The sequence below is a fragment of the Bufo bufo genome, chromosome 8 (assembly GCF_905171765.1).
Source record: "Bufo bufo chromosome 8, aBufBuf1.1, whole genome shotgun sequence".
Taxonomy (NCBI): Eukaryota; Metazoa; Chordata; class Amphibia; order Anura; family Bufonidae; genus Bufo; species Bufo bufo.
Genome location: NC_053396.1, coordinates 185,475,680 through 185,581,167, shown reverse-complemented (window position 1 = coordinate 185,581,167; position 105,488 = coordinate 185,475,680). Strand labels below are relative to the sequence as shown.

Sequence of the window (105,488 nt, the reverse complement as noted above, 5' to 3'; positions counted from 1 at the left end):
AGGCTACCATCAAAAGACTGACTTAAAAACTCATCCCCAGGTCCTGCTAAGCCACATTTCTGATCTGTTTAGGCCACGCCCCCTTCCACTCCTCAGCTGACAGAAATTAAAACAAATGAAGTTAAAAATCAACTTCTTTCAGCTGCAGGGGTGGGAGGGACGGCGACTTTCTCCCTGCAGCTCACGCTCAGACAGCACAGTGCTGCTATCTGAGAGTGAGCTGTTCAAAAGGACATTCCTGTATCCGTCCAGGCCCTTCCCCAACGGAGAATAGGGAGTCTGAAAGTCCAACTCTCCAGCCTAAAACTGGACCTCTGACCACCCTAGGGGCAGGCTGCTATTGAGGTCACAGTTAAGGGGGTGGTCCTCTATGGAGGTCAGTGTTAAGGGGCAGATTGCTTTAAAGGCCACTGTTAAGGAGGCGGGCCCCTGTGGAGGTTACTATCAAGGGGGTGGTGTGCTGTGAAACTTACTGTAAAAGGGGAAGGCTGTTGTAAAGGTCAAAGTTAAGGGGGTGGGCTGCTGTGGAGATCCCATTTTAAGGCACTGTGGGGGGTCAGTGTTAAGGGGTGGGGGCTGTGGAGATCACTGTTAAGGGTGCGGGGTGCTATAAAGGTCACTGTTATGGGGGATACTGTCGATATATTTTAACAAAACACAGAAACATTAAATAAAAAAGATGAAATATACCTGTGTGAAGCCGCGTCCTTCTGCTAGTCTCTTATATATATATAAAAATTTGTTTCTGTCTGTCCTGACGTCTGTCTGTCTGTCTGTTCTTTATGTATGACCAAAGGACTGAACCGATCTTCACCAAATTTGGCACACAGGTACATCAGTTATCCGGGAAGGTTTTCGACCGGGTCTGAGCTCTCTGAGATATTCCCAAAAAATGACCTGCATTAGCCAATACAAGCCTGCAAGTCTTTCTCTTCAAATCCCAACTGCCATACACATGGTCACATATCCTTTATCAGCCAAAAGAAGCTCGCAGGCCCTTAGTCTACACATACACACAGTTTTACTCCAGGTTTCCATAACAAACCAGCCATTTTGCTTCACTGCTGTAGGTCAGCTTTAGGCTAGGGCTACACGTCGACATGTGTTGCTTGACAAAATGTCTCACGACACATAGGGCACAACTACACTGCGACAATGATGTCGCACGCCAATTTTTATAATAATAGTCTTCGATGGATTTTTTGCGATTGTCGTGTCACAGTCGCAGCATGTCACATGTCGCAGTGCGACACCATAGCCTATCATTATAAAAATTGGCGTGCGGCATTGATTTGACAAAATGTCGTCGTGTAGCCCTAGCCATTAAGGGGCAGCTGCTGTGGAGGTCACTGTTAAGGGAGCAGGGGCCACTATTAAAAGGGCAGCTACTGTGGAGCTCACTGTTAAAGGGGCGGGCACTGTGGAGCTCGCAGGCCCTTAGTCTACACATACACACAGTTTAACTGCAGGTTTCCATAGCAAACCATACATTTTTCTTCACTGCTGTAGGTCAGCTTTAGGCTAAGGTTACGCGACGAAAATAAGTCGCACGACACTTAGGGCACAACTACACTGCTAAATGCATCCATCTTGGATGGATTTTTTGCGACTGTCGTGTCGCAGTCGCAGCATGTCGCATGTCGCAGTGCGACACCATAGCCTATCAAAATTGTTGCGTGACATTGGTACGACAAAATGTCGTGCAACACATGTCGTCATGTAGCCCTAGCCTTAAAGGGGCAGGGCGCTGTGGAGATCACTGTTAAGAGGGCAGGGACCACACGTAAAGGGGCAACTGCTGTGGAGGCGACTGTTAAGCGGGCAGGGGCCACTATTAAAGGGGCAGCTGCTGTGGAGGTCGCTGTTAAAGGGGCCGGCACTGTGGATGTTACTGTTAAGGGGGCAGGCCGCTTTGGAGGTCACTGTTAAGGTCACTGTTAAGGGGGCAGGGGCCACTATTAAAAAGGCAAAATCTGTGGAGGTCACTGTTAAAGCAGCAGGGTACTGTGAGGTCACTGTCAAGGGAGCGGGGTACTGCGGAGGTCACTGTAAAGGGAACGGGGTACAGGTGTGGTTACTGTTAAAGGGACAGGTGCTGTGGAGGTCTCTATTAAGAGGGCAGGAAACAGTGGAGGTCACATATAAGGGGACGGTCCCCTATGAAGGTCACTATTAAGGGGCGGGGTGCGGTAGAGGTCACTCTTAAGGGGTTGGGCCCGTGAGGATGTCACTGTCAAGGGAGTGGGGTGCTATGAAACTCACTGTTAAAGGGACAGGCTGCTATGAAGGTCAAAGTTAAGGGAATGAGCCGCTGTGGAGGTCCAATTTTAAGGAGGCGGGGCACTGGGGGGTCAGTATTAAGGGACGGGGGCTGTGGAGTTTACTGTTAAGGGGCAGGGTGCTGTAGAGGTCACTGTTATGGGGATGCTGTCGATATCTTTCAATGACTCACACAAACATTAAATGAAATAGATAAAATATACCTATGCAAAGCTGAGTCCTTCTGCTAGTCTCTTATAAATATAAAAATGAGTTTCTGTCTGTCTGGACATCTGTCTGTCTGGAAGTCTGTTTGGACATCTGTTTTATGCGCGACCAAACGACTGGACAGATCTTCACCAAATTTGGCACACAGGTACATCAGGTGTACGGAGAGGTTTTAGACCGGGTCTCAGCTCTCTAGGATGTACCTTTTCTGAGATACAGTATTCCCAAAAAATGACCTACATTAGTTAATATAAGCCTCCAACTGCCATGCAACCGGGCACTTATCAGCCAATAGAAGCTCACAGGCTCTTAGTCTCCACATACACACAGTTTTACTCCAGGTTTCCATAACAACCATGCCCTTTTTCTTCACTGCTATAAAGGCTAGGGTTATATGACGACATGCATAGCTCAGCAGACAATATCACACAATAGACTTAGATACATAGCACCAGTATCACACATGATAGGATCAGATACACAGCTCAACAGATTGTATCACACACGATAGGATTAGATACATAGCTTAGCAGACAGTATCACATATGACAGGATTGGATAGATAGCTCAGCAGGCATCATCACACATGATAGGATATTAGATACATAGCTTAGCAGACAGTATCACATAGGATAGGATTAGATACATAGCTCAGCCGACAGTATCACACAGGATAGAATTAGATACAAAGCTTAGCAGACAGTATCACACAACATAAGATTAAATCCATAGCTTAGCAGACAGTATCACAAAGGATAGGATTAGATACATAGCTCAACAGAAAGTCTTACAGGATAGGATTAGATATATAGCTCAGCAAACAGTATCACATAGGATAGGATTATATACATAGTTCAAAAGACAGAGTATCACACAGAATAGGATTAGATACATAGCTCATCAGACAGTATAACATAGAATAGGATTAGGCACATAGCTTAGCAGACAGTATCACACAACATAACATTAGATATATAACTTAGGAGACAATATCACATAGGATAGGATTAGATATATATCTGAGCAGACAGTATAACATAATATAAGATTAGATACATAGCTCAGCAAACAGTATCACATAGGATAGGATTAGATACATAGCTCAAAAGACATTATCACACATGATAGGATTAGATACATACAGTGCGATGCGAAAGTTTGGGCAACCTTGTTAATCGTCATGATTTTCCTGTATAAATCGTTGGTTGTTACGATAAAAAATGTCAGTTAAGTATATCATATAGGAGACACACACAGTGATATTTGAGAAGTGAAATGAAGTTTATTGGATTTACAGAAAGTGTGCTATAATTGTTTAAACAAAATTAGGCAGGTGCATAAATTTGGGCACCACAAAAAAGAAATGAAATCAATATTTAGTAGATCCTCCTTTTGCAGAAATTACAGCCTCTAAACGCTTCCTGTAGGTTCCAATGAGAGTCTGGATTCTGGTTGAAGGTATTTTGGACCATTCCTCTTTACAAAACATCTTTAGTTCATTCAGCTTTGATGGCTTCCGAGCATGGACAGCATTCTTTAAGTCACACCACAGATTTTCAATTATATTCAGGTCTGGGGACTGAGATGGCCATTCCAGAACATTGTACTTGTTCCTCTGCATAAATGCCTTAGTGGATTTTGAGCAGTGTTTAGGGTCGTTGTCTTGTTGAAAGATCCAGCCCCGGCGCAGCTTCAGCTTTGTCACTGATTCCTGGACATTGGTCTCCAGAATCTGCTGATACTGAGTGGAATCCATGCGTCCCTCAACTTTGACAAGATTCCCAGTCCCTGCACTGGCCACACAGCCCCACAGCATGATGGAACCACCACCATATTTTACTGTAGGTAGCAGGTGTTTTTCTTGGATGCTGTGTTCTTTTTCCTCCATGCATAACGCCCCTTGTTATGGCCAAATAACTTAATTTTAGTTTCATCAGTCCACAGCACCTTATTCCAAAATGAAGCTGGCTTGTCCAAATGTACTTTAGCCCACCTCAAGCGGCACTTTTTGTGCTGTGGGCGGAGAAAAGGCTTCCTCTGCATCACTCTCGCATACAGCATCTCCTTGTGTAAAGTGCGACGAATTGTTGAACAATGCACAGTGACTCCATCTGCAGCAAGATGATGTTGTAGGTCTTTGGTGCTGGTCTGTGGGTTGACTCTGACTGTTCTCTGTCGGGGGGTAATAATTCAATTAAGAATTATTAATTATGGTCATAAAAATAATTAACCATAAAAAAATAAAATTTGTCATAAATTCTTAAAATCATGACCTGGTGAATTGTAGACAACCGAATTGATACAATTCACATCTGAGTCCGACTATTTCCTCAGATAAATAAGCTCTTTTTGACGTGAGATGACGTTAATGATAAAATGTAGTTTTGCATTATACAATAATACACAGGTATTATAAAAATATGCAGATTTATTGGTTACAAGATTATAAACATATATAAGTAAATAAACACAATGATACATGCAAATTAATATATATAGCGTTAATATAAAGCATTACAAGCTTAACAATACATGTGAGTGGAAATAACTTGTCACATTATAACCAAGCTATTATTAGGTTAGGATATCAAAATATGAACATAAGTTATACGCATTACTTCTGTTCAGAGAAAACCTCATGATATCAAGATGGGCATGTCTAATCCTAGACATCAATATAGAATGCTAAATACATTCTGCCCCCCTAACCAACTACACATCACATGACTTCAAGATGGGCAAATCCATCCAAGGATATAACTTAGAAGAGACAACTGTATCCTTCCCCCCATCCTGGACTATTTTCACATATATGACTTTGGTAAGACTATTTAGACAAATAACAGGGATCTAGGATCTTAAAATGGGAAGGACATGACGTCTTTCCGGTGGGAATCCATCACTTAGCTTGGCGAAGAATGTTCTATCAATATCAATATATATATATATATAAAAGCAATCATTTAATGCTTTGCTAGATTATGAGTCTAGATTCTTCTGCAGGTAGAATGAAGCCTCACAGCCTAAGACTACATCTCAATATGGAGATGATCAATTTATTTAATTATTTATTTATTCGCCAATCTAGATGGTATAATTTCACCCACACTATCAAATTAGTCTTAATAAAATGAAATATCATTTTCTGTGTCTCATACCAAGTCCTAGCAGGAATCTCACTTCTGCTCCTAGGAAAGCTGGGTGGTCCATCATAGCGCATCTCATTATGGCTTCCATCTTGATAGACCTCAACTTCTCCTCTCCTAGCTTCCTCTCTTTTCTCTTGATCGCTCTTTTTTTTTCTTGCTCGCCCCGCACACGAATAATTATTCCCCCCCTTATCTAAGAATCATCCCCTTTAGATTATGGATTCCCAATCAGGTAGGGTGGGTGTATTCGCATGCTAATAACCTCATGACGTTATCTCACCTCCTAATATGGAATGGAATAAATAATGAAATAATATAATGTTACCCATCTAACTCCAGATGGCACTGCGGTACTGTAGGTGAATATAACAACTTTTTAAGCATTAAAATTAAATATCTAATAATACTTTCACAGGACCTCAATGACCTTTCTACCATAAATCACTGAGGAAGGTCTTTTCCTTACACTTTTAATTACCTATATCCCGGATTTGTTGGAGTTGACTGTCTTCTCCTATCTTTTTGAAATATGGATTGACTTGATGAAAATTTTATGTAGCGGCTTTGATGCTGGGCATCGGAACTTGTAGATTTCACTTATGTACTCCCATGAATAACTATTGTTTTGAAATCCAATTAACTTAAACTTACTTGTTTTTGTATCTTCTACAATACCTTCTAAATGGTAAATACATAGTATGACATATATATATAAATCGATACATTGTTACACATAGATAACACATTATATGAATTATTGATTAACATATGTTGTAAACTAAATATACCATGCAAAGATATATATATATATAATTATGAATATATAAATTGAAGCTCATACAGCAGGTGTGCGATAAAGACATGAGTCCTTATCAAGTAACCTTGTCCCCTCCAGACAGACATGTTTTTAGGGAGTTGGTATACTCCTTACCAGATGGTCTCATATCTTTAGTAATAACTTTTTAAATACAATGTTCATTTATGTTCCCAATTATTAAATTTTTTATATAGACTGAACTTGCCATGAACTCATCTTGGCTTTTTCAGCCACATAACAAAACTTTGGTTTAGGCTGAATCTTATTCTTAAAGGCAATGAGATGAGCATTCATTTTGATTATAATGTCATTAGATAATATTGTATACGTATGAAAATGCCCAACATCTCACCATTCGTCGCTTCTGTCTATCCAAGATTTTTCTTGGTCTGCCACTTCGAGCCTTAACTTGAACTGAGCCTGTGGTCTTCCATTTCCTCAATATGTTCCTAACTGTGGAAACAGACAGCTGAAATGTCTGAGACAGCTTTCTGTATCCTTCCCCTAAACCATGATGGTGAACAATCTTTGTCTTCAGGTCATTTGAGAGTTGTTTTGAGACCCCCATGTTGCTACTCTTCAGAGAAAATTAAAAGAGGAGGGAAACTTACAATTGACCCCCTTAAATACTCTTTCTCATAATTGGATTCACCTGTGTATGTAGGTCAGGGGTCACTGAGCTTACCAAGCCAATTTGAGTTCCAATAATTAGTTCTAAAGGTTTTGGAATCAATAAAATGACAACAGTGCCCAAATTTATGCACCTGCCTAATTTTGTTTAAACAATTATAGCACACTTTCTGTAAATGCAATAAACTTCATTTCACTTCTCAAATATCACTGTGTGTCTCCTATATGATAAATTTAACTGACATTTTTTATCGTAACAACCAACGATTTATACAGAAAAATCATTACTATTAACAAGGTTGCCCAAACTTTCGCATCCCACTGTAGCTCATCAGACAGTATAACATAGAATAGGATTAGGTACATAGCTTAGCAGACAGTATCACACAAAATAACATTAGATATATAACTTAGGTGACAATATCACTTAGGATAAGAATAGATATAGAGCTCAGCAGACAGTATGACACAGAATAGGATTAGATAAATTGCTAAGCAGGCAATATCACACAGGATAGGATTAGCTATATATCTGAGCAAACAGTATCACAAAATATAAGATTAGATACACAGTTTAGCAGCCAGTATCACATAGGATATGATTAGATAAATTTCTAAGCAGGCAGTATCACACAGGATAGAAATAGATATATAGCTTTGCAAACAGTATCACACAATATACGATTAGATACATAGCTCAGCAGACAATATCACATAGGATAGGATTAGATATATATCTGAGCAGACAGTATCACATAATATAAGATTAGATACATAGCTTAGCAGACAGTATCACTTAGGATAGGATTAGATAAATTGCTAAGCAGGCAGTATCACACAGGATAGGATTAGATCTATATCTGAGCAAACAGTATCACAAAATATAAGATTAGATACATAGCTTAGCAGACAGTATCACTCAGGATAGATTATATACATAGCTCAACAGACAGTCTCACATAGGAAAGGATAAGATACATAGCATATCAAACAGTATTACATTTGATAGGATTAGATATATAGATTAGCAGACAGCATCACACAAAATAAAATTAGATACATAGCTTAGCAGACAAAATCATAAAGGATATGATTAGATATATAGCTCAGTGGACAGTATCACATAGGATAGGATTAGATACATAGCTTAGCAGACAGTATCAAACAACATAAGATTAAATCCATAGCTTAGCAGAAAGTCTCTTACAGGATAGGATTAGATACATAGCTCAGCAAACAGTATCACATAGGATAGGATTCGAAACATAGTTCAAAAGACAGAGTATCATACATGATAGGATTAGATACATTGCTCATCAGACAGTATCACACAGGATAGGATCAGATATATAGCTTAGCAGACAGTATCACACAACATAACATTAGATATATAACTTAGGTGACAATATCACTTATGATAAGAATAGATATAGAGCTCAGCAGACAGTATCACACAGGTTAGGATTAGATAAATTGCTAAGCAGGCAGTATCACACAGGATAGGATTAGCTATATATCTGAGCAAACAGTATCACAAAATATAAGATTAAATACATAGTTTAGCAGACAGTATCACTCAGGAAAGGATTAGATACATAGTTTAGCAGACAGTATCACACAGCATAAGATTAGATACATAGCTTAGCAGACCGTATCACACAGGATAGATTAGATACATAGCTCAACAGACAGTCTCACATAGGAAAGGATTAGATACATAGCATAGCAAACAGTATTACATTTGATAAAATTAGATACATAGCTTAGCAGACAGTATAACACAAAATAAAATTAGATACATAGCTTAGCAGACAATATCATATAGGATATGATTAGATATATAGCTCAGCAGACAATATCATATATGATATGATTAGATACATAGCTTAGCAGGCATTATCACATAGGATAGGATATTAGATACAAAGCTCAGCAGAGAGTATCAAACAGGATAGGATTAGATACATAGCTAAGCAGACAGTATAACAGAGGATAGGATTAGATACATAGCTCAGAAAACAGTATTACACAAGAGAAGATTAGATACATAGCTTAGGGTATAGTCTCACATAGGATAGGATTAGATACATAGCATAACAGACAGTATCACATAGGATAGAATTAGATATATATCTGAGCAGACAGTATCACATAATATAAGATTAGATACATAGCTTAGCAGACAGTATCATATAGGATTTGATACATAGCTTAGCAAACAGTATCATATAAGATTAGATACATAGCTTAGCAGACAGTATCACGCAATATAAAATTAGATACATAGCTTAACAGACAATATCCAATAGGATATGATTAGATATATAGCTTAGCAGACAGTATCACATAGTATATGATTAGATACATAGCTCAGCCGACAGTATCACACAGGATAGAATTAGATACAAAGCTTAGCAGACAGTATCACACAACATAAGATTAAATCCATAGCTTAGCAGACAGTATCACAAAGGATAGGATTAGATACATAGCTCAACAGAAAGTCTTACAGGATAGGATTAGATATATAGCTCAGCAAACAGTATCACATAGGATAGGATTATATACATAGTTCAAAAGACAGTATCATACAGGATAGGATTAGATGCATAGCAGACATTATCACACAGAATAGGATTAGATACATAGCTCATCAGACAGTATAACATAAAATAGGATTAGGTACATAGCTTAGCAGACAGTATCACACAACATAACATTAGATATATAACTTAGGAGACAATATCACATAGGATAAGAATAGATATAGAGCTCAGAAGACAGTATCACACAGAATAGGATTAGATAAATTTCTAAGCAGGCAGTATCACACAGGATAGAAATAGATATATAGCTTAGTAGACAGTTAGACAAAATAAGCAATGCAACAGCTCACTGCAAATCAAATAAAGTACAAAATTGCATCCTATTAGCAAATGCTGAACTAATAAGTTAGAGATACTTAGCAAATCATTTTGTACAAAATTATTTGAGCCCGCCTGCCGAACGTCAAGGCAATCTCTAGTTAGACGGGTTCCTAACACTAAATATTCCTGTTATGTGCCATAGCGGCTATCATAAAATTCAGAAAGTGTAGGTTCCACTTGCATGCTGGATCCGCCTGAATTTCCGTCATTTTCGGTGCCAAAATGGCCTCCATTACATCCAGGGAAAGCAGATACCAGCATGCACGCCGGGCCCACTCCACACCACCCCTGGCGCCACATGGTCACCAAGGACTGCAATGAGAGTCCACACACTATCTCTCTCCTGGTGCCAGGTGGCCTCAGTGAGTGGGGGGGAGCAGGCCAAGCTAAATACTAACACTGATTAAAATCAACCTGTGGGACAGAAGAGCTGGTCAGGAGTGCACGACTGGGGAGGCAGCCACACCTCCAGTACAAACTGCAAAGAAAAGGGGGTCAGTCAGCACATCCCAATGCGCAGGGGCACGTTGCTATGGCTGAGAACAAGACTGTTAGACAAAATAAGCAATGCAACACTTTCTGAATTTTATGATAGCCGCTATGGCACATAACAGGTATATTTAGTGTTAGGAACCCGTCTAACTAGAGATTGCCTTGACGTTCAGCAGGCGGGCTCAAATAATTTTGTACAAAATGATTTGCTAAGTATCTCTAACTTATTAGTTCAGCATTTGCTAATAGGATGCAATTTTGTACTTTATTTGATTTGCAGTGAGCTGTTGCATTGCTTATTTTGTCTAACAGTCTTGTTCTCAGCCATAGCAACGTTCCCCTGCGCATTGGGATGTGCTGACTGACCCCCTTTTCTTTATAGCTTAGTAGACAGTATCACACAATATAAGATTAGATACATAGCTCTGCAGACAATATCACATAGGATAGGATTAGATATATATCTGAGCAGACAGTATCACATAATATAAGATTAGATACATAGTTTAGCAGACAGTATCACATAGGATATGATTAGATACATAGCTTAGCAGACATTATCACACAGCATAAGATTAGATACATAGCTTAGCAGACAGTATCACACAGGATAGATTAGATACATAGCTCAACAGACAGTCTCACATAGGAAAGGATTAGATACATAGCATAGCAAACAGTATTACATTTGATAGGATTAGATACATAGCTTAGCAGATAGTATCACACAAAATAAAATTAGATACATAGCTTAGCAGACAATATCATAAAGGATATGATTAGATATATAGCTCAGCGGACAGTATCACATAGGATAGGATTAGATACATAGCTCACCAGTCAGTATCACATATGATAGGATTAGATACATAGCTTAGCAGACAGTATCACACAGGATAGGATTAGATATATAGCTCAGCAGACAGTATCACGCAACATAAGATTAGATATATAGCTCAGTAAACAGTATCACATAGGATAGGATTAGATATAGAGCTTAGCAGACAGTATCACATAGGATAGGATTAGATATAGAGCTTAGCAGACAAAATCATATATGATATGATTCGATACATAGCTCAGCAGACATTATCACATAGGATAGGATATGAGGTACATAGTTCAGCAAAGAAAATCAATAGGATTGGAGGGAGGAGGCACAGCGGCAATGACGGTAGCTCCGCGGAAAAAAGGGGGTTGGAGGGAGGGAGGGTTAAAAACAAGAGGGAAATTTAGTATAAGATGAGATGATGTACTATTATATTGCTATCTGATGTCAAATTGGAAGATTGTAGATTTTTATCTTTTGGAAAATAAAAATGCACAAAAAAAAAACAAAAAAAAAACAGGATAGGATTAGACACATAGCTAAGCAGACAGTGTCACAGAGGATAGGATTAGATACATAGCTTAGCAGACATTATCACATAGAATAGGATTAAATACATGACTCAACAGACATTTTCATATAGGAGAGGATTAGATACATAGCTCTGCAGACACTATCACATAGGATAGGATTAGATACATAGCTTAGCATACAGTTTCACACAGGATAGGATTAGATATATAGCTGAGCAGGCAGTGGGGCGGGGTGCTATAGAGGTCACTTTTATGGGGGATACTTTTGATATCTTTTAACGACACACACAAACAATAAATGAAATAGATTAAATATACCCATGCAAATCCGGTCCTTCTGCTAGTCTCTTATGTATATAAAAATGAGTTTATGTCTGAATGTTTGTCTGTTCTTTATGCCCGACAAAACTACTGGACCGATGTTCACCAAATTTGGCACACAGGTACATCAGATGTCCGGAAAGGTTTTAGACAGAGTCTTAGATCTCTAGGATGTAACGTTCCTGAGATATTCCCCAAAAAATACCTACTTTAGCCAATACAAGCCCCCAAGTGCCATGCACATGGTCATATGTCCCTTATCAGCCAATAGAAGCTTGCAGGCTCTTAGTCTCCACATGCACACAGTTTTACTCCAGGTTTACATAACAACCAAACCATTTTTTTTTCACTGCTATAAGTCAGCTTTAGGCTACTGCTACACGACGACATGCACAACTTAGCAGACAGTATCACACAATAGACTTAGATACATAGCAGACAATATCACACATGATAGGATTAGATACATAGCACAACAGACAGTATCACACATGATATGATTAGATACATAGCTTAGCAGAAAGTATCAAACATCACAGGATTAGATACATATATTAGCAGGTAGTAATACATAGGATAGGATATTAGATACATAGCTTAGTAGACAGTGTCTCACATGATAGGATTAGAAACATAGTTTAACAGACAGTATCACACAGGATATAATTAGATATATAGCTCAGCAGACAGTATCACACAGGATAGGTTTAGATACATAGCTTAGCAGACAGTATCAGAAAGGATAGAATGAGATATAGAGCTTAGCAGACAGTATCACAAAACATTAAATCAGATATATAGCTTAGCAGACAGTATCCCATAGGATATGAATAGATATAGAGCTCAGCAGACAGTATAATACAGGATAGGATTATATACATAGCTCAGCAGGCAGTATCACATAGGATAGGATTAGATACATATTTTAGCAGACAGTATCACACAATATAAGATTAGGTACATAGCTTAGCAGACAACATCACATATGATATGATTAGATACATAGCTCAGCAGACAGTATCACACAGGATAGCATTAGATATATAGCTTAGCAGACAGTATCACACAACATAAGATTAGATACATAGCTTAGCAGACAGTATCACACAGGATAGGATTAGATACATAGCTCAACAAGTCTCACATGGGATAGGATTAGATACATATCTCAGCAAACAGTATCACATAGGATAGGATTAGATACATAGCTTAGCAGACAGTATCATATAGGATAGTATTAGATACATAGCTTAGCAGACAGTATCAAACAGGATAGGATTAGATACATATCTCAGCAAACAGTATCACATAGGATAGGATTAGATACATAGCTTAGCAGACAGTATCATATAGGATAGTATTAGATACATAGCTTAGCAGACAATATCATATATGATATGATTACATACATTGCTCAGCAGGCAGTATCACAGAGGATAGGATATTAGATATACAGCTAAGCAGACAGTATCAAACAGGATAGGATTAGATACATAGCTCAGCAGACAGTTTCATACAATATAAGATTAGATACATAGCTTAGGACATAGTCTCACATAGGATAGGATTAAATACATAGCTTAGCTGTCAGTATCACATAGGATAAGATTAGGTAGATAGCAGACAGTATAAATCACAGAAAAAATGCACCAAACAGATATGCCACTGACTATACTGGCTAGTCATAAATGCAGATATTAAAAGCTGAGACTTTTGCCAATATATTCCTGTCAGGAAAATATCGGAGCCCATCATGCACCACGTCACGGTCACTCAGCATGGCAAAGGGTCCTAACTCTACGCTAACTATGGTGTGAACAAGGTCTGAAGGTGATGTAATCCAGCTCGCAGCCAGGCTTCCACACAAACGCCCAGCAGGACAACTAGTGCAATGTGAACAAAGCCAAGACTGCAAGCCACACCCATATCAGACCGTGTGATGGAGGTCACCAGGTGCAAAAGAGTGTTTGAATGCCAGGTAAAGGCACATACACTACATATAAAACAAGACACAAACACAGAAATATAGTGGCAAATCTGGGGGAGCTGCTCAACCCCTAACACTGTAGCGTGTTTTTCATTGGGGGAGCAGTCCCACCGCATGTGGACCGCAGCAAACAACCATCCCCAACAAAAAAATGCATACAATGGAGGATGTCGGCGCGGTCCACATGCACCACAAAGGCATCCTACACAAAACGGAGCATTGTGCGGATGTAAATACAATCATATAAATCACAGAAAAAATGCACCAAACGGATATGCCACTGACTATACTGGCTAGTCATAAATGCAGATATTAAAAGCTGAGACTTTTGCCAATATATTCCTGTCAGGAAAATATCGGAGCCCATCATGCACCACAGCAGACAGTATCACATAGGATAGGATTAGATACATATATTGAAGGAAACCACGGCACTCGTTTTTTGTAGTTTTGAAAATTTTGATTTTCATTTCATAATATTTCATATCATTTTCATTTCATCATTAATCATTCTATTTTTGTCAGCATCCAGGAATATAATTTGCACAGACTGGCCAACGTTTCGGTCCTAGTATGGGACCTTGATCACGGCCTGGAGTAAAATATAATGCAATATATCAGGGTATATTTTACATGATGAAAAGATACATTTAGTTCATAGTAAATACAGAAAAAAATGTCCAATGTCTAATATATGGGGACACATAGGATGGGTAAAAAGCATACTTTCAACTCATATTAGCATCATCAGTAGTACAGTTACGTTGAGAGAGATATATAATGACATATATAGTCAAATGCATCAGTGATTAGCAGTGAAAAAAACAGTAGAGAAATCAGCAGCAGCCGGGATCTAAATAGGCTTGGCGAGGTTAGCACGGGCAGAGTAGTGCAGATCAGCAGAGCGTCTCAGGGGTGGCGTGGCCTATAAAGTGTGGCATAAGTTATACCATGTTATTAGTAATCAAATGACAGGTCATAGTAAGGCTAGGTATACAAACACAAGGCAGATCTGTAGTATATGAGTAAGTAAGTAGAGGCCATGGTCCGGTCACCTATGGGCATCTATTGGAGCTGCCGATGGTAGAGAGAACAACAAGGGTGCAGGCAGAGCGGCGAGATACAGGTAGTTAAAAGGTCCAGTATTTACCTTAGTCTTTGTTGCATGTTGCCTGTGTGGGATGCGCTGGCTTGCACTGCGCTTGTGTCCCTTTTGAATGGTGCCACTGGTGCGGGCGAGCGTCCTGCGCACGTGTGCCCGGCTCCGTCGCACGCATGACGTCATCACGCTCGGGCGAGTGACGTCACTGCGGCAGCGGCGTCCGTGCACATGCGCAGTGGGACGGCCGGGACCCGAGCTGGCAAAGTAGTATTGGCAGCGTAATGAAGAGGGGATTAGATTACCCAGACATAGATAAATTTAGTGATCATGATCTCAGAAGGCATAAAGGGTGATGCAGTATGCCCCCTTGGAGAAAGACCGGTTAAAGCAGGCTTTGGAATAAAAAATATAAAAATATATATGGGGACCCAACCAGGGTAGACGTTTGCTAGCAGGCATGATATGTTTATTTATACCATAAGTCAATAGTGCTATATTTTATCTATATAGTAAAGACATATTATAAGTATTGGAGCAGCACAATCTATTTTTGGTATATTTTGTGTACTATATATTATTGTATACTATATTAACGCCAGTACAGCTATGTTAAACTTATACTATATGGCATACTATACGGCTATGGTATATCTCATACTACCTGGTTGGGATGGACTTTATGAGTCATTTGAGGAGGACCTAGTTTCCACACACCCCCTTTTCCAGACCCATGCCAAAATTTGGCATCGCTACATCGACGACGTCTTCTGCATTTGGCACAGTGATGCTAACTCATTCACTAAATTTACAGAATATATTAATAGTCAGGACCCTGATCTTACATTCACCTCCCACACCGATGTGCTATCCATTAGTTTCCTGGACACGGTAGTTTTGAAAACGGAGGCAGGTACCCTTACAACTGATCTATACACTAATCCTACTGACCGTAACACCCTGTTACACTACTCCAGCTGCCATCCAAAGAATACCAAAAAATCTCTACCCCGCTCACAGTTCAAACGAGTAACTAGGGTCGTAGGAAATCCCACTCTGAGAGAACAACGTCTTACAGAAATGGCCCACAAATTCCAAGACAGGGGTTATCCTACCTCTTTGCTCACAAAAGAACTTTCAATAGCCACATCTACAGAACCCATACTGCCTAAGACCGTGTCCCCACCATGGGTCCCCCTAGTGATGACTTACCATCCGTTTGTTCCCAAGATCCAATCTATTGTCAAAAGACACTGGCCCCTCCTCCAACAGTCTTACCCTGAGGTCATTGAATTCAAACATCCATTCCGTATGTGCTATAAGAGACCAAATAATCTCAAAGACAAACTAGTACATGGTGACATCGGCCCACTTAAACCTACACTACAACAAACCACTCTAGCCCCGAAAAAAAACAGGCACATACCCATGCCTACATTGTGCACAATGCACCAATGTAATTAAAGGGAACCGTATCATACATCCCCGTTCGGGCAAAATATACTATTCAAAAAACTTCACCTGTAACTCCTCGTTTGTAGTATACCTCATTAAATGTCCCTGCGGCCTGGCTTATGTGGGAGAAACTACTCAAAATATACGTGACCGAATTTCCAAACATAAATCCGATATCCGTTGCAACAGAACAGAACAACCCATCCCACATAATTTCTCTCTTGCAAAACACCAGATCAGTCAACTCAGGTTCCAAATATTGGAGCAAATACCCGCGGGAAGAAGAGGTGGGAACCGGATTGCGCGTCTCAAAGAACGCGAATCCTTCTGGATATTTGAACTTAATACCCTTTCTCCAAATGGTATGAATAGGGACTTTGACTTTTGTACATCGTGATCTATATCACTATATCGTATTACATATAGGATTGGACATTAAAACCTCGTAATTTCTTTTGCTTTTTGTATCACTTGTTAATGTTTATATCTTCAACCTGTTATGATATGCTTACTAACACCATATTTTCTCCGTTACCTTTCACAGACAAAATGACTCATAAAGTCCATCCCAACCAGGTAGTATGAGATATACCATAGCCGTATAGTATGCCATATAGTATAAGTTTAACATAGCTGTACTGGCGTTAATATAGTATACAATAATATATAGTACACAAAATATAACAAAAATAGATTGTGCTGCTCCAATACTTATATTAGCACTATTGACTTATGGTATAAATAAACATATCATGCCTGCTAGCAAACGTCTACCCTGGTTGGGTCCCCATATATATTTTTATATTTTTTATTCCAAAGCCTGCTTTAACCGGTCTTTCTCCAAGGGGGCATACTGCATCACCCTTTATGCCTTCTGAGATCATGATCACTAAATTTATCTATGTCTGGGTAATCTAATCCCCTCTTCATTACGCTGCCAATACTACTTTGCCAGCTCGGGTCCCGGCCGTCCCACTGCGCATGTGCACGGACGCCGCTGCCGCAGTGACGTCACTCGCCCGAGCGTGATGACGTCATGCGTGCGACGGAGCCGGGCACACGTGCGCAGGACGCTCGCCCGCACCAGTGGCACCATTCAAAAGGGACACAAGCGCAGTGCAAGCCAGCGCATCCCACACAGGCAACATGCAACAAAGACTAAGGTAAATACTGGACCTTTTAACTACCTGTATCTTGCCGCTTTGCCTGCACCCTTGTTGTTCTCTCTACCATCGGCAGCTCCAATAGATGCCCATAGGTGACCGGACCATGGCCTCTACTTACTTACTCATATACTACAAATCTGCCTTGTGTTTGTATACCTAGCCTTACTATGACCTGTCATTTGATTACTAATAACATGGTATAACTTATGCCACACTTTATAGGCCACGCCACCGCTGAGACGCTCTGCTGACCTGCACTACTCTGCCCGTGCTAACCTCGCCAAGCCTATTTAGATCCCGGCTGCTGCTGATTTCTCTACTGTTTTTTTCACTGCTAATCACCGATGCATTTGACTATATATGTCTTTATATATCTCTCTCAACGTAACTGTACTACTGATGATGCTAATATGAGTTGAAAGTATGCTTTTTACCCATCCTCTGTGTCCCCATATATTAAACATTGGACATTTTTTTCTGTATATACTATGAACTAAATGTATCTTTTCATCATGTAAAATATACCCTGATATATTGCATTATATTTTACTCCAGGCCGTGATCAAGGTCCCATACTAGGACCGAAACGTTGGCCAGTCTGTGCAAATGATATTCCTGGATGCTGACAAAAATAGAATGATTAATGATGAAATGAAAATGATATGAAATATTATGAAATGAAAATATAAATTTTCAAAACTACAAAAAACGAGTGCTGTGGTTTCCTTCACTATATTACCTCAAATTACCATTGAGCACCGTACCAAAACGACACCAGAGGAGTGCCGTCCAACCCAAGCTACTTCAGGATTAGATACATAGCTTAGCAGACATTATCACATATAAACCAAGAAAGAAGTGGGTTACCTTTAAAATATAACTTTTAATGATTATATATATATATATATATATATATATATATAGTACAGACCAAAAGTTTGGACACACCTTCTCATTCAAAGAGTTTTCTTTATTTTCATGACTATGAAAATTGTAGATTCACACTGAAGGCATCAAAATTATGAATTAACACATGTGGAATTATATACATAACAAACAAGTGTGAAACAACTGAAAATATGTCATATTCTAGGTTCTTCAAAGTAGCCACCTTTTGCTTTGATTACTGCTTTGCACACTCTTGGCATTCTCTTGATGAGCTTCAAGAGGTAGTCCCCTGAAATGGTTTTCACTTCACAGGTGTGCCCTGTCAGGTTTAATAAGTGGGATTTCTTGCCTTATAAATGGGGTTGGGACCATCAGTGGCGTTGAGGAGAAGTCAGGTGGATACACAGCTGATAGTCCTACTGAATAGACTGTTAGAATTTGTATTATGGCAAGAAAAAAGCAGCTAAGAAAAACGAGTGGCCATCATTACTTTAAGAAATGAAGGTCAGTCAGTCAGCCGAAAAATTGGGAAAACTTTGAAAGTAAGGGCTATTTGACCATGAAGGAGAGTGATGGGGTGCTGCACCAGATGACCTGGCCTCCACAGTCACCGGACCTGAACCCAATCGAGATGGTTTGGGGTGAGCTGGACCGCAGAGTGAAGGCAAAAGGGCCAACAAGTGCTAAGCATCTCTGGGAACTCCTTCAAGACTGTTGGAAGACCATTTCTGGGGACTACATCTTGAAGCTCATCAAGAGAATGCCAAGAGTGTGCAAAGCAGTAATCAAAGCAAAAGGTGGCTACTTTGAAGAACCTAGAATATGACATATTTTCAGTTGTTTCACACTTGTTTGTTATGTATATAATTCCACATGTGTTAATTCATAGTTTTGATGCCTTTATAGTCATGAAAATAAAGAAAACTCTTTGAATGAGAAGGTGTGTCCAAACTTTTGGTCTGTACTGTATATATATATAACGCCCATATGTGAATAGTGCAAAATAAATGAGCGGGATATGATTTACCCCGATTTGGGTAGGTTTTTGGTTGTCTAGAGAGGGGAAAGGATAGTGGAGGAGGGGGCTGCTGGGTCTCTGCCCCTACTGCGCACCCTAATTATAGAATCCCTATCCTTACCACCGCACACCTCCTGTACCGTCCCTATATACTTCCCTGAACAGTGCAATGACTGCCCAGCTTCGTCCTGAAGGGGGAGGGAAGAGGGGGGTAGGAGACCTAAAATCACAAAACCACCTACAAAAGATGTTGTGTACCCAGGTCCCTGGGACACAACCAATCTATACAACGCTTGGATTAATAAACCCTGCATCCTGGGCGTTTTATATATATATATATATATATATATATATATATATATATCATTAAAAGTTATATTTTAAAGGTAACCCACTTCTTTCTTGGTTTATGTGATGCAATTATAGGGTACCTGAATTGATATCTAAGAACACCAGTTATTTGAAAGGTTTTTGTGACATTATCACATAGGATAGGATTTGATACATAGCTCAACAGACAGTTTCATATAGGATAGGATTAGATTTGATTAGAAATTGGCACACAGGTACATCAGATGTCCGGAAAAGTTTTAGAGCGGGTCCTAGATCTCTAGGATGTACCGTTCCTGAGATATTCCCAAAATATTACCTACATTAGCTAATACAAGCCCCCAATTGCCATACACATGGTCATATGTCCCTTATCAGCCAATATAAGGTCTCAGCCTCTTAGTCTTCACATACGCTCAGTTTTACTCCAGGTTTCCATTACAACTGAGCCATTTTTCTTCACTGCTATAAGTCAGCTATAGGCTAGGGCTACACGACGACTGCATAGCTTAGCAGACAGTATCACACAATAGACTTAGATGCAAAGCAGACAGAATCACACATGATAGGATTAGATACATAGCTCAACAGACAATATCACACATGACAGGATTAGATACATATCTCAGCAGGTAGTATCACATAGGATAGGATATTAGATTTATAGCTTAGTAGACAGTATCACACAGGATAAGATTAGATACATAGCTGAGCAGACAGTGTCACATATGATAGGATTAGATACATAGCTCAGCAGACAGTATCACATAGGATAGGATTTGATACATAGTTCAGCATACAGTATCACATAACGACCTACAAGAATCGAAGCCAAAGGTACAAATGCAAAAAAAAAATCTAAATTTTATTAAATAACATGATTACATTCATGACGTTATGTTTAAAAAGAAGTAGCAGCAGGAAAAAAACACCATCCCGGTGGTACACTACATAAGAAATAACAATGATAGCATACCAATCACAGATAAATATATAGTATATGGTGAAGTCTCCTATATAAATACGTTCACTATCCCTGTGTAGGACAAGAAAGTCACTTCCAGGGAAGTAACTACAGTCAGAACTGCAAAAATAGCCGGACCATATGGAAACTATGTGTACCCATGGTACCTAGCGGAGTGCTGACCAAAACATAATGGTGAACATATATAAGGGAGACTTACCAAACAAAGTAGTGTATCCAGACCGGGGTGGCATTACCTCAACGCGCGTTTCGACGTGCCTTTGTCAGGGGGTCCCCTACTATTGGCATGGCTGTGATTGGCCAACTGCAGCATGTGACCCAGCCTCTATTTAAGCTGGAGTCACATAGAGCCACCCGTCACTCTGCTCGGATTAGTGTAGGAAGAGGCTGCAGCTGCTGTGAGGGAGAGATCAGGGAGAAATCTTATGAAGAACTGCTTTTTTATTCAGCGACTTTATTCAGCCAACTACTGCTGAAAACAAACTTTTTTTACTTCAGTTTGTCAATATCAATACATAACCGGCAGCCATTTTATGCAACGATAGTGCACCAGAACAGGATATCTGCTTGTCTGCAAGTCCAGAAATACAGCTTTTTGCTTACTACGGTTAAAAAAAAACTTTTTTTCATATAGTGCAAATCTAGGATTAGACATGCAAAAGTGAGTGTCACATTTAGGCCAGAAATACAGCTTTTTGCTTACTGGGGTAAAAAAAAAAAAAACATCTGTTTCATATAGTGCACATCTGGGATTAGACGTGCATAAGTGAGTGTCACATTTAGGCCAGAAATACGGCTTTGTGCTTACTTGGGTGGAAAAAAATACATTGGTTTCATATAGTGCACATCTGGGATTAGACGTGCATAAGTGAGTGTCACATTTAGGCCAGAAATACGGCTTTGTGCTTACTGGGGTGAAAAAACCCTCTGATATACTTCATATCTGGGATTAGATGTGCATAAGTGACTGTGAAATTTAGGCCACAAATACGGCTTTTTGCTTACTGGGGTGAAAAAAACCTCTTATATACTGCACATCTGGGATTAGACGTGCATAAGTGAGTGTCACATTTAGGACAGAAATACGGCTTTGTGCTTACTGGGGTGAAAAAACCCTGTGATATACTGTACATCTGGGATTAGACATGCATAAGTTACTGTGAAATTTAGGCCACAAATACCGCTGTCATATAAAGTTAAAAAAAAAATAATTTAGTGCAATACCCTACATCAGGGTTTTTATTGGCGGTTAATTATTTTTAACAGACTTAACCACTTTTTCTTTGCTTTGTGAACGCTAACTATGAGGCAAACATCTAATAAGGGACGCGGTCATGGTCGTGGTGTTGGTGAAGCCTCTGGTGCAGGGAGAGGAATTGGCCGTTCTGCCACAGCTACACGTCCTACTGAACCTACTACCTCAGGTCCCAGTAGCCGCCAGAATCGACAGCAATATTTGGTCAGGCCAAATGCCGTTCTAAGGATGGTAAGGCCTGAGCAAGTACAGGCGCTAGTCAATTGGGTGGCCGACAGTGGATCCAGCACGTTCACATTTTCTCCCACCCAGTCTTCTGCAGAAAGCACACAGGTAGTGCCTGAAACCCATGTCCATCAGTCTGTCACATCACCCCCGTGCATATTGGGGAACCTGTCTGAGCTTCAAGTCATGCAGCAGTCTCTTATGCTGTTTGAAGTCTCTGCTGTCAGGGTTTACCAAGGGCATCCACCTAGCCCTTCCCCAGGGGTGGAAGACACAGAATGGGCATGGGCATACCACCTCAGCACGTCTCTGATGATGACGAAACACAGGTATCAACTGCTGCGTCTTTCTGCAGTGTGCAGACCGAAAAGGAGGTCAGGGAGGAAGACTGGGTGGAAGACGATGCAGGGGACGATGGGGTCCTAGACCCCACATGGAATGAAGGTCGTGCCACTGACTTTCAGAGTTCGGAGGAAGAGGCAGTGGTGAGACCGAGCCAACAGTGTAGCAAAAACAGTTCACCTGCTACTGGCCACCGTCACCAGGGACCGAGCACACCAAAGGCAGCTTCAAGGGGTTCCCTGGCATGGCACTTCTTCACACAATGTGCTGACGACAAAACACGAGTTATTTGCATGCTGTGGCATCAGAGCCTGAAGCGAGGCATTAACGTTCTGAACCTTAGCACAACCTGCATGACCAGGCATCTACATGCGAGACACGAGCTGCAGTGGAGTAAGCATCTTCAAAACCAAGAAAGGGCTCAGGCCCCTCCTGCTCCCTCTTCTGCTGCTGCCTCGGCCTCTTCCTCCGCCTCTGGAGGAACGTTGGCACCTGCCGCCCAGCAAACAGAGGATGTGCCACCAACAACACCACCTCCGTCACCAAGCATCTCCACCATGTCACACGGAAGAGTTCAGCTCTCCATCTCACAAACATTTGATAGAAAGCGTAAATTCCCACCTAGCCACCCTCAATCCCTGGCCCTGAATGCCAGCATTTCTAAACTACTGGCCTTTGAAATGCTGTCATTCAGGCTGGTGGACACAGACAGCTTCAAACAGCTCATGTCGCTTGCTGTCCCACTGTACGTCGTTCCCAGCTGCCACTACTTCTCCAGGAGAGCCGTGCCCTCCCTGCACGACCAAGTATCGGATAAAATCAAGTGTGCACTGCGCAACGCCATCTGTGGCAATGTCTACCTAACCACAGATACGTGGACCAGTAAGCATGGAAAGGGACGCTATATCTCCCTAACTGCACACTGGGTAAATGTAGTGGCGGCTGGTCCCAGGCGGAGAGCTGTTTGGCGCACGTCCTTCCGCTGCCAAGGATCACAGGGCATCATTCTTTGCCTCCTGTTGCCTCCTCTTCCTACTCGGCTTCCTCCTCCTCTTCTACCACCTCCTCATCCGGTCAGCGATAGACCTTCACCACCAACTTCAGCACAGCCAGGGGTAAACGTCAGCAGGCCGTTCTGAAACTGATGTGTTTGGGGGACAGGCCCCACACCGTGCATGAGTTGTGGTGGGGTATAGAACAACAGACCGACGAGTGGTTGCTGCCAGTGAGCCTCAAGCCCGGCCTAGTGGTGTGCGATAATGGGCGAAATCTCGTTGCTGCTCTGGGACTAGCCGGTTTGACGCACATCCCTTGTCTGGCGTATGTGCTGAATTTGGTGGTGCAGAAATTCATTCACAACTACCCCGACATGTCAGAGCTGCTGCATAAAGTGCGGGCCGTCTGTGCGCGCTTCCGGCGTTCTCATCCTGCCGCCGCTCTACAGCGTAACTTCGGCCTTCCTGCTCACCGCCTCATATGCGACGTGCCATCCAGGTGGAACTCCACCTTGCACATGCTGGAGAGACTGTGCGAGCAGCAGCAGGCCATAGTGGAGTTTCAACTGCAGCACGCACGGGTGAGTCGCACTTCGGAACAGCACCACTTCACCACCAATGACTGGGCCTCCATGCGAGACCTGTGTGCCCGGTTGCGCTGTTTCGAGTACTCCACCAACATGGCCAGTGGCGATGACGCCGTTATAAGCGTTACAATACCACTTCCATGTCTCATTGAGAAAACACTTAGGGCGATGATGGAAGAGGATGTGGCCCAGGACGAGGAGGAGGAGGAGGAAGAGGGGTCATCTCTAACACTTTCAGGCCAGTCTTTTAGAAGTGGCTCAGAGGGGGGGTTTTACAACAGCAAAGGCCAGGTACAAATTTGGCCAGCCAGGGCCCACTACTGGAGGACAAGGAGGAGGAGGATGAGAAGGAGGATGGGGATGAAGCATGTTCACAGCGGGGTGGTACCCAACGCAGCTCGGGCCCATCACTGGTGCGTGGCTGGGGGGATACGGAGGATGCAGATGATACGCCTCCCACAGAGGACAGCTTGTCCTTACCTCTGGGCAGCCTGGCACACATGAGCCTGCGCAATGACTGCAGAGTTGCCCACATTTTAACGTGTGCTGACTACTGGGTGGCCACCCTGCTGGATCCCCGTTACAAAGACAATGTGCAGTCCTTAATTCCCTCACTGGAGCGTGATCGGAAGATGCGCGACTACAGTTGCACGCTGGTAGACGCGCTCCTGAGAGCATTCCCGACTGACGCCGGGGGACAAGTGGAAGCACAAGGCGAAGGCAGGGGAGGAGGAAGAGGTCGTCAAAGCAGCTGTGTCAGCATCAGGACCTCAGAAGGCAGGGTTAGCATGGCCGACATGTGGAAAAGCTTTGTCACCTCGCAGCAACAACTGGCCCCAACTGCTGATATGGAGCGTGTTAGCAGGAGGTAGCATTTGAACAACATGGTGGAACAGTACCTGTGCACATGCCTACACGTACTGACTGATGGTTCTGCCCCATTCAACTTCTGGGTCTCCAAATTGTCCACATGGTCAGAGCTTGCCCTGTATGCCTTGGAGGTGCTGGCCTGCCCTGCAGCCAGTTTTCTCTCTGAACGTGTATTTAGCATGGCAGGAGGCGTCATTACAGACAGACGCAGCCGCCTGTCCACAGCCAACGTGGACAAGCTCACGTTCATTAAAATGAACCAGGCTTGGATCCCACAAGACTTGTCTGTACCTTGTGCAGAATAGACAGTTTTAACAGCCTCCACCATCCATCCTTGTACTCAAGTGCACTTATTCCTTTATTTTTTTTTATATGTCCCAATATTTTGGGGGATACCCCTATGTAAAAATACTAAATAACACACATCTGTGTTGGCTACCTATTCCTCCTTCGCCGCCGCTTCCTCCTAGACCGCCATGTGAGCCTACACGGCCACATCCACCCATTCACCGCCTCCTCAACCTCTTCCTCCTACATCATTCCTAATTATTATTTTTTTAAGGTCTTTTATGTTTTTTTAATTCATTTTCCTATCCACATTTGTTTGTAGAGCATTTGCCAGGCTCTTAAGCACATTTTGCTGCCTTTTGCAGCCATCTAGCTCTTTCCATGACATTTTTACAGCCATTTTAGTGCTCAAAAGTTCGGGTCCCCATTGACTTCAATGGGGTTCGGGTCCCGAACCCGAATTTTTTTTTCAAGTTCGGCCAAACCTGCCGAATCCGAACATCCAGGTGTCCGCTCAACTCTAGTCATGTATGTAATCATGTTATTTAATAAAATGTACACTATGTTTTTGCATTTGTACCTTTGGCTTCGATTCTTGTAGGTCGTTGTTTTGTTAAAGGAGCTGGTACTTTTTTGTACTTCACAATAGTTGACCCCCTTTATATTTCCGCAATATGTGTTGCATTGACTCATTGTAGTTTTGGTATGGGTATCAACGTTGGTCTTATATCGGTATTATACAGTATCACATAGTATAGGTTTAGATACATATTTGAGCAGACAGTATCACATAATACAAGATTAGATACACAGCTTAGCAGACAGTATCACATAGGATAGGATTAGATACATAGCTTAGCAGACAGTATCACAAAATGTAAGATTAGATACATGGCTAAGCAGACATCATCACGTAGAATATGATTAGATACATAGCTTAGGCCTCTTTCACACTTGCGTTGTCCGGATCCGGCGTGTACTCCACTTGCCGGAATTACACGCCGGATCCGGAAAAACGCAAGTGTACTGAAAGCATTTGAAGACGGAACCGTCTTCCAAATGCGTTCAGTGTTACTATGGCACCCAGGACGCTATTAAAGTCCTGGTTGCCATAGTAGGAGCGGGGAGCGGGGGAGCGGTATACTTACAGTCCGTGTGGCTCCCGGGGCGCTCCAGAATGACGTCAGAGCGCCCCATGCGCATGGATGACGTGTCCATGTGATCACATGATCCATGCGCTTGGGGCGCCCTGACGTCACTCTGGAGCGCCCGGTGAGCCGCACGGATGGTAAGTATGCTGCTCCCCCGCTCCCCGCTACACTTTACCATGGCTGCCAGGACTTTAGCGTCCCGGCAGCCATGGTAACCATTCAGAAAAAGCTAAATGTCGGCTCCGGCAATGCGCCGAAACGACGTTTAGCTTAAGGCCGGATCCGGATCAATGCCTTTCAATGGGCATTAATTCCGGATCCGGCCTTGCGGCAAGTGTTCCGGATTTTTGGCCGGAGCAAAAAGCGCAGCATGCTGCGGTATTTTCTCCGGCCAAAAAACGTTCCATTCCGGAACTGAAGACATCCTGATGCATCCTGAACGGATTTCTCTCCATTCAGAATGCATTAGGATAATCCTGATCAGGATTCTTCCGGCATAGAGCCCCGACGACGGAACTCTATGCCGGAAGACAAGAACGCAAGTGTGAAAGAGCCCTTAACAGACAGTATCACACAATATAATATTAGATACATTGCTTAGCAGACAGTATCACATAGGATCGGATTAGATACATAGCTGAGCAGACAGTATCACATAGGATAGGATTAGATACATAGCTCAGCAGACAGTGGGGCGGGCTGCTGTAGAGGTCACTGTTATGGGGGATACTGTCGATATCTTTTAACGATCCACAGAAACATTAAATGAAATATTTGAAATACACTTGTGCGAAGCCGAGTCCTTCTGCTAGTTTTTTATAATAAATAACAATATAAAAAACGTGGCACAGTAAGGCAGAGTTCACATTGCCGTTTCATTTTCCATTCTTCTTATCCTTCCGAATAAAGGAGAAGAAAAAAACTGAGTTCTGTAAAAAAAAAAACGGAGCCTGTGCATCAGTTAGGGCCCATTCAGAAGGCCTTAGTGCTTTGCGGATGCACAATTTGCAGATCCTCAAAACACGGATACCGGCCATGTGCATTCCGCAATTTGCGGACCGCACATGGCCGTATCCATGATAGAAAATGCCTATTTGTGTCAGCTATTGTGGACAAGAACAGGACATGTCCTATCTTTTCTTCAGAGTCTTTTGCGACCCCATTGAAATGAAAATACGGTAGTCTGAATGAGCCCTTATCCACATTTGGCATCCGTTTGAACTATTTCCATCTGAGATCCGTTTTTCAAATGGGAACAAAAAAGGACTTTTGAAAAAACGAATCTCAGACAGAAATGGCTCAAACGGATGCCAAATGTGCAACAGGATCAGTGAAAACCAACATGTTGTGGGAACAATTTAGGGGTAAGTATTAAAGCAGGATGCATTTATTTTTATCTAATAAGAATGGGCTAAACAACAGTCAGTAAATCTACATTCGACAAAAAGAAAACAATAACAAAAGTGTCTCGAGTCTGAGACAAAAGTCGCAATTTACCACTGGAAATGTTGAAAATATACTTCAAAGTTTCGCAAGTGCGGTTTTGGCAGATTTGGCTGAAATGGCGCATTTTGGTATTAAAAAAGTCACATTTTGTGCTATTGGCATTAAAATGTAGCTAATTGAAAGAAATAGGTGGATAATCAAGTTTATTTTTAAAGGGGTTGTCCAGGTTCAGAGCTGAACCCGGAAATATACACTTCTTCACCCAGGCAACCCCTCTGAGATGAGCATCGAAGCATCCCTTGGCCTGCGCTGTAGTGTGCAGGGCAAGGGCTTTTTTTGCTTACAAACTAACACTGCTAGGTGAAGGCTTTCACCTAACTTCACCGTTTTACAGACTATGGCAGTGCTAAATCACTGGGAACACTGCTAGGCAGAAGCCTCCGCCCAGTAGAGAGCCGCTACGTCAAAGGATCTAATGAAAAGCACTTGCCCTGCGTAGTTCAACACAGGGCAAGGGAGAGCATTGGAGCATAAAATGCTCCAATGCTCATCTGAGAGGAGCTGTCCAGGTGAAGAAGGGATATGTCTGGGTTCAGCTCTCAGGACAACTCATTAAAAATGTCACATTTTAAAAGTGACATGCACCTTTTAATATATGAGGTGAAACAAATCACCACTTTTTATTTGTAATGTTAGTATTTTTTGGTGCAAATTACACCATTATTGATAAATGTCCCCCATATGTCTAGGCTAAAGTACAGTGTTCTCAGCAAAGCATTTGTGAGAATAATGTACGTACCCTTGACTAAGCGAGACCAACAATTTAAGATTTCTATGGAAATCAAAGAACAGGAAAAAGAACGGGGAGGGAAGGAAGGGAGGAAGAAACCCATCTTACAAGGAGGTGTCACAGTAATATTTCAGCTAAAAATAGCAATACAAATTCTATCAATAGCACCTCCCACCAAAAAGTGGTCAGATATATGCAGGTCCACCGCATGTGGAGATAGGAAACCACCACTACCTTACATTTTCAGCATTTGATTTAGCTGCTTTGGAGTTAAATACCGTATACTGTAGATAGCCTGTTATACTTATTCTTCTGAAGTTTGACCTCTTTTACAAACTTTTTGTGGATGACTGAGCATATACTGATGTATTTTAATATACAAATGTAAGGATATGCCAATGTTCTCAAAACCTCTGTAAAATTTACAGATTTGTCCTTCCTGACCTTTCATCATGGCTCAACATATCCCAAGATATGTGGCACGGGAGTCCCAGCCTTTAAAAAAAAAAAATTTGCAGTACTGAGATGTCTGTCCTGAGATGTCTATTCTGTATGTGTCTCTGTTGCCATCCAACAGTTGTGTTGCGAATTGCACTCTGATAAGGGTTCTACTAGCATGTTGTGATTGTTTGAAATTTATCCAAAAACATGGATCGCACATCCACATGCCATGTATTGTTCTATAATTGCTTATCAGCACAACTAACATCGCTTCTCAGCATAATAAATAGTATACAGCCCTCTAACATACGTGCTGTGCATGAGGCATTGGTATATGTTTGGATCAAAAAGCATAAGCCCACTCACCACGCCAAGGTTGACTCCTCGTGTGGGAACCTACTGTAATTTGGCATGGCACCACGTGGCGACCACCACCGCTGCAGCACTGCACCAGCAGACGACGGGACCCAGCAGCCAAACAGCACCCCTGCAGCTGGACAATGCCACCCAGGTCCTGGGCCCCACCAATACACCAGCGCAGCACCACAGCAAAAATGGCAACCATGCAGTACCGCACCATGAGAATGTGTTGCATTTATTTTATGAGAAATTGGAGTCATTAGCCAAATTCAATAAAAGTTAATGGTGGGCACATCTGTACATTCCTGGTGTCTACTGAGTTGTTAAGTTGATCCTGGTGGCCTAAGGTAAGGTTTGGAGGTAGAGCTGAGAGAGGTTACTACATTCATCCTGTCAATTATTGCATGTGTTCTGTAAATTAATAAAGCTTTATAGACAGCTTTGGTTTAGTAGTATTTATATGAGAATACCAATCTTCTACCAAGGAGAACTGCAAATGACTGGTTATCCATTTAATGTATGGAACAACAGGGTTCAATATAATAGGAACCACTTACAGAATGGATGTCCATTTAAAGAGGGGGGTCAAGAGCAGAGAACTTCCTTCTATGATGTAAAAATGCTCTCACAGTCTTAAGAAGCATGGATATGCAAATGTCATCCAGCTTTATGTTTTAAAAAAATTATATTGCTAACAAAAAAGGTTCCAACTTCAAATATCTTTGGTCTTCACATACTGATACAAACTTTGCCAAATACATCTATGAGGGGTGCCATCAGTGGCCCCATTTTTTTATTTTTCTCTTTGTCACAATTACGATACTTCAAGGAAGCTGCAATAACAAATGACGGACCTGAAAAACAAAAAAGGCAACCAAAGGAAACTCTGTGAAGCTAGCTACATACTGCTATAGTGTATCTACTCATTGACTGCCACTAAGACCTGCCTTTATTTCCTCACTCCCACCAGTAGCCTTACTGTCCTCCTTACTTACTCTCTGTTCCTTTCATCCAAAACTTTAATCTCTTATTAGAAACTTTTCCACCAGAGCTCACCCGTGCATTCTGCTGTATCAGCCTCTTGGAAACATTGGAGTAGCCAAAGTAATAATTGCAGGTGTTGCAATTCCAATTTGGTGGAGGCTAATCGCCTGGTGGGTGGGGTGAAGGTATTTTCCCTATTTTCCTTATAGCAGGTAGGTCCCTCTTGTGACCATACGTGAACCATATATAGTTGTAAGGACTGTGCCTCTCCGTGAGAACTGTCAAGCAGGTGAGCCTCTTAATGAGTGAAACCAACAAGCACCGTGTAGCTTCGAGGGACTATAAATACTGTAATTGTGTTATGATAATTCTAGTTATGTGCCCTCCACTAAACTAGCACTGATATGAAGAAAACTCATTGTAAACCTAACATTCAGCAGGCACCAACCCAAATGTTAACCCCTAGATTGCGTCTTAATTCTACGCCATTGAGATAGTATCTTCTAAATGCTAAAGTAAACTTGAATACAAACTCTTGAGATGATGTATTGACTGTTACTTTAAACATAAAAATGAATCTGGCAAGTTCTCCCAGGAAATCGCAAGAATTGTAGTCTGAACTAAGATACAGAGCAATCAGTTCCTGGCACAAGACCAGAAGCCTCTGATATAAAAACAAGCAAAACATTTGTGATCAGCTCATCAGCAAAGCTGCTGACCTACAACATGGATCTCACACTTTTAGCAACGTTGATCCTTGTCTTATTGATATCCCTTATGTTTATCTACTCAACATGGGATAAAATGTACCGGTGGAGAAATTTACCACCCGGTCCCACGCCACTCCCGGTTATTGGAAGCTTGTTGTATATAAAGAAAGGAGAGCTTGTAAAATCCTTAAACCAGGTATGTACTTAAATTTTATGTAATGTCAGAATATCTAAATCTCTATATGCCACATATCATTAGGTGCATACTAATACACTTTGGTTGGCCGTACGTGTCTACTTGCAATGCCCACTAGAAGAAATGTAACATTACTAGTGTTGAGCGAACAGTTCGAGCATAGTTCGGGTCCGTACCGAATTTTGGGGTGTTCGTGACACGGACCCGAACCCGAACTTTTTCGTAAAAGTTCGGGTTCGGGTTCGTCGTTCGGCATGTATTTTGGCGCATTTTGAAAGGCTGCAAAGCAGCCAATCAACATGCATCATACTACTTGCCCTAAGATGCCATCGCAGCCATGCCTACTATTGGCAAGGCTGTGATTGGCCAAGTGCAGCATGTGACTCAGCCTCTTTATAAGCTTGTGCGCACGTCGGGACGTGCTCACTCCCGATGTGAATAGAACAGGGATAGACGCAGCTGATGCTAGGGCGAGAATAGGCAGGGATAATTGAATAACTGGAAGCAAATTTCTCTCCTCCACCTGTGATTCATCTGAACAACTGCAGCTGAGCTGCTTTTTTGATAGGGATTGGCTATTTTTAGAGTGGCCAGAGTGATTTTTCCATCCACATGTACCTGGGCTGACCGCCGGCCGCCATTTTGCGACTTGTAGTGCTGCAGCAGAAGCTGCCACAGTGTGCATTCCAAAGCTCCAAACAAGTCAGACATCTACACCTGGGATTCAGACCAATAGCGATTTAGCAGCACAGTCCAAGGCTATTTTTTTTAAAGGTTGTGCAGACCATTTTGTGGCACATGTTACTGGGCTGATAGGCGGCGGCCATCTTGGGACTAGTGCTGCAGCACAATCTCTCCCAACGTCCATTAATCACTTGTAATAGTGGTCTGTGCCATAGAAATCCTACATCAGGGACTTGGGTGTGCTTGTGTCACCCCTACTAATACCAGTCCACCTGTAATCCATACAGTGAAAAGCCATAAAGTATTCCAGTGAGGGAATTTTTTTTTTATTTAAAAAAGGCCAAGTTAGTTTATCTGGCGTTCAATATACTAGATACAGTTAGGCCTGCGTTTCATACATCTGGAATTAGCAAACTAATGTGCTGGGGTTGGGAAAACATATATGTACCCATACTAGAATCTGTCAAAGAAAGCGGTACTCACATATAACAGTCATTCCATCTGTAATCCATACAGTCAAAAGACTGAAAGCATTCCAGTGAGGGGATTTTTTTTATTTAAAAAAGGCCAAGTTAGTTTATCTGGCGTTCAATATACTAGATACAGTTAGGCCTGCGTTTCATACATCTGGAATTAGCAAACTAATGTGCTGGGGTTGGGAAAACATATATGTACCCATACTAGAATCTGTCAAAGAAAGCGGTACTCACATATAACAGTCATTCCATCTGTAATCCATACAGTCAAAAGACTGAAAGTATTCCAGTGAGGGAATTTTTTTTATTTAAAAAAGGCCAAGTTAGTTTATCTGGCGTTCAATATACTAGATACAGTTAGGCCTGCGTTTCATACATCTGGAATTAGCAAACTAATGTGCTGGGGTTGGGAAAACATATATGTACCCATACTAGAATCTGTCAAAGAAAGCGGTACTCACATATAACAGTCATTCCATCTGTAATCCATACAGTCAAAAGACTGAAAGTATTCCAGTGAGGGAATTTTTTTTATTTAAAAAAGGCCAAGTTAGTTTATCTGGCGTTCAATATACTAGATACAGTTAGGCCTGCGTTTCATACATCTGGAATTAGCAAACTAATTTGCTGGGGTTGGGAAAACATATATGTACCCATACTAGAATCTGTCAAAGAAAGCGGTACTCACATATAACAGTCATTCCATCTGTAATCCATACAGTCAAAAGACTGAAAGTATTCCAGTGAGGGAATTTTTTTTATTTAAAAAAGGCCAAGTTAGTTTATCTGGCGTTCAATATACTAGATACAGTTAGGCCTGCGTTTCATACATCTGGAATTAGCAAACTAATTTGCTGGGGTTGGGAAAACATATATGTACCCATACTAGAATCTGTCAAAGAAAGCGGTACTCACATATAACAGTCATTCCATCTGTAATCCATACAGTCAAAAGACTAAAAGTATTCCAGTGAGGGAATTTTTTTTATTTTAAAAAGGCCAAGTTAGTTTATCTGACGTTCAATATACTAGATACAGTTAGGCCTGCGTTTCATACATCTGGAATTAGCAAACTAATTTGCTGGGGTTGGGAAAACATATATGTACCCATACTAGAATCTGTCAAAGAAAGCGGTACTCACATATAACAGTCATTCCATCTGTAATCCATACAGTCAAAAGACTGAAAGTATTCCAGTGAGGGAATTTTTTTTATTTAAAAAAGGCCAAGTTAGTTTATCTGGCGTTCAATATACTAGATACAGTTAGGCCTGCGTTTCATACATCTGGAATTAGCAAACTAATGTGCTGGGGTTGGGAAAACATATATGTACCCATACTAGAATCTGTCAAAGAAAGCGGTACTCACATATAACAGTCATTCCATCTGTAATCCATACAGTCAAAAGACTGAAAGTATTCCAGTGAGGGAATTTTTTTTATTTAAAAAAGGCCAAGTTAGTTTATCTGGCGTTCAATATACTAGATACAGTTAGGCCTGCGTTTCATACATCTGGAATTAGCAAACTAATGTGCTGGGGTTGGGAAAACATATATGTACCCATACTAGAATCTGTCAAAGAAAGCGGTACTCACATATAACAGTCATTCCATCTGTAATCCATACAGTCAAAAGACTGAAAGTATTCCAGTGAGGGGATTTTGCTTATAAAAAATAATATATTTCATTGTGGTGCGAGTTGAATCGCAACAATGAAGAAAAATACTATTAAGGGACGAGGACGCGGTCGTGGTGGTGTCCGTGGAGCCTCTGTTGCTGGTAGAGGACGTGGCCGTTCGGCCCCAGGCGCACACAGTAGGGAACGAACTCCCTCAACTAGCCGGCAGAATGTACAGCAATATCTCGTGGGGGCCAATGCCGCTCTTAGGATGGTAAGGCCGGAGCAGGTACAGGCATTAATCGATTGGGTGGCCGACAGTGCTTCCAGCACGTTCACCACATGGTCTTCCACCCAGTCTTCTGCGGAAAGCGCACAGGTGGCACCTGAAAACCAAGCCCATCAGTCTGTCACATCACCCCCAAGCATATCAGGGAAACGGTCTGAGCCACAAGTTATGCAGCAGTCTCTTCTTCTGTTTGAAGACTCTGCTTCCAGGGTTTCCCAGGGGCGTCCACCTAGCCCTTCCCCAGTGGAGGAAGACATACCATGCACTGACGCACAACCACTTATGTCTCCAGATGAGGAGGACATGGGAATACCACCACAGCAGAGTCACCGACTCTCTGATGATGACGAAACACAGGTGCCCACTGCCGCGTCTTTTTGCAGTGTGCAGACTGAACAGGAGGAGGTCAGGGAGGGAGACTGGGTGGAAGACGATGCAGAGGACGATAAGGTCTTAGACCCCACATGGACTGAAGGTCGTGGCGATGACTTTCACAGTTCAGAGGAAGAGGTAGTGGTGAGACAACAGCGAAGCCAAAGAGGGAGCAGGGGGCCAAAGCAGACGAGCCGCCGCCCCCAGAGTTCGCCTGCTACTGGACATCGCCAACAGGGACCCAGCCCCACAAAGGCAGCTTCAAAGAGTTCCCTGGCATGGCACTTCTTTAAACAATGTCCTACCGACAAGACCCGAGTGACTTGCACGCTTGTCACGGCCATGCCCATGACCGTGACTCCTCTTACCGCATGCGGTTGTGTATGGGCGTTCAACCACGGGTGAGGGCCGCTTGTCTGTGGCCTCACTTGTGGTTGCCGCGGGCAACCAGTGTTGCATTTTGCAGCAGAGCAGCCTGAGCGTTGCTAGGTAGCTTGCTGCCCTGGCATGCGGTCACACCTAGCAACCTTCTGTTAGGTGTGTGTGTTGTGTGCACCGTGTTTTATGTTATTGTGTGCACGTCTCCTTTTAGTGGTGTTTTCCCTTCCCTGGTGTTGGAAGGGTTAATCTCCTTCCTAGTGTGTGTGTGCACTGGGTGTGTCCGACTGTGGGGTGTGGCTTCTTGGCCTATAAAGCCTCACTGCTTTTGCAGGCCTGCAGGTTGCTTCAGCCATGCTTAGCTGAGAGCAGCCTCATGTCTTTATTACCTGCCAGTAAGAGCCACCCCTGTGGTCATAACCATAATGTCGCTTTAAGTTATTTCTAGTTATGTGTGATGTCCGTGTGATGTTTTATATGTGATTTTGTGCAGCTATGGATCTGGGTCCCTGTGTGGGGATGCGTTTGTGATCTGCACCCTGCTAACACAGGGATCCAGTCAGCAAGGCTGTGGCAGGTAGGTGGAACTCTTTGTTCACCTGCCATATCCATAGAGCTGTTTATGTCTCCCCTTTTCCTGCAGTTTGGCCGTTGAGACTCCTGCTCCTCCGTGTCTAGGAGGAGTGGGCTTGTCTTACTCAGCTCCTAGGTGAGGGTCATCTTGAGGGCCAGCAGGGACTTTTAGGTTCCGGAGCATGGGCCCTCCTACCTGCAAGGTTGGCCCATGTAACTAGGAGCTAGGGTCAGGTTAGGGATGCCTTAGGAGGTGACCTGCTCCGTAATCCTGTCTACATGGCCAAGCAGCCGTAACATCACCGGGCTCCACACGGCTGAGGATTTCCCCCATCCTCAGCCGTGACAGTATGACCACAGTCCCTTCTTACGTGGCGCTCCCTCGGAAGAGGGTAAAGCATGCACCGCTATCTGCGGATGGGGTGTATGCGCGTTCTCCGGAGGGAGAGCGTTATGGGGCTCACCATTTACGGCGCGGTGAGTGGCATTCCCCGCCATTCCTCGCTCACCGTTGTCCGTGTTGGTGTCCCCTTTTGTTTGTCTTTCCCCTCCCCCCCTCCCACTGTTTTTTATGCCTCACCAACTTTCCCCTTTTGTTGTTGGGAGGGGCTTTGAGGGGTGGGAGTATGCATTCCCTCGAAAGAGGGTGTAGCATGTACCGCCGTCTGCGGAAGGGGTACATGTGCGCTCTTCGGAGGGAGAGCGTTCTGGGGGTCTCGCGGCTGACGGCACGGTGAGTGGCTTTTCCCCGCCACTTCCTCACCGTGTTCGTTTGGCGTCCCCTGATATTTTAGCACACGTGGTGTTTGTTTGGTGTGCGGTCTGCACACCTTCGAAAGAGGGTGCAGCATGCAGTGCCATCTGTTTGTGGTCTGCATGCGCGTTCTCCGGAGGGAGAGCGTTCCTGGGGGATCTCCGTTAACGGCACGGTTGGTGGCTTATTCCCCGCCACCTTACCTTCCGTGTCCGTGTTGGGGATCCCTCGTCCCTCTCCATGTTCCCATCTCTGGTCGTCTGCTGGCAGCACTCCGTAAGTGGTCCGGCTGCGTGCTGGTTAGGAGTGTCTGCTGGCAGCGACTGGAGTGGGGACGTGAGTGGAGAATCCCCTCGTCCACTCTCTGTGGTTCCATTCCTTGTCACTGGTGCGGGCTGCAGGCCTCGTCGGACTGGCTAGTGTGAGCTGGGAGAGGATGCAGCTGACAGTGGCCTCCTGGGAATCATGTCATGAGAGTGGACGTCTCCTTCTCCCATCCCCTTGTGTGAGTTCCTCACCAATTTCCTTTTTTTTGGTGGGGGGGCTTTGAGGGGTGGGAGTGTCACGGCCATGCCCATGACCGTGACTCCTCTTACCGCATGCGGTTGTGTATGGGCGTTCAACCACGGGTGAGGGCCGCTTGTCTGTGGCCTCACTTGTGGTTGCCGCGGGCAACCAGTGTTGCATTTTGCAGCAGAGCAGCCTGAGCGTTGCTAGGTAGCTTGCTGCCCTGGCATGCGGTCACACCTAGCAACCTTCTGTTAGGTGTGTGTGTTGTGTGCACCGTGTTTTATGTTATTGTGTGCACGTCTCCTTTTAGTGGTGTTTTCCCTTCCCTGGTGTTGGAAGGGTTAATCTCCTTCCTAGTGTGTGTGTGCACTGGGTGTGTCCGACTGTGGGGTGTGGCTTCTTGGCCTATAAAGCCTCACTGCTTTTGCAGGCCTGCAGGTTGCTTCAGCCATGCTTAGCTGAGAGCAGCCTCATGTCTTTATTACCTGCCAGTAAGAGCCACCCCTGTGGTCATAACCATAATGTCGCTTTAAGTTATTTCTAGTTATGTGTGATGTCCGTGTGATGTTTTATATGTGATTTTGTGCAGCTATGGATCTGGGTCCCTGTGTGGGGATGCGTTTGTGATCTGCACCCTGCTAACACAGGGATCCAGTCAGCAAGGCTGTGGCAGGTAGGTGGAACTCTTTGTTCACCTGCCATATCCATAGAGCTGTTTATGTCTCCCCTTTTCCTGCAGTTTGGCCGTTGAGACTCCTGCTCCTCCGTGTCTAGGAGGAGTGGGCTTGTCTTACTCAGCTCCTAGGTGAGGGTCATCTTGAGGGCCAGCAGGGACTTTTAGGTTCCGGAGCATGGGCCCTCCTACCATCAAGGTTGGCCCATGTAACTAGGAGCTAGGAACAGGTTAGGGATGCCTTAGGAGGTGACCTGCTCCCTAATCCTGTCTACATGGCCAAGCAGCCGTAACATCACCGGGCTCCACACGGCTGAGGATTTCCCCCATCCTCAGCCGTGACAACGCTCTGCCATCAGAGCCTGAGGCGAGGCATTAACGTTCTGAACCTCAGCACAACCTGCATGACCAGGCATCTACATGCAAAGCATGAACTGCAGTGGGGTACACACCTTAAAAACCAGGCACTCGCTGAGGCTCCCCCTGCTCCCTCTACCGCTGCTGCCTCGGCTTCCGCCTCGAGAGGAATGTTGCCACCTGCCGAGCAGCAAACAGAGGATGTGCCACCGACACCACCACCACCGCCACCGTCAACTAGCGTCTCCACTATATCACACAGCAGCGTTCAGCTCTCAATATCTCAAACCTTAGAGAGGAAGCGCAAATTCCCCCCGAGTCACCCTCGAGCCCTTGGCCTGAACGCCAGCATTTCTAAACTGCTGGCCTTTGAAATGCTGTCATTCCGGCTGGTGGACACAGACAGCTTCAAAAAGCTGATGGCCATGGCTGTCCCGCAGTATGTGGTTCCCAGCCGCCACTACTTCTCCAAGACAGCCGTGCCTTCCCTGCACATGCAAGTGTCCGATAAAATCAAGTGTGCACTGCGCAACGCCATTTGTGGCAAGGTCCACCTAACCACAGATACGTGGACCAGTAAGCACGGCCAGGGACGCTATATCTCACTAACTGCACACTGGATGAATGTAGTGGCGGCTGGGCCCCCGGCGGACAGTTCCTTGGCGCACGTCCTTCCGCCCCCTAGGATCGCAGGGCATTATTCTCTGCCTCCTGTAGCCTCCTCCTCCTACTCGGCTTCCTCCTCCACTGCTTCCACCAGCTCATCCGGTCAGCCACACACCTTCACCACCAACTTCAGCACAGCCCGGGGTAAACGTCAGCAGGCCATTCTGAAACTCATATGTTTGGGGGACAGGCCCCACACCGCACAGGAGTTGTGGCGGGGTATTGAACAACAGACCGACGAGTGGTTTCTGCCGGTGGGCCTCAAGCCAGGCCTGGTGGTATGCGATAATGGGCGAAATATCGTGGCAGCTCTGGGACTAGCCGGTTTGACGCACATCCCTTGCCTGGCGCATGTGCTGAACTTCGTGGTGCAGAGGTTCATTCACCACTACCCCAACATGTCAGAGCTGCTGCATAAAGTGCGGGCCGTCTGTGCGCGCTTCCGCCGTTCACATCCTGCCGCTGCTCGCCTGTCTGCGCTACAGCGGAACTTCGGCCTTCCCGCTCACCGCCTCATATGCGACGTGCCCACCCGGTGGAACTCCACCTTGCACATGCTGGAGAGACTGTGCGAGCAGCAGCAGGCCATAGTGGAGTTTCAGCTGCAGCACGCTCGCGTCAGTCGTACTGCCGAACAGCACCACTTCACCACCAATGATTGGGCCTCCATGCGAGACCTGTGTGCCCTGCTGCGCTGTTTCGAGTACTCCACCAACATGGCCAGTGGCGATGACACTGTTATCAGCGTTACAATACCACTTCTATGTCTCCTTGAGAAAACACTTAGGGCAATGATGTTAGAGGAGGTGGCCCAGGTGGAGGAGGATGAGGGCTCGTTTCTAACACTTTCGGGCCAGTCTGTTCGAAGTGGCTCAGAGGGAGGTTTGTTTAAGCAGCAGAGGACAGGTTCACAAGTCGCCAGCCAAGGCACTGTACTGGAGGACGAGGAGGATGAGGAGGAGGAGGTGGAGGGGGACGAGGATGACGCAAGTTCACAGCGGGGTGGCAGCCCAGGCCCATCACTGGTGCGTGGCTGGGGGGATACGGTGGACGATGACGATACGCCTCCCACAGAGGACAGCTTGTCCTTACCCATGGGTAGCCTGGCCCACATGAGCGAATATATGCTCCAATGCCTGCGCAACGACAGCAGAGTTGCCCACGTTTTAACGTGTGCAGACTACTGGGTGGCCACCCTGCTGGATCCCCGGTATAAAGACAATGTGCCCACTTTAATTCCTGAACTGGAGCGCGACCGTAAGATGCGCGAGTACAAGCGCACGATGATAGAGGCGCTCTTGAGAGCATTCCCACATGTCACAGGGGAACAGGTGGAAGGTGAAGGCAGAGGAGTGGCAAGAGGTCGCCAACGCAGCTGTGTCACGGCCAGCTCATCTGAGGGCAGGGTTAGCATGGCAGAAATGTGGAAAAGTTTTGTCTCCACGCCACAGCTATCTGCACCGACACCTGATACGGAACGTGTTAGCAGGAGGCAGCATTTCACTAACATGGTTGAACAGTATGTCTGCACACCCCTCCACATCCTGACGGATGGTTCGGCCCCATTCAACTACTGGGTTTCGAAATTGTCCACGTGGCCAGAGTTAGCATGTTATGCCTTGGAGGTGCTTTCCTGCCCGGCGGCCAGCGTTTTATCTGAACGCGTATTCAGCACGGCAGGGGGCGTCATTACTGACAAGCGCAGCCGCCTGTCCACAGCCAACGTGGACAAGCTGACCTTCATAAAGATGAACCAGGCATGGATCCCACAGGACCTGTCCCTCCCTTGTGCAGAGTAGTCCTTATTAACTGCCTAAAACATGTCTTGTTGTGCTACGGGCCACTTCTTTATTTGATACAAATTTTATGAAACCCACAGTTGAATGAAACTCTTCTCTGTCTGGGCGCCGGGGCCTAACCAGATGAAAGTGGCCGGTTAAACTAACGGGTGACATGAAGCCATAACCTCTGCCATGCTACCTCTGTCTTCTGTCTGGGTGCTGAGGCCTAAGTCAAATAAAGCGGTCTTCTGCTGTGCTGGGGGATATGAAGCTAATCTCTGACCTCTCTCCTCTGTCTGGGTCCAAAGGCCTAAATCAGTGAAAGAGGCCTTCTCCTGTGGTGTGTGATATGAAGCCAGAATATGTGCTGTGGGGCCTCTCTCCTCTTCCTGGGTGCAGGGGTCAAATAAACTAAATTGTGGCCTACTCCTGTGGTGGCTGATATGATGCCAGAATATGTGCTGTGGTGCCTCTCTCCTCTTCCTGGGTGCAGGGGTCAAAGTAACTAAATGGTGGCTTCTCCTGTGGTGGCTGATATGATGCCAGAATATGTGCTGTGGGTCCTCTCTCCTCTTCCTGGGTGCAGGGGTCAAAGTAACTCAATGGTGGCTTCTCCTGTGGTGGCTGATATGATGCCAGAATATGTGCTGTGGTGCCTCTCTCCTCTGTCTGGGTCCAAAGGCCTAAATCACTGAAAGAGGCCTTCTCCTGTGGTGTGTGATATGATGCCTGAATATGTGCTGTGGTGCCTCTCTCCTCTTCCTGGGTGCGGGGGTCAAAGTAACTCAATGGTGGCTTCTCCTGTGGTGGCTGATATGATGCCAGAATATGTGCTGTGGGGCCTCTCTCCTCTTCCTGGGTGCAGGGGTCAAAGTAACTCAATGGTGGCTTCTCCTGTGGTGGCTGATATGATGCCAGAATATGTGCTGTGGTGCCTCTCTCCTCTTCCTGGGTGCAGGGGTCAAAGTAACTAAATGGTGGCTTCTCCTGTGGTGGCTGATATGATGCCAGAATATGTGCTGTGGGGCCTCTCTCCTCTTCCTGGGTGCAGGGGTCAAAGTAACTAAATGGTGGCTTCTCCTGTGGTGGCTGATATGATGCCAGAATATGTGCTGTGGGGCCTCTCTCCTCTTCCTGGGTGCAGGGGTCAAAGTAACTCAATGGTGGCTTCTCCTGTGGTGGTTAGTATGATGCCAGAATATGTGCTGTGGGGCCTCTCTCCTCTTCCTGGGTGCAGGGGTCAAAGTAACTCAATCGTGGCTTCTCCTGTGGTGGCTGATATGATGCCAGAATATGTGCTGTGGTGCCTCTCTCCTCTTCCTGGGTGCAGGGGTCAAAGTAACTAAATGGTGGCTTCTCCTGTGGTGGCTGATATGATGCCAGAATATGTGCTGTGGTGCCTCTCTCCTCTTCCTGGGTGCAGGGGTCAAAGTAACTAAATGGTGGCTTCTCCTGTGGTGGCTGATATGATGCCAGAATATGTGCTGTGGGGCCTCTCTCCTCTTCCTGGGTGCAGGGGTCAAAGTAACTCAATGGTGGCTTCTCCTGTGGTGGTTAGTATGATGCCAGAATATGTGCTGTGGGGCCTCTCTCCTCTTCCTGGGTGCAGGGGTCAAAGTAACTCAATCGTGGCTTCTCCTGTGGTGGCTGATATGATGCCAGAATATGTGCTGTGGTGCCTCTCTCCTCTTCCTGGGTGCAGGGGTCAAAGTAACTAAATGGTGGCTTCTCCTGTGGTGGCTGATATGATGCCAGAATATGTGCTGTGGTGCCTCTCTCCTCTTCCTGGGTGCAGGGGTCAAAGTAACTAAATGGTGGCTTCTCCTGTGGTGGCTGATATGATGCCAGAATATGTGCTGTGGTGCCTCTCTCCTCTTCCTGGGTGCAGGGGTCAAAGTAACTAAATGGTGGCTTCTCCTGTGGTGGCTGATATGATGCGAGAATATGTGCTGTGGTGCCTCTCTCCTCTTCCTGGGTGCGGGGGTCAAAGTAACTCAATGGTGGCTTCTCCTGTGGTGGCTGATATGATGCCAGAATATGTGCTGTGGGGCCTCTCTCCTCTTCCTGGGTGCAGGGGTCAAAGTAACTCAATGGTGGCTTCTCCTGTGCTGATTGATATAAAGCTGATGGTTGTGCCATCTGACATGGTTGCCAGGGTCTGATTCAATGGGGGCCTACTCCTGTGGTGGGTGATCTAAATGCCTGATTCTCTGCTGTGAAACCTCTCTCCTCCGTCTGGGTGTAGGGGTCAAAGTCTTTCAAAGTCGCCTTCTCCTGTGCTGATTGATATGAAGCTGATGGTTGTGCCATCTGACATGGTTGCCGGGGTCCCATTAAATTGTGGCCTACTCCTGTGGTGGTTGATATGATGCCTGATTCTCTGATGTGGAACCTCTCTCCTCTGTTTGGGTGAAGGGGTCAAAGTAACTAAATGGTGGCTTCTCCTGTGGTGGCTGATATGATGCCAGAATATGTGCTGTGGGGCCTCTCTCCTCTTCCTGGGTGCAGGGGTCAAAGTAACTCAATGGTGGCTTCTCCTGTGGTGGCTGATATGATGCCAGAATATGTGCTGTGGTGCCTCTCTCCTCTTCCTGGGTGCGGGGGTCAAAGTAACTCAATGGTGGCTTCTCCTGTGGTGGCTGATATGATGCCAGAATATGTGCTGTGGTGCCTCTCTCCTCTTCCTGGGTGCGGGGGTCAAAGTAACTCAATGGTGGCTTCTCCTGTGGTGGCTGATATGATGCCAGAATATGTGCTGTGGTGCCTCTCTCCTCTTCCTGGGTGCAGGGGTCAAAGTAACTAAATGGTGGCTTCTCCTGTGGTGGTTGATATGATGCCTGATTCTCTGCTGTGAAACCTCTCTCCTCCATCTGGGTGTAGGGGTCAAAGTCTTTCAAAGTCGCCTTCTCCTGTGATGATTGATATAAAGCTGATGGTTGTGCCATCTGACATGGTTGCCAGGGTCTGATTCAATGGGGGCCTACTCCTGTGGTGGGTGATCTAAATGCCTGATTCTCTGCTGTGAAACCTCTCTCCTCCGTCTGGGTGTAGGGGTCAAAGTCTTTCAAAGTCGCCTTCTCCTGTGCTGATTGATATGAAGCTGATGGTTGTGCCATCTGACATGGTTGCCGGGGTCCCATTAAATTGGGGCCTACTCCTGTGGTGGGTGATCTAAATGCCTGATTCTCTGCTTTGAAACCTCTCTCCTCCGTCCGGGTGTAGGGGTCAAAGTCTGTCAAAGTCGCCTTCTCCTGTGCTGATTGATATAAAGCTTATGCTTGTGCCATCTGACATGGTTGCCGGGGTCTGATTCAATGGTGGCCTACTCCTGTGGTGGGTGATCTAAATGCCTGATTCTCTGCTGTGTAACCTCTCTCCTCCGTCTGGGTGTAGGGGTCAAAGTAACTAAATGGTGGCCTACTCCTGTGGTGGGTGATATGATGCCTGGTTCTCTGCTGTGGGACCTCTCTCCTTTGTCTGGGTGCTGTGGTCAAAATAATAGTAAGTGACCTTCTCCATTGGTGGGTGACTTGAAGCCTGATTCTGTGCTATGGGACCTCACTCCAATTAATATTGTTTAATTTTTATTTATTTTATGTTAACTCATCATTTCCCTATCTACATTTGTTTGCAGGGGATTTAACTACATTTTGCTGCCTTTTGCAGCCCTCTAGCCCTTTCCGGGTGTGTTTTACAGCCTTTTTAGTGCCCAAAAGTTCGGGTCCCCATTGACTTCTATGGGGTTCGGGTTCGGGATGAAGTTCGGGTCGAGTTCGGATCCCGAACCCGAACATTTTTCGAAAGTTCGGCCGAACTCGTCGAACCCGAACATCCAGGTGTTCGCTCAACTCTAAACATTACATGTCAGTTATTTGCATGGCTGGCAGTATATATAAGGCATGGATGGGCTGCGCCTAATTAAGTGAGGGCTGTGGTGTTCTGTGACTACACGCTTTACCTAAAAAATTGGGGTGAGGTGTAGGGAACCTCATTATAACATCCATATGGAAAGCGGTTTCCTTGGCTTTTACGACTATAAAATAAATATATTTACATTATGTCATGGCTTTCTATAAATTAGGGTCTACCCATACTCCTTTTACAGGTACATTGTAGGATTTCGCAATGTATATGTTTAAATATTAGAGGATCTTGCTATTTTCCATTTTTGCTATTTCTTTTTTTACTCTCTGCCTTCCTAGAGCGATAACTTTTAGAATTTGTTTCCATTCACATAGCCTTATGATGGATTGTTTTTTCGTGAGACAAGTTGTACTTTCTAATGCCACTATTTAATATTGCATATCATGTATTGGGGAGCTGGAAAGAAAATTTCAAATGGGGTGGAATCGGAAAAAATCTTAACGCAAACACTTAGGCTACTTTCACACGTGCACACGTGCCGCCGGAGGTACACTCCGGCCTCTTTGACTATAATGGGGGCGGGCTGGAGTTCCGGTGGCAGCACGGCAAACATGCCGAGAGGCGGCCGGAATAAAACTATGACATGTCGTAATTTTATTTTAGCCACCTCTCGACACGTTTGCCGTGCTGTCGCCGGAACTCTGGCCTGCACCCATTATAGTCAATGGGGCCAGAGCGGACCTCCGGCGGCACGCGTGCACTAGCGGAAGCAAGGATCCGGCAGGCTGTTCATCCGCTGGAACAGTCTGCTGGAGAAGTCTGCTACTAGTGTGAAACTAGCCTTAGTGAGACTAGTTAAAACTCTCAGTAGGTGACCGCCTTCTGCCTCTCCTTGTATCTAATATGTATGGTGTTAGGTCAGTTGCTGTTTGTTCCTCCCCAGCAACATTGATAATAGAGCAACAAAGTGGCCAGCCTGTTGGGCACTACCTTTAGTTACATCTCTATCTCATTATTTAATCTCTCTCTGTATACTGAAAATGGGGCTAGGCTATGTTTGCTACTGCTCTAAAAAACACACACACACACACTCTCTACCAGTGATGAGCGGCAGGGGCAATATTCAAATTTGCGACATTTCGCAAATATTTGGGTGAATATTCATCATAGATTCGCGAATTCGAGAATTTGTGATCTATAGTCATTATTTTCTTGAAAATTGTCAATCGGAAAATTTGCGATAAAAAATTTGCGATACGAAAATTTGCGATAAACACTACTCCTAAAGTCAAAGATACTACAGCCTTCGCATTGGCCCACAAGCAAGAACCAGGGAGTGATCATGGGTACTGATAAAAAAAATCTAGAATATTCGCAATTACAAAGATATAGCACTATATTCTAGATATTCGCGAATTCCAGAAATGCCAATATTTGCGATAAAAATTCACTATTTCAATATTCGCGATCAACACTACTCTCTACCTCCCGACCTGTCTTACCGGCAAACCGGTGTCTTCAGGAGTAGCAGACATAGCCTAGCCCCATTTTCAATATACAGAGAGAGATTAAATTATGAGATAGAAATGTAACTAATGGTAGTGCGCAACAGGCTGGCCACTTTGTTGCTCTATTATCAATGTTGCTGGGGAGGAACAAACAGCAACTGACCTAACACCATACATATTAGATACAAGAAGAGGCAGAAGGCAGTTACCTACTGAGAGTTTTAAAGAGGACCTTTCACCGCTTATTACACTATGAACTAACTATTAGTATTGAGCGCGAATATTCGAATTGCCCATTTTTTATCGAATATCGTAACTTCGAGATTTCGCAAATATTTAGAATATAGTTCTATATATTCGCGAAATCGAATATTCTTTTTTTTTTTTTTTTTTTTTAATTGTTATATTTTTTTCTTTCCCACTTCCCTAAAGTTGTTCTTACCTGTTCTTTGGATTCCTGGCTTCCTGGCTGCTCCAGTCAGTGCCCGTTGCCGCTTCTGCCGACTTCCGTGCTCATGGAGCGTCCCCATCACCAATGGAACGTCTCCATATACTAGAATGTACTGTCGGATTTGCGTTGAAATCGCAATTCGATTAATTCAAGTTATAATAATCAAATTGCGATTTCAACTTGGACCTGGTTTACTATGGTTGGCTTGGTAGAATTAGCGAATATGACGAATGTATTCGTCATATTCATCAAAACGAAGATAACAAAGTATTCTCCATCTTCGTTTTAGCTACCTATTCATCAACTTCGCTAATTCTAGCAATCAAATAGGAAAGTTTACTATAGAGACAGCTAAGTTTAATTCGCTATGCGATTATATTACTTAGCTTTTTTTTTTAAATAAATAGAATAATTATAATACCTGATAATTATTATAATTATTCTATTTATAAAAAAAAGCAGTAATATAATCGCATAGCGAATTAAACTTAGCTGTCTCTATAGTAAACTTTCCTATATGATTGCTAGAATTAGCGAAGTTGATGAATAGATAGCTAAAACGAAGATGGAGAATACTTTGTTATCTTCGTTTTGTGGAATATGACGAATACATTTGTCATATTTGCTAATTCTACCAAGCCAACCATAGTAAACCAGGTCCAAATTGAAATCGCAATTCGATTATTATAACTTGAATTAATCGAATTGCGATTTCAACTTAGCACTGCTATATTCCATATTAGGCTAGAATTAATGAATAACGAATATGGAATATAGCAGTACTAAGTTGAAATCGCCATGCGATTACTTCGAGTTATATTAATCGCATTGCGATTTCAACTTGAGGCTGCTGCTGGGTCTCTAATGGAATGGGTCTAGAATTAACAAACTTAACTGATATTGAATCTAGCAGTGCTAATTTTTAATTAACTTTTATAATGCACTATTCTGACATACATTACTATATTTGTTTTATTAGTTAATTCTACCAATACCACCTATAGCAAAATCTCCAAAGCTGGAATTGCAATGCAATAAAAATTAGTTGCATTTCGAATTCAACACTATTGCTAAAATATTCGTATTGCTTGTATTGTTATAGTTAACAAGTGATGAAGTATAGCTACGTCATTGGGTGTGAAGCGGTAAATGATTATGGCACAAATTGAAGTGGTTACATCACACTACAATGTCTGTAACATGTATGTATGGATAGCAGACAAATATCTCTCATATGCACATAACACCTCTATTTACGTGCTACACACTGTATATCCTACGCTATAAAACCCACACCAACCCCACCTTCCCCCTTAAACCCTCCACCACCTTAAACCCCCCTCCATCATGTCCCCCCCACCTCCTCACTTACACACAGTTTATGAGAAGTAATGATTGACTTCCAGTATTTCAGTATTCGCTGGTTCATTTACCATAACCCAGGGTGCACCACGTGGAGGCGAACCAGCTGTACACCCCATACCGTACCGTTACCTCACTACACAGGTACACCTCTCCTCAAATGGCCATTGGCCAATACCCCATTGCTCATACCCCACACACATGCAATTTAAATACAATGTAATGTTATAACGGTAAACATAAAATCTAATTTTTTCCATTTATAGCCATAATTTTTATTTTATTTTTGATGACATGATCACAATAAGTTTAAATACTTGTATTTTAATAGTTTTGGATTACATGTATGCATGTTGTACAAGGTCTATGATTGGACCTGGTCCCGTCACGCGTGCTGCTAAGAGCGCCACAGTCCGCAGTATTCGGTTTGAATTGTGGCACACACATGACCACCGGCACAAGAAAATAGTCATAGTGAATAAGTGGTGCGACCATAAGCGGCGCCATGTCTATTACCCTGTTTCCATGTAACGGCGGCTGCTGTATGTAATGATAATGAATTATTACTTTGGCCCAGACCACATTGGTTACAATAAAACAAAACACAACAAATTTTATAGAACAATAAAGTTTTATAAAACAATCTTTAAATAAAAAAAAAATATTAAGAATATAAATAACAGAAGACCCCAAAAACTATTGAAAAAAAAATATTAAGGCAATTTTTTAATTTTTTGGAGCTTTTGGAGCAGTCCATCCAGGGACTTTTGGTTGGCCTCCTCTGCTAGGGTCAGCTCATCCTTTTCATCAGCTGCGGCCTCAACTTTTTCATCCGGTTGCACTGCTCCCGCTGCACATTTTTCACCTCTTTAATTAAGTTGTTTATTGCTGTAAAAGTAAAGGAAATATAAATTTTTAATCTACCGTATTTATCGGCGTATAACACGCACTTTTTCCCCCTGAAAATAGGGGGCAAATGATGTATGCGTGTTATACGCCGATATTCATTGCGGCCCGGCAAAGATGCAGCATCACAGACTGCGCTGTATGAGCCGGGAGAGAGGAGGGGCTGGAGTCCGTAACTAGGGGCGGGGCCCGTCACAGTCACTGTACTCTTACACCGGGCCCCGCCGCTCACCAAAGTATTTATAAACGTGAATCCTTATCCTGTTATTAAGCTGCCCTCTCCCATGTTCCCATGTCCCCCCTGTATCCCCACAGCACTTACTTAAGCTTCAATAGCAGGCAGAGCAGACGGCAGCAGTAACGTCACTCACTGACGTCGAGCGCCTGCTCCGCCCCCTTTATGAATGAAGCAGGCGGAGCAGACGCGCGACGTCAGTGAGTGACGTTACTGGTGCCGTCCGCTCTGCCTGCTATGGAAGCGTGTGAATCGTAAGTGCTGTGGGGATACAGGGGAACATGGGAACATGGGAGAGCGCAGCGTTAGTTCAACTTAATAACAGGATAAGGATTCACGTTTATAAATACTTCGGTGAGCAGAGGGCCGGTGTATTGGGGGACACTGTTATGAGGGGGATCTGTGGATGACATATAGCAGTGTCATCCACAGATCCCCCCCATAACAGTTCCATCCACAGATTCCCCCACCCCATAGCAGTACCATCCACAGATCTCCCACCCCATAGCAGTACCATCCACAGATATCCCACCCCATAACAATGCCATCCACAGATCTCTTACCCCATAACAATGCCATCCACAGATCCCCATAACAGCACCATCCACAGATCCCCCACCCCATAACAGTGCCATCCACAGATCAACAGTTGCTTTTACTGTCCTTTTACATTATTTACCTTATAAGTGGTAATAATATTAATAAAAAAAAGTTCTGAGCTACCCCTATTTTGCTTCAAAGTTCTTTATTTGAAATTTAATTTTTTTTCCTGAAATTTCCCTTAAAATGAAGGTGCTTGTTATACGCCTGTGCGTGTTATACGCCGATAAATACGGTACTTGAAAAGACAATGATTGTTTGGTGTATAAAGCAGATAAAGTCCTGTCTGACCCAGGAAGAAGTACATCAGCGATTTAAAAAGATTAAAATAGACAAATCGCCAGGACCGGATGGCATACACCCCCGTATCCTAAAGGAATTAAGTAATGTCATAGCCAGACCCTTATTTCTGATATTTGCAGACTCTAAACTGGCAGGGAATGTCCCACAGGATTGGCGCATGGCAAATGTGGTGCCAATATTCAAAAAGGGTCCAAAAACAGAGCCTGGAAACTATAGGCTGTAAGTTTAACATCTGTTGTGGGTAAACTGTTTGAAGGTTTTTTGAGAGATGCTATGTTAGAGCATCTCAACGGAAATAAGCAAATAACGCCATATCAGCATGGCTTCATGAGGGATCAGTCATGCCAAACTAATTTAATCAGTTTCTATGAGGAGGTAAGTTCTAGACTTGACAGCGGCGAATCAATGGATGTCGTATATCTGGTCTTCTCCAAAGCATTTGACATTGTACTACATAAAAGGTTAGTATATAAAATGGGAATGCTCGGACTGGGAGAAAACGTCTGTATGTGGGTAAGTAACTGGCTCAGTAATAGAAAACAGAGGGTGGTTATTAATGGTACACACTCAGATTCGGTCACTGTCACTAGCGGGGTACCTCAGGGGTCAGTATTGGGCCCTATTCTCTTCAATATATTTATTAATGATCTTGTAGAAGGCTTGCATAGTAAAATATCAATTTTCGCAGATGACACTAAACTGTGTAAAGTAATTTACACTGAAGAGGACAGTATACTACTACAGAGGGATCTGGATAGATTGGAGGCTTGGGCAGATAAGTGGCAGATGAGGTTTAACACTGACAAATGTAAGGTTATGCACATGGGAAGGAATAATGCAAGTCACCCGTACATACTAAACGGTAAAACACTTGGTAACACTGACATGGAAAAGGATCTAGGAATTTTAATAAACAGCAAACTAAGCTGCAAAAACCAGTGTCCGGCAGCTGCTGCCAAGGCCAATAAGATAATGGGTTGCATCAAAAGGGGCATAGATGCCCGTGATAAGAACATAGTCCTACCACTTTACAAATCGCCAGTCAGACCACACATGGAGTACTGTGTACAGTTCTGGGCTCCTGTGAACAAGGCAGACATAGCAGAGCTGGAGAGGGTCCAGAGGAGGGCAACTAAAGTAATGACTGGAATGGGGCAACTACAGTACCCTGAAAGATTATCAAAATTAGGGTTATTCACTTTAGAAAAAAGACGACTGAGGGGAGATCTAATTACTTTGTATAAATATATCAGGAGTGAGTACAGAGATCTATCCCATCATCTATTTATCCCCAGGACTGTGACTGTGACGAGGGGACATCCTCTGCGTCTGGAGGAAAGAAGGTTTGTACACAAACATAGAAGAGGATTCTGTATGGTAAGAGCAGTGAGACTATGGAACTCTCTGCCTGAGGAGGTGGTGATGGGGAGTACAATAAAGGAATTCAAGAGGGGCCTGGATGTGTTTCTGGAGCGTAATAATATTACAGGCTATAGCTACTAGAGAGGAGTCGTTGATCCAGGGAATTATTGTTATTGCCTGATTGGAGTTGGGAAATAATTTTTTATTCCCCTACAGTGGTGTAAATTGGCTTCTACCTCACAGTTTTTTTTTGCCTTCCTCTGGATCAACTTGCAGGATGACAGGCCGAACTGGATAGACAAATGTCTTTTTTCGGCCTTATATACTATGTTACTATGTTAATCCATTATATATTGGTTTAGTTAGGATTAATAATAGTTCTTTAGACTTTAGGGTTATGGACTTAGTAGTTAAGTTGATGCTTTTTATGTAGATTAATTACTTTATAGTGTTCATGTTTCATATTACTGTTGTGTGTTGTACGTTCTTTGTTGACAGTTTCATAGTGTTTACACCATTTTTTAGATAAATATTAATATTGTTTTGTGCACTTTATTTTTTAGTCTAAGAAAAATTTAATATTTTGGATGCTCGTTACATCCAATATTAAACAGTATGCCTCATTCAGATACTTTACGGAAATCAGTACACCAGTAAAATCAGCTAGCTGTAAAAAAAACTTTACGTGGAATTAATTAGGGTCCGTGTTTTTGGACTGAGTGCCCAGACAGATATAGTGGCACAGGTCACTCCCGTACTCCATCAAGCGTTTTTATAAAGTTTGGATTAAAAATGCTGTTCTTTTCAAGTGTGGACAGGAGATGTGAAAACTGAACTTGCAGAGAAATGAGCATGGTCTCTGACAGACCCTAAAGAGTGGTGATATACTAATATTTTTGTTACACTGCTTGGAGTGAACGCAAAGTGTGGGACTTTAGGTTATGCAATATTTGAAGTCTGAATAACAATTTGAGGTTGAACTTGAACTTGTTTATAATTGTTTTCTTGAATCAAATCTGCCTGTGGTGAAGACTAAACTGACACCTGTATGTGTGTGGGGACATTTTTTAAATTAAAACATCAACAGAATATATTTACCCTCCTGGCGGGGGGTGGTCACCACCTCATCTTCCTCCTCCTCCTCATCCTCCTGGACCTCATCTGCCTCAGGTGGGCTATGGGCCTGATGCCCTGATGGTCCTGCCTGCTCCTCTTCCTGCTCCTCATCCTCCTCATCCTCCATCATCTCCTCTTCCACCACCTTCTTCTTATTCGAGCGCTTAGAGCGCACTTTTGGAAGAGGCACCCCTGTAATGAACAAATTTTACAAAAATTCCAAGATAAACAAGCAAAGCAAAAAAAAAAAAAGCTAACGGTACACAAATTAATCTATGGTGGGATCTGGATGGTATAATGATTACCCCTATGTTTGATTTCACATGATTTGGTGTTAGATGTAACTATAAATGAAGTCTTTCAGATGGTTTACCGTTGAGTATGTTAATAGCTAGGATGAGGTAGCGGGGGGTATTGGTTCGCAAGGTACTGTTGCAGGGTTATTCAAATGAGGTGGACCAAGTCAACTGTTTTGACATTGGATAAGGGTTTACATCATATATCTGTATCTCGCTGTGAGTGTATGTATATATTGTAAAGGGATAATCAGCTACGTGTCCCAACATTTATCAAATTCGTGCTGGAGAACTTTTAGGCAGAAGAGAAAACCAACTAAATTATTTATTGCAAATTTCCAACATTACCATTGTACCTGAATACCAGTATAGTCTGTCTTCCACACAATTATCATTTTGCTGTAACAGCCTGCCTACATTAAATATGCTGACTGTGCTGTTAATAGTGTGCCTGCGAAGCTGTATGGTAGGAAATCTCTAAAGCCGATTAGTACGCCTTAGACCTTTTCAAGGGTATGCGGCCCACAGAGAGGGCTCTGAGTGCCGCCTCTAGCACCCGTCCCATCGGTTCGACACCACTGAATTTAGTTATCAGTTGTAAAGGGATATAAATACTTATTTGCATAACTGAACACATAAATAACAATAGGTGGTTGATAGAAAATTAATGTAAGCATCGTACCTGGACAATTTTTGTCTCTGATCTCTTCTATGAGATCCATTTTGTGGCGTTTTAGGTCCGACCACTTTTTTTAATTGGCTCCCTTAGAATGGATCTTGCCATTCCTCTGCCACTGGATGTTATCCATTCTCCTCACAATAGCCTGTTTCTCTCCACGAGAACCCAATTCATCGTATCCCTTCTGCAACATAGTCTGCAAGATAACAATTAAAGGATGTAATCCCAAAGTTGTAAAATACAATTATTAGTAATTATAGTCATCTGAACCATAAAAAATAAAATTTAATATGAAAATGGTAAAAAGTATATATTTATATAGTTCCCTATGGAACTATATGAAAGTAAAGTAAAAATAAAAACATTTTTATTCAAAGCAAATATAAGAATTAAACTCCACAGTGGACGCCACTTTAACAGTGACTTTCAACAATGGCCTCCCATGTAACAGTGACCTTGACAGAGTCCGCCCTTTTAATAGTGACTTTGAAAAAGACCTCCCCTTTAACAGTGTCTATAACAGTGGCCGCCCCTTTAAGAGTGACTTGAACAGTGGCTTCCCCTTTAAGAGTGACTTGAACAGTGGCTTCCCCTTTAAGAGTGACTTGAATAGTGGCTTCCCCTTTAAGAGTGACTTGAACAGTGGCTTCCCCTTTAAGAGTGACTTGAACAGTGGCCTCCCCTTTAACAGTGACTTGAACAGTGGCCTCCCCTTTAACAGTGACTATAACAGTGGCCGCCCCTTTAAGAGTGACTTGGAACAGTGGCTTCCCCTTTAAGAGTGACTTGGAACAGTGGCCGCACCTATAACAGTGACTAGAACAGGGGCTGCCCCTTTAAGAGTGACTTGGAACAGTGGCCGCACCTATAACAGTGACTAGAACAGGGACCGCCCCTTTAAGAGTGACTTAGAACAGTGGCCGCACCTATAACAGTGACTAGAACAGGGGCCGCCCCTTTAAGAGTGACTTGAAAAGTGGCTTCCCCTTTAAGAGTGACTTGAAACAGTGGCCGCACCTATAACAGTGACTAGAACAGGGGCCGCCCCTTCAAGAGTGACTTGGAACAGTGGCCGCACCTATAACAGTGACTAGAACAGGGGCCGCCCCTTTAAGAGTGACTTGGAACAGTGGCCGCACCTATAACAGTGACTAGAACAGGGGCCGCCCCTTTAAGAGTGACTTGGAACAGTGGCCGCACCTATAACAGTGACTAGAACAGGGACCGCCCCTTTAAGAGTGACTTGGAACAGTGGCTTCCCCTTTAAGAGTGACTTAAATAGTGGCTTCCCCTTTAAGAGTTACTTGAATAGTGGCTTCCCCTTTAAGAGTGACTTGAACAGTGGCTTCCCTTTTAAGAGTGACTTGAACAGTGGCCTCCCCTTTAATAGTGACTTGAACAGTGGCCTCCCCTTTAACAGTGACTATAACAGTGTCCGCCCCTTTAAGAGTGACTTGAACAGTGGCTTCCCCTTTCAGAGTGACTTGAATAGTGGCTTCCCCTTTAAGAGTGACTTGAACAGTGGCTTCCCCTTTAAGAGTGACTTGGAACAGTGGCCGCACCTATAACAGTGACTAGAACAGGGGCCGCCCTTTTAAGAGTGACTTGGAACAGTGGCTTCCCCTTTAAGAGTGACTTGAATAGTGGCTTCCCCTTTAAGAGTGACTTGAATAGTGGCTTTCCCTTTAAGAGTGACTTGAACAGTGGCTTCCCCTTTAACCACCTCAGCCCCCAGTGCTTAAACACCCTGAAAGACCAGGCCACTTTTTACACTTCTGACCTACACTACTTTCACCGTTTATTGCTCGGTCATGCAACTTACCACCCAAATGAATTTTACCTCCTTTTCTTCTCACTAATAGAGCTTTCATTTGGTGGTATTTCATTGCTGCTGACATTTTTACTTTTTTTGTTATTAATCGAAATTTAACGATTTTTTTGCAAAAAAATGACATTTTTCACTTTCAGTTGTAAAATTTTGCAAAAAAAACGACATCCATATATAAATTTTGCTCTAAATTAATTGTTCTACATGTCTTTGATAAAAAAAAAATGTTTGGGTAAAAAAAAAAAATGGTTTGGGTAAAAGTTATAGCGTTTACAAACTATGGTACAAAAATGTGAATTTCCGCTTTTTGAAGCAGCTCTGACTTTCTGAGCACCTGTCATGTTTCCTGAGGTTCTACAATGCCCAGACAGTACAAACACCCCACAAATGACCCCATTTCGGAAAGTACACACCCTAAGGTATTCGCTGATGGGCATAGTGAGTTCATAGAACTTTTTATTTTTTGTCACAAGTTAGCGGAAAATGATGATTTTTTTTCTTTTTTTTTTTTTCTTACAAAGTCTCATATTCCACTAACTTGTGACAAAAAATAAAAAGTTCTATGAACTCACTATGCCCATCAGCGAATACCTTGGGGTCTCTTCTTTCCAAAATGGGGTCACTTGTGGGGTAGTTATACTGCCCTGGCATTCTAGGGGCCCAAATGTGTGGTAAGGAGTTTGAAATCAAATTCTGTAAAAAATGACCTGTGAAATCCGAAAGGTGCTCTTTGGAATATGGGCCCCTTTGCCCACCTAGGCTGCAAAAAAGTGTCACACATCTGGTATCTCCGTACTCAGGAGAAGGTGGGGAATGTGTTTTGGGGTGTCATTTTATATATACCCATGCTGGGTGAGATAAATATCTTGGTCAAATGCCAACTTTGTATAAAAAAATGGGAAAAGTTGTCTTTTGCCAAGATATTTCTCTCACCCAGCATGGGTATATGTAAAATGACACCCCAAAACACATTCCCCAACTTCTCCTGAGTACGGAGATACCAGATGTGTGACACTTTTTTGCAGCCTAGGTGGGCATATTCCAAAGAGAACATTTTTTACAGAATTTGATTTCAAACTCCTTACCACACATTTGGGCCCCTAGAATGCCAGGGCAGTATAACTACCCCACAAGTGACCCCATTTTGGAAAGAAGAGACCCCAAGGTATTCGCTGATGGGCATAGTGAGTTCATGGAAGTTTTTATTTTTTGTCACAAGTTAGTGGAATATGAGACTTTGTATAAAAAAAAAAAAAAAAAAAATCATCATTTTCCACTAACTTGTGACAAAAAATAAAAAATTCGAGGAACTCGCCATGCCCCTCACGGAATACCTTGGGGTGTCTTCTTTCCAAAATGGGGTCACTTGTGGGGTAGTTATACTGCCCTGGCATTTTCCAGGGGCCCTAATGTGTGGTATGTAGGTAAATGACCTGTGAAATCCTAAAGGTGCTCTTTGGAATATGGGCCCCTTTGCCCACCTAGGCTGCAAAAAAGTGTCACACATGTGGTATCGCCGTATTCAGGAGAAGTTGGGGAATGTGTTTTGGGGTGTCATTTTACATATACCCTTGCTGGGTGAGAGAAATATCTTGACAAAAGACAACTTTTCCCATTTTTTTATACAAAGTTGGCATTTGACCAAGATATTTCTCTCACCCAGCATGGGTATATGTAAAATGACACCCCAAAACACATTCCCCAACTTCTCCTGAGTACTGCGATACCAGATGTGTGACACTTTTTTGCAGCCTAGATGCGCAAAGGTGCCCAAATTCCTTTTAGGAGGGCATTTTTAGACATTTGGATACCAGACTTCTTCTCACGCTTTGGGGCCCCTAGAATGCCAGGGCAGTATAAATACCCCACATGTGACCCCATTTTGGAAAGAAGAGACCCCAAGGTATTCAATGAGGGGCATGGCGAGTTCATAGAATTTTTTTTTTTTTGGCACAAGTTAGCGGAAATTGATATTTTTAATTTTTTTCTCACAAAGTCTCCCGTTCCGCTAACTTGGGACAAAAATTTCAATCTTTCATGGACTCAATATGCCCCTCACGGAATACCTGGGGGTGTCTTATTTCCGAAATGGGGTCACATGTGGGGTATTTATACTGCCCTGGCATTCTAGGGGCCCTAAAGCGTGAGAAGAAGTCTGGAATATAAATGTCTAAAAAATTTTACGCATTTGGATTCCGTGAGGGGTATGGGGAGTTCATGTGAGATTTTATTTTTTGACACAAGTTAGTGGAATATGAGACTTTGTAAGAAAAAAAAATAATAATTCCGCTAACTTGGGCCAAAAAAATGTCTGAATGGAGCCTTACAGAGGGGTGATCAATGACAGGGGGGTGATCAATGACAGGGGGGTGATCAATGACAGGGGGGTGATCAATGACAGGGGGGTGATCAGGGAGTCTATATGGGGTGATCACCACAGTCATTGATCACGCCCCTGTAAGGCTTCATTCAGACGTCCGGATGCGTTTTGCGGATCCGATCCATCTATCAGTGGATCCGTAAAAATCATGCGGACGTCTGAATGGAGCTTTACAGGGGGGTGATCAATGACAGGGGGGTAATCAATGACAGGGGGGTGATCAGGGAGTCTATATGGGGTGATCACCACAGTCATTGATCACGCCCCTGTAAGGCTTCATTCAGACGTCCGGATGCATTTTGCGGATCCGATCCATCTATCAGTGCATCCGTAAAAATCATGCGGACATCTGAATGGAGCTTTACAGGGGGGTAATCAATGACAGTGGGGTAATCAATGACAGGGGGGTGATCAGGGAGTCTATATGGGGTGATCACCACAGTCATTGATCACGCCCCTGTAAGGCTTCATTCAGACGTCCGGATGCGTTTTGCGGATCCGATCCATCTATCAGTGCATCCGTAAAAATCATGCGGACATCTGAATGGAGCTTTACAGGGGGGTAATCAATGACAGGGGGGTAATCAATGACAGGGGGGTGATCAGGGAGTCTATATGGGGTGATCACCACAGTCATTGATCACGCCCCTGTAAGGCTTCATTCAGACGTCCAGGTGCGTTTTGCGGATCCGATCCATCTATCAGTGCATCCGTAAAAATCATGCGGACATCTGAATGGAGCTTTACAGGGGGGTAATCAATGACAGGGGGGTGATCAGGGAGTCTATATGGGGTGATCACCACAGTCATTGATCATGCCCCTGTAAGGCTTCATTCAGACGTCCGGATGCGTTTTGCGGATCCGATCCATCTATCAGTGGATCCGTAAAAATCATGCGGACGTCTGAATGGAGCTTTACAGGGGGGTAATCAATGACAGGGGGGTAATCAATGACAGGGGGGTGATCAGGGAGTCTATATGGGGTGATCACCACAGTCATTGATCACGCCCCTGTAAGGCTTCATTCAGACGTCCGGATGCGTTTTGCGGATCCGATCCATCTATCAGTGGATCCGTAAAAATCATGCGGACGTCTGAATGGAGCTTTACAGGGGGGTAATCAATGACAGGGGGGTAATCAATGACAGGGGGGTGATCAGGGAGTCTATATGGGGTGATCACCACAGTCATTGATCACGCCCCTGTAAGGCTTCATTCAGACGTCCGGATGCGTTTTGCGGATCCGATCCATCTATCAGTGCATCCGTAAAAATCATGCAGACATCTGAATGGAGCTTTACAGGGGGGTGATCAATGACAGGGGTGTAATCAATGACAGGGGGGTGATCAGGGAGTCTATATGGGGTGATAACCACAGTCATTGATCACGCCCCTGTAAGGCTTCATTCAGACGTCCGTATGCGTTTTGCGGATCCGATCCATCTATCAGTGCATCCGTAAAAATCATGCAGACATCTGAATGGAGCTTTACAGGGGGGTGATCAATGACAGGGGTGTAATCAATGACAGGGGGGGGATCAGGGAGTCTATATGGGGTGATCACCACAGTCATTCATCATGCCCCTGTAAGGCTTCATTCAGACGTCCGGATGCGTTTTGCAGGTCCGATCCATCTATCAGTGCATCCGTAAAAATCATGCGGACATCTGAATGGAGCTTTACAGGGGGGTGATCAGGGAGTCTATATGGGGTGATCACCACAGTCATTGATCATGCCCCTGTAAGGCTTTATTCAGACGTCCGGATGCGTTTTGCGGATCCGATCCATCTATCAGTGGATCCGTAAAAATCATGCGGACGTCTGAATGGAGCTTTACAGGGGGGTAATCAATGACAGGGGGGTAATCAATGACAGGGGGGTGATCAGGGAGTCTATATGGGGTGATCACCACAGTCATTGATCACGCCCCTGTAAGGCTTCATTCAGACGTCCGGATGCGTTTTGCGGATCCGATCCATCTATCAGTGGATCCGTAAAAATCATGCGGACGTCTGAATGGAGCTTTACAGGGGGGTGATCAATGACAGGGGGGGTGATCAATGACAGGGGGGGTGATCAATGACAGGGGGGAGATCAGGGAGTCTATATGGGGTGATCAGGGGTGATCAGGGGCCTAATAAGGGGTTAATAAGTGACGGGGGGGGGGTGTAGTGTAGTGTAGTGGTGCTTGGTGCTACTTTACTGAGCTACCTGTGTCCTCTGGTGGTCGATCCAAACAAAGGGGACCACCAGAGGACCAGGTAGCAGGTATATTATACGCTGTTATCAAAACAGCATCTAATATACCTGTTAGGGGTTAAAAAAAAACACATCTCCAGCCTGCCAGCGAACGATCGCCGCTGGCAGGCTGGAGATCAACTCTCTTACCTTCCGTTCCTGTGAGCGCGCGCGCCTGTGTACGCGCGTTCACAGGAAATCTCGCGTCTCGCGAGATGACGCGTATAAGCGTCCAGGCGGAATGAATCAACCACCTCCAGGACGCGTCTGTGCGTACAGCGGTCCGGAGGTGGTTAAGAGTGACTTGAACAGTGGCCTCCCCTTTAATAGTGACTTGAACAGTGGCCTCCCCTTTAACAGTGACTAGAACAGTGGCCGCCCCTTTAAGAGTGACTTGAACAGTGGCTTCCCCTTTAAGAGTGACTTGAATAGTGGCTTCCCCTTTAAGAGTGACTTGAACAGTGGCTTCCCCTTTAAGAGTGACTTGGAACAGTGGCTGCACCTATAACAGTGATTAGAACAGGGGCCGCCCCTTTAAGAGTGACTTGGAACAGTGTCTTCCCCTTTAAGATTGACTTGAATAGTGGCTTCCCCTTTAAGAGTGACTTGAACAGTGGCTTCCCCTTTAAGAGTGACTTGGAACAGTGGCCGCAATATAACAGTGACTAGAACAGAGGCCGCCCCTTTAAGAGTGACTTGGAACAGTGGCCGCACCAATAACAGTGACTAGAACAGTGGCCACCCCTTTAGGAGTGACTTGGAACAGTGGCTTCCCCTTTAAGAGTGACTTGAATAGTGGCTTCCCCTTTAAGAGTGACTTGAATCGTGGCTTCCCCTTTAAGAGTGACTTGAACAGTGGCCTCCCCTTTAATAGTGACTATAACAGTGGCCTCCCCTTTAACAGTGACTATAACAGTGGCCTCCCCTTTATGAGTGACTTGAACAGTGGCTTCCCCTTTAGGAGTGACTTGAATAGTGGCTTCCCCTTTAAGAGTGACTTGAACAGTGGCTTCCCCTTTAAGAGTGACTTGGAACAGTGGCCGCACTTATAACAGTGACTAGAACAGTGGCTGCCCCTTTAAGCGTGACTTGGAACAGTGGCCGCACCTATAACAGTGACTAGAACAGGGGCTGCCCCTTTAAGAGTGACTTGGAACAGTGGCCGCACCTATAACAGTGACTAGAACAGGGGCTGCCCCTTTAAGAGTGACTTGGAACAGTGGCCACACTTATAACAGTGACTAGAACAGGGGCCGCCCCTTTAAGAGTGACTTGGAACAGTGGCTGCACCTATAACAGTGACTAGAACAGGGGCCGCCCTTTTAAGAGTGACTTGGAACAGTGGCCGCACCTATAACAGTGACTAGAACAGGGGCCGCCCCTTTAAGAGTGACTTGGAACAGTGGCCGCACCTTGGACTTGGACAACAGCACAGTGACATACTTTTTCCAGTAGAATTACTTACAGTGATCAAATATTCCAACTCTTCCGCATTGAAATTGCTTCTTGCCATTTTTGTCTGCAGAATCTGCCTCTCTCCACTCTCCTTGCGATCCCAGGCACGCACGTACAGACGCACGCACACACAGACGCACGCTCACAATTATTTAAATTACGTATTATCGAGATAACGAACCAAACATAGTAGACTGTATAGGCAGGCAAATTTCATATTGGTATCTTGCTCTAAGTTGTATTTGCGTACGAATGAAACTTAATTCTATTGAGCCAACCAATAGTAAATCAGACTAATAGCTCTAATGTTCCATTCGAACGCGATTAAAACTTATAGTGGGGGACTAATTGGAAAGTTGACTAATGTGAACAATTGACTATTAGATTTAACAAATAAGAAAATAGAGCAGGATTCTCTTTATTGGTTGGTTAGGTTCAATCTGGACAGCTGCAAGTTGAAATAGCAATGCGATTAATTCAAGTTATAATAATCAAATTTCGATTTCAGCTTAGCACTGCTATATTCCATATTAGGCTAGAATTAACGAATATGGAATATAGCAGTGCTAAGTTAAAATCGAAATTCGATTATTATAACTTGAATTAATCGCATTGCTATTTCAACTTGGACCTGGTTTACTATGGATGGCTTGGTAGAATTAGCGAATATGACGAATGTATTTGTCATATTCCTCAAAACGAAGATACCGAAGTATTCTCCATCTTCGTTTTAGCTACCTATTCGTCAACTTCGCTAATTCTAGCAATCAAATAGGAAAGTTGACTATAGAGACAGCTGTGTTTAATTCGCTATGCAATTATATTACTTTGCTTTTTCTTTTATAAATAGAATCATTATAATAATCAAGTATATAACTATTCAATTTTTTTTTTAAAAAAGCAAAGTAATGTAATCGCATAGCGAATTAAACACAGCTGTCTCTATAGTCAACTTTCCTATTTGATTGCTAGAATTAGCAAAGTTGACGAATATGGAGCTAAAAACGAAGATGGAGAATACTTTGTTATCTTCGTTTTGAGGAATATGACGAATACATTCATCATATTCGTCATCTTCACTAATTCTAGATATCAAACAAAAAATAGGAGAGTAGCCTTAAGTTAAAATCGCAATACGCGATTATTTAAATCACATATTAATCGCGATAACTAGAATAATGACGAATATTCGATTTCGACGAATATAAAACTAATATTCTATTGAATATTCGCGAATTTCGTTGAAATCGAATATGGCACCTGCCGCTCATCACTACTAACTATACAGACATGTAGAGTGGCGCCTGGAGATCTCACGGCACTTACTATTATCCCTGGGCGCCGCTCCGTTCTCCTGCTATGCCCTCCGGTATCTCTGTTCCCTATGTTATAGTAGGAGGAGTCTGCCCTTGTTCTTCTGTAGCGCTGGCCAATCGCATTGCAGAGCTCAGAGCCTGGGAGAAAATAACCTCCCAGGCTGTGAGCTCTGCGCTGCGATTGGCCAGCGCTAGAGCAGAACAAGGGCAGACTCCGCCAACCATAACTTAGTGACTGGAATCTCCGCCTACTATAACTTAGTGAGTATGTGAACCCTTTGAAATTATATGGATTTCTGCACAAATTGGTCATAAAATGTGATCTGATCTTCATCTAAGTCACAACAATAGACAATCACAGTCTGCTTAAACTAATAACACACAAAGAATTAAATGTTACCATGTTTTTATTAAACACACCATGGAAACATTCACAGTGCAGGTGGAAAAAGTATGTGAACCCCTAGACTAATGACATCTCCAAGAGCTAATTGGAGTGAGAAGTCAGCCAACTGGAGTCCAATCAATAAGATGAGATTAGAGGTGTTGGTTATAGCTGCTCTGCCCTATAAAAAAACACACACCAGTTCTGGGTTTGCTTTTCACCAGAAGCATTGCCTGATGTGAATGATGCCTCGCACAAAAGAGCTCTCAGAAGACCTACGATTGAGAATTGTTGACTTGCATAAAGCTGGAGTGGCCATCCTGTAAAGATGACTGCAAGAGCACAGCACAGACTGCTCAATGAGGTGAAAAAGAATCCTAGAGTGTCAGCTAAAGACTTACAAAAGTCTCTTTAATATGCTAACACCCCTGTTAGCAAATCGATGATATGTAAAACACTGAACAAGAATGGATTTCATGGGATGATACTGCCACTGATGTCCAAAAAAAATATTGCTGCACGTTTACAGTTTGCACAAGAGCACCTGGATGTTCCATAGCAGTACTGGCAAAATATTCTGTGGACAGATGAAACCAAAGTTGAGTTGTTTGGAAGAAACACACAACACTATGTGTGGAGAAAAAGAGGCACAGCACACCAACATCAAAACCTCATCCCAACTGTGAAGTATGGTGGTGGGGGCATCATGGTTTGGGGCTGCTTTGCTGCGTCAGGGCCTGGACGAATTGCTATCATCGAAGTAAAAATGAATTCCCAAGTTTATCAAGACATTTTGCAGGAGAACTTAAGGCCATCTGTCCACCAGCTGAAGCTCAACAGAAGATGAGTGTTGCAACAGGACAACGACCCAAAGCATAGAAGTAAATCAACAACAGAATGGCTTGAACAGAAGAAAATACGCCTTCTGGAGTGGCCCAGTCAGAGACCTGACCTCCATTGAGCTGCTGTGGCAGGACCTCAAGAATGTGATTCACACCAGACATCCCAAGAATATTGCTGAACTGAAACTGTTCTGTAAAGAGGAATGGTCAAGAATTACTCCTGACCGTTGTGCACGTCTGATCTGCAACTACAGGAAACTTTTGGTTGAAGTTATTGCTGCCAAAGGAGGTTCAACCAGTTATTAAATCCAAGGGTTCACATACTTTTTCCACCTGCACTGTGAATGTTTACATGGTGTGTTCAATGAAAACATGGTAACTAGGGATGAGCGAACCCGAACTGTATAGTTAGGGTTCGTACCGAATTTTGGAGTGTCCGTGACACGGACCCGAACCCGAACATTTTAGTAAAAGTCCGGGTTCGGTGTTCGTCGTTTTCTTGGCGCTTTTTGAAAGGCTGCAAAGCAGCCAATCAACAAGCGTCATACTACTTGCCCCACGAGGCCATCACAGCCATGCCTACTATTGGCATGTCTGTGATTGGCCAGTGCAGCATGTGACCCAGCCTCTATTTAAGCTGGAGTCACATAGCGCTGCACGTCACTCTGCTGTGCTTAGTGTAGGGAGAGGTTGCAGCTGCGACGTTAGGGTGAGATTAGGCAGTGATTATCTCCTCCAAAACACTTAAATCAGTGATCGATCTACAGGTGTGGGGTGATTTTTTCTGGGGTGATCGGCGGCCATTTTGTGTCTTGTGGTGCGCCAGCACAAGCTGCCACCAAGTCCATTTAACCATCAATAGTGTGGTTATTTTTTTGCTATATCCTACATCAGGGGCAAGCTGTCACCAAGTCCATTTAACCATCAATAGTGTGGTTATTTTTTTGCTATATCCTGCATCAGGGGCAAGCTGCCACCAAGTCCATTTAACCATCAATAGTGTGGTTATTTTTTGGCTATATCCTGCATCAGGGGCAAGCTGCCACCAAGTCCATGTAACCATCAATAGTGTGGTTATTTTTTTGCTATATCCTACATCAGGGGCAAGCTGCCACCAAGTCCATTTAACCATCAATAGTGTGGTTATTTTTTTGCTATATCCTACATCAGGGGCAAGCTGTCACAAAGTCTATTTAAACATCAATAGTGTGGTTATTTTTTGGCTATATCCTACATCAGGGGCAAGCTGCCACCAAGTCCATTTAACCATCAATAGTGTGGTTATTTTTTTGCTATATCCTGCATCAGGGGCAAGCTGCCACCAAGTCCATTTAACCATCAATAGTGTGGTTATTTTTTTGCTATATCCTACATCAGGGGCAAGCTGCCACCAAGTCCATTTAACCATCAATAGTGTGGTTATTTTTTTGCTATATCCTACATCAGGGGCAAGCTGTCACCAAGTCCATTTAACCATCAATAGTGTGGTTATTTTTTGGCTATATCCTACATCAGGGGCAAGCTGCCACCAAGTCCATTTAACCATCAATAGTGAGGTTATTTTTTTGCTATATCCTACATCAGGGGCAAGCTGCCACCAAGTCCATTTAACCATCAATAGTGTGGTTATTTTTTTGCTATATCCTACATCAGGGGCTTGGCTGTGCTTGCTATTTTATTGAGGGGTGAAATACAATTGCCAAAATAGCAGTACCCTAAATCTGGTGTTTCAGCTGTGGCCAGCCAATTGTAATACTGTCTGCTGTCTGGCAAAGGATATATTTTTGTTCTGGGTTGAAATACAATTCCCAACTTAGCAATTTCCTAAATTAGTGGTTTCTGCTGTATCAGGCCTACTTTAAATCTATCCCTAAAAGGGTATATTAGATTCAAGGTGCTGATAGGGTCATTCTCAATAACTTCACACACACGCTACTGTGCATATCCAAGTCTAATTCTGTCCGTAAACGTATACCTGTCACCCAGCGCCTAAATAATAGGACTCAAATTTATATTCAGCTAAATCTGTGGTTATTGCTGTAGCTGGTCAAGTTATTTTGTGTCCGTCAAAGCACAGTTTTTGTTCTGGGTTGAAATACAATTCCCAACCTAGCAATTTCCTAAATTAGTGGTTTCTGCTGTATCAGGCCTACTTTAAATCTATCCCTAAAAGGGTATTTTAGATTCAAGGTGCTGATAGGGTCATTCTCAATAACTTCACACACACGCTACTGTGCATATCCAAATCTAATTCTGTCCGTAAACGTATACCTGTCACCCAGCGCCTAAATAATAGGCCTCAAATTTATATTCAGCTAAATCTGTGGTTATTGCTGTAGCTGGTCAAGTTATTTTGTGTCCGTCAAAGCACAGTTTTGTTCTGGGTTGAAATACAATTCCCAACCTAGAAATTTCCTAAATTAGTGGTTTCTGCTGTATCAGGCCTACTTTAAATCTATCCCTAAAAGGGTATTTTAGATTCAAGGTGCTGATAGGGTCATTCTCAATAACTTCACACACACGCTACTGTGCATATCCAAATCTAATTCTGTCCGAAAACGTATACCTGTCACCCAGTGCCTAAATAATAGGCCTCAAATTTATATTCAGCTAAATCTGTGGTTATTGCTGTAGCTGGTCAAGTTATTTTGTGTCCGTCAAAGCACAGTTTTTGTTCTGGGTTGAAATACAATTCCCAACTTAGCAATTTCCTAAATTAGTGGTTTCTGCTGTATCAGGCCTACTTTAAATCTATCCCTAAAAGGGTATATTAGATTCAAGGTGCTGATAGGTTCATTCTCAATAACTTCACACACAAGCTACTGTGCATTTCCAAGTCTAATTCTGTCTGTAAACGTATACCTGTCACCCAGCGCCTAAATAATAGGCCTCAAATTTATATTCAGCTAAATCTGTCATTACTGCTGTGCCTGTATTAGTGTAATACGGTACCTAAATAAATAACCAGATAGTGTTAGGTGTCTGTAAAAAAAGGCCTGAATTTGAATTTAATACATTGGGCCAAATAATATTTTTCTTATTGTGGTGAACGGTAACAATGAGGAAAACATCTAGTAAGGGACGCGGATGCGGACATGGTCGTGGTGGTGTTAGTGAACCCTCTGGTGCTGGGAGAGGACGTGGCCGTTCTGCCACAGCCACACGTCCTAGTGTACCAACTACCTCAGGTCCCAGTAGCCGCCAGAATTTACAGCGATGTTTGGTGGGGCCCAATGCCGTTCTAAGGATGGTAAGGCCTGAGCAGGTACAGGCATTAGTCAATTGGGTGGCCGACAGTGGATCCAGCACGTTCACATTATCTCCCACCCAGTCTTCTGCAGAAAGCGCACAGATGGCGCATGAAAACCAAGCCCATCAGTCTGTCACATCACCCCCATGCATACCAGGGAAACTGTCTGAGCCTCAAGTTATGCAGCAGTCTCTTATGCTGTTTGAAGACTCTGCTGGCAGGGTTTCCCAAGGGCATCCACCTAGCCCTTCCCCAGCGGTGGAAGACATAGAATGCACTAACGCACAACCACTTATGTTTCCAGATGATGAGGACATGGGAATACCACCTCAGCACGTCTCTGATGATGACGAAACACAGGTGCCAAATGCTGCGTCTTTCTGCAGTGTGCAGACTGAACAGGAGGTAAGGGATGAAGACGATGCAAGGGACGATGAGGTCCTAGACCCCACATGGAATGAAGGTCGTGCCACTGACTTTCACAGTTCGGAGAAAGAGGCAGTGGTGAGACCGAGCCAACAGCGTAGCAAAAGAGGGAGCAGTGGGCAAAAGCAGAACACCCGCCGCCAAGAGACTCTGCCTGCTACTGACCGCCGCCATCTGGGACCGAGCACCCCAAAGGCAGCTTCGAGGAGTTCCCTGGCATGGCACTTCTTCAAACAATGGGCTGACGACAAGACCCGAGTGGTTTGCACGCTGTGCCATCAGAGCCTAAAGCGAGGCATTAATGTTCTGAACCTTAGCACAACCTGCATGACCAGGCATCTGCATGCAAAGCATGAACCGCAGTGGAGTAAACACCTTAAAAACAAGGAAGTCACTCCCCCTGCTACCTCTTCTGCTGCTGCCGCCTCGGCCTCTTCTGCTGCTGCCGCCTCGGCCTCTTCCTCCGCCTCTGGAGGAACGTTGGCACATGCCTGTAACGGATCCCCTTCCGTTAATGGACGCTTCTTAGCTTGCGCCGAGGACCACAATCACCGCACTGGACACCACAAGCACCGCAGACTCCACAACCGCCGTAGCTTAACTGGAGCCGCGCCGTCTTCCTTCCACCCTGAATGAACCTCCAGCATTCAGGACCGTGTGGGAAAGATCTCTCCTCCAGGGAATATGCAGAGCATAGCAATCCCCAGCGTGACACAGCAATTCCCTCCAATAACGAGACAAGGCTGCGTTTTGAAGGGTTAGCAAAACATGAACTGAACTGGACTCTTTATTGAGGGCTACCCGCCCGTATTTATGCAGGTCCCCACAATGCATCATGGTCTCCTCCTCTCTGCCCTGGAGACACCCGAAGTGCAATTCAATTATCTCCCAGGACAAAGGGAGATCACCAATACACATGTGGGAACAATAGGAGAGGAATCACCACCCGAATACACAAAATCCTCTCTTCTGTCTGTGATATAATTATGGATTAACATAACTATCACAGACAGTAAAAATACAGTTTTTAAACATACACTGTAACTTTAAAACCATACATTCCATCTCCATAAAAATTACATATTTAAACTCAGCATACATCAAACATAAACACTTCCAAAAATCACACAAATCCCTCCAGCGGATCAAAAGTTTAGTGGAAGTCCTTTATGACCAACTGCAAGCACAATTTCCTGCCCAAAACAGTTCCATAGATTTGGGCTGTGCGGTCGGTCAATTCCATGCAGAAAAACGACTAAGTCCCATCTTCGAACGGGACTTAGTCTCTGGAGCTGAAAGTTCAGTATGGCAGAAGGTAAGGGTCAGCGGCGTTCGTGTATCCGCGCATCCGATTCCAGCTCCACAGAATCCCCAGCATACACCGCTGACCGCGTTCGGTCCCACCAACAGTCCAGACATGCGGCACAGTTCTGTCACTGTTCCTGAAGGGCAACATGTCCCGGGGCCATAGTCGTAGGGCAGGAGGCTAGCCATAAGTCCTCTACAATGCCCAGTGGCAAATGGCAGTTTGTCACACTGCCGCCCAGCAAACATGGGATGCACCACAAACACCACCACCTACTTCACCAAGCATCTCAACCATGTCACACGGCAGCGTTCAGCTCTCCATCTCACAAACATTTGAGAGAAAGCGTAAATTCCCACCTAGCCACCCTCGATCCCTGGCCCTGAATGCCAGCATTTCTAAACTACTGGCCTATGAAATGCTGTCATTTAGGCTGGTGGACACAGACAGCTTCAAACAGCTCATGTCGCTTGCTGTCCCACAGTATGTTGTTCCCAGCCGGCACTACTTCTCCAAGAGAGCCGTGCCTTCCCTGCACAACAAAGTATCCGATAAAATCAAGTGTGCACTGCGCAACGCCATCTGTGGCAAGTTCCACCTAAACACAGATACGTGGACCAGTAAGCACGGCCAGGGACGCTATATCTCCCTAACTGCACACTGGGTAAATGTAGTGGCGGCTGGGCCCCAGGCGGAGAGCTGTTTGGCGCACGTCCTTCCGCCGCCAAGGATCGCAGGGCAAAATTCTTTGCCTCCTGTCTCCTCCTCCTCCTACAGGCCCCACACCGCACAGGAGTTGTGGCGGGGTATAGAACAACAGACCGACGAGTGGTTGCCGCCGGTGAGCCTCAAGCCCGGCCTGGTGGTGTGCGATAATGGGCGAAATCTCGTTGCAGCTCTGGGACTAGCCGGTTTGACGCACATCCCTTGCCTGGCGTATGTGCTGAATTTGGTGGTGCAGAAGTTCATTCACAACTACCCCGACATGTCAGAGCTGCTGCATAAAGTGCGGGCCGCCTGTTCGCGCTTCCGGCGTTCACACCCTGCCGCTGCTCGCCTGTCTGCGCTACAGCGTAACTTCGGCCTTCCCGCTCACCGCCTCATATGCGACGTGCCCACCAGGTGGAACTCCACCTTGCACATGCTGGACAGAGTGTGCGAGCAGTAGCAGGCCATAGTGGAGTTTCAGCTGCAGCACGCACGGGTCAGTCACACTGCGGAACAGCACCACTTCACCACCAATGACTGGGCCTCCATGCGAGACCTGTGTGCCCTGTTGCGCTGTTTCGAGTACTCCACCAACATGACCAGTGGCGATGACGCCGTTATCAGCGTTATAATACCACTTCTATGTCTCCTTGAGAAAACACTTAGGGCGATGATGGAAAAGGAGGTGGCCCAGGAGGAGGAGGAGGAGGAGGAAGAGGGGTCATTTTTAGCACTTTCAGGCCAGTCTCTTCGAAGTGACTCAGAGGGAGGTTTTTTGCAACAGCAGTGGCCAGGTACAAATGTGGCCAGACAGGGCCCACTACTGGAGGACGAGGAGGACAAGGATGAGGATGAGGTGGAGGAGGATGAGGATGAAGCATGTTCACAGCGGGGTGGCACCCAACGCAGCTCGGGCCCATCACTGGTGCGTGGCTGGGGGGAAACGTAGGACGATGACGATACGCCTCCCACAGAGGACAGCTTGTCCTTACCTCTGGGCAGCCTGGCACACATGAGCGACTACATGCTGCAGTGCCTGCGCAAAGACAGCAGAGTTGCCCACATTTTAACGTGTGCGGACTACTGGGTTGCCACCCTGCTGGATCCACGGTACAAAGACAATGTGCCCACCTTACTTCCTGCACTGGAGCGTGATAGGAAGATGCGCGAGTACAAGCGCACGTTGGTAGACACGCTACTGAGAGCATTCCCAAATGTCACAGGGGAACAAGTGGAAGCCCAAGGCGAAGGCAGAGGAGGAGCAAGAGGTCGCCAATGCCACAGCTAGCTGCACCACCACCTGATACGGAACGTGTTAGCAGGAGGCAACATTTCACTAACATGGTGGAACAGTACCTGTGCACACCCCTCCACGTACTGACTGATGGTTCGGCCCCATTCAACTTCTGGGTCTCCAAATTGTCCACGTGGCCAGAGCTAGCCTTTTATGCCTTGGAGGTGCTGACCTGCCCGGCGGCCAGCGTTTTGTCTGAACGTGTATTCAGCACGGCAGGGGGCGTCATTACAGACAAACGCAGCCACCTGTCTACAGCCAATGTGGACAAGCTGACGTTCATAAAAATGAACCAGGCATGGATCCCACAGAACCTGTCCATCCCTTGTGCAGATTAGACATTAACTACCTCCCCTTAACCATATATTATTGTACTCCAGGGCACTTCCTCATTCAATCCTATTTTTATTTTCATTTTACCATTATATTGCGGGGCAACCCAAAGTTGAATGAACCTCTCCTCTGTCTGGGTGCCGGGGCCTAAAAATATCTGACAGTGGCCTGTTCCAGTGTTGGGTGACGTGAAGCATGATTCTCTGCTATGACATGAAGCCTGAATCTCTGCTATGGGACCTCTCTCCTCTGTCTGGGTGCCGGGCCTAAATTATATGACAATGGACTGTTCCAATGTTGGGTGACGTGAAGCATGATTCTCTGCTATGACATGAAGACTGATTCTCTGCTGACATAAAGCCTGAATCTCTGTTATGGGACCTCTCTCCTCTGCCTGGGTGCCGGGGCCTAAATATGTCACAATGGACTGTTACAGTAGTGGGTGACGTGAAGCCTGATTCTCTGCTATGACATGAAGACTGATTCTCTGCTGACATGAAGCCAGATTCTCTGCTATGGGACCTCTCTCCTCTGCCTGGGTGCCTGGGCCTAAATATCTGACAATGGACTGTTACAGTGGTGGGTGACGTGAAGCCTGATTCTCTGCTATGACATGAAGACTGATTCTCTGCTGACATGAAGCCTGAATCTATGTTACGGGACCTCTCTCCTCTGCCTGGGTGCCTGGGCCTAAATATCTGACAATGGACTGTTCCAGTGGTGGGTGACGTGAAGCATGATTCTCTGCTATGACATGAAGACTGATTCTGTGCTGACATGAAGCCAGATTCTCTGCTATGGGACCTCTCTCCTCTGCCTGGGTGCCTGGGCCTAAATATCTGACAATGGACTGTTACAGTGGTGGGTGACGTGAAGCCTGATTCTCTGCTATGACATGAAGACTGATTCTCTGCTGACATGAAGCCAGATTCTCTGCTATGGGACCTCTCTCCAATTGATATTGCTTAATTTTTATTTATTTAATTTTTATTTTAATTCATTTCCCTATCCACATTTGTTTGCAGGGGATTTAACTACATTTTGCTGCCTTTTGCAGCCCTCTAGCCCTTCCCTGGGCTGTTTTACAGCCTTTTTAGTGCCGAAAAGTTCGGGTCCCCATTGACTTCAATGGGGTTCGGGACAAAGTTCGGGTCGGGTTCGGATCCAGAACCCGAACATTTCCGGGAAGTTCGGCAGAATTTCTCGAACCCGAACATCCAGGTGTTCGCTCAACTCTAATGGTAGCATTTAATTCTTTGTGTGTTATTAGTTTAAACAGACTGTGATTGTCTATAGTTGTGACTTAGATGAAGATCAGATCACATTTTATGACCAATTTTTGCAGAAATCCATATCATTCCAAAGGGTTCACATACTTTTTCTTGCAACTGTATATATACAGTACAGACCAAAAGTTTGGACACACCTTTTTATTCAAAGAGTTTTCTTTATTTTCATGACTATAAAGGCATCAAAACTATGAATTAACACATGTGGAATTATATACATAACAAACAAGTGTGAAACAACTGAAAATATGTCATATTCTAGGTTCTTCAAAGTAGCCACCTTTTGCTTTGATTACTGCTTTGCACACTCTTGGCATTCTCTTGATGAGCTTCAAGAGGTAGTCCCCTGAAATGGTCTTCCAACAGTCTTGAAGGAGTTCCCAGAGATGCTTAGCACTTGTTGGCCCTTTTGCTTTCACTCTGCGGTCCAGCTCACCCCAAACCATCTCGATTGGGTTCAGGTCCGGTGACTGTGGAGGCCAGGTCATCTGGCGCAGCACCCCATCACTCTCCTTCATGGTCAAATAGCCCTTACTTTCAAAGTTTTCCCAATTTTTCGGCTCACTGACTGACCTTCATTTCTTAAAGTAATGATGGCCACTTGTTTTTCTTTACTTAGCTGCTTTTTTCTTGCCATAATACAAATTCTAACAGTCTATTCAGTAGGACTATCAGCTGTGTATCCACCTGACTTCTCCTCAACGCCACTGATGGTCCCAACCCCATTTATAAGGCAAGAAATCCCACTTATTAAACCTGACAGGGCACACCTGTGAAGTGAAAACCATTTCAGGGGTCTACCTCTTGAAGCTCATCAAGAGAATGCCAAGAGTGTGCAAAGCAGTAATCAAAGCAAAAGGTGGCTACTTTGAAGAACTTAGAATATGACATATTTTCAGTTGTTTCACACTTGTTTGTTATGTATATAATTCCACATGTGTTAATTCATAGTTTTGATGCCTTCAGTGTGAATCTACAATTTTCATAGTCATGAAAATAAAGAAAACTCTTTGAATGAGAAGGTGTGTCCAAACTTTTGGTCTGTACTGTATATATATATATATATATATATAAAATACTGTGTAATATATGCAGTGTGTGTGTGTGTGTGTACAGTCGTGGCCAAAAGTTTTGAGAATATTAGTTTCACAAAGTTTGCTGCTAAACTGCTTTTAGATCTTTGTTTCAGTTGTTTCTGTGATGTAGTGAAATATAATTACACGCACTTCATACATTTCAAAGGCTTTTATCGACAATTACATGACATTTATGCAAAGAGTCAGTATTTTCAGTGTTGGCCCTTCTTTTTCAGGACCTCTGCAATTCGACTGGGCATGCTGTCAATCAACTTCTGGGCCAATTCCTGACTGATAGCAACCCATTCTTTCATAATCACTTCTTGGAGTTTGTCAGAATTAGTGGGTTTTTGTTTGTCCACCCGCCTCTTGAGGATTGACCACAAGTTCTCAATGGGATTAAGATCTGGGGAGTTTCCTGGCCATGGACCCAAAATGTAAACGTTTTGGTCCCCGAGCCACTTAGTTATTACTTTTGCCTTATGGCACGGTGCTCCATCGTGCTGGAAAATGCATTGTTCTTCACCAAACTGTTGTCTGATTGTTGGAATAAGTTGGTGTTGGAGGGTGTTTTGGTACCATTCTTTATTCATGGCTGTGTTTTTGGGCAAAATTGTGAGTGAGCCCACTCCCTTGGATGAGAAGCAACCCCACACATGAATGGTGTCAGGATGCTTTACTGTTGGCATGACACAGGACTGATGGTAGCGCTCACCTTTTCTTCTCCGGACAAGCCTTTTTCCAGATGCCCCAAACAATCGGAAAGAGGCTTCATCGGAGAATATGACTTTGCCCCAGTCCTCAGCAGTCCATTCACCATACTTTCTGCAGAAGATCAATCTGTCCTTGATGGTTTTTTTGGAGAGAAGTGGCTTCTTTGCTGGCCTTCTTGACACCAGGCCATCTTCCAAAAGTCTTCGCCTCACTGTGCGTGCAGATGCGCTCACACCTGCCTGCTGCCATTCCTGAGCAAGCTCTGCACTGGTGGCACTCCGATCCCGCAGCGGAATCCTCTTTAGGAGACGATCCTGGTGCTTGCTGGACTTTCTTGGATGCCTTGAAGCCTTCTTAACAAAAATTTAACCTCTTTCCTTGAAGTTCTTGATGATCCTATAAATTCTTGATTGAGGTGCAATCTTAGTAGCCACAATATCCTTGCCTGTGAAGCCATTTTTATGCAACGCAATGATGGCTGCACGCGTTTCTTTGCAGGTCACCATGGTTAACAATGGAAGAACAATGATTTCAAGCATCACCCTCCTTTTAACATGTCAAGTCTGCCATTTTAACCCAATCAGCCTGACATAATGATCTCCAGCCTTGTGCTCGTCAACATTCTCACCTGAGTTAAGAAGACGATTACTGAAATGATCTCAGCAGGTCCTTTAATGATAGCAATGGAATGCAGCGGAAAGTTTTTTTTGGGATTAAGTTAATTTTCATGGCAAAGAAGGACTATGCAATTCAACTGATCACTCTTCATAACATTCTGGAGTATATGCAAATTTCTATTATAAAAACTTAAGCAGCAACTTTTCCAATTTCCAATATTTATGTAATTCTCAAAACTTTTGGCCACGACTCTATATATATATATATATATATATATGCATACAGAGCTATAATAGGTATAATAGATGGAGTGTTTCAAGATATATGTGGTCAGTTATACATTATGGTCACTGTGTTTCAGGTACATGAGGTAGTGGTCACTGTAACAGTATGAGTGAGCAAGTAGTAAAAACAGGGCATGGGTGGGGGGCAGTCTGTATGGATCAATGCAGAGCTGATTGTGAATTGTGAACTTCGAATACTTGCTTTTAGGGGTTGAAGGACCTGTGTTGATATTATGACAGGTCCTGGCCGATGTACCTTTTAAACCTGGGGACTGCACCATTTTTGCTAGATCTTGCAGGACCTGTGATGTTGAAGATGATGTCATCACAGCTCCTGACAGATGCACTGTTCTAACCTGGGGACTACACTTTACACTGTTCAGTGCCCTTACAGGACCTGTGATGACATTATCAAAGGTCCTTTAGCTTTAGGAAGATAGATGGGAGCAATTAGGGGGCAGGGCCTCTCCTCTACTGCGGGCCCCCCTTCCTCACAGGCCCCATAGTAGCTGCATGGCCTGCCTATATAGTAGGTACGCCAATGCCCCTTTCAAGCTCTAGTAATATCAAAGTGACAGTAACATATATGACTACAGGTAAACGAATGGTAGCGGTGGTAACAGCTTAATAACACACTGCATTTTTGGATTTAATTTTTTACATTAAGAATCGTCTAAAATGTCTCTTTTGTTGTGACAGAGGCCTATCTTCTCTGTCTTCTGACCTGTAAATTCACCGTCAGGACAAATGACAAAAATTAGCGTTTCACCGAAATTCAATTTTTTGGGGGGAAATATGTACTCAAACAAATTAGATTCATATAGAATCAATTTGCTCACCTTTAGTTATTAGACTATAGATCGGCTGTTTTTCTGTTTAGTTCACAGGGCATACCTATAGAAAACAGGAGCAATATTTATTAGGATATTGCAATAAATACATTTTGCTACTGACTGTATATGTTTAAAAATGTTATTCTAAAGGGGCGAAACTTAATAAAGAAATTCTCTCTGATAGATAATTGGTAACATAATTAGGATTTTTAGTGCTAGTGATTAACTTTCGGGGGTGCGAAGATAGATGGAATTCTGGCACAGATGACTAGGGATGTCTAAAGGTCAGTATGCCTTTGGTTCTGTTCAACTGAAAATTTGTCATGGATCAGAAGACAGGAAAAAAGTGTTTTCCTCTAATTGCAGCTCAGAGAGAAATATGGCTCTATATATACTCTCTACTTTGGGTCACGGCCCGTAGTAATCCTCACTGGCTATGAAATGGTCAAAGATGCTCTTATTGACCAAGGAGATGACTTCGTCAACCGTGGGCGAATGCCAACAATAGACAGATTCTTCGAGGCTCACGGTGAGTTGTTAATACCTTTTAATTTGAAATAGAACTAGCAGGAGCTTTATAATATGTACAAATTGTACAATCTCTCCATGTTTAAATTTACAATTCATAACTTACCTCCACAATTATGTCTCCATGTGTTCATTATGTCTCACTGCTTGGGCAATCAGAAGGTCTGAAGATGGTTTGCTGACCAAAAAAAGTTGCTGCCTATAATTTGATTTCCCCCCATCAACGGCAAGAAACCAAATAAAATGTATTGAACACCAATGTTATGGATCACCGAGTGTGAACCCACTGTACCAACCAACTCTAAGGGTATTATTCCGTCCCACCTCAGACATTCAACCTTTAACTCCTGTTCAGTGCTCTGGACTTTGCTGCTGGGGAGTAACCGGACCACTAACTCCAGGTTATATTCCTGGTTTGGTTGGCAGCTGGCCCACTGGGGTTGTAAACACTGGTGCAAGCACCGGAAACATTAGGCACATAAAACACACCAAATCACCAGTCTCTTTGACTTGAAGGCTGATTTTGAGGTCCAGGAAGCACTTGAATTTTGAATGTATAGAGACACAGGACAGACTGGCAGACAGGGTAGTCGTCTAGACAAAGCATAGGTATTGGTAGAAATGCAGGACTGGAGACAAGATGGATACACAGGCAGGATATAATACAGGGAAATAGCAAACAAAATGCAGAGGAATCTGTAAAGCACCAGATGTCAATACGTTTTGCTGGTCACAAAGGAACCTTGACGTTCAGGCACCTTCTAAACATAAGCATTTAATATCACGTAATATCTTTTTGCAATGACTCTTTTGGCCCTGAGGGTCTGAGAACCTGGGATTAAATTGTAAAATATCACTAATGACTTATGTGTAAATATGGATATATAATTTTTTCAGTATATAAAAAGTAGTTAAGAATGAGAGTTTTTCCAGGGATGATCCTCAGCAATGGAGAACGCTGGAAACAGCTGCGTCGCTTTACCCTGATGACCCTACGAAATTTTGGCATGGGAAAGAGGAGCATGGAGGAAAGAGTCCAGGAAGAGGCTCAGTTTTTAGTTCACAAGCTGAAATCATACAAACGTAAGGCTTAGTTCTGTAGTTATTTATATTTTATATGAATACCTTGAATATTATTATATGCTGTCAGTTAATCTTTACAAAATGAACAGCTCTGTAATATATTAAAATATGTTTTAGCATAGTTAGGTGACCACCATAGTTGTCAATGGTCTGTGTTTCATAGAACTGTCTCATGAACTGTCACTCAAGGGGGGTATTTCTTGCATAAAAGGAGGTCCTCTCAAGCTGTTTTAACACCATCATGATCAACCTTATTAAACCAGGGCTTATCATGCTGATTAAAGCAATACTTTTATTTTGGCTGTATGTTAAACAGCTGCAGAAATATTTTATTTATACACAAATGAACAAATTGGAGCACCAATGCCAGGGCTGAATCCTTAGAGCACTACTTTGTAACACCCTCGTTCTCTGCACACGCCCCTCACCCCCTTGATTGACAGGGCTAGGTATCAGCATGTTGGGGCAGAGCTGTGTCCTAGCATGTACATATCATGTACACTACTTACTGTAGCTTAACCACATTGTGAGATGATTAAATAGATAATATACATATTACTGCTTTATTCACAGACAAAATTTATGAAAATAAAGACACCCGTAATATATGTGAGCTTTCTGAGCATAGAAAAAACTGTCTTTACTATGTGAAAAGACTACAGCTTAGTCATAAATGGTCAGCCTTGCACGTAGATGTCCTAAACTCAAACTTTAATCCATAATAAGAGGATATACTATAATAAAATAATATAATAAAAGGCCTTACTGTATTGAGACCTTGGTGCTGGTTCATATTGGCCTGATTTTGCACCCAACCGAAAAGTGTGCTGCGTCTTCATCTTCCATTTTGTATATATATATAAATATATATACAGGGAGTGCAGAATTATTAGGCAAGTTGTATTTTTGAGGATTAATTTTATTATTGAACAACAACCATGTTCTCAATGAACCCAAAAAACTCATTAATATCAAAGCTGAATTTTTTTGGAAGTAGTTTTTAGTTTGTTTTTAGTTTTAGCTATTTTAGGGGGATATCTGTGTGTGCAGGTGACTATTACTGTGCATAATTATTCGGCAACTTAACAAAAAACAAATATATACCCATTTTCAATAATTTATTTTTACCAGTAAAACCAATATAACATCTCAACATTCACAAATATACATTTCTGACATTCAAAAACAAAACAAAAACAAATCAGTGACCAATATAGCCACCTTTCTTTGCAAGGACACTCAAAAGCCTGCCATCCATGGATTCTGTCAGTGTTTTGATCTGTTCACCATCAACATTGCGTGCAGCAGCAACCACAGCCTCCCAGACACTGTTCAGAGAGGTGTACTGTTTTCCCTCCTTGTAAATCTCACATTTGATGATGGACCACAGGTTCTCAATGGGGTTCAGATCAGGTGAACAAGGAGGCCATGTCATTAGATTTTCTTCTTTTATACCCTTTCTTGCCAGCCACGCTGTGGAGTACTTGGACGCGTGTGATGGAGCATTGTCCTGCATGAAAATCATGTTTTTCTTGAAGGATGCAGACTTCTTCCTGTACCACTGCTTGAAGAAGGTGTCTTCCAGAAACTGGCAGTAGGACTGGGAGTTGAGCTTGACTCCATCCTCAACCTGAAAAGGCCCCACAAGCTCATCTTTGATGATACCAGCCCAAACCAGTACTCCACCTCCACCTTGCTGGCGTCTGAGTCGGACTGGAGCTCTCTGCACTTTACCAATCCAGCCACGGGCCCATCCATCTGGCCCATCAAGACTCACTCTCATTTCATCAGTCCATAAAACCTTAGAAAAATCAGTCTTGAGATATTTCTTGGCCCAGTCTTGACGTTTCAGCTTGTGTGTCTGTCACGGCTATGGCTATGACCGTGACTCCTGAACCGCATGCGGTTGTCAGTGGTTTAGTTTGGTTGTCAATCACAGGTGAGGGCTGTGGTCTCAGTGGTTCCATTCCCGTGTCGCTGTGTCGGGCTGCAGGCCTCGCTGGACTGGCTGAGTGAGTGCTGGGATAGGATGCAGCTGCCTGCGACTTCCTGGGAACCATGTTCTGAGAGTGGCTTTAATGTCCAGCCCACGGTACCCTCCTCTTTGCCTCCTCCTCCAATTTTGGTTGATGGCAATCTGGAGTTTGAGGTTTCCAGAATTGTGGACTCTCGCATTGTCCGCGGTTCTCTTCAGTACCTCGTTCATTGGAAGGGTTATGGTCCTGAGGAGAGGATGTGGGTTCCGGTGTCGGACATTAAAGCTCCAGAACCAAACCGCAGGCAACCGCATGCGGTTCAGGAGTCACGACAATGGCCATGGCCGTGACAGTGTCTTGTTCAGTGGTGGTCGTCTTTCAGCCTTTCTTACCTTGGCCATGTCTCTGAGTATTGCACACCTTGTGCTTTTTGGCACTCCAGTGATGTTGCAGCTCTGAAATATGGCCAAACTGGTGGCAAGTGGCATCTTGGCAGCTGCACGCTTGACTTTTCTCAGTTCATGGGCAGTTATTTTGCGCCTTGGTTTTTCCACACGCTTCTTGCGACCCTGTTGACTATTTTGAATGAAACGCTTGATTGTTCGATGATCACGCTTCAGAAGCTTTGCAATTTTAAGAGTGCTGCATCCCTCTGCAAGATATCTCACTATTTTTGACTTTTCTGAGCCTGTCAAGTCCTTCTTTTGACCCATTTTGCCAAAGGAAAGGAAGTTGCCTAATAATTATGCACACCTGATATAGGGTGTTGATGTCATTAGACCACACCCCTTCTCATTACAGAGATGCACATCACCTAATAAACTTAATTGGTAGTAGGCTTTCGAGCCTATACAGCTTGGAGTAAGACAACATGCATAAAGAGGATGATGTGGTCAAAATACTCATTTGCCTAATAATTCTGCACTCCCTGTATATATATATATATACACTCACCTAAAGAATTATTAGGAACACCATACCAATACGGTGTTGGACCCCCTTTTGCCTTCAGAACTGCCTTAATTCTACTTGGCATTGATTCAACAAGGTGCTGATAGCATTCTTTAGAAATGTTGGCCCATATTGATAGGATAGCATCTTGCAGTTGATGGAGATTTAAGGGATGCACATCCAGGGCACGAAGCTCCTGTTCCACCACATCTATTGGGTTGAGATCTGATGACTGTGGGGGTCATTTTAGTACAGTGAACTCATTGTCATGTTCAAGAAACCAATTTGAATTGATTCGAGCTTTGTGACATGGTGCATTATCCTGCTGGAAGTAGCCATCAGAGGATGGATACATGTTCTCATTCTGTTTACGCCAAATTCGGACTCTACCATTTGAATGTCTCAACAGAAATCGAGACTCATCAGACCAGGCAACATTTTTCCAGTCTTCAACAGTCCAATTTTGGTGAGCTCGTGCAAATTGTAGCCTCTTTTTCCTATTTGTAGTGGAGATGAGTGGTACCCGGTGGGGTCTTCTGCTGTTGTAGCCCATCCGCCTCAAGGTTGTGCGTGTTGTGGCTTCACAAATGCTTTGCTGCATACCTCGGTTGTAACGAGTGATTATTTCAGTCAACGTTGCTCTTCTATCAGCTTGAATCAGTCGGCCCATTCTCCTCTGACCTCTAGCATCGACAAGGCATTTTTGCCCACAGGACTGCCACATACTGGATGTTTTTCCCTTTTCACACCATTCTTTGTAAACCCTAGAAATGGTTGTGCGTGAAAATCCCAGTAACTGAGCAGATTGTGAAATACTCAGACCGGCCCGTCTGGCACCAACAACCATGCCACGCTCAAAATTGCTTAAATCACCTTTCTTTCCCATTCTGACATTCAGTTTGGAGTTCAGGAGATTGTCTTGACCAGGACCACACCCCTAAATGCATTGAAGCAACTGCCATGTGATTGGTTGACTAGATAATTGCATTAATGAGAAATAGAACAGGTGTTCCTAATAATTCTTTAGGTGAGTGTATATATATATTTATATATATATATATATATATATATATATATATATACATACCGCAGAAATCTAAAGCCTTTTACTGGTTTATTCACAGTTAAATGAGGGAGAAAAAAAAAATATATATCTGAAAGTCTATATGCAAGGATGACCACTTATTACTAAGCCAAAGCATTACCACTTAGTGAACAATGTTTTTTTTCTATGTTCAGAAAGCTAAAGCATATTACTGGTGTCTTTATAATTATATATTGTGCCTGTGAATAAAGCAGTGATATGTATATTACTTTTCTATGCATCTCTTAATGTGGTAAGACTACAGTAAGTAGTGTATATGATATGTCTAGCTTGTCTAGCCTAGGGTTGATCATGCTGAAATAGTCTCTTAAAAGTATTTGGGCAATATCAGAAGGTCTAGAGCAGGAAGTGATGAATGATCAGTGTTGGACTGGGGTTGGTTGGGCCCTCCAGAGAAAATTATTCTTGGGGCGAAACCCTTAACTCATCAATAACGTCTAATAGGTTTTACATCAATAGATGGGTACTAGTGGCAAGAGATTGGCCCCAAAGGCAACTCCAAATAGATTTCTCCTGGATCTTGGAGACCCACTAAAGGATCCTCTGGTACTCTGGTGGGCCAGTCTGACACTGCGAAAGATGTCCATCAGCTGATAAAGAAGCATCTACTGCTTGAATATATAGGTCAACTATTGGCAATGAGCGTTTGCATGAATGCTTGTTTCATATACTTGGGACTCCAAAAAGTGAGTGGTCTAATAGGGCCCTTATTCTCTACTATCGTCTCTCTCCTACTTTCCGTAGCTTAGCAAGAAAAGAGCAGAGGTAGTGGAGTAACATGTGAGTAGAAGATCAGACTACGCAGTTTTTTGTAGTCTGTAACCATGGTTATTCAAAGTTCTGCAGAAGTTGTAGAAACCAAATAGTGTGACATTTTCATAACTATGAGTAAGGCTACTTTCACACTTGCGTTCAGAGCGGATCCGTCTGGGGTCTGCCCAGACGGATCCGCTCATATAATGCAGACTTGGGATCCGTTCAGAACGGATCCGTCTGCATTATATTGTAGAAAAAATTCTAAGTGTGAAAGTAGCTTCAGACGGATCCGTTTGAATTTACACTATATGGCTCAATTTTCAAACGGATCCGTCCCCCATTAACTTTCAATGTAAAGTCTGGACGGATCCGTTTGAAAATTGAGCCATATAGTGTAAATTCAAACGGATCCGTCCCTATTGACTTACATTGTAATTAACCTACAAAAGGCCACCCGTCGGCTAGACGGTTAACAAAAACCACTTGTATAACAACCAAGGTAAACCAAAAACTAACAAATGGGGAATGGTATAAAAATGTAAATTTATTGATAAAAATACAAAGGATGGAGCTACTACAGAATTACAAGAATGCGGAGAAGCACAGGGTCACAGACGCCACAATACACCAAGGTGTCAATGAATAATGACATCTATTTCAGGTACCAGAGTAAAAATGCTGATGTGCATTTAAATAAACCAGATTGGTCCAATATGCAGTTGCTGTACGATTCCTTCAAACAATTGATGCAAAAAGCCCTGTTAAATAGCAGGGGAAAAGCACAGCGAATCCACACATAGCATAGAGGCCAGAGAGCAACAAATCATGTAAATAAAATTCTCTCATGAATAGCACTATATAAACAATAATCAACATGAATATGTAAAAAGGCTCGCTATGGATACGTGCAGAATCACCAGCAGGGTTAGGACAGGAAGAAATCGATGCAGACCGTACCTGAAGACATGGTGGTAAGTGGGTGTAAGGACCCTGAGCGCACAACCTCGACGCGCGTTTCGCCCTACGGCTTCGTCAGGAGGTATAGAATGATGTATAGACAGGGTATATATAAGGAGAGGTGGGGTGGGTCAAGGAAATTACCTTGATTTGGTACATCTGCGGTCCACATGTATGGGCGCGGAATGCCCCATGATGCTCGACGCCATCTCTCGGCGCATCCACGTCATCGCGCGAGCGCGAAAATGTGACGTCATGGAGCGCGTCCAGATGGCGCCGAGCAGCGCATGCGCAGTCCGCGACCCTGTGGAACGCAGGTGACCCGCAGCCGGAAGTGTATCAATGTATAAGCGGAGAATACTGCAGACATGTCACTAACTCTAATCTCATGCCAAAAGAGACACCGGACGCATCCATACCGAGCCTCACATCAATACAATTGCGCTTAAAAGCAACAGTTCACATCATATGTACATACCAACCAAACATATAAGGAATCAGCCGCGTATGAGTGGGGGCGGGGCGGAGCACATCCTAAAACAGATAGTTGCTCCAGCCCAACCCCACCAATCACGGCCGAAACATGGAAAGTTCCACAAAAAAGCCATATAATGATAAGTCTGACATCATACACCAAACGTGACATAAAAACAACATAGCGTGATGTGTAGTACGTCATATAGAAACATACACATGTATACATAACAAATATTTGACAATAAAATTACATGCATATTTTCAATGATTATACTCGGGTGTCGGCTGTGTGCTCACTGATCCGGGCGACGTAATTAAATACGCCTGCCCGTTGATAGATGTCCCAAATGGTTGTATTTAAGAATAAAGGTGTAAAAAGATCCACACCTTAATAGATGAAACGATCTAAATATACTACCCAATTGGATATTGAACACACAGTCGACAACCGAAAATCAACCAGCATGATTCAAAAAGACATATCACACAAATCATGATAATATCTAAGAAGTCATGATCAATAAAGTGAGAATTAAACATTCATCGCAAAAAACATAATTGTGATAATATAGTGAATAGGTGATTATCATATGCTGAGACAGTGATATATCCAATCACCCGCCCCAGCAGATTTAAGGGTCAAGGTTTGGGTGAGGGACACTCAGGGACGACACCGCGGGCGGCAATAACTGGCCGCCGGCAGAGTCAACCGAGAAAGTCCCCCATCCAACAACAACCCAGACCTCTGCAGTGAAAGAAGAAAGAAAGAGAATCGAGTACGACCCAGCAGTGAAAAAAAGAGGAGCAATCCAAGCCAACCTAGGGCTCGGAAGTAGTCCACATAATCCAAAGGCGATGTTGAATCTGCTAGCAAAACTAACAATGTGTTGCAACCCTAGATGTTCAGGTGATGGAGTAACCATGCCAAGGAATGATGTCCTTCATATGATCCATGATGCAAAATCCGATGTTATCCCACATGATGACCGTATTCTCCTATGGATGATGGCAACCTTCCTTGCTACCAGAACCCACAAGGACTGAATATATGGAACCTCGAAAAGAAAGGAAAAAAGAGAGACAGATACTATTTAGTCGTGAAACATATATAAACATCTAAATATATATATACCCTGTGATTAAAATTCGCGCACTATTCATAGAAAAGAAGAAAAGCTACTAAACTCATTGAGGCCGTGGGGTGTAACGGTGTCTAGGGTGACAATCCACTTGGTTTCCCTACGCAGCAATGCCACTTTTATATTGCCGCCTCTGGATCCCAAGTGGATTCTGTCAATGCCTCTAACTGATAGTCCCGCTGGGTCGGATCTGTGGAATTTGTAAAAGTGTCTAGGGACTGCTTGTAACGAATCCCAATCCTTTTCCAGTGTGCCTGACGCTGCCCGAATACTGCGAATGTGTTCTAAGACACGAACCTTGAGAGCTCTTTTAGTCAAACCGATATAAAGTAAATTGCAGGGGCAGGTGATCTGATATATCACTGCCTCAGTATTGCAATTTATATGGTGTACGATGGTGTATTTCTTCAGACCAGAAGAATCACAAAAGCCAGTGGACCGGATCATGTACTGACAAGCAGTACAGGATCCGCAGGAGAAAGAGCCCCAATTCGGGCCCCTGCTCCCAAAGATTCCACCAATGGGTTTAGGCACGTAATGGCTTTTGGTGAGAATGTCGCGCAAATTGCGCGACCTTCTCCAAGTAATCTGGGGATACGCCGGAAGGCTCGCAGCCAGATCACCATCGGTTTGCAGAACTGGCCAGTGCTTGCGGAGAATGTATTGTATAAACTTCCACTTGCTATTGAAGGGGGTGATGAATCTCACGTTATTATCTTTTTTGTTTTTTGATTTCAACTTACTTACCAGCAGAGAGTCTCTAGGTGTTTTTTTGGCTCTCTCATAACCCCGTTGAATAGTGTTGAATTGGTATCCTCTTTCGAGAAATCGTTGTGTTAGGGCTGAGGACTGCTGGTCGAAGTATTCTTCGCTGGAACAAATCCTGCGGGTTCTCAGGAATTGCCCTGTAGGGATTGCCTGAATCGTGTTTGGATGGTGAGCAGAGGAGGCGTGGAGAAGGGCATTGACAGCTGTGGATTTCCTGAATAAGTCGGTAGACAGATATCCATCAGGGCCTTTAATGATCATGATGTCTAGAAATTCAACATTTGTAAGACTATATTTCCAGGTAAGTTTAATGTTGCGGGTATTTGTATTCAGACGAGCCAGAAAATCTTCCAAGGCAGGAATGGTGTCGTGCCATAGAAAAAATACATCGTCTATATACCTCGACCATAGGAGTGCGGCATCATATCCAGGTGTTTCATGTACCAGCTCTCTCTCCCACAGCCCCAGGAACAAATTTGCATATGAGGGTGCACATGCTGCCCCCATTGCTGTACCCTGGAGCTGTAGGAAGAGGCGGTCCTTAAACAGAAAATAGTTATGCGTCAATGTGAATTCTAACAACGCTAAGATGAATTCAATCAAATCGTTGTCAAAGTCAGTCATGACTAAAAAGGATCTGGATGCTCGCACTCCCTGGTCGTGGCATATAGACGTGTATAGCGATTCAATATCGCAGGTGACAAGAACCGCATCTTGATCGACGTGGATGCCATTCAATCTCCTCAACATATCTGTCGTATCTTTAACAAAAGATGGGAGAATTTCCACACTCTTTTGAAGGAAAAAATCGATAAACTTCCCTATGTTAGTACACAGACTGCCGATCCCCGAGACGATCGGGCGTCCAGGAGGATGGGTACGGTTCTTGTGCACCTTTGGGAGCAAATACAGGGTTGGTTTAACGGGAAAGTCAACCATTAACCCTTCCATCATTTTTAGAGTAATAACACCCTGATCATGGGCATCCCTTAGGATATCGTCTAGTTCCCTTTTAAAAATCAAAGTCGGATCTTTCTCAATTTTTCTATAACATTGTTTGTTATTTAACTGTCGGAAGACTTCCTTTTCATACATTTGCACAGGCCATATCACGACGTTGCCCCCTTTATCGGCAGGTTTTATGACTACCTCCTTCAGATTCTGCAGTTCTCGCAGTGCCTGTCTCTGTGGGCGTGACAAGTTATCACCCCTAATATGTGAGTGATCGATGTTAAGATCACGTTTAACAAGCTTCACAAAGACATCCACTGCGGGACATAATGTTTTGGAGGGAAACGTCTGTGAACGCCTGTGCAGATGTATGGGGGATCTACTGGGTGTAATTTCTACCTGGTCTTCCAAAAGGGATTCTAGATCTCTAATCGCTTGCCTCTCAACCGGAGACAGTGAGGCGATACCTTCCTGACCACGGTTAAAATATTTTTTGAACAGTAATTTTCGAGCAAATAGTTCTAGATCTTTGATTACTTCAAAGTAATCAAATCTGCCCACTGGGGAAAATGATAAACCCTTTTGTAAGACCTCTTGTTGTGCTGAGGTGAGATTAATGGTAGAAAGATTTATTACCTTTAATTCTTTACTCTCTTCCCTCGACCATTCCCGTTCCAGTGTTTCCGTTTTTGTACCGGAGTGCGGAGATTGTAACCTGCCCTGTCGGGATCTGGACCGCGAGTAGTGCCCGGGCGCCCTTCTAAAAAAGGCCCGCCACATTCTTCCTCAGATAGAGATGACGCTAGGGACTGAGATCGTGAGCGTGATTCAGGTCTAAGATTCGCGCGTTGCCACTTGAATACTTTATTAGACTGGTAGTCTCCCAGATCTCTCTGGAATTTTTTTGTTTTAATCGACTGGATTTCTTTTTCCCACTTGACTAGGTCTTCCTCAAGACCTCTGTCAAAGGTCTCCAGATCCTCCTTAGTCAGTAGTTGGTTAATATTATCCTTATAACTGTCAATGTCCTTCTCCACAGCCTCCAAGGATCTCCGATCCACCCCAATCAGCAATTCAATTAGGGTTTGTGAACATTTAGTGAGAGTTTCCTCCCATTTTGCAATGAAGGAGGGATCTTCACCCTCCAAGGTTGGAAAGATCTGTATCCGAAGTCCCCGGGGTATAATATTCCGATTAAGGTAATTCTCAAGTGAGGCTTTATTCCACCACAACTTGGTACGTTTTTTTAAGGCCTCTCTGAGCTTATGCTTCAATTCTTTACCCAAAGGTGCACAAGAACCGTACCCATCCTCCTGGACGCCCGATCGTCTCGGGGATCGGCAGTCTGTGTACTAACATAGGGAAGTTTATCGATTTTTTCCTTCAAAAGAGTGTGGAAATTCTCCCATCTTTTGTTAAAGATACGACAGATATGTTGAGGAGATTGAATGGCATCCACGTCGATCAAGATGCGGTTCTTGTCACCTGCGATATTGAATCGCTATACACGTCTATATGCCACGACCAGGGAGTGCGAGCATCCAGATCCTTTTTAGTCATGACTGACTTTGACAACGATTTGATTGAATTCATCTTAGCGTTGTTAGAATTCACATTGACGCATAACTATTTTCTGTTTAAGGACCGCCTCTTCCTACAGCTCCAGGGTACAGCAATGGGGGCAGCATGTGCACCCTCATATGCAAATTTGTTCCTGGGGCTGTGGGAGAGAGAGCTGGTACATGAAACACCTGGATATGATGCCGCACTCCTATGGTCGAGGTATATAGACGATGTATTTTTTCTATGGCACGACACCATTCCTGCCTTGGAAGATTTTCTGGCTCGTCTGAATACAAATACCCGCAACATTAAACTTACCTGGAAATATAGTCTTACAAATGTTGAATTTCTAGACATCATGATCATTAAAGGCCCTGATGGATATCTGTCTACCGACTTATTCAGGAAATCCACAGCTGTCAATGCCCTTCTCCACGCCTCCTCTGCTCACCATCCAAACACGATTCAGGCAATCCCTACAGGGCAATTCCTGAGAACCCGCAGGATTTGTTCCAGCGAAGAATACTTCGACCAGCAGTCCTCAGCCCTAACACAACGATTTCTCGAAAGAGGATACCAATTCAACACTATTCAACGGGGTTATGAGAGAGCCAAAAAAACACCTAGAGACTCTCTGCTGGTAAGTAAGTTGAAATCAAAAAACAAAAAAGATAATAACGTGAGATTCATCACCCCCTTCAATAGCAAGTGGAAGTTTATACAATACATTCTCCGCAAGCACTGGCCAGTTCTGCAAACCGATGGTGATCTGGCTGCGAGCCTTCCGGCGTATCCCCAGATTACTTGGAGAAGGTCGCGCAATTTGCGCGACATTCTCACCAAAAGCCATTACGTGCCTAAACCCATTGGTGGAATCTTTGGGAGCAGGGGCCCGAATTGGGGCTCTTTCTCCTGCGGATCCTGTACTGCTTGTCAGTACATGATCCGGTCCACTGGCTTTTGTGATTCTTCTGGTCTGAAGAAATACACCATCGTACACCATATAAATTGCAATACTGAGGCAGTGATATATCAGATCACCTGCCCCTGCAATTTACTTTATATCGGTTTGACTAAAAGAGCTCTCAAGGTTCGTGTCTTAGAACACATTCGCAGTATTCGGGCAGCGTCAGGCACACTGGAAAAGGATTGGGATTCGTTACAAGCAGTCCCTAGACACTTTTACAAATTCCACAGATCCGACCCAGCGGGACTATCAGTTAGAGGCATTGACAGAATCCACTTGGGATCCAGAGGCGGCAATATAAAAGTGGCATTGCTGCGTAGGGAAACCAAGTGGATTGTCACCCTAGACACCGTTACACCCCACGGCCTCAATGAGTTTAGTAGCTTTTCTTCTTTTCTATGAATAGTGCGCGAATTTTAATCACAGGGTATATATATATTTAGATGTTTATATATGTTTCACGACTAAATAGTATCTGTCTCTCTTTTTTCCTTTCTTTTCGAGGTTCCATATATTCAGTCCTTGTGGGTTCTGGTAGCAAGGAAGGTTGCCATCATCCATAGGAGAATACGGTCATCATGTGGGATAACATCGGATTTTGCATCATGGATCATATGAAGGACATCATTCCTTGGCATGGTTACTCCATCACCTGAACATCTAGGGTTGCAACACATTGTTAGTTTTGCTAGCAGATTCAACATCGCCTTTGGATTATGTGGACTACTTCCGAGCCCTAGGTTGGCTTGGATTGCTCCTCTTTTTTTCACTGCTGGGTCGTACTCGATTCTCTTTCTTTCTTCTTTCACTGCAGAGGTCTGGGTTGTTGTTGGATGGGGGACTTTCTCGGTTGACTCTGCCGGCGGCCAGTTATTGCCGCCCGCGGTGTCGTCCCTGAGTGTCCCTCACCCAAACCTTGACCCTTAAATCTGCTGGGGCGGGTGATTGGATATATCACTGTCTCAGCATATGATAATCACCTATTCACTATATTATCACAATTATGTTTTTTGCGATGAATGTTTAATTCTCACTTTATTGATCATGACTTCTTAGATATTATCATGATTTGTGTGATATGTCTTTTTGAATCATGCTGGTTGATTTTCGGTTGTCGACTGTGTGTTCAATATCCAATTGGGTAGTATATTTAGATCGTTTCATCTATTAAGGTGTGGATCTTTTTACACCTTTATTCTTAAATACAACCATTTGGGACATCTATCAACGGGCAGGCGTATTTAATTACGTCGCCCGGATCAGTGAGCACACAGCCGACACCCGAGTATAATCATTGAAAATATGCATGTAATTTTATTGTCAAATATTTGTTATGTATACATGTGTATGTTTCTATATGACGTACTACACATCACGCTATGTTGTTTTTATGTCACGTTTGGTGTATGATGTCAGACTTATCATTATATGGCTTTTTTGTGGAACTTTCCATGTTTCGGCCGTGATTGGTGGGGTTGGGCTGGAGCAACTATCTGTTTTAGGATGTGCTCCGCCCCGCCCCCACTCATACGCGGCTGATTCCTTATATGTTTGGTTGGTATGTACATATGATGTGAACTGTTGCTTTTAAGCGCAATTGTATTGATGTGAGGCTCGGTATGGATGCGTCCGGTGTCTCTTTTGGCATGAGATTAGAGTTAGTGACATGTCTGCAGTATTCTCCGCTTATACATTGATACACTTCCGGCTGCGGGTCACCTGCGTTCCACAGGGTCGCGGACTGCGCATGCGCTGCTCGGCGCCATCTGGACGCGCTCCATGACGTCACATTTTCGCGCTCGCGCGATGACGTGGATGCGCCGAGAGATGGCGTCGAGCATCATGGGGCATTCCGCGCCCATACATGTGGACCGCAGATGTACCAAATCAAGGTAATTTCCTTGACCCACCCCACCTCTCCTTATATATACCCTGTCTATACATCATTCTATACCTCCTGACGAAGCCGTAGGGCGAAACGCGCGTCGAGGTTGTGCGCTCAGGGTCCTTACACCCACTTACCACCATGTCTTCAGGTACGGTCTGCATCGATTTCTTCCTGTCCTAACCCTGCTGGTGATTCTGCACGTATCCATAGCGAGCCTTTTTACATATTCATGTTGATTATTGTTTATATAGTGCTATTCATGAGAGAATTTTATTTACATGATTTGTTGCTCTCTGGCCTCTATGCTATGTGTGGATTCGCTGTGCTTTTCCCCTGCTATTTAACAGGGCTTTTTGCATCAATTGTTTGAAGGAATCGTACAGCAACTGCATATTGGACCAATCTGGTTTATTTAAATGCACATCAGCATTTTTACTCTGGTACCTGAAATAGATGTCATTATTCATTGACACCTTGGTGTATTGTGGCGTCTGTGACCCTGTGCTTCTCCGCATTCTTGTAATTCTGTAGTAGCTCCATCCTTTGTATTTTTATCAATAAATTTACATTTTTATACCATTCCCCATTTGTTAGTTTTTGGTTGACTTACATTGTAAGTCTGGACGGATCCGCTTGCCTCCGCATGGCCAGGCGGACACCCGAACGCTGCTTGCAGCGTTCAGGTGTCCCCTTGCTGAGCGGAGCGGAGGCTGAACGCTGCCAGACTGATGCATTCTGAGCGGATCCGCCTGCACTGAGAATGCATTAGGGCCAGACGGATGCGTTCGGGGCCGCTTGTGAGCCCCTTCAAACGGAGCTCACAAGCGGAGCCCCGAACGCTAGTGTGACAGTAGCCTAAAATTGCTTAATTTCAATTTTACAATGTTGCAAAAGTCTATACTATCAATATTTAATTATATAAAAGGGACTATGTATGCTTCTGGATGTTCATTGTACACTTAGAGACATTTGTGGGTATGAAATATAACAAATATGTTATCACAATCCAAGTAATGCTTACCATGCAGCAATATGACTAAATTACCTTGGTAAACAGAACCTGAGTCTCGTTCAATGAATACTCAAGATTGTTAAGAGATTTAGAAAGTGCAATACAGCCAAGAGTCCTCAGATTCTGTACACAGAGATAAAACTTGAGAAAGTCTAGTTCCTAAGCCCAGCATTACAAATGGGTGATGGGGTCTGTGGCATACATTCAAAATAAACTTGGAAGCAGAACTCTGTTTGTTCTGTTATGTAATTTTCTTTGTACACTATCAGACTATTTTACTAATGTTATTTGAGTAAAACGCAAGCACAGAATACTGAGCTAAAGGTACACCAATATTTGCCTACCTGGGATATGTGCAGAACCTGCCAAGTTCATGCCAATAACATCTTAAAGAGAAGGACTCTCCAAGGGTTATATTTGAAGTTCATTCCTTCTAAATTCCAAAAGCATGATCATGTCGTAATCTCTGGCTAGTAAAGGTCATCATGACTGTATGAACCCTCTCTCATCTATTAACCACATACTGTAGGTTAGTGCTCTTTGCCTATAATAGGGGTGATATCATGCCTTTAAAATAGTTTATTCACAGTATGTATGGTACTGTAGGTCATGTCTGTAACCCCTAAAGAAATGTGTGGTTGGTTGACCCATTATAGTTTATATATGACCATCAACATAGACCAGTTATTTTGGCCCCAATGGGGTCGTGATCTCTGGTTACTGAAGGTGCTCTTCACTGTATGAAGCCTCTCTCATTTAACTATTAACCACTTAGGTTAGCGCTCTCTGCCTATGATATGGGTGATAGTATATCCTTAACATAGGTCACACACAGTATGTATGCTACAATGGGTCATGTCTGTAACACCTAAAGAAATGTGTGATTGGTTGACCTCTATAGGGGACCATCCATATAGACCAGTTATTTTTGCCCCAATGGAGAATAGTTCCAAAAGAAGACAAAAAAAAGCATGGATCACACATACTCATGCCATGCATTGCTCTATCATTGCTTCTCAGCACAATTCATATTGGTTCTCAGCGTAAATAATATTATGCCAAGCCCTAATCTTGATACTGTACACAAAGCATTAGTATACATTCTGATCAAAATGCATAGGCCCACTCACCACACCAAGGTTGTTTCCATGAGTGGGCACCTACTCTAAATTGGAGATTAGGGCTTGGTATACTATTATTTAAGCCTATTCACATGTCAGTGTTTTGGTCCGTGATTTCCATCAGTGATTTTGAGCCAAAACCAGGGTTGGAGCCTCCACAGACATAAGGTCTAAGGGAAAGATCTGCTCCTGTTCTGTGTTTAGAGCAGCACCTGGTTTTGGCTCCAAATCACTGATGGAAATCACTGTCTGAACACTGACATGTCACTGAGAAGCGATATGAATTGTGCTGAGAAGCAATAATAGATCAATGCATAGCATAGAGATGTGCGATCCATGTTTTTTTTTTCTTTTTTTGGAAATTTTCCCAATGGGGAATAGCACCAAAGATAAGACATGCTTTATCTACTGCATCCATATCTGAAATACATGACTTTAATATCAACTATGTCTAATGTTAATGGGATATTCTGTGCTAAATAAAACTATGTTATGCCAAGCACAGTACTTACCGGGGTTGTCTGGGATTTTGATATTGACGGCCTAGCCTCAGGATAGGTCATCAATAGTGATGAGCGGCAGGGGTCATATTCGAATTCGCTATATTTCGTGAATATTTCGTAGAATATTAGTCGAATATTCGCAAATTCGAATATTCGCTATATTCTACGATTTTTTTTACTAAAAAAATCGGCAAGGTAATGATCGTGTAATATGCGAATTTTCGTATTCGAATTTTCAAATTTTTATTGCGAATTTTTCAACTTTTAGACAAAGAATATTATAGCACAATATTAGCTAAATTGCTCTATATTCGTTTTTTTTTTTTTCGAATATTCGCCATATTGCTATAACTTAGTTTTTTCGAATATTCGCAATATTAAAACCCAAAATTCGCAAACAACACTACTCTTAAAGTCAAGTATATTGCAGCCTTCTTATTGGCCCACAAGCTAGAAGCAGGGAGGGATCATGTGTACTGATTAAAAAAAAAAAAATCGAATATAAAAAAAAAAAATCGAATATTCTAAATTACGAATATATATCACTATATTCAAAATATTCGCGAATTTTCGAAGTACCTATACTCGCGAAAAAATTCGAAATTCAAATATTCGTGATCAACACTAGTCATCAATATCAAATCAGCAGGGATCCAACTGCCGACACCTCTGCTGATCAGCTGTTTAACGCTGGGTTCACACCTGAGCGTTCTGAAAGGAGCGCTCTGTATGCGCGATTGTACGGGCGTTTACAATCGCGCATACAGAGACAAGTGAACACACATTGTCGCGCGTTCCCGAAAGTCTATGTACGGGAACGCGCGACAAACGCCCAAAAAACGCTCATGTACTTGTTTGAGCGTCGGGCGTTTCACAGCGCGATCGTACGCGCTGTAAAACGCCCAGGTGAGAACCATTCCCATAGGGAAGCATTGGTTTCTCCTTGTTGAGCGTTTTACAGCGCGTAGGAACGCGCTGTAAAACGCTCAGGTGTGAACTGAGGGTAAAGAGACTGTGGTGTTTCTGTGATTTTACATTCATTGGCCTAGGTGCAGCTCATAGCAACTATCCAATTGAAGACACTGTGCTTGGTAAACTAGGAGGAATCTGATCGGTATGGATGCTGGGTGTCGGAACATTGACCATCTGGTATTGATGACCTATCCTGAGGCCATGTCATCAATATTAAACACTTGGAAAGCCACTTTTAAGGGGGTAGGACATGTCACAAGGATTCTCTTTTTGGTATTCTTTGAAACCAATACAATGTTCCAATCCTTCTAGCCTTGCACTGGTCATGACCTAGAATATTGATTTCACTTTATTTACTGTACTTGTTCCTTTTATTACAGAGTCAGCAGTTAATCCTACCAATATCTTGGTTCAAGCTGTATCCAATGTCATCTGCTCTATCGTATTTTGGAATCGGTTTGAGTATGATAACTTAAAGTTTCTGAAGATTCTCAATCTATTTAATGAAACTTTTCTGCTGATGGGCTCCACCTGGGGACAGGTATATGAACTTTGTGTCTTATCTTCTAAAACCCTCTGTTTACTTTGCTGAACAAGGGCATTCCATTTTCATTGGAGCATGTAGATCAGCAACGTCTGCCACTCCAGCTGCTGCAACTCCCAGCAGGCACACTTGTTTGGCTGTTCTCAGAATTCCCATAGAAGTGGGGAGTAGTATTTTTACAAGAGCAGTTTTAAAGATGTTGACCCCTGATTTAGGTAACTATGAAGGCATCTATCTTACTATCCACAAACTTTCAAGGACCTAACAAGTTGGCCTTGTGGCACCCTCTGTTTGTTACCCTAAAAAAATACTACAAAAAACTTAATAACTATTTTGGACTCCACTCAAGGCAATTATTTTGCTCCCAGCATGTGCGGCTGGGCTGGTTTCCAGCCTGGTGAGGTCAAATACCGTACCGGAGTTTAGGTGGCGGTCCGGGATTTGGCAGCACCTGGCTGTCCTTAAATAGGCAGCTGAGCTCAGCAGAGAGGTCTCTGTTTTTGGGATCTGAGGCTTTGGGCCGTGCTGGAGGGCTGAGAGATGCATGCTGGGGAAACAGGCCCCCTAAAGCCTGCTGTGGACTACTGGAGGCAGAACTGCCAGAAAAGTGACTTGTGTTATATGAACTTTCCATTGTGTATGAATTAACACCAAGACTGCAAAGTTACACGCTGTTTTGTGCAATTGCCTCAAGTGTGAATAAACATTGACGTTTTGAGTTAAGAACTTATATTTTGTATCTGTACTGCGCCCGCTTATCCTATCTACCAGAGCGAAACCCCACACCATATTTCTATAATATGTTACTCAACTGTTTATCTGATTATTGTCCACAACTCTCATCCATACAGTTTGCTATCTTCAGCACTCTCATAGAGATAAATAGAGTAGTCACACTTTTGCTATCTAGTGTAATTGCCACCCTTTTCGCCTTTATGGCCTATTAATCTGCTGTGAGTGGGCCGCAGCCCAACGCTTGTAAACATCAAACAGCTACTTCTGCTAGGAGTACATTGTAGTCAGTTCTTGAAAATCCTGCTTCGCTATTTGCCAAAGCTCTTTTCTCTTGTCTTTCTCCCCTGTATAAAAATAGTTAGTTCCTCACACACAGCGCCCAGTAAGTTAACTAATAAATTGTTCCAGATAATGCAATGCTCCCCCTTGCCAATCCCTTCCCCACTGTCTAGAAAGAGATATACTTATATATTTCTAAGAATTTTAAAGTAGGGATAACTGTAAAAAAATCACAGAAAAAGATAAAACGCATCCTGCACGATGTAGTAAATGAATATGCAGATGTGCATGGCTACATTTCTGAAAAAAATCTGTAGAAAAAAAAATTTGATGCAAACATTATATATGGACTAAGCCCTCACTCTGATATAATAAAATCTGAAACTCTCAGCCAATATACTGTATTTTGATCAAAACACATCTGTGCCTGCCTACCCATGCCAAGGTGGTCTCAGACCAAGTCCTACTCTAAACCTACCTATGCCATTAGGCATCTACATTCAGGAGAGCAGACCCTGCACATACAGTGTGCTGCTTCTTGTTACCGCTGTGTGCAATAAAGCAACCAAGAACCTTTAAGTGTGAATGTGCTTCTATTATCTGGAGAGTAAAGTTTTTGTGCACTTTTGCCCTGGCTATCCCACAGGCAGGGGCGTTGTTAGGTCAAAACATTCAGAGCTTTGTCCAGTTCCCCGAATGTTATGCTGGCCTGGTAGCATTTTTTTTTTATTTGGGTATTCCAGGACCCTTTAATATTGATTGGACCTGGTCAACCCACCACAGATCATTACCCCCACCCCCTTGTACTTATTCCACTGATCCGCTACTTACGGGCTGCTCGGGCATGAGTTCAGTCTTTTCGGTGCTCAATCCCGTCTTGCGGCGTGTGATCCCACGAGATCCGCCACGGGAGGTCACGGGTCTCGTGGGATTATGCGCCGCAGGACAGGATTGCGCACCGAAGTGACTTAACTCATGCCCGTGCAGCCCTTAAGTACAAGGGGGTGGGGGGATGATCTGTGGGGTTGCCCAGGGTCCACTTCCATCAATATTAAAGGGCCCAAGCAAAGATTTCTGCAGTGGTGAGGGAATGAAACATAACAGATATTGGAAAGTTACCGAATGCTGTATTATATAATGACTGCAGTCTGCAGTACTGCATTTCATTTGCATAAACCAGAACACCCCTTTAAGCATGCCTTTAATGTGCAATTTAAATACAGTGGGCTTGTGCCCCGGATGTTTTCAGACCCTAGCAACGCCCCTGCCCACAGGCAACCTTGATTAGGCGGTACATATGGGATAAATGTAAGGCCATATCACTGTGATATCACTACACTGGCATTGAAAGGAGTAATAAAAGAGCAGGGAAGTTTCTAACCATGTAAGTCCATCGCTGAGTGCAGGAGAAGATGGACATGCCTGCTAGTAAAGATAAAAATGTAATATACACAAAAAAATCTAACAATATTTTTATTGCATGTATTCTAATCTGCAATAGTACTTCATTTTTAATGCCCCATTCATTGCATAGGGATACGTTTCATGGGGTAACCCCTTTAATTTTTCTCCTAGCTGCATGACATGATTCCAGAGGTAATGGACCACGTACCTGGTCCTCATCAGAAAATAAACAAGCTCTTAGATGAATTGATGGTGTTTATCAATGAAAGAGTGAAGATCAATCAGAAATCATTTGACCCCTCCAACCCCCGGGATTTCATTGACTGTTTTATGATTAGAATGAACCAGGTAAAGTATTCTATCAATATTAAGCATCCAGCAACCATCAAAATATTTCAATTGTATGGCCAACAGGTTGAGGTGTAAAGATAATTAAAAAATAAGCCCTTATTTAGTTGCAGCTTTACACACCACATTCCTAACCACATGTAAAATATCATGGTGCCCTCTATCCCTTTTTTATGACTCAAGTCCAATAGAGGACAAGATTAACCTGGGATGTGGCACCTTTCTTCAAGGGTTACATATAAGCCACTTTGCTGGTATGTAAAACGTTGAAAACTCCTAAAAAAAAAAAAAAAACTAATTCAAATCAAGTTTAAAGACAGGGTAGAAGCTCAATAGCACAGTCATGAGACATAGTTCAGTGTATTTATGATTTACGGTCCCAAGAAAGCTGTATGACAACCTACATTAGTACAGTTATAGTTGCTATTAGTGGCTGTCACCTAAAGCTCTATTGGAGGTCATAAGGACTCAAAATTCTTTTTATCAAAAATACCTTAAAGAATCAGGCTTGTGATTCATTTCAGTATCTTTTGTAATTTTCAGTCTTCTTTTCCTATACAGGAGAAATAGAACCCCAACTCTGAATTTAACACAAAGAACTTGCTATTGTCAGTATTGCAACTATTTTTTGCTGGGACAGAAACTGTGAGCAGTACGCTAAGACATGGCTTTTTGATCCTCCTTCGATATCCTGAGATTCAAGGTACATAATATACTTTGTGGTGGTAAGAACTCATTTTATACAAGATGCTTATGATTTCTTCTTCCTACAGAAAAACTGCATGAGGAGATTGCTCACGTCAATGGGGATAATCGAAGCCCAAATATTGAAGATCGGAGCAAGATGCCATATACCGATGCCGTAATTCATGAAATCCAAAGGTTTAGTGATGTTCTACCTCTAAATCTCCCACATTCCACAATTAAAGACATAACATTTCATGGATATACTATTCCAAAGGTAATGACCTGAAGGTGAAAAATATCTAAAATACTCTCCTGAATCTTAACAAAGGGTAAATAAAATGAAATTTTCTACATCTGTCTCAGGAAAGCAACATCTTCTGTCCACTACAGTGATTTATTTTTTTTGTAAAAGACTTTAAAGGGTTTTCAAAATTTTTCATGCTGATGACCTGTCCTCAGGATAGGTCATAAGTATCTGATTGGTGGGGGTCTGACACCCAGGACCTCCGCTGATCAACTGTTTTGGGACACTGTGGTGCTCTGGTGAGTGTCATAGCCTACTAGCAGCTCACCAAGGAGAGTGCCATCCATTGGATAGAAGCTGTGCTTGGTTTCGCAGCTCAGTCCAATTGACTCGAGTGGGTCTGACCTGCACCTAGACTACATGCCCAATGAATGTGATATCACTAGACTAGGGAAAGCTGCGTGGAGGCCTCAGCACTGTGGCCTCTTCAAGCAACTGATCAGTGGGGGTCCCAGGAGTTGAATCCCCAACGATCAGATACTGATGACCTAGGTGCAGTAGTAAATATATGCATTCCTCATAAAATAACAATGTGGAAGCATTATAATTTGCATAATTTGTCATTCTTCTGTAATCCTTCCTTAAAGGGTTTGTCCGGGCTTTTAATATTGATGACCTATCCTCAGGACACCCGGAATCCCCATCAGACCCCCACCGATCTCATATTGATGACCTATCCTGAGGATAGGTCATCATTCAATATTATAAGCCCGGTCAACCTCTTTAAAATCAGGCATGCGCCACACACTATGCAGTGTCAGACAGTTTAGAGACACACTAACTATATTCTGTTTTCCTGGATACAGGGTACCGATGTATACCCCCTTCTGTACTGCGCTCTCAGAGATCCGAATTATTTTCCAAATCCAAATAAGTTTAACCCTGGTAATTTCCTGGATAAGGATGGCAAATTCAAAAAAGAGGATGCTTTTATTCCATTTTCAACAGGTATTACTCTTCCTACTGTGAAAAAAATACTGTAACAATGCTGCTAGTGATTATGTCTGTTAGCAATCCTATCCATATATTAGGTACCATTTTACCAGGTAGACAAGATGTAATACAGCTATCATAGCAAAACATCATATTGTTTTAATTGAACCATTTGAAATATATTATGTGCTTTACAATTTTCATTTTATAAAGTGTATGCCCACCTTTAAATTATTTTTATAATGTATAAATGCATCTAAAATAGTGTCAATCTTTCAATTAAAAATACATCATTTTGGGTCTACAACTCGTATGACTAGTGTAGTCTCCATGATAACATAGAGTTGAGTGAACGGAAAAATCTGAAGTGGAATTGGATCCGAAGATTAGGAAAAAATGTATTTGCCACAAATCCGAATTCCCCTTTTCCTAAAATGGTGGCTGCGCATGTTACACAGTGAGAAGCCCAGGAACATGACATGACCCATAAGCCCATGCAGCCAGCCAATCCATTGTTAGCCACCCCCCTGTGAAATCACAGCCCTATAAAAGCCTCATCCCACGTGGTTTTTGCCATTTCACTGTGAGCTGATCATAGAAAGAGACGTGGCAAACGTTCATGCGCTATGGACAGTGTTGATAAATACTGGTTTAAAAAAGAATATTGGATAGGAAGAGTGCAGGGACAGTGCAAGGAGACTGTAGGGAGAATGTAGGGAGAAAGTAGGGAGACTACAGGTCGAGTGTATCACTGTGTTCTACTGCACCTCCATTAAGAGTTAATCTGTTGTTTTACTCATACAGTTAGTAGAGAAGATTTAGCTAAAATGGTATAAAGGAAAAACAGCTTAGTTGCCCATAGCAACCAATCATAGTCCAATTTTCATTTTGGAGAGCCCCTTTAGAAAAAGAAAGGTAGCATCTGATTGGTTGCGATGGGCAACTAGGACAGTTTTCCACCAGTTTTGATACCGTATTTTTTTGCCCTATAAGATGCACTTCTGTTTACTGAAATTCAAGGATAGAGTTACTTTGTAACAATTACGGATGGAGTAGAGTTAACAGTCCTGTTTTCTGAGATTTCTGAGTTGTGTTATCTAATCTAAGCAAACACCTTCAATTGCTTTTCAATGGGTTTTGTCTCAAGATAACGCGATGAGTTAAAGGGTTTCTACCACCAGAAATACTGCTATGTAGCTGACTGACATTAGCGATTTGCTAATGTCAGCACTACATAACAGTATGTTTCTAACATTAGTCCCTGCAGACGTTTTTTATTAAAAAAGCACTTTTATAGATATGCTAATGAGCCTCTAGGTGCTATGTGGGCGTCATTAGCACCTAGAGGGCTCCGTCCACTAACCATTTCAGCCGCCCATCGCGTCCCTCCAGCCCGCTCCTGTTGATTGACGTGAAACTTCTCAGTGTCTCGTACCAATTCCCGCGCCTGAGCCGTGCGCTTCTGTATTCTCCTGGCGCCGGCTTCCTCACTGCGTTTGCGCCAACTACGTTACAATGAGGAAGTCGGCACCAGGAGCGCGGCATTCACTCACTGCGCCTGCGCCGAATACAGAAGTGCACGGCGCAGGCGTGGGAATTGGTATGAGATACTGAAGTTTTACGTCAATCAACAGGAGCGGGGCGGGCTGGAGGGACGCGATGGGCGGATGAAATGGTTAGTGGACGGAGCCCTCTAGGTGCTAATGACGCCCACATAGCACCTAGAGGCTCATTAGCATATCTATAAAAGTGCTTTTTTAACAAAAACGGCTGCAGGGACTAATGTTAGAAACATACTGTTATGTAGTGCTGACATTAGCGAATGGCTAATGTCAGTCAGCTACATAACAGTATTTCTGGTGGTAGAAACCCTTTAAGAAATTTGAGTTAAGAGCTGGAGTGCTAAACCTGTAACTCAATTACCTAATAAATCACTGCTTAAACATCCTATAATCCCACTGGTTAGATTATGTTAAGATAATTATCAACCTTAATCTGTTAAAACAACCCCCCTTTCCCTTATTAACCCATTAACTCTACCCTTACTATTTTCTTCTATTACCTTTCAATAAATATTATTCAATTTATTCTATGTACACATTTGCTTTTTTCATCATTCTATACTTTTATCATTTTCTCACTTATTATCAATTGCTTCTCCCTATCATTATTATGTTACCTATCATCCATAGCTCTTATCTTATCTATCACCAACAACTTTTTATTATAGGTATTATCCTATTATCAATAATTTATTTTTATAGGATCTATATTATTTCTAAAATAACAATAAATCATTACCTATAACAGTGATGGCTAACCTTGGCACTCCAGCTGTGGTGAAACTACGACTCCCAGCATGCTCCATTTATTTCTATGGAGTTCTGAGAGCAGCCAAGCAAGGGGGGCATCTTGGGAGTTGTAGTTTTACCACAGCTGGAGTGCCAAGGTTAGCCATCACTGACCGCTATAACATATAATAAACAGACAATAACACAAAGGCTGTAAGCCAAAAGCCAGGTGCGCAAGCCAACAACTTATCCATGAGACAGGTATAGTCAGTATACCTTACATTACAACTGGGACATATGGGAAAGACATGCAAATTAGCAGAATCTGCCTGTTTTTTCCAGCTGAAATACTAATTTGCATGTCTTTCCCATATGCCCGGGTTTATGCAAATGAGTTTACATGACAAAACAGTATAGAGACGTTATTGAATATAATGTTAGGACAATTAGAAAACTGAAAATTTTTCAGCAACCCCTCAGGTAGTGAGAGAAGAGTTAGCTGGCATCCAAAAAAGAGTTTTCAATTTTTGTCACCCTAATGATAATGAGATAGGAGCGCAGGTCCCCCAAGCCATCCAACTCAAATCAAGCAATTTTGAGGCGAGCGAGAAGCAGACATCCGGTGGCCAGGGTGCCCACTGCACATGCCAGTGGACACCATTTTTAAATTCTAGGCTGCCAACGTAAATATACTTTTGGCAGTTAGGAAAGGGTTAACTTCCAAGCCTTCACACTGAGAGGCCTGGGTGTACCTGATTTATAGCGATTCGTGACAAATTCATTTGTAAGGAATCAAATTTCTTATCGAAGTTCGGCGAATTGGCCAAATCAAATTTTTCAAAACTTCGCTCATCTCTAGGTACAGACTACAAACAAACCGTGGTGTAGTCTGAGCCTGCAGTAATATTACCACTCATGTATGTTACAAAGAAGCAGAAGACAGGTGGAAGTTAATATAACTGCAAGACTGAAGTACAAAGGGTTTGTTGTCTATTACTGTATGTATGAAGATACAAAATGACATGAAATCTTATCATTAATGCGATTTTCAAGTCTGCTTCATTCCTTAATTTCAATGCAAAATGGTCGCCAGGTTGGACATGGCATGGCAGCTTAAAAGCCACAGTTTTGGGAATACTTGCATACATCACTGATTTGTAGACCTGTGTATTCTGTATGGAATACACGTTCTTGCTTTATAAACTGAGAGAGCTTCCAGAAGAGTTGGCAAATCTCCCAGGCAGTACAGACAGATTTTGAAGTGTGTTTCTTGTGCACAAACAAGGGTCACGGGAGTGCAAAATGAAAATAACCCGCAGAAAGGGATGTGACCTCAAAAAAAGAAAAATTGTTTATACCAGATTCTTTCTTATCCCAGATGCCAGATAAAGTAAAAAAATAAAAATAATAAATGCCCATGTGTATTATACTTTCTTTGCACTATTTTAATTTTAATTAATTATATATTTTTTTTCTCACACAATTCCAGGAAAAAGGATCTGTGCTGGTGAAGGATTGGCTAAAATGGAGCTATTTCTCTTCGCAACAACCATCATACAGAATTTCAAGCTAACTACCAAGATGCATTTAACTGATGCTGACGTCAGCCCGAAGATGACTGGATTTAGCAATGTTGCGATACCTTACGAGGTTTAATTTATTTCCCGCTAGAAGCCCGTTTCTCCTGCAGGATATTATCCCACATAGCAGTTGCTCTTTTAGAAACTAATAAATAGTTGATTACAGTAGAAGATTTCAGACTTGATTACAGATTTTGTGAAACCTTTTTGAGTCAACCACCCAAAATTGCATAAAGGCCAGGCCAAATTTCAGAGGCCTGGTCCTCTTGATGAAGATGGCTAATGTATATAGTTTAGAATAAGACTGAAATATGTCACCAAAAATGTTGTCTAGATGAAAGGGTGATTTTTTTTTTTTTAGAGAGTTTCATTGTACCTACGGTATATCCAGTGGTGTACTTAGAGAAGTAAGTGCCCCACAGCAAGGATCAAACAAGGCCCCCCACACAGGACAGAAGAGATTCTGCCTAAACCCTTTTCAATGACCCTTGGGCCATTTTTCCACTGCTTCATTTGCTAAAAGTTGTTTCTTTAGAGGGTAAAGACCAAGTTTTCACCTCCAGTAGAAGAGGAGATAATACCAACTAAGACTGGGCCCCCTCTTGCCTTGGGCCCCACAGCAGTCACATGGTCTGCCTCTATGGTAGTTACACCTCTACCTATACCAGATGATATACTGTACACTGTCATTAGAATAATTCCTTTACAAAATGATACAAAATATTATTATTATTTATTTTAAAGAGCCATTAATGGCGCTGTACATCCAGCTGGGGTTACACAGAAATAAAAAACAGTAAACAAGAAACTATTGACAGACTGGTACAGAGGGGTAGAGGACCCTGCTTTGAAAGGATGGGTCCATACAGGGAGGGCAAGGGTCAATTTCATATGGGCTTTAATCTCCAAATCCTCATGAGACTTACCAGACACTCCCAGTAGAAAAACATTTAAATAGTTTCTTGGAGCTTTTGTTAATATGTTTGACTAAGGCTTAGTGATTTTTTCTTCTGTTAGCTGTTACATAGCGTCATTATTAGGCCAAGATCCAACTACGAGATTCTCAACTTTATGAATTTTTAATATTCGCTGGCGCTTTAATTACTGTGACTGCAGGTGTAATATATTGATGTGTGCATCACGTTCTACTGAACTGACTTTCAGATTTAGTCCGTAATTTTAATGATACAGTTAGTTAAATATTTCGCCCTGTACAAGTGTGGACCCAAATTCATCATCGCTAATACGATCTGTTAGTGCAAAAAATATTCTGCAATCCCCAATCCCTATGACAAACAGCGCTGAGGGCATCACAGACCTGTTATTGCTGAACTCCACTTGTCCTTTGAAGATGTTGGATGCGGACCACCTGAAAATTGGCTGCCCTATAAGACGATGACCAAATAGGGGATATTTCTGGTTATTTGACTGCCTGGGGTCAAATAACTACTTAGCATGTTTGACTAAGGCTTAGTGATTCATTCTCTCGGTTTGGAGCATTATAGCCCATAGAAATACAACA

At 43.3% G+C, this 105,488-nt stretch overlaps 1 pseudogene; it reads left to right on the top strand.

Moving 5' to 3' along the window:
* Positions 1 to 31,468: 31,468 nt before the first annotated feature.
* LOC120978247 lies at positions 31,469 to 104,290 on the top strand (annotated as a pseudogene).
* Positions 104,291 to 105,488: the final 1,198 nt, after the last annotated feature.